This window comes from Esox lucius, chromosome 4, assembly GCF_011004845.1.
Source record: "Esox lucius isolate fEsoLuc1 chromosome 4, fEsoLuc1.pri, whole genome shotgun sequence".
Taxonomy (NCBI): Eukaryota; Metazoa; Chordata; class Actinopteri; order Esociformes; family Esocidae; genus Esox; species Esox lucius.
The window spans coordinates 32,067,497-32,211,675 of NC_047572.1; the positions used below are offsets into that span (position 1 = coordinate 32,067,497).

The window sequence follows — 144,179 nt, forward strand, 5'->3', positions numbered from 1 at the left end:
GGATTCCGTCACTCACAGTTGAAGAGTACCTATGATAAAAATTACAGTCTTCTACATGCAAAATGGGCAGTGTATCAAATACTTGGAAAGATATATGTTTTCAGCAGCTGCATAAATACATTTGTGTGCCTAATTGGCAGGACGGAAACGAAGGAAAGGGTGAATGCTGAACTTCTCGTTCCCACATGATGCAGGCATCCAACGCCGCTCTAGGTGTGACCGCGGTGTTAGTTCAAGATCGACGTGGTTGCAAGGGGTAATTGCACCATCCGTTTGAAGGGAATTCAATTGACCTCTAGATACTGCCTAGGATTCAAGATTAAAAGGCTTGCAAATGACACTAACAACAAGTAATCGTCCTCATTTGTAAACGATTAGCCTATCACCAAATAATCAAATTAGTGATTTGATTGCTGGATATGTTAATTACAGGACATCAGTATAATGTGTTGAACATCTCAGTGAAGGTTATGGGCCAACACACTAAGTCGGCACAGCTGTCCGGAGAATGCCATTATAAATGTCCAGATTCCTTGAATTAAATGCCCTCTGTATTTGAATTGTTTTCAGATGACGAATGACACTCCAAGGCTATATATTGTGTAACATTATTAATCAAGTTTGAAGATTTTCATTTAGGTCAAATACTTTGTGTATTTAGTACAGGAAATTGTATGTCCTCAACTCCCGCTAAAACGTATCACGTGCTGTGATGTAGTTATTTCAAAATGTAAAAAAAAGCAAGATTGCACGGTTCCTACACAAAATCCATGCTAGCTCACATTAGCTAGCTTTTATGGGCTGGCTGACTTCATTAATGTTATTCTCTAGTGAAAGAAAAAAAGTTACGTCTTAGTTCAGCTGTACTGCACGTAGGTGTGCTAATGTAAAGCATGAACAGAAAAGCTAGTCCAAGGGGGTTAACCAGCAACTAACTGAGCTAGATCTCAAGTATCGGTGCCCTGTCTTTCATGAACTGCACATCTGTTGCTGCTAAACCAACCTCCACAATACATTCGGACTATTATTTTATTTAAACCCACCCTGCTGATAAAGACATTTTCCTGTGGCACCAACATGCCAACATAAATTGAATAGAGGTGATGCATGATATCCTTTTCTTTCAAAAAATATAAATTAAACGTTGTTGATCGCTGGGTGAATATATTGGGAGGCATTTCACAGTGGCATATAAACACAACTAGTTAGAGTTTTCTCTTGTTCATTATTTCAACCTGCTCTTTTGTTTTGAAAATACATACATTCCAAAAAAAACTTTTGAGACCGTAGGCTTTCGTAATGTTACATGACTTGTGTGCGCCTCTGATTATCCCACAAAACCCACTGCTATTGCAAAATTGTTGTGTTTGTGTTGAACCACAATGGAGTTCAGAGGGTGAAGATTACTGCCAGTTTTTAAGTCCAATTTTTCTTCACCACACATGCAGTAATTTGAAATTATGGTGGCATAGTTTACTTGGCTTTTCAATTTTATTGTGTATCTATTTTCATAAAAACAACAGGTGATTCCAAGCCTGAAGGTTGATTTGCTGAAAGCTATGGTATATGAGCAGGTACAGGTTATGAGAAAATGTGTTTTGTTACTGTTCTAATTGCATGGATAACTGGTTTATAAGAGCAATAAGGCACTTCTGGTGATTATGGCAAAGCCTACTGTACTGCCAGTGAACTGTGGCTGAGGGGAGTTTCTAGATGTGTTTAATCTCCTGTTAATAAATATGCAACTCAACAACATTTGTTATATTTTCTGTCAGTTCTGCCTGTTGCAATTAGATTTAGACAAAACTTTATTCACAGTTATGTCTCCCACTACACGATAGTTAGAAGAACAAAATAATGCTTTTTTATAAATCAACAAACAGCTGGTTTCATTTTGATCAGATGCTGAGTTCTGATAATCCAAAATGCCAGGGCTTCGCCACGTATGCCTCTCATTTGGAAGTGCCCCAGCGAGGGAGGAGGCAGCAATAATGCTAACGGAACTAAAATCTGAACTTGGCAGGTGGGACCAAATTACACAATTTTACCCATAGTTTCGCAGTCACGGATTAAGCCTAGAACTAGGCTTAATCTACCTCTCTGTGTTCTTCCATAGGAATTAGTTCTGGACTAGGTTTAAGATGTGTCCTGGAAAACACCCCTTAGGGCCTAGTTTGGACACAGATTAGTCCTCAGGAAAAAGATAATCAGGCTGAGTGGAGAATTTTCGGGTCAACGTTAGCCGGCTAGCTACTTTCATGGTGCTATAACAATCCTGCAAACAAACAATGGGGAAGGTGTTTATTAGTAAATATATACTGTATCTATACAGACGGGTGACAAATGACAGTTTTTGCCAATTGCTTACACACTGAAAGTGAATGCTTAGACTTAACTTTTGTAACCATGCCTTAATTAAACAAAGGCACCAAAAGTACAAACACATTTTTCTTCTACTTTTCTTTGGGTTTTGATGTTGTTAAAACCTGCAGTAGCAGGAGAATAAGCTGCATTTATTTGTTTCTGATGCCTTTCTATTTTTGTGTTCATTGGAATGTGAGTTAGTGATGTACTGTACTGGAACAATCTTTTATAGAAGCCTGTATGAGAAAATTAAAAAGGTATACAAAGTACCAAAGACATCAGTGTGTTGCTGTTTTGAAAGAGTCATTCAAATGCTGCATATGTGTGTCATTCTGTTGCATAAATGACATTTTGAAAAAGGACTGTTAGTTTATGCCAGTGGAGTTTCATTTTGACATACTCACAGCTGTCTCCTAACAAGGGGCACATGTCGAGGTTGGAGATTTGGTGATTAGCAAACAGTCAGCTGTTGTCATCAACGTGGTGGATGAGGGAGAAATGGGCCGGAGTAAAGACCTGAGCGACATAGACAAGGGCCAAATTGTCACGGCCAGACGACCGGGTCAGAGCGTCTCTGAAACAGCAAGGCTTCTGGGGGGCTCCCACTCAGCCGTGTTGAGTCCCTACCGACAGACCGCTAAGCCGTGTTGAGTCCCTACCGACAGACCGGTCAGCAGTGTTGAGTCCCTACCGACAGACCGCTCAGCAGTGTTGAGTCCCTACCGACAGACCGGTCAGCCGTGTTGAGTCCCTACCGACAGACCGGTCAGCCGTGTTGAGTCCCTACCGACAGACCGGTCAGCGCCCATGAGGACCTGTCTACCGTCCAAAGCCCCAACAACGGGAGTCTGGGTGCCAAATACTGCAGGACACTTTCAGGGGTCTTGTGGAGTCCGTGCCTCGGCGCATCGGTGCTGTTTTGGCGGCACGTAAACGACCAGCTGCATATCAGGCAGGTGGTCATAATGTTTTGGCTCAACAGTGTAGAAATCTAATTATGTAACTAGGGATGGGTGAGTGGATGTTTAGTTTTATTTTATAACATTTCAGCAGCTTGTTTCCTTCCTGGTTTGAGAAATGATTTTCATAACTTTCCCCTTACATGGTCAGGGATTAAATGTTGTGAATACGTCCAGCCTTCATAGAGGTCTCTTTGAATAATAACCCATTTCATATCTACCCCACCTTCCTTTTCTTTACTTGGTGCGTAAATGTGGTTACTAAGATACGGCAACGTGTTGCTATGGACGTGTGGGTGTATGGAGCCAAAAGGGCTCGAGCTGAAAGAAAAAAATGTTATGAAAGGTATGCAATTGAAAGGAAGCTTAAATGTATTTTATAGAGTGAAAACAGACAGTTGATACCTCTACAAATCTGCAGCTTCGATGTCCTTATATTTCCCTGGAGATTTGGCGATGAATGAAGTGCCTGTATTTGGAGATCCAGTTAAAAGTGTCACTTGAAAGATGATGCATATTTTTTGGAACTTTGCCTAGGTAAATCAGTATTCTGTCGATTGTGATGAAAACCAAATCTCTCTGGAATGAACAAATGACCACTAGTCTCCCACGCATCAACTGGTTGCACCTTACTTCAGCCAAACGATGCCAAAACCTGTGACATTGTTGGAAATGCTCACATTGACCGTTGTACAAACCCCACACCAACATCCTTAACACGACCAATGGCTTACTGGGTTTCCGCCCCAAAACCTCAGCAAACAAGAGACGTCCCAACTCTTTACGTTCCTGGAGACGTCCCAACTCTTATCATTTTTCTGTGGGGGAAGTTATTTCTTAATTTTTCCTCATTCCCAGCACATGATGCAACATGAAGGTGATAACAGTAAAGAGAGGGAGGAGACTAGGGACAGAGGGAGGAGTCTTTAGAAAGAGGGAGGAGACTAGGGACAGAGGAAAAAAGATAAATATAGAGGGAAAATGACTGATAGAGAGATAAATATAGAAACCAAAAATATGTTCTGGTAATGTGAACAAACTGGACAAATGACAATGTGATTATCATTACCTTCACTGCAGCTCAAGAAACTTCACCAGTGTGAGCTATCCAAAATGATGACTAACTGAAAAGGTTTCTAGACAATGAACAAGGAAAAGAAGATGAAGGGAGAGAGACTCAGTGGAAGAAAAGAAACCCTACAAAATGAATGTCTAGATGCAATCTTAAATTTTAAAGCCGAAATCAAGGATAATCTAGTACCTCTTCCTCTATATCTTTCACAGTTTCTCTGTACTGTGCCTCTGCCCACACACTCTGTAGCTCTGCCACTAACCGTTATGAAACAAATCACAACCGTAACACCATTATGAAACATACCACAACCCCAACACCAAAATGAAACATAACATATTCCCAACACCTGTTTGAAACATACCATAACCCCAAGACCAAAATGAAACACAACCCCAACACTGTTATTAAACATCATAAACCAACAACATTTATTAAATACATCACAACCCTAACACCGTTATTAAACATGTAACAACCCCAACACCATATTAAACACCTCCCAAACCCAACAACATTATTAAACACCTCACAACCCCAACACTGTTATTAAACACCACACAACCCCAACACTGTTATTAAACATGTAACAACCCCAACACTGTTATTAAACACCTCACAACCCCAACACCCTCATGAAACATGTGAAAACCCCAACTCTATTTTCAACATCAGATTTTTCATCAGATTTCTATTGGTGATTGTCTTTGCTACTCTCTTGCTTTCACTGCAGCCTTTTAAAACAGCAATTTATTTTTAATATTTACAGAAAGATGTCAAACAAAACATTCTGGAATTGTCCATTGTCCTCCTCCAACTGCACTTTCACTATTTAGTGAAAATCTGATTAGATTCCATAGGGAAATACACAATTATATTTGCTATTTGCTTGTCTATTTATTCCTAACCTATGGTCCAAAATAACAGGCAGAGAAACAAAGACAGACAGAGAAAGTGAGATAAAGAGAGCGAGAGAGAGAGAGAAAAAGACAGCAGGAAAGACTGACAGAGGGTGAATGAAGAAATACTGCTGCTAGGAGGTCTCTGATGATGTCACACATCTACATCCCATCCCCATAGCAACCCAGCATCAGCACCAACTTACTGAAAAAGGAAAAAGAGAGAACTAGAGGATGAATATGTCTGTAGTGGTGTTTAACAGACAGATTGAATATGTCTGTAGTGGTATTTTAACAGACAGACTGAATATGTCTGTAGTGGTATTTAACAGAGAGGCTGAATATGTCTGTAGCGGTATTTTAACAGACAGACTAAATATGTCTGAAGTGGTATTTAACAGAGAGGCTGAATCTGTCTGTAATACCTGTATGTACAAAATTCCACATTCTAGAAAATGCACAAAGACGCTAACATGGAATCTGTTCTAAAAGTTGTCTCAACTCACTAGATACATCTCTGATCCACGAACAAGGGGGGGAAAGTGGGGGAGCTTCCCATCCTCAGCACTGGGGCATCGACTCCCTGTCATCTGAGCCCCAAGATCTAAAAATAAACCGAGTACTGGGAGAAAAAAAAAGAGAAACGTACAAGGCTATACTGGCTCTGAGAGCATCACCAACAGAAGAAGGCGGGGTGTGTGGGGGGGGTGTTTCGGTGGGGGTAGCGGTGAGTGGGTGTCGGTGTTGGTTCGCTACACATCCCCTGGTTAAGGATGTCTATGAAATCTGTCTGCATTCCCTCCAAAGCAGCAAACGGACCTGCACCTTGTATGTGTCAACACGAGCACAGAACAGGCACCTGGTAGAGACAGCCCTGTTACTGTGAATGCTCAGGCATCACTGGGACACAAGCTCCAGCCGCCATGTGTATCTCAGTCTGGTCCGGCCTCTCCCCTCCCAGACTCGGCCGTGTCAGCATTCCGACCTGTCGTACCTGCTTATAACTGCAGTAGCCCTCCGCCACTCGGTCCGACCCTCAGTCTCTTTTATCAACACTCCTTTCTTCGCACTCGCCTCGTCTTCTCTCGCTCGCGCTTCGACGCAGGAGTGGGAGGTGTTGCTAGGCGACAGATCAGCTCCTTTCTTTCAAGAAGCGGAGCACAGACCTTGATTCTCCGAGTGTAAAAACAAACACCATTAAACAAGGACCGGTATACTTCAGCACACATTTTGTTTCTCCAGAAAAGTAGTTTCAGAAACGCTCTTGTGTTTGTAATTTGGGTACAGACAGAATTATCTCCGTGGACACCTCTGTCCAATCGTCTACTTTCTAACAACTGTCGTTATCTAACAGTAACTCCTACCAGGAAAGACTCTGCAGGTTTTACCTTTGCATGAGAAATAGCCTACGTGTTGAGGCCAGAGACACAGCAGTCCACAAGCCTATCGTCAGCCAGTCCTCCACCTTACAGAACAGCAGAAACGGCAGAAACCTGTTGCCATGGGTGACACAGAACCGGTTGGCCCTTTGTGGACGCGAAAAATGTCAGTGTGTGACTGCAGTTCACCCACCAAACACATAGGTCCCTGTCATACAGACATGCTGCTGCGCGTGTCAGTGTTTTACGGGGACACACTGAGCGTCCGAATACTCAGACGACAGAAGGCCGCATTTCATTAACTGAAGTCTTCTGTAAGCGCCTCAAAGAGCCACTGGTGCCGCCGAACCTTTCACCGCCTCACATCCGCCCACCGCGTTCCCGTCTCCCGCCCGCTTCCGATAGCCACACGGGCCATCTCGTAATGGCTGCCATTGTCGGGACATGTACAACGATAAAAGTGACAGCCTTTTGATCCGGGCCACTGATCCGGGCCACTGATCCGGGCCAACATCACGTGGGACACTCTAAGTGCCTTTGAGACCGAAGGGTGGAAAAAACCCGCTCCTAGAGTACGTGATCTGTTACGCTGAGGTCATTTGCATGTGGACGCGTAGTATTTTGGGCAAAATAGCAATTCAATGTGTTCTGAATTAATCCTAGTCCAAAATGTATTTTGTAAAGTGTTATACTATAGGGGGTAAAAAATCTACACTCGCCACAACCAGGAGTCCAGATCATGTAGACACCTTTAAAACCTCCCTGGACGTGAAACGTATGACATCTGCCTAATGCCCTATATACCAACATCCATAAGAAGTTACATGGGAGAACATCTCCTTTTTTGCACTCCACCGTTGTTGGAGTTGTTGGTTAGTTCTCATCATTCAACTAACTGCTGTGACGTTGCCGCAATACAACAAGAGAGATGAACAGTCTCGAAGGCAGAAAGCATGGAGTCAGAGGACATCGGATCCACTGTTCATAAAGCAAACATTGGATTAATTCCGTCGCTCTATTTAAACATTTCTTAGAAACACTCAGGGGCGTTTCTTTAGACGTTCAACTGCGATAGACCGTATGCTCCTAGAGAATGGCGTGCGGCTACTGAACGAGTGCTGAATCATCTGTGTCGCTAGCCACGACAATATGCGGTCTCACTAAGCTCGGGCGGGAAGAGGGAATAGGTTGTGCTGATAGCAGTTGATAGCATCTGTTAGTGCAAAACATCAACGTGCCAGTGACATTGTAGAAGCTGTGCATTATCCCACCCAGTCACAACCAGGAGCATCCACTACACCACTGTACCCTTTCCAAATGGACTATATTAATGCGTAACTTCCAGCTGCAGGGAGTTTCAGGTCGTTGAAATGGAAGTTTGTGAACTCTCAACATATTGGGACCGTGACACATGTGACTCGTAAATATACGGCTATTTCGTGTCCAAAACAAAACCTCTATTCTTAAAATAGCGAGAAGTCATATAAAATAGGGACACTTCGAGTTGGGAGAGGGGGCGGGCGAGCCACAGTAGGCTACATGTGTCAGTCACCAGTAAGAGCTATTTATAGAAACGATGTAATTTATCTCTGCACTCTGTTCGGGCTGCAACAGGTTCAAGTTGAGTATTATTTAAAATATGTAGAAGACAACAAAACAGTTTGTAAAAGGTCAGATTATACTATTTTAATTTGAACAGCGGCAATGAAACACTAATGGGATAATAATTGCAATAGCCCTTTGCTTTCCTTCGAATCCGTTCAAATAATTTCCCAAAATGTTTTTCACCAATATTCTATCGTTGTCTGTCAACTGGGTAGAAATGCTTAAGAATGGTTTAGCACAAATTGCCTACCTAGATTGTATATTGAGCAAGATAAAAAAAATTGAGCAAGGGTCCGGTGTCTGATTATACTTAAACCCTATTAAGAACTGTTCGGGCTCCCATTAAGTGATGGATGTGGCTTTAAACAAAGTCAAACTCCTCAGAATGCAATCATTTAAAAACAAAAAATAAATAGGATTCTATTTGAACCTGTGGCAACGTTTTACAATGTTTCCTCAACCAAATACTGAATGTTTAGATGAAATCCACAAGGTTTGAGCCTGAAGACAGACAATTAGTCAGATTTCGACGCATCGGCCAGACATCAATCAACGCCAGCCTTACCCACATTTCACTCAAATTCCCTCCTAAGGAAGAACTTCGCGGTTTACATAACATAGGCTACAGAGCGCGATTAACCTACAAATGTCTCTCCTACAGCATCCTCTATAGGATTACCTCCCCCCCTTCCATGTCTTCACGCCTCAGCCCTTGAGGCGCTGCTCTGCCTGACAACTGAATTACAGTCAGAATGTCGGTTTCCATTCATAAAAGTGACTGAGTTTGCTGCTGTAACGATGCCCCCCGTCTCGCGTTTCGTCTTCAAGCGGACTCCCACCCATGCTAGACTATCTCTTTGCTGGAACGAGTCGTCGATAACGTCCGCATCCATCAGTGTGCTGTGTTGTTCCTCCCCGATATTGGAAGGTTTTGCGTAATGAATAACAGATAAGCATATCATGAGTGCCTGGCTAGGGATATCGCCATTAACATGCTCATAATGTATACCTTTGACAGCGTACACTTGCATTTTAGAAAGGAGAAATTGTTCCTCGGGTGCCAGACAAGAAAACACTATTTCGTATGCATCTCAGTCCCCCCCCCCCCCTCCCCCGACAAACTCCTACAGCCCCCCCGTACAGCCGGGTCGGATGACTCCATCCAAGTTTTACGTTTGTCTCCGCCCATTGCTCGGTTTTGTCCAAATCGGGCTTTTTGCGTCGCCGGAGCTCCCGATATCCAGCCTACGTCATCACTGAGTAGAGGGAAGAGCTGACGTCGGAAAAGAGTCACTGAAAGGAGAGGGTAGGAGAGGGAGGGGGAGCGGGCAGAGGGAGAGAATTTCACTATTGCTAACACTGATATGAGACATATCAATCCCCCTCCCCCACCCCGCCCCTTTCCTCTAGCCCCCCTTCTCCTTACTACGTCGGCGTTGGCGCGTTGGGAGCCCCCCTTCGTCACCGGAATCCCAGCCTATATAAGATACTTGAGAGCAGAGTCCCTCCACCAGATTTACGGGATCCGGACATCTGGGCGAAAGACGGCTACTACAGCCGCCGAATCACTCACACTCCGAACCCGGGGAGAAACATCTAGCGGCCGTCCAGCAACCTTGCTGGACGCTGTGGCAGCACCGAACAGTTTTAACGAATAGGACCAAGTCTGAAGCCTTAGGATACTCTGGATTGAGCTGAGATGAAAGACCAATAGTACAGGTTATTTCTACTGGCCTGTCTCTGACATTTCTTCCTGGGGGAAATAGATACAGAAGTCATCTGCACGCCACGGTCAATACTACTTCGCTGAGTTCCAACTTCAACTCCAGGGAATTTAGCCAACCGCTGTAACAGGCTATTATGTATCGATCCACAAAGGGAGCGTCGAAGGCTCGGCGGGACCAAATTAACGCAGAGATTCGGAATCTGAAGGACCTGCTTCCCATCACCGACGCAGACAAGGCACGACTTTCATACCTACATATCATGTCCCTTGCCTGCATGTACACAAGGAAGTCGGTCTTCTTCTCTCAAGGTAACCCTGACTCATTATAGAATGTTTGAATGAAGCGTGAAGGATATTGAAAGACTGTTGTTTAAATGCGTGTAAACTGTCATGCATGCAACTATCGACTTCACCGGTTGAATCAACAGGTGCCAATTATCTTGTCGAAAGCATATTTTTTAGGCAACATGTCAATAATGCTGTTCAGGTATACATGTTATTCAACGTTGTCTGTTTTATTTGTGTTTCGCATGTAAAAAAACGCTTTCATAGCCATGTGTCGCTATCCGAGTGCTGAAACGCGCCTTCCGCTCTCCATGGTGCTGCAAACTCAATGCGGTCTTTCAACAGCTTTTGCAGATAGCTGAAAGGTTGCATATGTGGTAGTATGAAACCCATTAGCTAGTCAGAAACACAGTTCTAACAAATATTCCATCATATTGTGCTTTTAGAGTCGGGATCGGCTGGCAGTCTAGAGGAATGCGCAAGGTTCTTGTCTTTCCACGAGCTTTCGGAGCTGGTACAAGAGCTACCAGGCTTTCTGCTTCTGCTGACCGGGGAAGGCAAGCTGCTCTACCTATCTGACAGCGTCTCCGAGCACCTCGGCCACTCCATGGTGAGTCCGTGGATACCATATCATGCCTGAATATCAAACTAGTTAGCTAATTGAATAACCTCGGTATAGCTTCCCTCCGGGATTCCACAAGGACATGCTAAAAACGAACTGCTCTTACATAATGTTTCAGGTGGACCTGGTTGCCCAGGGCGACAGTGTGTATGACATCATTGACCCAAGTGACCACTTCATCATGAGGACTAACCTGGCTCCCCTTACATCTCCTGACACAAGTAAGAAGCGCCTTTGTATTTCCGATGGTTTGAGATGGCTTGCGTTTCACTCAGATCCTTCTTGATACTCACAATGCCTCGTGCTGTGGTCCTCAGATCGCCTGTTCCGTTGTCGTTTCAACACCTCCAAGTCCGTGCGCAGGCAGAGCGCCGGGAACAAGCTGGTTTTGATCCAGGCACGCTGCCTGTCCCCTCCCATCTCCTCTGCCATGCCCAGCTCCTACTGGACATCCAACCCAGTCTGGATGTGCTTCTGTTCTCCCCTGGAGTCTCTCCCCACCAGACCCAGCCCTGGGGGGGAGCAGGCTTCCGCCGTCGCCGCCCCTGTGGCCCTGGGTGGTTTCTTCCTGGCCTCCTTCCTGTCTCAGCACAGCCGAGACATGAGGCTCCAGAACGCTCAGGACAGGTGAGGATCCCAGCTGGGCTAATGGGGCGGAGCTGCCCAGGGTGGCGTCAACACCTGTATGGTTTATGTTTGTGCGCGGTGAACCGGTAAAACTCACGCCTCCTCCCTCCGTCTCGTGTGCAGCGTCAGTGTTTATCTGGGCCTCGACGTGGACGCCCTGAGGTCCCGCTCCTGGTACAGCCTGCTACACCCACAAGACCTGACGCACGCATCCGCCCAGCACTGCAGCCTGTGTAAGTGACCCTTCAGTGACATCACACGCACACCTGCATCCACACACGCATAAACTGGCCAGCGCCGGGCGGAGCTATGCTGCGACGTCGCCGGTTCTACAGCCTGGTCCGATCCTGATGTTGGCCTTGTCTGTCCCCCCCCCCCCCACAGTGAAGGAGGGAGGAGAGGGAAGATCAGAGATGGTGGTGCGGGTGGAGACGGCTGACCACTCCTGGGTGTGGCTGTACATGGTGCTCCAGCTGGAGAGTGGAGACAGCCCCATCGTCAGCAACAACTACGTCATCAGGTACAACCTCGTGCCACATCGCTAGAGCTGCACGGGCAGGAATGGTTCCAGTGTGGGTGACTGGGAATTGTTCCAATAGGGTGACTGGGAATGGTTACAGTAGGGTGACTGGGAATGGTTACAGTAGGGTGACTGGGAATTGTTCCAATAGGGTGACTGGGAATGGTTACAGTAGGGTGACTGGGAATGGTTACAGTAGGGTGACTGGGAATGGTTACAGTAGGGTGACTGGGAATGGTTCCAATAGGGTGACTGGGAATTGTTCCAATAGGGTGACTGGGAATGGTTACAGTAGGGTGACTGGGAATGGTTACAGTAGGGTGACTGGGAATGGTTACAGTAGTGTGACTGGGAATGGTTCCAATAGGGTGACTGGGAATGGTTACAGTAGGGTGACTGGGAATGGTTCCAATAAGGTGACTGGGAATGGTTCCAGTAGGGTGACTGGCAATGGTTCCAATAGGGTGACTGGGAATGGTTCCAATAGGGTGACTGGGAATGGTTCCAATAGGGTGACTGGGAATGGTTCCAATAGGGTGACTGGGAATGGTTCCAATAGGGTGACTGGGAATGGTTCCAATAAGGTGACTGGGAATGGTTCCTGTAGGGTGACTGGGAATGGTTCCAATAGAAACATGCTAACCTGTTCCATCTCTCTTCCTGTTTTGCTGACTGTCAGTGAGGCGGAGGCTTGGTCGGTGCGACAGCAGCTAACCACGGAGCAGACCCGGTTGACACTGGTCCTGTCCACCTCCCACCAGGACAGCCTCAGCCTGTCCAGCCCGGACCAGGTGTTCACCCCCGGCAGCAGTGGCCTCTCGGCCCAGTCCTTCGACTTCAGCGTGACCCTGTCCAGCAGCGTGGGCTCCTCCGACGAGACAGGGGGCGCCGCCGCCGAGCCCATGCAGGTGGAGGGCGACCCGCGCTCCAGCATTTCTTCCCTGGAGGAGGAGGCATTCTTCCAGCAGAAGCCGGCCCCGGCCCAGACTCCCTCCGCTGCCTCCTCCCCGACCCCGGTGACCGTTGCCACGGTGGAAGACCTGGACTTCCTGACCCAGAACATTCTCCTGCCCCCCTCCTTCCAGCTGGAGCCGCCGCTGCCGGCCCTGCCCCTCCCCCTGCCCCTCCCACCGCCGCCAGCCCTCCCCCTGCCCCTCCCCCCAGTGCCCACCTCCCAGCCACAGCAGACCAAAGAAATTGTTTGCACGCCCCCCTACACCCCCCAGCTGGGCGGGGGCAGCTTCCTGTTCGGCGAGCCTCTCTTCAGCTTCGACCCCACGGGCACCACCACGCCCCCTCCCTCCGCCTCCACAGCTACAGCCACCACGTCCGTTGCCCCATCCCGCTCCCCCTCCGCGCCTCCCACTACGGCCACCAGCCCGGCTCCCCCCTCCTCTCTGTCCACCTTGCTGCCGCTGTGCTTGACCCCCCCCTCCACCAACCTCCTCTTCCCAGCCGACCAGTGCAGTGGCTCTCTGTATGAGAAGCTCCCCCCCACCCCCGACAGTCCCGGGGGCGGAGACTGTACAGTAATGACTCTGCCTGAGGTTAGGGGGCCCTTGTATGTAGATGTCCCTTTAGGGCCACTCCACTATCCCCCCGAGGGCCTCTTGACCCCAGAAGCGTCCCCTGGCAAACAGTCCTGCCTCTCCTTTTTCTCCCCGGAGAGGGAGAAGGAGAGGGCTGAGATCTCCCTCCTAGCGCAGCACATCAGCTCCCTGGCGGAGGGATTCTACCTGGATCCTCTCTTGTCCAAGCTGTCCCCCCCTTCCATGTCCCCGTCCTCCTCCCCTCCCTCCCCCTCCCTCTCGCCGTCCTTGGACACGGCTGCCGTGGACTCCATCCACGCGCTGGGGGAGTTTTACCCCGTGAAAGCATGGAGAGGCCTGGACTTCCCCTTGTTCCACGACGACGACGACGCTCTTTTTGAGGAGAGCCTCTTAGAAACACTTCTCCAAGACTTCTCCAGCTCTCCCCCTCTTTCCCCCGCCCCCTCCGTCACTCCGCCCTCACCGCCAAGCCCGGTGTGCTGGCAGCCCCCGTCCCACTTCGAGGGGATCGGCCACTTCATCCAATCGGCACGGTGTAACCCAGCGGCGGGGTGCGGGACCACATTGGCCAGCGAGGTCGGGGCGTCGTCAGAAGGGGAAGGTCCGGGGGAGGAGCCTATGGAGGTGGAGGTGGCGTCATCGCCTCTGTCCTCCTGCTCCTCAATCCCAACATCCCCTCCGCTGCGACTTACCGCCTCCCCAGCCTCCACCCCCACCACGCCCGGCGCCTCCTCCACGTCCGCCGTGCCTTGTACCCAGTCCCTCCTGGAGGAGCTGGCCTCCCTGGAACCCATGTTTGGGGCAGGAGCCTCGATCGGCCCCGGCCTAGGGCAACAACCTGAGTTGTATCAACTCCAGTGTCACCAGCCTCCACAGTGCTTCCACGAAGGTGAGAGTCAGTCAGCTCACTGGTTCTATTGTCTCTTTCTGTCCAATGAACGGATTGAGCTGTTGACCCTGAACACACCTGGCTAACACCCCCCCCCCCTCTCTCTTTCAGATGGGAGTGAAAGTGTTCCTCCGTTCTAAAATAAGTCTGTGACTTACTTCATTAAGTATGGCATATTGTCATATTTCGTGGAGCTATTTTACTGAAAAGTAAAGATTATCTAAGTGTATAAATATATACATAATGTATACTACTAAAGGACTTTAACTCCTACATGTCTACGGAGAACAAAGATTAACTTCATATTTTTGTTCATGTACTACTACTTCATGTATTTGTTATTTAACAAATGGTGCAACATTTACTTAATGGTGCAAAATATATCAACCGAATGGACTCATAACTGACTGAGTTTTGGGTCCATCCGATGCAGCTATTCAGTTACACAAGCTTCAGATTTGATCAGAGGGAGACATAACAAAATCTCTGACCTTGTAAAGCGCAGTTTAACTTCCAGACGCGCATTTGTATTCACTCGTAGTGAAAAACCTGTTGTGAACAAAAATAATTCTACAATCCTTGATATTTCAATAGAAAAGCACTAATGCAGCGCCGCAAACCCAAATCACAAAGGTGGTGAAAGTCTATGTTTACAAAATCTCTACTGAACTGGTTCAACCGCTGATAGTTGCTGACAAATGCAGACTTGATTTCGTCAATATTCAGTTTCCAGAGAGAGAGAGACCCAGTGTAATCTTATCTTGTCATCACCTTAAAGGCTTTTTCAAAAGGCACAAAGACTTCAGTCAAACTAATGAAAAACTTCCGGCACTTTCAGGTTTGGGTTAGCGGGCTGCGCATTTTTAAACGTTTAACCTCATGTTACTTTATTCATTACACGCTTGTGTATCGATGTTAATGACGTGCAAAAAATAATAATACAACACAAAAATACGTGAAGACAGACAAGATCTTGGAATGTCCACAAGGAAGAATGACGACAAAGGTTTCTGCCGAAGGGAAATCGTCTGGAAGTTACTCAACAGCTATGAGCGGTTCTGCTGTCCGCAGGACCGGCACATCGTGCAACAGACTCTGAATGTGGGCTTCTCGGGTCACTGTTCTCTTGGGCTTGGCTTGAAGGGTGGCCCTGCTGGATTTCCTTGCGGCATCAATATTTGCAATGCCGGCAACTTCCAGCGGCTCCTGGGTTCCTGGCGCGGCCATGACCTGCTCAACTCTGAACTCTATCTGAACTCTTTCTTCATGTCCATGAACCAGTGGACAGTCGCGTCGTAGCTCTTCTGGAGCAACGGTGTAATGAGACACAACAAATAAGACTTTGTGAATGAGTGTGTGATTCTTCTTTTTTGAGAGGGGTTGAAAAAAAAAATGGAAGTTTTGTTTTAAAAAATGACCTGAAAACAGTGTGAAGGGGTGCTATATCTATTCAGTTCCTCCTTAGCGACACGGCCGGAGAATGGTACTATTCCCGTGATGTCGACATGCTAACGTAGAGTTGTCTACGGTCAAGTAAAGGATTGATTCCTACATTCTAGCTATTAAATGCTAAGTTTAACATACGTGTAAGTATTATATTGCGTGTTATATTGAGAAAAAATACGATCAGTGTTCAATGCATACTGCATTATGTCTGTGGATATATGCATATGTGTTTTTTTTTTTTGAAAGGTTGTACACATTTGTACATTTGTAAGAATATATCAGTCTGTACAGCTCAGATATATTTCTATTGTTTTAGACGGACTAGAAACACACGACGGTATGTTGAAGAGCGGACATTGTGGATCAGTGTTCTCGTGTTGCTAATAAGTGTATTTGGCTGTAAAACAAATGCATTTATATTAAAGTGCACTTAAAGCGGTTGGATCTCTGTGTGTCATCGCAGTCGATCCACCTCGTCCTCCTCCTTCTACCTACGCTCATCCATCATCATCCCTCCGTCCTACCCTCCTCTCCCTCCCTCCCTCCACCCGTTTCTTCCCCTAGAGCCAGCTCCGCTCAGCAACAGCACTGACGCACACGCATGACGAGACAGCATGAGACACTATCCCACTCAGACTGACGCACACATGCACGCACACATACACACACGCGCGCGCGCGCGCACGCTCTCTCCACAACAAGGCAGTCACACACACCAGTCTACAGAGGCACTATTTCCTTTTGCTCACCCGCTCACACACATACATACTTACATACACATATACACTTACAGCGAGGCATTAACGTATACATGCTGTCACTGGGTACATACACACACTCCATACACACACACACACACACGCTCCACACACACGCGCTTCACAGCAAGGCACTCATACACAGTGGGCCTCCCACTTAAGCAGGTGCGCTTGCGCTGCCGTTGACACACACACACACACACACAATAGCGCCACTCCTATTTACAAATAGCAGCAGCCCACACGCTCTGAATGTACCTGCGACTCTGACAACGCTCTGGGATAGTGTCAAGCTCCATATATAGGCATTCCTGTGTTAGAACACTGATTCAAGCAGCCCCCGCTTTCATCACCCTTTTATTCGGGGGGGGGGGGGGGCAGAGAGAGGGATGGAGAGAGGCACAGAAAGAGAGAAAGACAGAACCAGAAAGAAAGACGGTCAGATAATGAAGAAATTATGCTTCAGGAAAATGTACCATATCTATCAATCACTGGCTCGTACACAATGAAGGCTCTGTGCTCTACACATCTCGGAGGCTTCTGGGTAAAATCACTAGATAACCGACAGACCTTGTCATATACCTGTGTAAAGGGTCCCTGTCGCCTCACCTGCGGCATTTAGATGTCAACAGTCATTCTCCAGGACTCTGAAATCTAACCTGAAAAAACTAGATCTGGAGGACGGGGTTTAGGGTGTACTAATGACGTACTGACCTTGAGATCTAAAGAGCCTTGCTCTATCATGCTTCCTGCTACCGGACATTTTCTTCCTTCCAGCTCCAAACGGGTCAGATGGGCCTCTTGGATGGGAGAGCAGTACAGCTCCCTCCTGACATCTTGTGGACAAGGAAGTTAATACATATTTCAGTATAGGAATTACAGAACCAATTTATTCAGAATCATTTATATCCTTTTAATTCAAAAATCTACAGAAATAGCATTGACAAAATAAACACCATAGACTCAATGTTTGCTACACAGCCTTTGGTTAGCCTATAGTCTTGGATGAGCTTCCTGTTGCTCAGTGAAGGCAATTTGGCCCACTATTCATCTGCGAAATGCTCCATTTATCCCAGGTTTTAAGGGTCCTCCCAACAGTTGTTTTCACATTTCTCTTTAGGTCTTCAATAGGTATTAGATCTGGACTTATTATTGACCATCAGAACAGTCCAACATGTTGTCTTGAACCAGTCCTGGGCACTTTTGAAAGCGTGTTTGAGGTTAATATCCTACTGGATGACCCATGACCTTTGATGTAGACCCAGCTTTTTGACACAGGGTTCAGTATTGTGCTCCAAATTGCCTTGGTGCTCTCCTGATAAATAAAATTGCCTTGGGGCTCTCCACACGTTCAAGGCACCGATTGGCACAGGCAGCAAAACACCAAAACATCACGGAACCTCCTCCATGTTTGACTGTGGGGTTCTCCTGGGTCTCCTACCAGTACTGGGGCTCTCCTGGGTCTCCTAGCATTACTGGGGTTCTCCTGGGTCTCCTTCCAATACTGGGGTTCTCCTGAGTATCCTACCAGTACTGGGGTTCTCCTGGGTTTTCTACCAGTACTGGGGTTCTCCTGGGTTTCCTACCAGTACTGGGGTTCTCCTGGGTTTCCTACCAGTACTGGGGTTCTCCTGGGTCTACTACTATACGACCCCCTTTCAGTGGGAATACTTGCAAGGTGCCTTTAGCACCAATTTTTATCATTAATCTATTTGGATAGGTCTTTATCAGTTTTGCACATCTGGACACAGCAAGCTTGGCACTTTCATTGCAAAATTAAGCTCTGTCAAGTTTAATTGGGATCTATGGTGAAAAATACTCTTTTGATATTCTTAATTGGATTGAGGTCCGGACATGAATTGAGCCACTCCTGGACATTGATGCGTTTGTTTTTAAGTCACAGTGTTTTTAAGCCACTGTGGCTTTGGCTGCATGGGTGGGAACATTGTCCTGCTGGAAGGTGAATATTCTCCAGTCCAGCAGGTTTTCTTCTCTGTACCTTGCAGCATCCATTTTCTCCTCTATCTTCACAAGCTTTCCAGGCCATCATGCAGAGAAGCATCCCCATATCATGATGCTGCCACCACCATGCATCATGGATAGTGTTCTCAGGATGTGCAGTGTTAGGCTTTCACCAAATTTAATGCATACTTCTCAGGCAGGAAAACTATTTTGATCTCATCAGACCATAAAATCTCAGAGTCTCCGACATGCTTTCTGGCAAACTCAAGTTTTGATTCAAGTCCTTTTAATGGCTTTCTTTTTGCCACTCATGAAGGTGACTTTCATGAAGCACATATTGTTGAAATATTCACTCAGCTGTGGAAGACTGAAACTTTTTTAGAGTTGCCAGGCCTTTTGTTGGCTTCCCTTACTATGGTACTTCTCTGACTCCGTTTCTGAGGAGGGCCTGTTCTACTCAGATTCACCGTTTTCATTTTCTCTTCATTTCTTATTGATGGACGTTATTCTGGGGATCTTTAATGCCATGAACATTTTCTTGATTTAATACTTACGCAATAATTTCCTCCTTTATATTTGCAATTAATTTAAAACTATTGGCAGACATATGTGTAGTGTGTACTTCTACTAAATATAACGCAAGAAGTTATATGGTATATTGCTTATTTGAGACAATTGTTCCGCTGCCACTTCAAGGCCAGTAGTTTACTGTGGTAATGAAGCTACAGTCCTATTTGCACTGACAGCAGGGAAAATATCTTGACTAGTTAGCTTGAATCTCATCTCATTCCCAGACACTTCATCCCAAATTTGTTGGACACCGCAGCAATTTTACTTTAGTTAGGTAATGTTATAACTTTATCTAAAATCAATCTGGCAAAATAAAAATGATGACAAAGTGGTTAGCTGCTAAGTATATTCCTTCTTTGTAGATGGCATCATTTCCACCCAATCATTAGCAGAGAGACAGTTTTAACTTGAGGTTTCTTTAAATTGAGGGCATGACAATAGTGTCTCCAACTAAAATATGTGCATATATTTCAAGATGTGGTGCATCCCTGGGAATAATCAATTTGGATCTAAAATAAAAAAAAATTACTTTAAAGAAAATGGCCACATGGCTAAACTTTCCCCCGATGAGAGATAAGTAGAGCCATATGTGGGTAAATTGTGACATTGATTATGATGAAGTAAGACAGAACATTTTCACCTCATATAGGCTAATGCTATATCAAAGCAAGAGAAATTCAACACCAAATGACTTCCTAAAGGCCAATTTTCTTCAACAAGGCCTATTTGAAATGTTCAGAACAAAATCAAGTTCAAAATGAAGAACAAAACTGACTTTTTTCCTCACAGAACCGGGCTACTGCTCAACATCCCCCTTGTCAATGCAGCAGGGGAATATGAACGTCTGCGACCTTCTGGCTGTTCCACCAAGTTTTGGCGGTTTGGGTAGTTTCTTGAGCACATGACCTCTAGGGAAGAGTCCTTCATCATTCTCTTTAAATGCGAAGGTGGGCTATCCTTTCACAGAACTCCCACGACGTTGCCTCAGAAACTTTGCACTGATGCCAGCGCCATCAACCTTCTCCACCAATCCAATGTAATCATAGGACTTGTTTTCACCCGCAACGTTTCACCATGATGAAGTCACCAGCAGACACTTTCTTGTCAGTGTCATCCTCACTCAGGTGATCTTCTGTCAAAGTCAGTGGCGTCGTTAAACGAAGCGTTAGTGTCAGTTTCTCCTGAGCTACTGTGGGCAACAGTTTTCTTGTTTTTGATGTTTTGCTTTATCTTCTCTTTTTCTGTCTTTTTATTTTCTCTGATTGGGTGCCTCATCCTGTTCCAGTTTTTCTGGTGTGTCGGTCAAGATTTTTCTTTTTACTTTCTTTCCAAATTGGCACAAAAACTGCAGATATGGCAACATTTGCAAGAGGTGGCTCAGCTTCCCCACAGGTTTGAATTACCCAGCTCTCCTCTACTCTTTGGGGACCTCCCAGAAAGGAATGCTTGGTTTTGGGTTTTACACCCATCAAAAGGTGAAATATACACCTTTTGATGGGTGTATGTTATTCACTAAAATTAAATGATGGCAAAAAAGTTCTGCAGTGAAGTCTCTGTCACAAGGCCAACCATGAATGGATGGATTTTCCAGGGTCATGCGCTTTGAGGATAGCTTCAATCTGACAAGCCTGAAACTTTGAAGTAAACTAGCATAAAAAAAAAAAACACAAAGGTGTGACTGAAAGAATATAAATAGCCAAGAAACATGATTACGAAGTCTCAGGTGTTTTCAGGTAAACATACTCCCGGAGGTTCTTCTAAATATCACCCTATTAATGTTCAACATAACTATGGGCATTGTTGTATTGTTGTAAATGATATAGGATTGGAGCAATCCAATAAAATGGCAGAAATAGTTAGGAAACAGTGATGTACAACAATCAGCCATAACATTATGACCACTGATAGGTGAAGTGAATAACACTGATAATCTTGTTATCATGGCACCTGTCAGTGGGTGGGATATATTAGGCAGCAAGTGAACATTTGGTCCTCAAAGTTGATGTGTTACAAGCAGGAAAAATGGAAGAAGGGGGACTGGTCTGACGAATCACGTTTTCTTCTACATTATGTGGATGGCCGAGTTCATATGAGTCTCTTACCTGGATGTACTACAGGAAGACAGAGACCTACGCTTAACGAAGCCACTGGTGTCTCCAATGTCATTTCTATAGAGTGTGAACAACAGATGATCGAAAATAAAGCCCTGGGCCCAGTTACTATATATTTTTTTATTTGGATCAGAGTGATCTGGATTTGGAAATCCCATGTTTTGCTATCCAGGCTCAGGTGAAATCTTTTTTTTTTTCAAAATAAACATTGGATCGGGTCACCCTGATCCAGATACCTTTTCAAGATGACCAAATCCAGTAATCTAAAGTGCTCTGAATGGGAGTACGTTTCACAATGCATTCTACTAGCTATGTAAAGAACAACAGATAGAACAGCCAGCGTGCTTTTATTTGAAGAGACTGCTGTTTTGACTTCGGTGAAAATCCAACATCTTCCTCAATAACCAATAATTACTGGTTCTACCAGTGAGAATCCACCTTCTTCCTCAATGACTAATAACTACTGGTTCTACCAGTGAGAATCCACCTTCTTCCTCAATGACTAATAACTACTGGTTCTACCAGTGAGAATCCACCTTCTTCCTCAATGACTAATAACTACTGGTTCTACCAGTGAGAATCCACCTTCTTCCTCAATGACTAATAACTACTGGTTCTACCACTGAGAATCCACCTTCTTCCTCAATCACTAATAACTGCTGGTTCTACCAGTGAGAATCCACCTTCTTCCTCAATGACTAATAACTACTGGTTCTACCAGTGAGAATCCACCTTCTTCCTCAATGACTAATAACTACTGGTTCTACCAGTGAGAATCCACCTTCTTCCTCAATGACTAATAACTACTGGTTCTACCAGTGAGAATCCACCTTCTTCCTCAATGACTAATACATACTGGTTCTACCAGTGAGAATCCACCTTCTTCCTCAATGACTAATAACTACTGGTTCTACCAGTGAGAATCCACCTTCTTCCTCAATGACTAATAACTGCTGGTTCTACCAGTGAGAATCCACCTTCTTCCTCAATGACTAATAACTGCTGGTTCTACCAGTGAGAATCCACCTTCTTCCTCAATGACTAATAACTACTGGTTCTACCAGTGAGAATCCACCTTTTTCCTCAATAACTGGTTCATCTCTGATGATTGTGTCATTGTAATTAATATAAAGTGATGGTTGTATTATTTGACAAATTTTAAAGTTGTATTAGATTTTGTTCCTGAAATCCAACCTGAATCCAACCTTCTGCTGGGATCAGGATAATCCAGAATTTTTATTTGTTCAAAGGTTTCCCAATCCTACTAAAAGGTTTGAACACATACTACAGGTTGCATCCAGATCAAACCAAGACTGGATTACATGATCTAATCTGATTTCAGAAACCTTTTTTCTTCTTTTGAACAACAATTTTCAAAGCTTGATCCAATCCATTAGCCGAAATCCGATTTAAATTACTTCTGAACAACTGCGGCCTGGGATTAACCTGTATGCTCTTCCAGAAATTCAAACTCGACAATTTTAGTCACAATAGTCAGAATTCTATCACAGACCCGAAACTACATGCCAGCGTCATCACTTGAGCCTAATGACAAGGCTGTTGACAGCTCATTGAATTAAAGCTGCACATTTCAACTCATCAAATAATCATTTGTGGTTGCAGTCAGTGCTACACCTTGGTCTAAACACTGACTGGTGCATATTTAAAATAAAAATTTCAGTAAGCAAAGAGCTCACCATATGTTCTTTTGCTAAACAAGATCATTTAGAAGTGTGGCCATAAATGTAACAGTTCTTATGGAGAACAGACCATTAGCAGTTTTCCATACTTTTTTTGGCTGTACTATGCCAGAGATTAGATAAAAATATGGTCCAGTGAGCCAGCAATAAACAATGATGCACCTTCAGGTAAACCTCTCGTTTTTATCTATAGCTATCATGGCATACAGCTAGCGAGACATTAAGGACTTAATTTTCTGTAAACCGGAGAAAACAAAAACATTTACCATAGTTTTAGGGGCACATAAGAAATGGCATGTGTAGAATCTTGGGAAATGGGCTATAACACTGCATAAATGCCTCTCCGCCCCATGACTTCATTGCAGTTACCATGGCAGAGGAAAAAGAAGGTGCTTCAGGGATTACAAATAAAATGTTGTCTGGCATAAGCAAACCAAGTATATCTGCAAAATATACATTAATAACACTTATAGATCTGTCCACATTCAAAAGACGCCCTTTTCCTTTCTTGACACCCATCGTGAATAAAAAGCAGTGGAGGCAAAGTAAATATATGGTTTCAGAAGTGCAGCCAGAACACTGTCATAAGGGACACAGACTTAGTTTGACAGATGGCAAGTACAAGATGCGGCAACTTTTTTCCTATATTCCTTTAATACAGTGAGTTGGCATGGTTTGACGCCAATTCTGAGATTGCTTGAAACCTACTGAGCATAAAAAAGATTTTCATAAACTCTGCAGACAAACCATTCATTTTTCTTGACTGAAATATAAACGAATAACCTTAACAATGCCAGAAATGTTTATTTGGCTAAGAAATACAAAAAGCAAGATGACTGTGTTCATCTGGGTGGCATGTTGACCAGAGAAGGGCAATGTTTATAAATACAACTATGTTTGATTGGGGGGCGGGGGGGGGGGGGTCATTTCTTCTTCACGGGCGTTGGCTCTCCTGCTGCCGCAGCCTCTGCTCTCAATCGTTCCTCCTTCTCCTCCAGGAAGGCCTTGTACTCCTCTGCTGACAAACTGGTGATGGCAGGAGAAAAAGGAAAAGGAGAATGAAGAGGGGAGAGGGAGAGAGAGAGACACAGAGAGAGAGAGAGAGCAATAACAATGTGAATGAAACAGTTTCAGTGATAAATGTGTTTAATTGAATAAATGAGCGTAATCCTCTCCGGATTGTGGAAGTGCTACTCATATCTGTATTTAACAGGTACACTACTCATATCTGTATTTAACAGGTACGCTACTCATATCTGTATTTAACAGGTACACTACTCATATCTGTATTTAACAGGTACGCTACTCATATCTGTATTTAACAGGTACGCTACTCATATCTGTATTTAACATTTACACTACTCATATCTGTATTTAACAGGTACACTACTCATATCTGTATTTAACAGGTACGCTACTCATATCTGTATTTAACAGGTACACTACTCATATCTGTATTTAACAGTTACACTTACTCATATCTGTATTTAACAGTTACACTACTCATATCTGTATTTAACAGGTACGCTACTCATATCTGTATTTAACAGGTACACTACTCATATCTGTATTTAACAGGTACACTACTCATATCTGTATTTAACAGTTACACTACTCATATCTGTATTTAACAGGTACACTACTCATATCTGTATTTAACAGTTACACTACTCATATCTGTATTTAACAGTTACACTACTCATCTCTGTATTTAACAGGTACGCTACTCATATCTGTATTTAACAGGTACACTACTCATATCTGTATTTAACAGGTACACTACTCATATCTGTATTTAACAGTTACACTACTCATATCTGTATTTAACAGTTACACTACTCATCTCTGTATTTAACAGTTACACTACTCATATCTGTATTTAACAGTTACACTAATCATATCTGTTTTTAACAGTTACACTACTCATATCTGTATTTAACAGTTTTCAATGACAGTTCAATGACACGTGCAGTACCAGTGGTAATGTGTGCCCCAGGGCAATACTGTGTAAATTATTACATGAGAAAGACATGGAGCACTTTGAGTGAGGGGGAAGGCCTTACTCGTCCACAATCTTGATGCCTAACGAGCGAGCCGAGCCAATGATACTCTTGACGACCGTCTCCAGGGAAGCATTCCGGATCTTGAACGCCTCATCCTGGGCCTTGACCTGAGCAATCTCATACACGGCCCTCACAGACACCATACCAGCCGTCTCATGTCCTAGAGGGAGAGAGAGACGAGACGGGGGACGAGACGGGGGGATGGAGGCGGGGTAGAGAGAGAGGGAGACAGAGGGTGAGAGAGACCCAAATGGAAATAAGGAGAATGAAAGAGTAAAGGTAGACCAGAAGGAGCAGAGGGGGGAAGCAAGAGAAAAGTTAAGGAGCCAAAAGAAGGGCAGTGGGGTGGGGGAGGAGGGGGGTAGTAGTGATTGAAGAGCGGGAGTATCCAACACAGAAAGGGGATATCAATAATTCTCTTTTCCTTAGCCCACCACCTTACCTTCATCCTGCCCCTAATTGCCAGCCTCAAAGCGCCCCCCCCCCACCCCCGGGTCGACCATAAATATATCATCAATCAAAACATCCAGTCAGCCCCCGACACCCAGCGCAAGACTTCCGCCTGCCGGACCACTACGCCCCGGCCCCCGGAGGAAACCAGGACCAGTGGCAACGGTCGCCAAGGTCCAAAACCTCACCTGTTTTACCGGCCCCTTTCTGGATGCCCGCCGCCTGCTTCAAGAAATAGGAGACTGTCGGCTGGCCGATCTTCAGGTCGTACGTCCTGTCAGGCTGGGGAGGAGAGACAGACCAGAACACGCATGAAGGTGTGATCAACGTGAGCTCTCCTCAACTTCTGTCCCGCATTAACGTGTCAATTCAATTCACTACCATCGGTGACCAAATGGTACCGCACCATTCTGTCACCCCCTCTGAAGCAGCCATTAGCAGGGCACGCCCAGCGCTGCCGGCATCCATCCCAAGGACATTAGACACGATTTAGAGACGGTGGTTTTCTATCCGCCTGTCCTTTTTATGAAAACGAGGCGGGTGGAGGCTGACCGCACCGATGAAGACCGGACAGGTCCGAGTGCAGGCCCAGTAGAACCAGGAAACTCACTCGTCTGTGAGACCAGAGGATTAAGCTAAACACGCATATGCACATGATACTATGAAGACAGACAGCAAGCGCAGGATAGACAATTCCCTGGAGACTGGCATAGTCTGGGGAATTCAACTGGCACACGAAGCACGTGTGTGTGTGTGGTGAGGAGATACTAATGGTGACCAGCAGATGACGCCCATGAGCAAGGAAAGAGGAGGATGTGACCAAAGAGCAGAGCCTTTTCTACTGTCAATGCCTATGGGATTTGAAAGATCCATTTGTTCCCGTTCTCAAATATTCCACATATGCATGGAGATAAACGCATGTATAATTAGCTGGAGGACTTTGAAATGGGAAGTGAAAAAAAATGGTGCGTGACCACGTAATGGAAGATAAAAAAAAAAAAATACATACGAAAAATTATAGCAGCCTCTTTATGGCAATACTATCTTTTTACACGCTCTAAATTATCTGTGACTTTTATGTCTCCATGGATACTGTTTGATTAATGAATGCAAATGGCAGGGCTTACGTCAGTTTTACAATATGAATAATGAAGGTTTCTGGGTAATGGTGTCTCTGAGAAGGGCAAGCTGTACGGGTGGGATGATTCCTCTCAGTTAGGAGCCCTACGATCACTTTAAAACGCTCACCTTAACGTGGATTTTGACGGGTAAAGGGATTCCTTCCTTGAGGTCTTTGGTTCTCTCGTTGAATTCCTTGCAGAACTGGCCAATGGGGATGCCCTTCTGTTGGCGACAGTGGAGGAGAGAAGGAGTCAGAGGAGGAGAGTGGAACGTTTTAAAAATGTATGAGGAGCCTGGACCCACGAACAGCCGATGTCACTCACCGCTGGGGCTGCTCGCTGGTGGAATACCAATGACAAGGCCTGTGCCTGTCAATCAATCAAAGGGCTTCTCGGAGCGGGCTGAGATCCCAACCCCCGCCGGGAGATAGAGTCAGCAGCAGGTGTGTGCGGGAGAGTGTGGTTGTGGTTGTTTAAGTGGACCTGTTTGTGTACTAGACTGTGTGTCTGTGTGTGTGTGTGGTTGTTTAAGTGGACCTGTTTGTGTACTAGACTGTGTGTCTGTGTGGTTGTTTGTACAGTAAGTGGACGTGTGTGTGCATGTTTAACAGAAGGCATGGTGTTCGTGGCATGTGCCCGGGAGACACGCGTGATAAATGAGCCGTGCCGTTTCCAGTGCCTTTCAGGCCAACTGGCAAGAGAGGGAAAAAATGGATGGGTGACATTAAGTCAACACACACACACCACGTCATTCCTCTCTCTGGCCTACTCCACACACACACACACACACACACACACACACTGACCTTCACCCTTCCCCAGCGGCAGCACACGTACTGTGATTGAAATGTTCATTTATGTGCGTGTGAGAAACAGATTTTATACACACATTTTAATGGCGCTATGAGCCGTCGTGATGGAGCGTGTGAAACACTGCCTGCAGATCTTAATGTCTCTAATGAAAAGCCATTCATCCTAGCAGTGCTTTATTTGGGACTAACGGAGGGGAAAAGCTCTTTTAACCTCATCTTCAGTCTATACGTTAAAGAAAATAACACCTCATGAACGTGAGGAAATCCATTCATCCATCCATCCATCCATCCATCCATTCATCCGTCCATATCTTGCCTCTGCCTTTAAAAAACCCCGACCTGGAAGAAGTTCCAACTCACCGTTGCAGTCACGTCTGATATTGTTTCAGAGCAGATGATGCCCATTTGAATTATAATATCTCACTAATGAAATGAAAAACCATAAAGTCCCTGGAGCTTATCTCCCTCTACCACCTCCTCCCCCCCTCCCTAACTCCGACACCCCCTCCATCCACGCCGCTTATTAATAGAAATCCCATGTCAACCTCGGTGCTGTCTCCTGCCTGCCCTGTTCCCCCCGCCCCCCCCCCTCCTCCCGTGGAATAACGTAGCTAAACAAACATGCAGGACGAGTGGACGACGGAGAGAATTTCTAATTAAATATGGATTAAAATAAGGACTGGGAGGTTAGGGAGTAAGCCGAAACACACACACACACACACACACACACACACACTTCCTCTTTCACCCCCCTCTCCCCACACGGCAGGATAATAATCTGTCAGGCGCTCCACCACCGAGGAACAATGACTTGAAAGGCCACGCGGACCCGGATAGCACAGGCTGGAGGAGGCCGGAGGAGGCTGGAGGAGGCTGGACTATCAGCGCTTAGGTGCCGATGCACAGAGATGCAGAGCGGCAGACGGACGGACGGACAGACGAGCGACTGAGCTAAAGATAGACGCCGACAATGACATGAAAGGACAGCGAACCAGAGGAAACGCTGTCCAACGGCTTTAGAAACAGCTTTTAAGCCGAGAACAGAACAGATAGTATCCTCTTTGTCAGTCTACGTACTAAGAATACACACACACGCACACTAAGGCAAATACTCAGGCAATGCTGGTTGTAATGAAGACATTGCATGACAGTCACGAGGACGTTTGAAGATGACTGGGTGAACAAGGGCCCTCCTGGCCCGGCTCTTTTTAACAGCCTCATGGAAGTGATTATTGGGATTGAGCTGCGTTGGTAATTGTAATGAGACTCCTTAAACTGGCAGGAGAGGCTGGCATTCAATGAAAGCAAGGATCCCTTGGCTTCCTGACTCCCCGTGACATTTATAGCGGGGAGATACGGCCGCGAAAAGAAACGCCGGGCATTTAAAACCCCGGCCAAATAACCAACTGCGGCACAGCTCCACTCCCTCTCCATCTGAACATCTAATCACCCCCAAGTCCAAGACGAGCGGCCAGCTAATTCCTCTCACCCCTCCTGCACCATAACTGATTAGGCTCCACAACTCCGGAGTGCAGAAAGGCTGCGGCCTTTTACTCGAGGCAGTCCGACACATTGTCGCGTGGAAGGATATTTAACACCCTCATCTTCAAAGGGTTTCTCGGAGATCCTGTCTGTGCGTCAGGATTAACTGCTAATCTACAGCCATATTTTAGCCGTCAAACTCCACAGCGACACTAGTGAATAATTGCTCAGATTCATTGCCAGATCCGACGGCTATTATATACATTTAAGAGAGCAATTAGGCATATATGATATTAACATCTCGGGAAATGGACCCACACAATACTCTCCAGCCCTTGTCCCTCAAGTTAATGCGAACGGCGTTTCAGCTTCACTAACTCTTTTTAACAAGACTCAAAAACAGACAATACACAGCGACCGACCATCGGATCACAGTGACTGACAGAAAACCGCGGAAGAATCTGAGAATGTACAGACTCAGCGAGCACAATCCTGGCCTTGGAGACGGGTCGTCATGGGCAAACCTGGTTAACAGAGAGGACAGGTTGTACTCTGCTCCCAGGGACAGGTGGAGACAGAGCTGCGATTCCTATTACACTGTGACTAATACATAGACCGAAGACGCTCCCTTTCCCAATACTGCCAATCTGAGGGACAGCCAATGATTCAGTTTATTTGGTTTTTCCATATCAAGGCGTTTTTTGGTCATTTGAACACCAGCCCCTTGTGTTCCAGCGTCATATTGTTGAACTATTCTCATTACTTACGGTGGCTTCTGTAGCAATCATTATTGAAAATGGTTTTTATTATTGGCATTTGTTGTTTTCGTCAATACTGCCCAATTTGCCATTGGTCTGACAACAGTTATTTCATGTAGACTCTCACAATGTTCTAATATTCCATGTTAATAAAGTTTATTAAAATGAATGACGGCGATACAAAGTGAGAGAAAGACAGAGACCAACTAGAGAGACCAAGCTAGAGAAAGACAGCTACACAGTGGGAGGGAGACAAAGCTGGAAGGGGCATGCATGCCCAGTGTTGACAATGACCACCATGTTCAATATTTGAACAATCAAAAGGTTCATTTGACCAAGGTGGGAATAGAGGACTGGATGGGATCCCAGGAGATCCTAAGGAATAAACGTGCGCGCGGGCATGACAGGGAGTAGGGCCATCTGTGTGTGTTCCCTCTTCACTGTGTATACACACAGTCACAGATGTCGAAGAGGCATGACAGAGTGCGTGTCAGACAATCCAATGGGAGGGTGCCTCCAGGCTGGATGAACTGCCCCTGGCAGACAGGAAGGACAGCAGATACCCATCCCTGGGGAGTGTGGGGGAGGTGCTGGACAGAGGGAGGTGTGCGAACCAGGGGAACTGGCCCAGGCTGGGGCATGGGTTAATTAAACTCTCCCGTGTGAAACCCCTCCATCATTCTCTCCGTTGCCTTGTTCATTTAGCCCGCCGCCACGTTGGCATTTTACCACGTCCGTCCCTGCACTCCTGCACATCAGGCTTTTGTCCCGGCACCGGAGGAACGGATGGGGCTTCATGGCAACGTGCCACTGAGAACAGCAGGTCAACTCGGGTCCTCTGAGCACCACAGTCAACTTATCCATATTGAACTGAAATGCCAGCGGCTTAATAATCAGGCGCAATTTCCAAATGAACAGGATGAAGAGAAAACGGAAAGTGCTCATCTCCATAACAACCAAAAAAGCTCTTCAAAATCCGTTCTGAGTGTGTCTACTGTTCTAGTCTGTTCTGAGAGTGTCCACTTTTCTAAGTGTGTCTACTGTTCCAGTTGTTCTAAGAGTGTCTTCTGTTTTAGTCTGTTGTAAGTGTGTCTACTGTTCTAGTCTGTTGTAAGTGTCTACTTTTCTAAGTGTGTCTACTGTTCTGAGAGTGTCTACTGTTTTAGTCAGTTTGAAAATTGTACACACTACACTTGGATCACCTGCTCAATCAGAATACCAAGCAGGGCAGGAAATCAAAGCGATTAAATAATACCAAAGAAAACATGGTATTTTCAACTCGATTATGTTCTGGTACTGTGGCCAATGTCTTGCTACATGATTAATCATGAGTCCTTTACTGGAGGCATCCACAACATGACCCAGGAACTCTGGAAGAGTCGACAGAAACTGTATTACAGACCTGCTGATCTGGTAGTGGTTGCTATGGGTGGTAGTAGCAGTAGCAGTAGCAACAACAGTATCATTAATAATAGCAGTTGTTATACAGTAGTAGTTTTTGTAACATCAGTAATAGTATTAGTAGTAGTTTTGTTACAGCAGTAATACTAGTATCAGTAGTAGTAATAGAAGTAATCGCTACAGCAACAGTAACATTGTTATAGTTATGGCAGTACTAGAATATTTTAGCAGTACTAGTAGTACCAGTAGCTGTAGTATTATTGATATTGTGTTACTAGTGGTATCAATAGTAGAAGAAACAGTTGCAGTAGTTATAGCAGTAGTAGTAGTAGTGTCAGTACTGTAAGAAGCAGCAGTAACAGCAGCAGATACTATGAACACTACTGACTTCATTAGTTTTACTGGGAAATAATACAACCTAAGACAGATGAGTAAACGTGAGGTCACTTGATTCCAGCTGGATCCCCTGATGGAGTACCTGACCTTAGAGGGAACCAAGGGTTTAGTGTGCCAACAGCCTCACAGGTCACGGCATTTGAGTCGTTTAGAAAGCTCTCTAAATGCAACATTCAATTATTCAGCGTGCGGTTGGTTGAGGCGTGCACGAACAAAACACACAGAGGCCACGCCTCCAGCACTTGTGTTAGAAAGGAGACTGCAGAGATCAGATGGTGAGGGACTGGAGGGGGGCTGATCACTCTATTCTGGCGCCACCGTTGTTGGCCTCCTCATCCGGCGTACATCCGCTCGGGACCGAGCAGTCGTTAGCATTCTTGGATGGTCTCTCGCCACACATGCCCTTCCAAACCGCCCCCCCACTCACGTTGGGGCGGAAAACTGATGACTGCGCAGAGCATTTGACCGTCTGCCTTCTCATTCTGCCTCCCTCCGATCCCAGGCCCCTCTGTCCGCGCTCTCCCTCCCGCCCTCCATCCCCCAGATCTGTCCCCCCGCTCTACCTCCGCCCGCCGCAAACCGAGCCGGTGCAGAGTGACCTTCATCCGCACCCACGAGGACCACGGCAGAATGGGGGTAGAGGCCGACACAGAGCGAGAAAGCAGAGGAAGAGAGAGAAACAGAACTGTGAGGGAAGGGAACTGGAAGGCATAAGGATGGAAAGAAAGGAAGAAAAGTAGGAGAGGGAGGGGGGAAAAAAACCAAATTGAACCCAGGGAATGGAAAATCTCTGTGGAAGTCAGTGGAGCGCATAGCTGATTGTGACAAGAAAGATGACTCTCCTTCCCCTTTCTCACTGGTTCTGATTAAAGCACTCACTCTGAGATGACCCACACACACGGAGGAGAGGCAAGAAAGGTAGAAAGGAAAACAAGGGAGCCTTTGAATTTAGATGTGATGCTGAGGAAAGCGGAGATGGATATGCCAATGCACTTAACGGAACAGGACGCGCGATGAGAAGGTGAAGCAACTCACGCTCCTTGACCAATCTGAAACAATCTCCCAGACACAAAAACTCCATATCCATCCATTCGGAAACGCTTTAGGCTGCAGGCCAGCAGGCTGGGACTGCCGTACATCAAAAAGCTAAGATGGTTTCGTTGTGTAACTAAATACAGTCAAACGTTGCCCACATTTTCTTTTTTTTACACGCAACATACCGTGAATCCTGTGTGAATTGTCTTTGAGACTAAAGGGGTCTAACTGAAGTGGAACACGTGTGATTGAATGTGTCCACAGAATCCAGGCTGTTCCTGCTCTACTTGCCAAAATATAACATACATTCCAGTGTGATCTGCTACATGTCAGCTATTACATGCTTTTGTATCATATCTTTACCAATCCATTACACTGTGTGTCCAATCTTTACCAATCCATTATACTGTGTGTCCTATCTTTACCAATCCATTATACTGTGTGTCCCATCTTTACCAATCCATTATACTGTCCTATATTTACCAATCCATTATACTGTGTGTCCTATCTTTACCAATCCATTAAACTGTGTGTCCTATCTTTACCAATCCATTATACTGTCCTATCTTTACCAATCCATTATACTGTGTGTCATATCTTTACCAATCCATTATACTGTGTGTCATATCATGACCAATCCATTATACTGTGTGTCCTATCTTTACCAATCCATTATACTGTGTCCTATCTTTACCAATCCATTATACTGTGTGTCCTATCTTTACCAATCCATTAAACTGTGCTTCCTATCTTTACCAATCCATTATACTGTCCTATCTTTACCAATCCATTAAACTGTGTGTCCTGTCTTTACCAATCCATTATACTGTCCTATCTTTACCAATCCATTATACTGTGTGTCATATCTTTACCAATCCATTATACTGTGTGTCATATCATTACCAATCCATTATACTGTGTGTCATATCATTACCAATCCATTATACTGTGTGTCCTATCTTTACCAATCCATTATACTGTCCAATCTTTACCAATCCATTATACTGTGTGTCCAATCTTTACCAATCCATTATACTGTGTCCAATCTTTAGCAATCCATTATACTGTGTCCAATCTTTACCAATCCATTATACTGTCCTATATTTACCAATCCATTATACTGTGTGTCCTATCTTTACCAATCCATTAAACTGTGTGTCCTATCTTTACCAATCCATTATACTGTCCTATCTTTACCAATCCATTATACTGTCCTATCTTTACCAATCCATTATACTGTGTGTCATATCTTTACCAATCCATTATACTGTGTGTCATATCATGACCAATCCATTATACTGTGTGTCATATCATGACCAATCCATTATACTGTGTGTCCTATCTTTACCAATCCATTATACTGTGTGTCCTATCTTTACCAATCCATTAAACTGTGTTTCCTATCTTTAACAATCCATTATACTGTCCTATCTTTACCAATCCATTAAACTGTGTGTCCTATCTTTACCAATCCATTATACTGTCCTATCTTTACCAATCCATTATACTGTGTGTCATATCTTTACCAATCCATTATACTGTGTGTCATATCTTTACCAATCCATTATACTGTGTGTCATATCATTACCAATCCATTATACTGTGTGTCATATCATTACCAATCCATTATACTGTGTGTCCTATCTTTACCAATCCATTATACTGTCCTATCTTTACCAATCCATTATACTGTGTCCAATCTTTACCAATCCATTATACTGTGTCCAATCTTTAGCAATCCATTATACTGTGTCCAATCTTTACCAATCCATTATACTGTGTGTCCTATCTTTACCAATCCATTATACTGTGTGTCCTATCTTTACCAATCCATTATACTGTCCTATCTTTACCAATCCATTATACTGTGTGTCCTATCTTTACCAATCCATTATACTGTGTCTCCTATCTTTACCAATCCATTATACTTTCCTATCTATACCAATCCATTATACTGTTCTATCTTTACCAATCCATTATACTGTGTGTCATATCTTGACCTATCCATTGTTGTTTGTGTCATATCTTTACCAATTCATTATGTTGTGTATGTCAAAATCTTTACCAACCCACTACACTACACATTATTTCGGCATAGTAGCATTTCTATACGACGACGGAAAGAATTGTGTGGACTCCTAAATATTCATCCATTCCAATCTGCCTCTTAAAGTTACACACAATACAGTGGATGGTGAAAAGATGGGGGTGGCAGTGGGGAGGTGAGCAGGGAGGGAGAGGAGGGGGCTGAGCATGGGGAGAGAGAGTGAGAGAGAGAAGGGAGCCGAGCAGCGAGAACGAGGGGGAGCACGTAACCTGCCTACAAATTAAGACCGCAATCATAAACTCTTGCGGCGAGTTTCTTCATGTTTCACTCCCGTTTCCGCGCGGTTGGTTGTACTGTTGACACTTGTGTATTTTTTGGCCGTCCATTCCGGATAACGATTCGCTAAGCAACAGTCTACTAATGACTGACTTCGACATCTCAGTCAGAGCTTTCGATCTCCCAGTCGGAGCCCAGCAAACAAGCCTGCACCGCTACTTCCCGACTGGATCCAGATCTCCGGCCGCCAGACCCGAGAGCTGAGGTGTCAAATCCAGGACGGACATACATGAAGAATTCCGTACCCGCGGCGACCGTGGAATAACAGTTTAAAATGACACGCTTATTTGACCGAATCAGAAGAAAGAAAGGGAAACCGATTGGTGTTTAAATTAACTCGTTTTATTGGGACTAACTTGAATATGGATGGAGAGAAATTACTTTTAACCTTTTTTATCAGTATAATATCATTCCCATAACCAAGCGGGAGACTATTCAGCTATTCGGACAGACGGACAGTAACAGGACTAATTGAAAGCAACCGATGTAAAGGACAGAACTGAGTAACGACAGTTTGGAATTAGGACTTTCATGTTCATTCAGGGGCCGTTCGAATAGCCGACGTGGTTCTCAGATCAAGCCGGGAGGAGCAGCAAAGCAAGAACGCATGCTTCGGGTAACTATATCCGGCAATTTTAAATAGTTTCAATATTTTACTATATGCTGCAATTGTTAACGACGGGCGATTATGTAACAGGTGGTGCAGTCAAATGTAGCGAAAGACTAGAGTGATTGACTAGGTGGATAAACGGAGGTGGGAGTGGGGGGCGCATCAACATAACGCAATACAATCTCCATAGGGAGGTCATTTAAGCCGATGCCTGTTGGAAGTATCGTCGGGTAAATTCAATAAAACCTATTAAAATCATACACTTGTAATATCCTATAGTAGCGGTTCCATTAAGGATACCAGTGCCCCATGACACATCAAGATGAGGGGGGAGGGGCGGGGGGCACTCACCTGTATTGGATTAACCATTACTTCACCGTAACTAAATTCCCCTCCTTTACTCTCGCCTCGGAAGCGTTCACGCAGCCAAAGATATACCTCTTCATGGTAGGACTTAGTCTAGACTGTGATATCCACCCTCCTGCTGGGCAAGCTTACATTTGATTTCGTTTGAAGTACTGTCCCTAGGAGATAGTTTTTATAGATGAATCACGGAATTACAGGTGGAGCAATTCATCCTCCTTTTACCTGCATCCAAGAGTACCTGGCAGACCTCCAATTTAATATGAAAGAAACAAACAGTGACAAATAGGGAGAAAATCCTGCATTTCTGTGTGTATGTGCATGTTTGTGTTTATTCCCCACTAGGATAGTAAAACCAGGAATATTAGACCTTGAGGGGACCGTATGCCGGCACTGGTCTAATAAAAAAGACTATTTCAGCCATAAGGGTTAGGCTTTGGTTAAAAGTGCCGTTTGAATTAAGGTTACGGTTAGGGGTTAAGATGAGGGTAAATTGGATTTTGAATTGGAATAATTGGTTCCCACAATGATAGTGAAATGTATGTGTGTGTGTGCAAGAGAGAGAGTGGGAGGCAATTTGAGAGCCATAATAGATTACCTGGGTGATTGGGGAAAACACTTGATTCACCACCGCCACAATACACAAATAACAAAGCAAGATTTTTATTTTTGTTGTTGTGGCCCCAAAACAAACTAAAATAACCAAATTCCTGTCCAGCTCAACAGGCCCATCCCTCACACTGGCATGGAAACCACATGCGTCAGCCTGTCAACTCTACAGTGCCATTTTGTAGTCCCGTGGATGATGAATTCGGTCATTATTGATGAGCAGAGCGGACATACAGGGCTGTCACCCGGGACGCTCACTGAAAACAAAATAAATGATGTGTGTTGACAAGCCATCACAACGCACGCACGTTTGCACGCTCGGACTGACAGCTGAACGGCCGCGGTTTCAGGGCAACATTTTGAGACGCATATGGAACGGCCGACAGGCGTGTTGGGAATGAGAAAGGCAAAGGCTGATCCTGTCTGGGTCGAATGGCTGGCTACCTTCCTGCACCGCCTCAGCTTGAGGTTTCTTTTAGGTGAAGCACCATTTAAATTCCAATATTCCCAGTCAGCGGATTGGCAGACTGGAATACATTCAATTCCAGCACTGATAATCAAGTTCTGGGTGGCAGTGAAACCAAAAAAAAAAAAAAAAAAGCCTCACGGTCTGATAATCAGATATCAGTGAGGCTGACATTGGAGACATGTGCCCCAGAGCGTCAGCCTAGATTGTTTCTTTGCTCTGCAATTTTTCCTCCTGTTCTGGATATTTGTGTGTTAAATGTTTCAAAAAGAGTTTAAAATGAGAAGCAAAAGGGTTACTTTTATTAAAAAAAATTTAAAGACGCAGGCCGGGGACAGATCCAAGAACGTAAAAGTGGCCTCATCATAAAGTAGTTGGTGAACAGAGGCAGTGCTCCTGTCTCTGATGGTGAGGATCAGCCTGTGGGGGAGGGGGGAGGGGTCAAGGCTCTGTTACCCAGTCTGCTTGATTCGATAGTGTGGCAGTCCGTGTGTGTTAAATAACGCAATTCATCAGTAAGATAAGATCTAAGATCAATGTGGTCAGTTTCTTGATTAATTAGGATGAGTTTGCAAAGGCCGGAGAAATGCAGCTTCCTCAGCTGGCAAAATCAGGAAGTCCATCGTGTTCTTTTCTTTTGATCCAAATTCTTTTTTCAAAGGTAATCCCTTAAAAGGGAATATATAAATATATATATAACTTGAGTTCCTATTAGTTCAAGTCAGTTCTAGCCATTATATTTCCGTATATTTAATCCTATCAAATAGGCAAAATCCGTGTGGATGGCTTGAGAACACAACAACCAGGGGAGATGATTCATACATGGAGAGTTGGTGTAAGAAGTTAGGTCTCTTTGTAGCTCCCAGCATCAGAATCATCTGCCTGCAACTTCCTCTTCCTCACTTCCCGCTTTCCTCCATCTTGCTCATCTCCTCTCCAGTGGTCTCCAGGCAGAGGTTATTTATGAACCATTACCATCACGCAGTAATACTTTATTAGGCATGTAGACAGCCAAGAGCATCCATCTTTTACGTTCAATCTCCTCTTCCCTTCTCCCTCACAAGTCTCTAATCCAGACACTGACAGCCTCCACTTCCTCCCAGCGCTCAGAGGAGCGCTGTATAGATTGATGCCGCTCGTCCATCAGAAGCGCATGTAAACATACTTTATTCACAAGATCTGCTCATCGGTTTCTCGATGGCCTGAGAGCGCCAGAATCGTTTCTCTCGATCACAGACTCAAGTGTTGCCATTGTGGCACATCTGAGGTGGTAATGATTTCATATTAAAACGCCATTGATCCCTTGGTCGAGATCCTTGGCGGGTTTAGATGGCTGCATCCCCTTTCACGCTCCAGCCTCGGTCTGCTCTAAGAACCGAACGGCATTGCCTCAATGGGAAAAAGGTGAGACACGTTCGATTTCACCATCAAGTCGGTGATAATTTCTCACTCCCGATCAATACTGGGGCTTTACACTGTCAGACTGATCAAATTTGACCAGCCACAAAAAATGAACATGTTGGTATTCCATAAATGGGGAGATTAACCAATTAGAATAGCCTGCATGCACGTGCACGCACGCGCACGCCCGTGCACGCACACACACGCCTGTGCACGCGCACACACACACGTGCATGCACACACACACACACACACACGAGTGAACCTACACAACCACACGCACACAACTGCACACACAGCCGTGCAAACAAACACACATATGTTCTTGAACACACAGGTAATTACCATCAAAAACATCTCAAAACAAATATTAATAAGAAACGCTTTATTAATATTCTGGACGACGAGAGGCAATTTTCTTCCGATTTAAGACTGCGGCAGGCAGACACAATGAAAATCAACAAGGCTGAGTAAAGTGGAAGGAAAACAAGGTTTTGACAAGCTGCCTGCCCAGCTCCGCGAACACAATTCATTAATAATGAACAAGGTAAAGAGCACAAAAGAAAAACACCAAGGCAGAAAATCTCGGTAACTTAAGAGTTTCAGTTGTCAGAAGGGGTTAAAACCTTCATAGCTGATGAGCCCCATTTGAATAAAAGACCCGCAGAGAAGTAAGACAACAAACCACTTCTCAGCATTCATGGCCAATGAAGAACGCGCTGAGACCCAGAGCCTACCGCTGATATTGTCATCAAAAATAATATTCTCCATAGCAACAAGCATGACTGGCACCTCAGTTGAAAGGGCAGGAGTGTTTAGGAAAGGTTTCTTTTCAGTCACACCCAAATTAAAGCATTCAGGAAGGAGGCAGGACAAAGTCGACATCAGGACCCTGCTGTGCTCCTTCTGAGGTGTGTAAAGGCCATGTTTCCCTGTCTTGACCTCTGTCTGTGTCCCCCCCCAGGCATGGTGCCCACGCCCCAGGTGTGCGTATCAACCCTGGTCACGGTGAGCACGATGGCAGTCGTCGACCTCTACCTGCTGGAGCAAAGCATGATGGGAGCCCGCGGCAAGGCCAGCCCTGGCGTGTGGCCGTGCACCGCTGTGTTGCTAGGTGACCTGGGCTTCCTGCTGGCGCTGCGCTTTGTGTCGGCGGGCGTGGTGTCTGAGGCGCGCTCCCCGCGCAGAGGCTTCGCCAACGCCCTCTGGTTCCTCTTCCTGTCTCTGCTGCAGCTCAAACTTTTCTTCGTCTGCCAGAACTACCGGACGGAGCGCCGGCCACCCGACCCCCTGGCCAGGAAGACGCTCACCCTGCTGCTGTCCATCTGCCTGCCCTCCTTGTTCCTCATCCTGACGGGGGCCGAGAACATGACTCCCCTGCGCAGGAAGCAGGAGGTGCAGGGCAGGCTGCTCTGGGTGGTGGTGGACCTGCTGGATGTTCTGGACCTGCAAGCCGGGCTCTGGGAGGCCCACGTAGGGGCCCCTGACCTCGGGGTCCCACTCTGGGCAGAGGGCCTGGTGTTCTTCTACTGCTACGCCCTCCTGTTACTGCTGCCCTGCGTGGCCCTCACGGAGCTGGGGGCAGCCGCCCTGCCCGGGCAGAGAGGGCCCCACAAGGAGGCCCTGTACCCCTGGATAAGTCTGGTCACTATAAACGTGCTGACCCTGGCGCTCCGGGGGACCGGCATGCTGTGGTACAGAGACCCCCGGGTGTCCACGGTGTTCCTGGGGAAGAACCTGCTGGCCCTGACCGTGAAGCTGAGCTCGGCGTGGGAGAAGCACAAGCAGGCCGGGGGCCGGGGGCCAGGGGCCAGGGCCGAAGGAGAGGCCGGGGGCAGCACCACCCTGGCAACACAGAGCTCGGAGCAGATGGAGGACCGGGCCCAGGGTAAAACTAGCCCCGGGCCTTCCTCTCGCTACCAAACCCTGTCCCGGTCCCACGTGGGCCTGGACCGTACAGACACCTCCCTGGGACCCTCATTCATCACTCATGAACTCTAGAACCCGTCCAGGCGGAGGCAGATCGGCCTTTTTGGGCTGTCAAGCTATTCGGAGCGACACAGTCAGTGGAGCATTTTGCACGGAGGACTGTTGCACTGCCAGCCTCACACGGAGTAGGACACAGATCACGCTCACGCACTCACACACACACACACACACTCACACACACTCACACTCACACTCACACTCACACTCACACACACTCACACACACTCACACACACTCACACACCAGTAACTCTGTGAACTGGCCCAGGCTACCACAGCAGTAACTCATCCAATTAGCTCACTTTGGTTAAAGGGATGATTTATGCACCCCTGGGTCCTGGCAGCCTGTAGTATTTGGGTGTCCCAGAGGTGGGGGGGGGCAGCGGGGCGGAGTGGTAGAGGCGGAAGACGTACAGCGAAAGAAGTGCCTTGCCTGTCAAGGAGCTACAATCCTCAGCGGCTGTTTCACAGACATCATCTGTGCCATATTGGGGCTTGGACATAAAGCAGTTTGTTAATGTGTGTGTGTGTGTGTGTCTCTTTGTGTATACTGTGAAAACACTCTGACAATAGCGTCGGCTCCACCTCCAGGACAGCGTCCACACTGTAATAAAGTGTTTCAGACTCTTCGGCTGTGACACTTCATTGGCAGACTGAGGGAGCGTATTAGCAACCTGTCACCACAACAGTGGATGAAACAAGATCCGAGGCCGATCACTCACAGCTAGAGGGCCCAGGGGGACTCGCTGGCTGTCCGCAACTTCAAAAACATCCACTGCATCAAAGCAAATCTGTTTTCCCCTTCACATATTTAATGACAACCTCAGCGTTTCTATTGAAGACGCATGCTGGTGTTTCGGGCCGAAGGGGAGAAGACCGGTTTGTGCCGTGTGTGTGCCATGTTGTGTCCAGTGTGTGTTTGCCGTGTGAGTGCCAGGCTGTGTCCAGTGTGTGTTTGCCGTGTGAGTGCCAGGTTGTGTCCAGTGTGTGTTTGCCGTGTGAGTGCCAGGCTGTGCTGCATGGAGAGATAGTGACAGATATGGGAAAAGCCATCATTTATCACAATTAGAGCAGCAGCGGCCACCCTGATGGTCATACAGTGATCCTTCAGCTAGACGCCTGTCTGCTGGTTCTGCTGGAATCATTCAACAGAGCGGATTTACGTGTGTGTGTGTGTGTGTGTGTGTTGTGGTGAGGACAGGAATGTATTCAGTCTAATGCACTACAACACCCCCCCCCCCACCGTGCTCTAACCATTAATGGTCCCATTAATTGGAATCGGGACCCATTTGTCAAAACGCTAAGAGCTCAAACACAGCTTTATGCTTGATTTACAGGGTGCTCCATCAGGCCACACACAAACGGCCACACACACACACACACACACACTTGCTCCAGGGAGTTTCTCAGTAGTTCTGAGAGAAGGAATCGTCAGGCACGCAAACTACAGCAGAACGGGAATCCGCATCTCTCCGGCTTTCATGTCTCGAGCCCTCACTCACTCTCCATTTCAAAAGTGAGTCCCAGCTGCCCTCCCCACTGGGTTGCTTCACTCTCATTTCTAACATAAAGGAAGTAACTGCACTGGCAACAGCAGCAAATGACTCGCCCTTTAAATATGTTGCACCTGTTAAACAGTGTTCCTGGGGTCTGGGAGAAACGGAGCGTGTGCGCCCCTCTTTCTCACATTCTCTTTATTCCTCACCGCCATTGGGGTGTGCTAATTTCACTCTGGACTGCAATTATTCTCCCTCACCAAAGCCGTCAGTTCCCCCATTTCGCCTCTTCCGCACCTCCTTTTATTCCTCTCGTTTGTTTAAATTTGCCCGGCAGCCGACAGGCTGCCTACCTCTCTGCGCTCCCCCTGTCAGAGGTGGTTAGTCAGAGGAAAGGGAGGGAGGAGAAAAAAAAAAAAAAACAGGGAAGAGGAAAGATTAAAGAGCCAAGGCCGGTGCCTAAAGCAGAGCGGCTGCCCGCTGCCATCTATTTACAGTTTAGCACACGCACGCACACAGAGCAACCCACACCCGAACACACAGAGCCCTTTACGGAGCAAAGGAGCCCAGAGAACAGAGGTAAAGACTAACACATTTGCTCGGCGCAGCGCAGCACTGACATATGGCCTTTGAAACCACTAAAGGAGGACACCTTTAGATAAACATTCGGTTCCGCTTTGCCTGGATGCAACTCATCTCTCCTCATTACCGCCGTCTTTACCACACAAAGGTGTCTTTCGCCGAGCTCTACAAGAGCGCGTGGGGAGAGCGAGGAACTCAGCAGACGGCAGTCTAAAAATCAGTCACGGCTCAGCGCCAACGCCATTGGCGGGAACTGCCAGACGACGATCGACGAGTGCCTGACACTTCAGAAAATCCAATGCTAGGCAGCGTTGACATAGATTCTGGTTTTGAGGAGACATAAAGAGAGACAGGAAGGGTGAGCAGTGGATTTACCTGTCCCAGGACAGGACCTAGTGGTGGGCCAGGTGCCGCCTGCCCTGATCGCACAATGGCCCGGATAACTCCGCCCACATCCATCTTCTTCACCGCTTTGGCGGCTTTGGAGATCTTGGACATCCTGGTCTGGAAGGCTATCGGTCTGTCCGACTGTCTGTAAGAAGAACCGGCCGTTGGAAACCTGAGCAGAAGAAAAAAAATCAAAAGACATCAGCTCGAAAATACTAATTTACCAACACGTCGAGCTCATTAAAATATCACACTGCTGAAATCAATAGAAGACACCCCGGGGCTTAAACCCAGGTTGTATGTTTCACTGCAGTCTAGTAATTAAAAGAGAGAAGAAAAAAAATAACTCTGGCTTCGATCTCACTGAGAGTCACCTGCTCTCCTGGAGGGAGTTTGTGGCTGGGGTTTGAGTGGCCTTGAAACAGGTCCTCCTGTTCCCCAGGGGTTGTGATTTGGAACACGTGTTGCATTCTAAATTCATCCACTGTATCTGACCTGATATCGCAAGCAGAGCAGTATACAAGATCGAACCTGCCTCTCACCCCATTGCCATTTCCTATAGTGATCCCTGATGGGCTGTTATCTTCTGCACAGCCCACATGAACAGAGATTAGGGGGTTTTTGATACCTGGCCAAGAAAAGGTCAGGCGAATAAGTAGCAGAATGAACAGAGGAGAAGGGGAGGGGGGCATTGTTCCTGCTTAGTGAGGGCAGAGGGGGCTCTGCTTTTTCATTTCACCTTCAAATGCATTTACCAAATTACCAGTCAATTAGCAGAGTGGAGTGAGTGGGCTGAAACCTTGGCCCCACTGCACACGAAAAGTCAGAACATAAATAGCTAGCTTGTACACGGCCCTCCCCAATGGGAAAAGACCACCACTGTTAAACACAGAGATCAACAGGTTATGACAGGAAACAGATGGAGAGATTTGAAGTCCAGCCAGATGAGACTGGGAGAGACCTGCATAAGAAATTCACAAGGAGTGAAGAGGTACAATAACTGAGATCACCATGAACGGAATACAAGAGACAAGGAAAAAGATTGAGTTGGTGCTTTATTTTGGTGTATAAAATTAGAATATGGTTTCTGATGAAAAGCTCTGGTTCAATGTCTAGAGTAGCTGGGTTTGTTCAAGTGACAAATGAGTTTCGGTCTTTGCAACGACGTTCATGACTGCGCGAAGACGGCAAACAAATTTAATTCATAGGTCAGTTTTGATTCACAGAGTAACTTGAATAAATTGATTATAAAAAATACTCTAGGCAGAATTTGCGAGCCTTCTATTCATCATGTAAAGCCAGAGATCATTGATGCGTGTCCTGGTGGTAGCCAGCCGGACAAAATGTCCAAGTTTGGGAACAAAAATGTCACAGAGCCATCAAACAATGGCAGAGAATGATTGGTTTCTGTTCACATTACTCGAGCGAGTTGGAAGCCTCGTCGAACGCCATCCAGTGGAGCAGACTAGTGGCCCAACTTCTCGACGCGCCGAAACAGCTCAAACGGCCGCGTTGCCTAGCCGAGATGCTTTGCGCAACCGTCAACAATGCCTTGACGCTGTTCATAGAGCATTTATGGTATCCATTCGAGGCGGCGGGCGTGCCGGACCAGAGGACATCCACCGTTATGCAAATGAATCCGGCTAACGCGAGGCTTTACTTCCAATGGAAGTATTGTCTTTCATAAACGAGAGACGATCTTCCTTGTTGGTCCATTGTTGTACTGCAACGGCACATGTGAATGATTTTTCCTCCATGTGAAACGTTCTGCTACCAACTGGATTAAAAGCAAATAAGGATTGGAGGACGATGGAGATTGTTGGTGACTCAGGTCAGTTTTATAAGTTAGCTCTGTGTTGTTAAATGTGCGGTGTATATGTAGCATTGAGTTGTTTGTTTTATATTTTAGATGCAATGAAATCGTTAGATACGGACATCGTTTTTCATCTTCTTCAAGGAAATAAATAAATCAGTGCATAACGAGAAAGAAACCAGGTGCCACAAGCTTTGAGGAACCAATAGGCTCTGTGCACAAGCGTATGGACGAACTTCCGCTTTAGCCATGTGTCGGCATATAATTTTCCGGTTTACTTAAGGCGATCACCCGCGTCGCCCAAAATTTCCGTTTTTAGTAGATGTCTCCAAGACCTGCCTAAAATAAGCATTAGTGATTTACATCTAATTGTTGATGCCTGGTCCCCTGCTCCAACAAGCAAGTGGAACAAGGGATTAAAACTCTACGTATCGAGTTATCTGCACAGCTACGAGGGTAAGTAGTTTACTGTGGTGTGCCGGCTGGCTATCGGCTAAGCTAGTTAGCGACGTGATCCTTTTTAGTGTAGTATTAGGCAGGACAATAGAAGGCATAAAAATTCACCCCAGCCTCAAAAACGGCAAAAGAACGCTGGCTGAGCTGGAACGCTAGCGCGTCCCTATAGCAAGTGAATTGAAACGAACCTTCGTTCAGCCTCTTCTAACCTGAATGAAGCTTAAAATTCCATAGCCTCAAAAAAGCACCACAACAGGTCTCCTCTTTTATTTTACTACTGTAACCTCATTTCACAACGAAACTGAAAAATAACAACTGGCATAGGAAGTAAACATCTGGTCCTATATGGTATTAATTGTGCTTAAACCTGCGTTACGTGGAAGTATATAAAAAAAATTAAATTGCCTTTTCTGACTATTTCTAGTCTAGCGTTTGAAATCATTGAATGGCGCAAGCCATATTTTATTACAAAGAGGACATTCTCCTGATTAAAATGATGCCCCACTTGTACCTTGAAACTTAAATGAGTCACGTACATTATATTTAATTTTTTTTCCGTACAACAGCATCACTCATCTTGTTGTGAGTTTAGGTGTTTACTAATGCGGATGAGTATTAGTAAGTAAATCGGAAACTGCAATACCGACTTCTAGACAAAAGCGGAAGTTCATCACTACGCTTGGAAGAGGCTGGTGCTCTATGTGGGCGGAGCTTCCCTGCCGCGAGCTGCAGATAGGACCCTTCTTGACTAGCTAGCAACGTGAGGTTCTGTTGACGTTTGACGCCATTTGTATTTGTCAGCCTTGTTGGTGCAGTCTGAAATTAAAGGGGATGTAACGTATTTTTTAATCAAGATAGCTAAGTGCGTTGCCGAATATAAGCTAATACCCTAAAAAAAAATAAAAAATGCAATGTGAAATAAATATGTATTTGTAAAAATGTGTCTAAGTGTTTTTTTAACAACAGAAATCAAGTTAGATCGTTTTAATAACCGTGCTTTCCTTTTTAGTTAAACCACATGCTCACAGACGGGTTCATACTACGTTCCCCTCAGCAAGCAAAGCTTCTGCAGATATTGTTAAAAATATGATCACCAAAGACCTGCGCCCAGTTTCAATGGGGGAGGATGGGAGGTATCAAAAGATGTGGTTTGTCTTTACAGTGGAAAAAAAATATGTTTAAGCACTAATTAAGCTTATGTCAGCAGTTTTAAGTGGCCATGACAATAGCGTTTAAAAATAATGCTGCGTTTTTGCATTCTTTTAAAATGTCAGAATACTCAATTACAAAAGTAGTCAAAATGACAGCACTATTTATTCGTTTTACATTTCCATGTCACAATTAACCTAAAGCAGTAGACACCAACATTAATTTCATAGGAGCATTTCAAAGGTGTAACATGAAATAAGTACATTTCCCCTGAACACAGGACAAACACCAGAAAACACAGCATATGGACAATTTTAAGGCCTTTGGCCAAGTAGGCAGCACCAGCATCAATCTAACTCAGTGTTTAAAAAACAATCCACCTGTCTGAGCCTGATAGTAAATCAAATTAAATATAAAACACATGCGTGTCATTTGTGGAAGCAGCAGTTTGATTATTTGATTTTAAGGAATTCTTGTGTCTTTGTAAAACACATTTCACGCAATTCTACAACACGATTCTGCAGACATTATCAGTCATTAATAGGCATCAACAAAAAATATATTGTATGAAGCACTAACTTGGCGCAGTTTCTCTTGGCCCATCCTGAAGGCCGAGATAACTGAATGCTTTGGAAGCAACAGACCGGTGCTCAAGCTCTCCTGCTCTCTATAGTCTCTAACAGCTTGGACAGCACAGAAGCAAAGGCCGTTTTGGTAACTAACATACGGCAACTAGACAGATTTCTAATTGGTGAATATATGAATGCAGCCATACACAGCAGTCTTATCTAAATAATAAAAAAAATACTGAAGGGCCACTATAAAAGAAATAATGGCGATCGAATATAGGCTGTAGTTATTCACTGAATGAAAAAATTTTATTCGAACCCAAAACAGTGGTAGTTTAGGCCATGTAAAACCAAATAACAGATCTACAAACATGTTTCCAGCAGGACCGTGTGGGTTACAGTCCTATAAAAGACCACAAATACCAATAGACCAAGAAGAATCCAGACCCAATTCATCACAAACATGATTGACCTTGAATATTAAGTGTGTTGAGTAAAACCTGCACACTAATCCTTAATAAAACATGTTGCTTTCTAGATAAGCAGGTAGGACATCAAAACAAATGTATTCCTTGTCTTATCAGCAAAGAGCCACAAACTTGAAGATTGAGTTTACAATGAAACGGATAGCTCCAGTATGGAATCCCAGGAATGACAAATGTCAGTAAAAGGGTATTTGATGAGTAGATTATTTAAAAGCATAGTGAAATATAAAAACAGTGTTTAAATGTCCTTTGGCCCCTATTAGCCAACACATACACATACTTTGTTTTTATACACCTCACTTTTACAATTTTCTCAGGCTTAGCGCAGTTTAATCAGTTATCCACTTCCAATTTTCCTAATGCGACATTTACCATTTTCATCATGTAAAATATCCTATCCTATTCCTCGTCTCATAGTATAATGAGAAGGAAGTGTCTAAACGACCTGGTAGTATCTGATACACCATTGGCTAATCATTGCGTGCAACAAACACTCAACTTCTATAGTCCGTTGGGACTGATACTACCATAGTCAGCCACTAGATGTCAGTTAGATTACTTTTACATCTAGGTTATATCTCAAAACGCATGCTACGCACTGCAAGTACGTACTTCGCGGGTGAATACTGGTACGTACTAATTTGTCATAAACAAGCTTTTCAAAAATCATATCATTTCGTATGTATTTCGTGGGCGATGAAGTTGATTTAACTTATTTTTTGATTTTTTTGTCAAAATGTGCATACACAGATGTCAATTCACAATTACAAATGGTGAAACATAAAACAGTACAAACAGGGCACCTTTAAAAAAAGAAGATATAAGCCCAAAAGAGGCTTTTATCTTTAATTTATTTTACTGGCTAATAGTAGGCAAAGGAAATGATTAAATAAGGTTTTATACCTTAATGTCCTTTTAAATAATTTACTAATCAAATAACCTTTTACTGACATCTGTCATTCCTGGGATTTCATACACCAAGAATCTGAGCGAAAGTGTATTACCCAGATTATTATTTTGTTTGCAAATTAGCAAAATACCAATATAGCGAAAATACACATGTTACATCCCTGGAGACTATTAATGTTATTAGACATTTTGCAAGACAACTTTTGAGATCACCATCTTGTTTTCAATTATCTAAATACAATTTTAAAAAACATTAAAAAGATACAATAATTAATAACAGTATTGTCAACCAATGATCATCCCTTCTCCTGTTTCTCACATGCTTGTGTTTGTCTTTTACTTTTGGTCCCCTAGCTTATATTTAACATTTTAATTTCATTTTTTACATAAGGATATTTCACATTTACACGGCACAATGATTCCCTACACAATTCCGGACTTGTCTTTTCACAAAACAGAAATCATGAACAGTGTCAAATGTAAGCAATCAAGAGATGACAGATGCATTTTACTTGGCCCATTCTACCACTGTTTGTTGATCTGCTTGAGATTTCTCTAAATGACTCCACTGGGAGGAAGGTGCAGCAATAATGTATAACAGCGTCATTTCACAGTTACAGCATATAGGCCTATATTATGTACATTTTCATAAATTAGTGTAAAATTCAATAGATGATGCATTGCACTATAGCGTTAACCTGACACCTGGAATATTTAGTCCCAATATTGGCAGGCAGTATATGGTCAACCTGGGTTTTCTTTAATGCTTTGAGATTACTTTTAAATGAAAAGCACTACAGAAGTTAAATGTATTAAGTGTTAGTGTTTTGACTGCAAATCTCAGATATTTAAAGTTTTTTAATAAACAGGGTCACCAGAAAACACATTTTACGGTATCTCTGTTATGAAATGTAAATCTGCACTTTTTTTTCAAGTACTGTATGTGTTTCGGTAAAATATTCAGTGGACATTTGTGAAACTAAAGCGAGTCCTTGTGTAAAGTTGGTTTAACTTTGTGGTCAATAGGTTTTGTTTGGCATACATTTAAAATGCAGAAACTGAATCGCAGCATCTACGTTACCATGGCAATGCCCTTTTTGGTTTGAAGAATTTTTTACCTTGTGCCTTTAAAATGTCACTCACGTCTTTTCGGCAGTCAATTTCATGCTACTCACCTAACATGTAACTCCACTGTTAGAGTGTCATGGAACAGTTATAATCGATTTGCGAGCAAATCTGAAATCGAGAAGAGTCCAGCTTGGCATTCTCAGACGATCACGTTAACCTGCCCAATGTCAAACGGAAACCAAGCAAGGATCAAAGAAAAAGCACTAACTAATTCAAATGAAATAAGAAGTGCTATCACAGGAAATTAGAACAATTATTTTCCATCAACCGGAGACAAATGCCCCCAAAAATATGCCAGTGAAAAAGCAATGCAAGATGTGGGATTATTGCAAGACATTCCTAGAAAAATAATTAGGAATGACATTGAATGTGAGGTTAAGAATTCCAATTTGGGAGATTGGGAATAGTGTGGTGAGGAAATGAAAGTGTCATGCTTTAATGCACCATAACTGAAGCCAGAGTATGAATAATGAAAACAGCAGTTCCCCCTAAAAATCTAATTGTTCATCAGGCGACCAAGCAACGGGAGCTTGTGAAGCACTGACCTAGATATCGGCAACAACCGACACACATTTCTCAGAGCTGCATTGTGCATTCCTAAATCAAACCTCTCTTTGTGACTCAATACTCTCTTTTTAGAGATGTGCACCTGAGACACTATTTGAAGCTGATGTGTACTACAGAGCTGCTACAGTACTGGCAGAGCAGAAAGACAGTTGACAAACATGCTAAAATGCATTCAGCAACGTGTTACAGAAGAGAGGTTAGAGCATGATTTGAGGATCTTTTTTTCAAATAGGTCTAACCAACATAAAAACTTGGGGCCCAGGGCTCTCATCTCAGCTTAGTAATCAGTCAAAGCCAAAGAGAGGGACAACGGTCTGACATCCTCTGAGAGCAATAAGCTTTCCAAGTTAAATAGTGTGATGCTATGCAGAACGAGGAGATGTCACCACTAACGTGAAAAGAATACAGATGAGTCAAGCTAAAGATCTAGACAACTTTAAGATTGTTTTGCCAATAACAAATTAAAGGAATAGTGCAGATAACATTGTCAAAGACTGGTTTAGCCGTGGACGTCTTAGCACTGAGGTAAAAAGTAAAGGCAATCGAAAATATTGTGAAGAGATTAGTCTTTTTTTATGGCGCCTCACCCCTCCCAACCAGCCTTTTTTTTGGCACTCTCCCAGTGGTTCCTTGTGAAAACTGGGGCAGCTTACCTAGGTGACAGCATTTGACTTGTCATAACCATAAAGCAACTGACTGGGACACCCTTGAATAATGTGATGTTCATATAGGAGAAGCATGACAATATTAAAGATATTTTGATGGTGTTTTCTGTCTGAACTGCATTAGAGTTCACTTCCCAATCACCATGTTACACCCCAAGATCCCGCCCTGGATCAGGGGTTCAACTGACAACCCGGGAATCAACAGCTATGGAAGAGATGTCAAGTAAACATAAAAACCCAGCTCAGACACTCTGTAACTCTTAGGTATTGTGATATTGTCCTAATAGGACTGACACGTTTGTTTTGCATTTTCACACATTAGCATTCAGGCATTCGGTTCTTCAAACTCTCCAGCCACAGAGTTGGATATCGATTGCAGTAAAGTCAAAGTATCAAGCAGTCTGGAGACAGAATAAAGCACCTTAGAAGGAAAGTTTTAGAACATTCCTCACAAATTGGTAATTGACTATGTCTAAACAAGGCCAAGCTAAAATATTGACAAAGCTGAACTCTGACGATGTCAGACAGCTGATGCTAATTAGCAGCTAAACAGTTATGCAAAACGGTTGCAAAAATGTTGTTTCTTTGTTTTAGACTAAAAGCTGCAAATTGTAATATCAATCAAGCACTCATACAGCACACAACTAGTTGTTTAAGATAAAGAAAACCCATGTCATCCAGAGAATTTGGTGGAATATTCCACATGCACTGCCCTAAATTGAGAAAATGAAACATCTTATACCATTCCTCCAAACAAGCCCTTTTAAGAGCCATGATATGCTTCAGTTTGTGCCGACAAACAAACCCCTTCAAATCAGGCCACAGCTTTTCAATGGGATTCAAGGCCGGAGACTGAGATGGCCAATGCAAAGTGTTAATGGTTGTGGTGAGTTTTCAATGCTTGAGTTGAGCATGAAAGGTTTGCCTAAAATGTCCTGATGCTTGCTGGAGTTTGCTAGATGGGGTGTGTATTCATATCCACAGCGATTAATGTGCACCCAGTCTTTTCCAAATACTACACACAAGGATAAACATGTCAACTTATTTTGAATCACAAAACAAATCAATTGAATCGGGTGTTTCACTGCTTTGTTAGAATTGAAACATGAGGCATCCGTACTGGCCATCCACAAAGAACATAACTCCCTCTCAATTTATGTATTACAAAAGGTACATTAGGAAAACAGTAGTCAAGGTATCTCTATTCAGCAATTCACAGATAACGTCCTTGATGCCTCGCTAGCTGAACACAAAGAAATCCATTTGGGCCGACTATCTTGACCCAGGTCTGTTAAATGTGCAGCTCTGCTTATCACAAGCTTTGTAACCTATATTTGAAATGTAAAATTGGTCTCCGATATTCCTACAGTGTGGTAAATCTAACCCTGACCTCAGGAGATATTCCTATAGTCTGGTAAATGTAACACTGGCCAGAGGAGATATTCCTTCGGGTGTGGTAAATGTAACACTGGTCTCAGGCTATATTCCTAGAAAGCTACTAACATGCTTCCTCTCCATAAAGGGGGGATACAAGTAACCTTGACAACGATCACCCAATTTTTAAACCTTTTTGTCTAGCTAAGATTTAACAAGCATTTGTGTCTGTTCAGCAAAGGGCTTGTCTGTCTGACAACTGTCTTAAAAGGGAATAATGGCAGATTCTGAAAATGTGTCTGTGCTTAGACCTTAAACCAGTGTTAGACTGTCTTCCAGAGCACACACACCTCTTATGAGCATAGACAGCCAGTAAAGTCAAGGTATCATCTTTCCCACAGCCAGAGACGCCATACCTGATGAGACAGCATTTTTCCCGAAAGTTGGTTCAGATTGAGTCTTGACATTTGTGAATGCTAAGTATGTTTTTAATATTAATTAAGACCAACAATGATTGAAAAAAAACTACTTTTCAGTCGACAGACTGACTTGAATTCAAGTTAAGGTGACAAAACAAGGAAATATTTCATTTGGATGGATTATTGTAATGACAAAATGTGTGGAGAATAAATGTTCTTATCTTAAAAGCAGGTGAATGGATTGCTCCTGCTTTCAAAATATATATGAGGCACTTAAAGGTGTTTTGCACTAATCATTGGTTTAAGTTACGGGGAGACAAAAGAAAAGTTTGCTATTTTAAACCTGGAGCCTATTTACAGATGATGTAGCGTGATCCTAGTTCACATTTTTTTTTTAAATCATATTGGAGAAACTCAAAACTGAAATAATTTATTAAAAGTCTGTATGAACAAGGATCATGCTAGATAATCTGCAAATATGCCCCAGGTTCAAAAACAGCAAACTTTTCCTTTAAGGGCCGGTTTCGTAGACATGGATTATGGATTGTCTAGGACAAAATAAATCAAGTTCAATAGAAAACTCCATTGAGCTTGTTGTTTTAGTCCTCGACTAGGCTTAATCTGTCTGCAAAACTGGCCCAAAAAGATCAAAATGGTTCTGGACAACTGGCCTGGTTCAAAGGTGTTTTGGATGTATTTTGAAGACTGATTGTGTGTTCGTGAGAAGTTTCATGAATCATTTGTTGTTAAAGATGAATTGGTCTTATAGCGGAGGCAATTACATATAAGCCCCATTGCTTGGCAGAGCTCTCAGAAAAGGTCATAGTGTCCGCTTGACCCAAAGGTATCACATATATACACATACATATATTATATACATACATGTGTGTGTGTGTGTGTATATACACTCACCTAAAGGATTATTAGGAACACCTGTTCAATTTCTCATTAATGCAATTATCTAATCAACCAATCACATGGCAGTTGCTTCAATGCATTTAGGGGTGTGGTCCTGGTCAAGACAATCTCCTGAACTCCAAACTGAATGTCAGAATGGAAAAGAAATGTGATTTAAGCAATTTTGAGCGTGGCATGGTTGTTGGTGCCAGATGGGCCGGTCTGAGTATTTCACAATCTGCTCAGTTACTGGGATTTTCACACACAACCATTTCTAGAGTTTACAAAGAATGGTGTGAAAAGGGAAAAACATCCAGTATGCGGCAGTCCTGTGGGCGAAAATGCCTTGTTGATGCTAGAGGTCAGAGGAGAATGGGCCGACTGATTCAAGCTGATAGAAGAGCAACTTTGACTGAAATAACCACTCGTTACAACCAAGGTATGCTGCAAAGCATTTGTGAAGCCACAACACACACAACCTTGAGGCGGGTGGGCTACAACAGCAGAAGACCCCACCGGGTACCACTCATCTCCACTACAAATAGGAAAAAGAGGCTACAATTTGCACGAGATGTGCATCCTATCAATATGGGCCAACATTTCTAAAGAATGCTTTCAGCACCTTGTTGAATCAATGCCAGAATTAAGGCAGTTCTGAAGGCGAAAGGTGGTCAAACAAAGCATTAGTATGGTCTTCCTAATAATCCTTTAGGTGAGTGTATATCTGTGTGTGTACACACACACATATCTGTATGTAGGTATATATTATATATATATATATATATATATATATATATATATATATATATATATATCATTTTTATATATATTTTTTTTTTTACTTTGAGGGTGATTTGCATATTGGCTTCTCAAATTAGAAACGTCAACACTTTCCACAGTCCCTGTCTAAAGGCACCAAAGACCTTGGGACTGGTTCATGTCCTGATTAACCAACTTAGTCACATACGCAATAACTGCCAGAGACGTGGGACCCACTGACACCACCAGATGTCGGGTATTGTCCATGATGCTCTGCCATGACTGTACTACAGAGCCATCATCCCTTGTTCTGATGTCTTTTTGTGCAAATGTTCAACCGGATTTAAATCTGGACACTGACCCGGCAAGTCAAGAACTTTCCACTCTTTGGCCCTGAAAACTCCCCGGGTGCTTTGGCAGAATGTTTGGTTCACGGTGTTATTATATCATTAAATGCCGCCTACACACGACATGTTTCTCCTCAAAATTAACTCTGCTGCTTCAGACAGGAGTTGCTGTAAACATTTTTTCCCCTTCATAAAGAGCCTAGCCCCAGGTCTGTAGCTCAAATCGTTTTACAAGGTATTAAGGATAAAACTAAAGGTCAGAATGTCTGTCAGATACTGAACAATCTAACATTACTCTAACAGACTGCATTTCTCCCTGCAGTGCTGTGCTTGTGTCTAGTAACTGAACAAGTCTACGAGAATCTGATCGGACAAATCACGCTGAGAAAATTAGGACCACACACACATTACCACTTGGCTTCCATCATCAGTTTTTCTGTTTCATCACATGAAGCAGGAATTACAGAAAGGAGATAAGGACATAGATTTAGGAGATAGCGGAGGAGACTAGTTCAAGTGCTACACAAATGTCATGTCATATTGCCTTCAGTTCTTTGTGAGGGAAATAGCAAGTACATTATTAATGCTGTACTGGAGTACTTGAGTAATGTCACTACAGTTATAGAAGTCTTAAGTGTCTTAAGTCTTAAGTGTTATGGGTGTTTTTTTATTTAATTATTGACAAAGCATGCACTTAACTGGCTAGCTATTGAACTAGTATCTAGGCAGACATAACTCTCCTCTGCACAGAAATGTACAAAGACAAAACCACGTTAAAATAACAGGGATGAGGTGATTTACAGACACGTGTCGCTCCCCAATTAAAATATTCTATTGATTCCAAAAATAGCATGCATCAGTCAGAATCAATAAAACTTTTACAAAATGCTGACTCACTAACTTTTTTAATTAGCCTTACTCCCGACAATAGCCTTTCTCCGTAAAAAACTAAACATGTAAATGTTTGACAGTTGGCCTTCAATAACTGTCCGTGAAGTAATTTCCCCCCCTGCTTCACACGTTAGCCAGAGGCGCTAGGAAGTTTGTGACTTTTCACAAACAATTCAACAACCTTGAAGCCGAAACACTTAGTGATCATGTTGGTGTTTATGGGAATACATCTCGGTGCTCCTCGTTAGCTTATACTTTTCTGTTTCTTGGCATACTACAGGCAATGCAACAAACGCCATTGCATTAAATGAGTTTAGTATATACTAGTGTTTTGGACACAGGCTGTACTTTGAAATCAGTAATAAGGGTTTCAAAAGCATTAGGATATTCATTTCAATTCATTTTCTATTCAGTAAGCGGGCTATGATTTCCATGATATCATTTTAGACATGAGGTTATCTACACTGTTTATACTCAAGTGTTTGAAAATCGGCGTTACCTCGAAATTGCAATATTTAGCCAAAAGGAATAGCAATTTATATTTTATCCAAATCGTAGCCCTATTCTACAGCGGTGCCAGAAAGCATTCAGACCCCTTCAATTCCTCCAGTCGTATTTGTGTTATGGATTTCATTTACAGTTAATTACAATTTTAGTTTGTTCCATAAATTTACAGACAATACCCCATCATGACAAAGCAAAAAAAAATATTTGAATTTGTGTGCCAGTTTTTTAATGGAAAAAATATATAAAAATATCTGGCACATAAGGATTCAGACACTTTAATCAGTACTGTAGAAGCCCTTTTGACAGCGATCACAGCTTTGAGTCTTCTTGGCTTTTGCCTCTATCAGTTTTGGACACCTGGATTTGGGAAGTTTCTCCCATTCGTCCTTGTAGATTTTATTACGCTCTCTCAGATTGAACAGGGAGTGTTGGTGTAATCTTCAGGCCTAGCCACAAATGTTCAATAGGGTTGAAATCCAGCTCATTAAAGGACACTCACAGACTTGTACTTGGCTGTGTGATTCAGCTAATTGTTGTGCTCAAAGATCTGAGGTCCGGGGCACTCTGGATCAGGTTATTCTTTAAGGACCTGTCTGTATATTGCACCATTCATCCTTCCCGCTTGGTATTAAGATCAAATAGTTAAATTTAAGTAAATAACACACAAACATTTGGAAAATGTGAAGGGGTAAATGCTTTCTAAAAGGCCCTGAAAATAGCTCTATTTAGATTACCAGGCATCATACACTATCTCATGCACACAGACCACAGAGAGTTCCATCAGCACTGAAATTTACCTCAGAATACAAAACTGTACTGTAGTATTTAAAATGACTGTATATCCAATCATCTTAAAAAGGAAAAATGAACATTCCTATCCTGATCAAATAACAAATGATGTCGAACCACGATGTTTCTGAATAATCTTTGAAATATTCTCAATATAATGGGTAACCAACGTACTCCAGATTAATTCGCGTGTACGGCTGTGTAATGTACTGGAATGCTACTGTTCTAATGGTGGTTCCGTGACGTAACTGCGTCTGTTTGGACATTCGGCTCTTAACCAACTGACGTTACAGGATATTATAAACGGTAGGTTTCTGTCCAAATATTAGTTCATTTTTAAGCTAATTGCCACTGTGTGGACACTGGCCTGCACAAGACACCAAACAGGAAGATCTAGAACATGCTTTGGGATTTTAGTGCAAAGACACTGGTAATATACCGCATTTAGTATTCTCTTTGCTACTTTGTTTTAACTCATATACAGTAGAAGTACTAGTTATTTATACCCATTGCAGAAATTAGCTAGTTAGCGAATGCAGGCCTGAGACAAGTTTGACAAAATAAACAGCACACATGAAATAAACAGAAATACGTATCTAACGGACATTAAATGTTATCATCAAATCGTGAAGTTTCTCATACCTGTCCGTTATTTAATGTTCAAATCAGGAGCACCTTCACGCCGTAACCAAAGTGCAGGGCGCAGCCATCTTGGATTAAGCACCAGGTCTGTGTTAATAGATGACTGTTGTAATCACCAGCAACAATACTGCCACCTTTTGTGTTGGCGGGCATTAGCATTCAACAGAGCAAAGGAGACCTAAAACATGAACATAACGTGCCTGTGATAATAAACATAAAGCAAAAAAACGGAGATAGGAATAATACAGTCGATACTCAGATTACGACAGAATACACCCACCACATAATGTACAAAAATTAGGGGCATGTTAAAAAAACAAAACACATTTATAAAATGTCTTTATTAATAAGGCACTTATTTATAACATTAACTTCAAACTGTAACATTCAGTGTTTTTGCACATTTTCACAGTAAAACTTCAAATAAAGCATTTGTGTGTAAAATTACAGACAATTATCCTATCAGAATGCCCAAAAATATGAATAACTTAAGTCAAGTGCTTCTTACAATTTCACACGTCTCCCTATTCAATCTGTACATGCTCAAAAAAAAAGTGCTCAAAGAATTTTGGTCAAAACTTCACTCATTTTATTTACAAACTGTGCTCTCTGTGTCCCCTACAAGAGGAAAGAAATATATATAAAAATATAATAAAAGTATATTTATAATGTTGCTACCATTACCTCATGTTAGTTTTTCAATGGAGCCAAATACATATCACAGTATAATGATCAATGTATTTAATAATCAACATTTCATACATTTACAATCATAGTTTGATTCATAACATTTTGTGTGTAGCCTGGAATATGTTTCATTCAAATACACCAACCAAGAACGAACAAATGGGACTGTTGTGACAATGGGGTACAACAATCAAATAAATAGCAAAACTTTCCAAAACATCCAGACTACAGTTTAATGAATGAAAAAATATTTAAAAGCACAATTCACTAACAAAGAAAATAAATAAAGAAATACTTTGTTAGTTGGCATTCACCTTCTGCAACGTTACGGCATTCATCTTCAAGGCATCCTCATCTGGCAGAAGCTTTTTTAAAAGGAATGAAAGCAGCATCTGTTTATGAAAAAGAGTAAATAATTAGTGAATTTTGTGTATAATGAAATATCCAGAGCTCTATGAAACTGGGATGTATCCATTCTTCAAAACAAGACATTTTAGCTGTGAAACACTATGAAAGTACATTTCTATCAGGCATCTAATGTTATTTTGTCTAACAGAACAAAACAGGCAGGAACCTACCTAAATATTGCCAGTTCAACTATTATTTCACAAAATGTACCTAAAAAACAGAATGAACACCGTTCTCACTTTCAATGCTCTTGATAGAATCAGAAGAGGCCAAATACTCACATAAACCAGCTTCTTGTTTTCTTCAGGGTCCTGGAAGAGCTTGAACACAGTCTCCACATCAGTCTTCTTTAAGATGAGATAATTTGAATCTAGAATAAGAAGTTGACATTACTAAACTGTGACACTCTTGCCTCATTTCCTGTCAAAATTTTATTTGTAAATGTATGTACATCTGGCGTTGATGAGTTGCTGAGCTCGATCTTTAGTGTCATTTTTCTCCTCACTGCTGCGATGGCCTTTGGGAATGTTTGTCTTTGGCAAGCCCTCAGGCCACTGCTTCTCACGTAAGATGTCAATATATGAGGCAAGCTGGGCTTCTGTTGGTCGAATCTTATTCAAAAAGCTGTTCACTTTCCTAAGAAAGGTAACATGTCATGCTGGGATTCTTAAAAGGTTAAATGCAGAGCCATCTTTATTCTTTTGGTATGAAAAACACTGCGCTTACTTTTTCAATATCAGCATGACGGGTTTCAGAATTGCATCAAATATGTTCATGAAGATGGAATTACCTGGAGGGAAATGTAGGGCACTGATTATTACACCTAATTAATTAAAATAAATTATCACCATCCACTTAGAAGGGGACTCTTTAATTAAAAGATAAACAATCTAAAATCAACTCATTATACTTTCAAACGAATTAGGAACTAACCAGATATTGCTTTCAACAAATCAAAAATGGCTTTGGTTGCTTCAATGTGTTCCCAGCTGGATGGGTCCTTTTTCAAACAGTGTGAGTCTTCTAATTTCGACTGGCTCCCCACGTCCTTTCCTTTACTCTTGCTAATCCCTCCTGACATTTTGAAAGTTAGTTTCTCCTTTTTATTCGATTTTCCACCCAAATGATGGCACGGACTGTCACTGAGGTCACATAGTGAGCATCCATGTCGAGGTGTACAGACGTTCTGGTTTTCAGTGGTGTCCAGTTTCATTTGAGCCAGACATTCCTCTGATCTAGACAGACCTTTTTGTATCGTCTTTCGTTTGAATGTCACAGGGCTCTCTGATTTGTCAGTTTTGTCCTCTGTTTTCTCTGCATTAACCAACAAATCAGATTTTCCAGCTGCTACAGTCTTTTTATTTTCGCAGCACTCGGTGGAATTGGGTTTTAAAAGAGATTTATCATCCCATTGGGAGATGAGAATCAAAGGGCCTTGGGACCGGCCCTTCTTTGAATCAACAATGTTTTCATCCAAGTTTACAGATGCAGCTGGATCTAGAACCTCCATTGTGTTGGAATCACCTGATTTGGTCCCTCTTTGAAGGCTGTTGTGTCTTTCCTGAAAAAAAATCAATGTGCATTGCAAAAACCATTAAAAAGACCCTGTTTTCAAAAGGTACATCTCTGAATTTCAGTTGACAAATAGGATTAAATATACAAAATAATAGAATGGCAGTCACCACTCAAGTCAATAACTCATATGTTCTTATAATTTTCTGTCATTTGACCCTATCAATAGAGAAAAAAAAATCAGATAAAAAACACTGTCTCTACATTTCTCTTTTTCTTCCAATTGAGCCCCAATGTCTTGATGAGCAATTTGCGATAGGCTTCATTGCAGCAACTATCACTGTGTTGGGGAAAGTCCACCAGGGCACATACCGCCAAGCCGCCCATCACACTGCTTGCCCAATCAGGGGGTATTCACCAGAACCTAAACGCCGGAGGACAGAGCCTTCTCCAGCTGACAGGTGGCTGGGCGGAGCCAATTTGCATCAACCTTAGATCCGGGTAGACTAGGAAAATCCCATCACCAGATTATCTCAAAATTTTCAGTAATTTTGAAGGCACTCTCGCCGAGAGCTGCTTAGAAAAACCAATATGGTTACCGGTTTTCTCAAGGAACAAACAACAGATTTTTTTACCATGCCGGTTTTCGGTTGCTGGTCTAACCACTAGGCTATCGGCTGCCCCAATGAGGAACTGGGCCCAACCTGGATTTCACGTTTTGCATGCGATTGGATGAATGGAAATACAATTAGTAGAACAGAAGTTCCATTTACATAATTTTTCAGTTCTATTAATTCTGTTTCTACGCATTTAATCATATCACTACACAATGACATGAATAACATCCAGGACACAATGACTGTCAAATAACCTTAAAGAGACGGTATCCATCCATGTATATAGATGAGTCTATATATTCAAGCTATTATGGTTAAATATATAACAGAATCTCAGAACAAACAGCTCTCCGCAGTTAAAGAATGAGCAACTAGCAATGATCTCATCCAAAATCTGTCCAGCTCTGTAGTCAGGTGTGGCGATGAAGGGCTGGCAAATTAGCGGTTGTCCAGAATGGAGCAGCACACTGATACACACCAAAGGGCAAGGGTCAATTAAATGCTTGTCAGACTCCGGGCGGCGTGTCAAGGAGAGATGGGCGGCATCCATGCCATGTTGTTCTTCCTGCAGGGCGTAGCGCTGAGGACACCTAGCCATCTTTTCGGGCAGTTGGTTTTACCAGATCAGAATGGGATTCTCAACCCCAGGTGACCCAATCCAGTAAAGTAACTGATGAAAAGAATTACTCACGAAAACATTTTACTTTTGTCTGGATTAATTCTATCCAATTAAATGTTGGGATTTTCAAAACTGAAAAATGGGATTCTGAGGATTTGGGCGACCAAACAATCAAAAATCTGTCAACGCAAGTAAGCTGAGGCCCTTCGCCAAGGCTGGAGAAGACTTTCTGGTTGAGCGAGCAGCGTGATAGGATGAAGAACATCTTGGAGAGATGTCCTTGGAGAGATATCTCGACCTTCAACTTCCGCCCAACTGCTGCAGAGTGGTTGTGACGAGATGAATATGCATTGAACATTACAAAATAGGGAGGGGAGAAATGTGTTTAAAAATAAATTAAGTATACAATATCTTATATCTGGATCAGTGACAGAGATATCGATATTCACATACAGACACCAAAAATAGCCAGATTGACCTAATCCTGGATAGATTTTATTTAAGTCACTCTTTGTTCTTCAACTAATTCATCTTTTGATCACATCGATTATTTCCATATAAAATCTTTCAGAGCAGATTGGATTAATCAGATCTCATGCTGAGCCCCAGAGATTCCCAACCTCTGTGATAAGTTCATACACCACCAGAGGGTCTCAACTGCTGCATCCAACTGAAGATGAACGTAGAATCAAAATCAGAAGACTTTATTTGCTATGTCAATTTAAACATACACATCATTTTACTTGGTGTTCACAGGCCTTGCTGAACCTGTTATTAAAATGCCTACCTCATCTTCCTCTTGGGCTGGAGTAAGGAATTCAGCCAGACCACTGAGAAGACTCCAGACTCCTCCCACACACTCCTCTTCACACAGCAGCTTGTCCAGAGGACACAAGAACTGAAAAACCGTCTGGTTGTTACCCATCAGGGCATCAGAAACCAGCTCCTGGAGCGAACAGGGAGAATAAGACTTTTTAAAAATCAAATCAGTGATGTTCATTTGGGCTCTTGAGTCTGATGTGTACCAGTGTACCTGTAAGAAGAGCTGGAGGGAGATTGTGGCCCCTTTAAAGTCCTCCTCGATGTTCCTCTCTAACACGGACAGGGAGGGTAAATTAGCGAAGTCCTGAAAAAAAAGATTATATGATCCATTCAAGGGACGGAACACATTACATTGAAAATGATCTATGACAGTTTGGGCTAGGATAGTTTGGGCACTTTTCAACAAAAATGAATTACTCAAAAACTGTATGCTACAAAATGTGTGGCAGTGACATTATGCTTCATTCCTAAGAGAAAAATTTGAACAATACTATTTTTTCCTAAAAAACTAAGTATGTTGTCAAAATTGACACTAAGATTGTCTGTGGTGACAAGCTGAGGAAACGTCCAGAAAATAGGTTTCCTAACCTGTCGGTCAACACAGAATTTGCGTAAATTTGTAGATAGAGTAATCAGAAACCATAGCGACAAATGTTTTGAACCAAATCCGCTACCAACTAGGTTAGGTAATATCCTCATTCTGTCTGAGTGAATAAAACTCTGCCCTGTTCCTTTGCAGAAAATCAAACTGACATACAAAGCCTGCATTGTGCGTTGTGCATCACAAATTATTGGATGTCGAATAGATAATTTAGAATTGGATTAACATTGTCATCTTTTCACACAGTCAGTAATTTATCTGGCATACTAACTCAACCTGTACCTGTCCAACGTAAACCAACCTGTCCAACGTAAACCAACCTGGTTTGGCTGATGTTTAACACCACATCACTGCCACAAAAGACAGATTGGAAGACTGCCAGAAAATAACTGCCAGAGTATATTCGTGACATGGCATGATTTAATTATCAAATAGCTCTACACACATGGGTAATTATTATTATTAATAATAATAATAATAATAATAATAATAATAATAATAATAATAATAATGTTTATTATTTAGAGAACCTTTGCTGTGGCATCCTGTTGAGACAACCTGAGAAAGTCTGGTTGAAAAACATACAGCAGTCTAGTTCCTCTTTTCAGTGGTACTTTGTGAAACACGCTTGCAAAAATGCCACCTCACTATTCTTCTGTTCCTAACCTGCCACAGGTTGCGAAAGTGGATGACGTCTGTTCGTGTCTTCTTAACATCCCAGTGAAGGTTCTCAGGGTTGTCCCTCTCTTCGATGTGAACTGTAAAACACAGCTCCTCGTCTTCCCTCTGAGCCTACAGACAATGACATCTTCCTTACAGCACAATCCTGGCTCAAACGTTAATACAAATGCCAAGTGCATCTCTCAACCAGATCAGGTTCATATTTAGCACCAGATGCATTAATAGCATTCCCCCGTGGATGACTTGACTCACATTGGGGACAGTGACCACCCAGTGACCGACGCGCCACATCTCATATGACAGCTTGAACTCCATCATGTCCTCTTGTACACTACTCAGGTAGTCCTCCAGGCTGCGGTCTTCCTGGGGAACCAAAGAAACCAGAAAAAACAAAAATCCAGCGCTGTCATATTTCATTCTTGTGTTGATACCTAATTTTACATCAGAAACATAGAAGCGTTCACAAGTGGACAGATGGCAATTCTTTTTATGTTATGGGTTTATGTCTAAATAGATGGCATGTGTGCATTGAAAGCTGTTCACTAGGTCTTTAGAAATCGATACAAATGGTTGTGAAGGGAAAAAAGCAGAGTGTGGAGTGCTGTGCTGCAGAGTTGCTCTGTCTTTCACTGCAGTGTCCTTACATTGGTGGATTCCTGCTGGCTGTAAATGGGGGCCTCCTGGCTTCTCCCTTCTTCCTCATCTGACAGATTGCTGTTAAAGGACATGGCCCTGAACAGCAGCGTCTGTTCCTTTTCCTTCATCATCTTCTTTTTAGCTCTTTTTGGTTTCATCTTGTGAAGGAATTTCGACCAGCCTTCAGTCAATTTGTTGGCTGGAAAAACATACAGGAGAGAAATATTCAGTTCTTGTTATTTTTAATTATAATAATTGTTTCAGGCAGACAGGACTGAAAGAACTATTCACCATTCCCTAACCTTAACCTCAATAACCTGACCTTTATACCTAAACCTTTACTATCTCCATGAGGACTTCTGGTCTCCAGATGCACAGTAAAACCACAATCACAGACACACCTTTCTTTTTGGACTTCTTCTCACTGTTTTGAGTGTCCTCAGTTTTTTCTAGATTCCTAAAAACACAAAAACAATTAGGCAACAAATCATCATTTACATGTTCTATGCACATCACCATACCAGCATCAAACTGTTTCTACTAGGGACAAAAGTATGTCAGCCTGGCAGGAAACCAGTCACTCACGCTCCACTAGCCTGGCCCTCCAGGGAGGATCTGTCAGACTCAGAGTCACTCAGGTCCTCCACGGAGCTCTTGGGGGTCACTATGTCCAGCTGACTCACCACCAGCTGGTTGAGGTTGTCAGGATCCGAAAGCCAGGTCACCAGCACCTCCAACACTGAGGGCACAGGTGGCAAAGTCAACGCGACGGGACATAGAAATAACACAGCAGTATGAGGACAAAGAAATGTCAGTCTGAGAATGATTGGAACCCCTCCAACTGAGACCCCACCCCCCTGAGACCAATCCCACTATAGCCACCTCCAGTGTGTCTTTATTTTACTATTAGCATGGCAGATTGGTTAGAGAGTTGCTGGTCCCCCAAACCAATACATGGAAAATAAATCTGTTGACGAGTAAGGCACTTAATCCTAAATGCTGCTGTAAATCGCACTGGATAACTGTCCGCTAAATGGTTTAAATGTTCATCCTCTTTAGCCAGGAAAAAACAAACAGTCCTGACTTCCAGGTTTCTTGAACCATTACTGAGACTCAATAGACGCTACAGCTGTAGCACCAGTAGTTCCAGTTTCACAACAGAAATACCTCTTACCATTACAAAGCCATAAACAATGCCAATTATCTGCATGCTTCAATGAAAACCTGTTGAACTCAGTTCATCCTGAAGAGAGTCATTATTTTGGCTGCTGCAAAGTAAGGGTAGCATTCTAATCTCTATCCCCTAATCTCTATCCACTGATTTTGGTTTTCTGATCATTTTCTAATTTTAATAACTTCAATAATGTGGTAAGAGAATACACGAGAAGCTGACTGGCCTGTTTTGTGGGTCTTACCTTTTAAGGCAACAATCTCATTTAAGACACACTGGCTGACTGCCAGTCCCCATAGGGACTCAGGAAGAAAGTTTCGCACCAGTGCTTCGGAGAAAACTCTGAGAACTGCAACCTCCTCTCCTCTAGAGCTGAACAATGGATCTCTGCGAAGACGAGCAAATGAGACAAATCAAAGTTAATTTTTTCCTGTTATGACTTGTTACACTGTAGATAAATGACATTGGACAGAGCATATACCTTGATTAGGGTTCAATCATGTGACATTGCATGTAGGTCACATGCAAACTACAAAAATGTTTTGCTACACCCAATAAAAGTGCAAAAACATGTTAATGATTAATTCAAATAATAAAACATACGCAACCCCCTTAAACAGAACAGAGAAGCGACAAAGCTGTAGAATGGAAATGTAACACGGGAGTCTTTGCGTGCGTTTGGTACATTTCACCTGCCGGACTGTTTGGCGCTGTTTAGGTGATAAGTCAGGATGCGAACGCAGCCCAGAATTCCAGTGCAGACATCGAAGTCTCTGCCTCGGCTGATGACTCGATCAATGACCTGGTCAAACTCCCTCCACAGTGCCTGATGGATGGGCTGCCTCTCACAGGGCTCAGGGACGCAGTACCAGGGCAGGACCAGCTGGGTGTAGGCACACTCAAACACTAAGGACAACGTTCATTAAACACTAAGGCAGGAATGCCAACATTGAGTGAATACAGAACATTGAAAAAGAAGGCAGTATTAAAAAACAAATTTTGAGGGTTTGGCTCATTTCTCAATATATTGTTGAACACCGTATATGAACACACAGGCACATCAGAGTTTCAGAGTGGGTTTCTGCTTCTGTCATTTATAGTAACATTTTTAAGTATTACCATAGCTAGTACACTATAAAGATATTATGAAGAGTCGCCAACAAAAATCCAGATCACACTTGCATAAGGAAATTAGCTAGCGCAGTGGTTCTCTTTTTTCCGGTCCTCTAGGAACTCTCAAGACCACGTTGTTGTAGCCCGGGGCAAGCATGCCGAATTCAAATCAATGAGGTACTGATGATTGGTTGATAAGCTGAGTCAAGTGTGCTTGTCTGAGGATACAATAAAATGAAACACTAAGGCAGAACTTCATGTACTGTTGGGGTACATTAGGACCGGAGTTGGGAAACACTTGAGCTAGCAAAACTAACCTTCAAAAACATGTGATCAGGTCAAACGGGTGTCTCAATTTAAACTGCACGCTGGGGCAGGCTGTCAAATCAAAAGGCATGTTTAATGTGAAAAGTATCCCAAAATGTCACCCAGTGTCCCTGGTACATCCCACGTTTAATACTGGAGTGCTGCAATGCTCCATCCTTTGCTCATTATTGTTCACAATTTGAATAAATGAATGAAAACATTGCTGGTCCTACAGTAGATTAATGCAGATGACAGCATCGTTTGCAGCACTGTGCTCCCACACTTCATGAGGCCATTTTCAGATTGCAGGAAACAAATGGCTTCACAAAACACGCCAACAGACCTGGTGTCATCATACAACTGCTTGGGATTTTAGATCTTCATACAGCCGTCTTCCTGGCACCACATTCAACAGCTCACTAAAAAGCTTAAACCGAAACAGGGCTTTTCCTTCAGGAACAAATCTTGCATTTTATTGTTAAAAGAGCTCTTGGTGCAGCCACTGTTTTGCCCTAGTCTGCAGACACCAGATACAGATCTAAGACGACTGTGGTGGAGAGTATCAAACACAAGACCTGCCACACATCACTGTAGCTTGTGTCAGTAGGATGTACATCACTGAGGTGACATTCATTGGTATATATATTTATCTGTAAGGCCAGCATACGGCTGCTGCAAATATATTAGAGCACTTTGCTCACATTGCAGAGTCACGCAATTACCACCTAAAATCTCAAAGCTGTAATTTATATAATACTGACCATAAGAAGGACAGAGTCAGGTAAGAGTGTGCTGTTAACTTTGCTGCCCCATCTTCCAGGAACAGTCTATAGAAGATCCTGAAATTACAGCACTGTACTGTTAGTCCATTTTAAATTACGGATTGAGTAACCACAAACTGCATGCTTTTTTAGCTTGTTTAAACACTCCTATTCATATAACGTTTTAACTGATGTTTTAAGGCTGTATTTTATGTTGTCATCTGTACGTAAGCTGGTATTTTGGCCCACTGTGAGTTCCTGGTTAAATAAAGGATTCAAGAGAAATGAAAAAGAAATACATTGTCCTTGCTTTCTTCTGAAATGTTGCAACTCTTCAAAACAGCTGAATGTCTTTTCACAGGAAATGCCTAACATTTCCTTAAATACCAGAAAACTGCAGGTTGATGATTCACACGGTGACACTACCTGAAACAAATGGCAGGAAACATCAATGGAAGGCAGCCCTTCAGATCTGCAGGTGCTTTAAACTCTCATGGTGTCAGGTGTCGTAAATAATTACAGACACGGCTCTATTTCACACCCAAGCTTCTCTCAATTATCTGGCTCAATTTGTTTAAATCCCACTCAAAAAAAAACATTGATCTGGCACAGCTCCTAACGACCAAAGTGACGACATCCCAGTGCCGGAATACCGGTGCGCCTGGCTTGAAACAAAGACCTGAAAGCTGGAAGAAGTGTTGGGCAAAAAGGCTCCTCACCCGGTTCCAAACAGGGTTCACGGGGTTCCCCAGGCGCAGCATGTCATGCGGGCTCAGTCCATTGTAGCGTCAACATTAAACATGGATCCTACCTTGTGTAATCGGTGCCAGGACAACCAGGACCCACTGGACACTGTTTTAAACTGGATTGTGTGATTTACATGTAGAGATGCACTAATACTACTTTTACATTCTCAATACTGATTACGAGTACTGGACTTTGTGCTTCTGGAGTATCGGATCAGTGCAGCTCTAAGTCTCCACGAAGAAAGCAGTATACAGCTCTTCCACTTATATGTAAAAATAAATAAATCATCAAACAACACTTCCCACCAATTCTACAGGCACATGGGGGTTGGGGGGATATTATCCAATAGCAATCTTAGCAATGGATGCCATTGCTGCATTCAAACTGTTATTAACTGTTATAATTCAAACATTTCCAGACCTCAAACAAAGGTTAATGAGATTTGGACCTTTGGCCTAGTTGGATTAGATTCGGGTTCGGTACAGGGGATAAAGAAAATAGAGAAGGATTTTTACGTTCAAGGATAGAAAAATGTGTGTGTCTGTCTGTCTATACAGGTGCTGGTCATAAAATTAGAATATCCTCAAAAAGTTGATTTATTTCAGTAATTCCATTAAAAAAGTGAAACTTGTATAATGTATACATTCATTCCACAGACTGATATTTTTCAAGTGTTTATTTATTTAAATATTGATGATTATAACTGACAACTAATGAAAACCCCAAATACAGTATCTCAGAAAATTTGAATATTGTGAAAAGGTTCAATATTGAAGACACCTGGTGCCACACTCTAATCAGCTAATTAACTCAAAACACCTGCAATGGGCTTTAAATGGGCTTTGGGTCTAGTTCTGTAGGCAACACAATCATGGGGAAGACTGCTGACTTGACAGCTGTCCAAAAGACGACCATTGACACCTTGCACAAGGAGGGCAAGACACAAAAGGTCATAGCTAAAGAGGCTGGCTGTTCACAGAGCTCTGTGTCCAAGCATATTAAAAGAGAGGCGAAGGGAAGGAAAAGATGTGGTAGAAAAAAAGTGTACAAGCAATAGGGATAACCGCACCCTGGAGAGGATTGTGAAACAAAACACATTCAAAAATGTGGGGGAGATTCACAAAGAGTGGACTGCAGCTGGAGGCACTGCTTCAAGAACCACCACGCACAGACATATGCAAGACATGGGTTTCAGCTGTCGCATTCCTTGTGTCAAGCCACTCTTGAACAAGACACGGCGTCAGAAGCGTCTCGTCAGGGAGAGGAATGAACTGCTGCTGAGTGGTCCAAAGTTACGGTCTCTGATGAAAGTAAATTTTGCATTTCCTTTGGAAATCAAGGTCCCAGAGTCTGGAGGAAGAGAGGAGAGGCACAGAATCCACGTTGCTTGAAGTCCAATGTAAGGTTTCCACAGTCAGTGATGGTTTGGGGTGCCATGTCATCTGCTGGTGTTGGTCCACTGTGTTTTCTGAGGTCCAAGGTCAACGCAGCCGTCTACCAGGAGGTTTTAGAGCACTTCATGCTTCCTGCTGCTGACCAACTTTATGGAGATGCAGATTTCATTTTCCAACAGGACTTGGCACCTGCACACAGTGCCAAAGCTACCAGTACCTGGTTTAAGGACCATGGTATCCCTGTTCTTAATTGGCCAGCAAACTCGCCTGAACTTAACCCTATAGAAAATCTATGGGGTATTGTGAAGAGGAAGATGCGATACGCCAGACCCAACAATGCAGAAGAACTGAAAGCCACTATCAGAGCAACCTGGGCTCTCATAACACCTGAGCAGTGCCACAGACTGATCAACTCCATGCCACTACGCATTGCTGCAGTAATTCAGGCAAAAGGAGCCCCCACTAAGTATTGAGTGCTGTACATGCTCATACTTTTCATGTTCATACTTTTCAGTTGGCCAACATTTCTAAAAAGATTTTTTTGTATTGGTCTTAAATAATATTCAAATTTTCAGAGATACTGAATTTGGGATTTTCATTAGTTATCAGTTATAATCATCACAATTAAAAGAAATAAACATTTGAAATATATCAGTCTGTGTGTAATGAATGAATATAATATAAAAGGTTCACTTTTTGAATGGAATTACTGAAACACATTTTTGATGATATTCTAATTTTATGAACAGCACCAGTACATACATTAGGTTGGGTTCAAGTCGTTTGCTAAGAGACGTTTGTACGTATACATCTTGGGTGGTGAAACAACACGTGGCCCACGCGTGTGACCTTGTGAAGCACATTTATATCTTCCAACTGGAAGCAAGACAGATTAACATTCACCTCACAGAACACAAAAGGTTTGAACTAGCCAACCAAGACAAGTGACGACAGCCCATCGAAATGCATCATATAATATTCCTACAAAAGAACACCTGAAGATTATTCTCACACAAGATACATCAGCTATATCACTCAACATTCTCTAAGGCTAGAGGCTTGGCGGTCCTTATATGGAATCGCAATCTGACTGCAGTAGCAGAGATCTACTGTACCTCTGCTACACAAACAAATGTTAACGTAATGAACAAACAGCAGTCTCAAGGCATCTGATGCAGAACGCCACGCCTCGCAGCTCTAAGTCAAGCAAGGTTTAGAATACACACAACATATCAATGACAGCTATTTTCTTTTTGTTGATGTATTGATAATCCCACCGGCAAAGTGGAGCTTCAGTTGCTTCCACGTTCCTGTAGCAGCTTACATGCCCCAATCGGCTGCTTCCTGTTTGAAGCAAACGGACTCTCAGACCGATGATGTGAAACCCTGCGACACAAGCCACTCATACGTTCTCCTTGACTTGACATCTCTGACCACAGCCACATCTTACCTTCTCCTTGAGATTAGGCGCCATCGTGTCGAATGAGAGGGTTTGGAAGCTCAGTCCACACAGAACTGGCATTCTCTGATTATTTGAACGCTGTTTGAAAGCCAATGTTTTGTTACAACCAGTGACAACGCAGATACTTCCCCTTATTCACTGTGAGAAAGCCTTAATGAATATTTATTTGTGGGCCTGTATCAAATCAATCCAGGCATTGAAAAAGAAACAAGACAGGGCAGAACTAGCTGAGCTGCAAAGAAAAATACAGCTACTGGTTAGATAAAATGCTTGTCTAGAATTAAGAATACTAATGTGTTCGCTCAGCCATTTAAACCTTTATACCAAACAAAAACACTTTACCTATGTACTCAACACTACTTCAACAATATGGTCCAATTCACACTATCAAGCGTCTCTTGAGATTAACAATACTTCTACAAGAAAACAAAAAAAAGATACACATATCATGTAAACTTCCTGATTGTTGCATGTTATCGACTGAGGGGTGCAATTATACCACGGGTGTAAAAGATGGCTGTGATTGGTCATCGCCTCCTATGGTGTTTTCACTGTACGAAATGGGTCATAACTTCTAAACTAGCCGAGTGTTCAACTGTGACGTGTCTGTGTGAAGTTTGTACTGCGTCGTTCAACAATACATTGAATTTGACTTTTATGCTCAATGACTTTTTCCATGTCCCACTGCATGCCCAATTGTATGGCGGACAAAAAAATGACAACGACAAACCCGACCAGGATTCAGTTCATTTAGAGCGTAGACACACACACCTTGCTGAAGAGACTTCTTCACACTGGGATATGTTGGGCCCTCCAATGGTGCAAATGTGTTGCATGTTGTGTCAGCCGTACTACAACCTAAATGTTCTTCCTCAACGGCTTCCTGTGTGACAATTCAAAAGAGATAACAGCGCTTTGAAAAGATGCCTTCCTCACCACGCTGATTAAGCCAAATAAAAATACGTAATAAGTCAAAATTAAATCAAATGTAGGCCTATATTTGATGAATCAGGTTTCACGTCAGCAGTTGTCACAAAGTGATTTACAGACACTTGGCAGAAAACCACCAAATTGCAAGCGCTGCCGACACAGTGTTGCTAGGAAGAACACTCAGCTTCCTATGAGGTTCGTCTCAGTCCTTATAGGCGGGTTCCTAAATACCAGTCCTGGAGAGCCAAAGCGGTTCTGTTTTACTGTTTTTATCAGGTAGCTAATTGTTTTGACCTGGCATCCCAGGTCAGTATCAGGAGCAATTTGAAGAAAAGGACAAAAACCAAATATGTTCGCAGTTCCGGAACTGGCACTGAACCACCTGGCCCTAAGGCACGTTTAAACAGTCCATCAACCGTGTTCAGCTCGTACCTTCATTTCCTCTAATTAACATCGGGTAATTAGACATTTGCTAATTAGAAGAAATGAAGGTGACATTTGCATATGGCTAATGGAGCGCTATGCCGTTGACATTGTCAGTGAATAACAGAGGCCCCATAGATGACCCTCAGATACAAATGTAGTGCAGCCAGTTAGTGTGTAAACGTGTTTTAGGGCAGGGTTGTTCAGAGACAGTCCTGGAGCGGTCAACACCTTTGGTTTTAATATTGTTTTTCAAATTGTGTCCTGATTCCAACTGGGGCTGCCAGCTAATTACAATTAACTACCAAACAGGAACAGCAACACACAACTGTATAGAAACATTTTAATTAGATAAGGTAATGGTGGGAGTATATATATACTCCCACCATTACCTTAATGGTGGGAGTATATATATACTCCCACCATTACCTTATCTAATTAAAATGTTTCTTATACTCCCACAAAACCACACAGACACAGACACAAACCAGATATGGAGCATGAAAAAGTCCTTATTAATAACCTTGCATTATGATTTAGAGACACTTGAATCCACACAACTGCAATTCTTAAGTCAGGTGTCATGGGTTTACCATTGTTGATTACACACAGACAATAATCCTTTGACATTTAAAATGATCGTCGGGATTAATGGTTGATCAGTGGCATGAATCATAAACTGGTAACATTGTTTCTGTCAGTGTGAAAATGTAATTGAAACCTACATATCCCACGATATGTAACACTGAGTACAATTACGAGTGTTTTCAATTCAGCAATGATAGGCTACAGAAAGCATTTGAATGCTCAGTCGTCGCAATAAAATAAATATCGACTTCTCAAAATACCTGGAATGATTCATCTTCAGCCACTTCGTCTGTCTGAGTGCCGCTCTCCAGTTTGGTCTTTACAAAGACACTTAAGGTCGATGGCCAAAATACTACACATAAAACGAGTTGAGTTACTACCTGTCCGCAATCTGATAAATACCACACAAGCCCAAGAATCGTGGCGATACAGAAGCGCCACAGGTACATTTTCTATATTTACAAGACGCCAATGTCATTCCTTGCCCTCCGAAGTTTCCATTCGTGCAGTTGCGCCTGTTCTATTTGATTCTATTCTATATCCGCGTTCAGTCGATATCGAAATTATCGGAAGTTCTTGGTTTGGTTTTTCTTTAGGCTACTTGAAGAAAATGTTGTTACCCGAGTTCCCGTGCTGTGACGTTACAGCGCTGGCCTTTTTAGGCTACTTTCAACGAAAAGAGGACAACATTTTGTTCTGAGAGTTACATAGGCCTATTCATATAGAATATTGCAGGCTAGCTAACGTTAGTATTAGGAATGTTATCAAACATACCGAGCTGCCTAAAACCATAATGATTAAAGGACAATTCAGACTCCAAAAGCCACTGACATTAATTAACGTTGGATCACTTTCCAGTTCCTATTTCCTACGAGCACTTGACGTAAGCAATTCATTCATGCAGTCATTCATTCAGAGGCCAGGAAAGCTGGAGACTAAAATAGATACGGATTCTGACAGATCAGCGATGTTTACAGTTTTCTTTACTCTTTGGTTAGGATGTTCTGTATGGGGTGCCGTTTTTTTAAGTCTTGCACCTTCTGTAATGCTGCTCAGTTTTTTGTACCTTTAGCCTTGCCAAATGTAATGCACTACCATTTTCAACTGTCACAAACATTTAGAGAGAAATTCATGTAAATTCATGCAATAACTATTCCAAGAGTAATGTTCTGCAGTAGCCTAACGCTAAATTATATAAAACATCTAAATGTAAATGTTAAATTGTAAATGTAAAATATACATGTTAAATCTTAATGTAAATGATAAACATAGATGTAAACAAGGCACAGCCCCACCTTTTGTCAACAGAAAGAACTACAAAAAAGTATGTAATTTTTATTTCTCGAAGATTACTTCCTATAATTTATTATCTATGAATAAAGCATCTTCCTAAATTGCACATCATTTGTGTTAGGTTTTTATTTCATGTTCATTGGTCCTTGCCTTGCTGCTTCACACTGCGTTCTGCCAATTTGAGGTGGCAGTAGTAGGCCATAGGCTAAACGTGAATGTGGGGCTATAGCCCCTCTCTCACAATGCAATGTAGATTTGAAACATCTTTCTGAAAGGATTGCAAAACAGAAGCAAGTTTTGTAGCTTTACTGGTATGTATCCTATATTTTGAGAAGAAAAAAAATTACACATAAAAACGCCACTGAATGTAAATGTTAAATCTACATGCTGGACTTGAAAACTGAATATTACGGTAAAGTCTGAGCGAATTTGCCCAGGTGATTGAAAGACTTGTTGCAGCTGGCTCTTCTGGACCTGCCTACACCAGGCACAGGACTTCATCATCGAGCTCAGCGACCACATCGCGGAGATCGGTAAGTTCTTAAATAATGGGCAATGTTGAAGCAATCATTACCCAGATTTGCGCAACGTTTGAATGCGCAATCACCGGTAGTTATCATTGCTATTTTGCTATCATGGCCGCAAGTCAAACCTGCATTGTGTCACGTGTCCACTTTGTATTAGATTAATGTAACCTTTAAAATAAAATCTCTCAGTTTTGTTATTCCTCTAGGATGGCAGCCATGGACACCAGAACAACATTTCTAAAGAAGACATGGAAAATGTACTGTCATTAAAGACCACATTGACAGTTGCTTCCATCTTCTGCATTTCTAGGACAACCATGTACAATGCCGGCGATCTCAGGAACAAACCCTTTACAATTGAATGATGAGGAATTGGATCTTCAGTATCTGAGATCAAAGCAGAACATCCGCATGTGGGAGAGGTGATGATTTATCTGCAGTCCAGAGACATTGTGCCGCAGAGAAAGCGGTTAGGAGAGTCAATCAAAAGGATTGAGTCAAGGAGAACAACAATATCTCAATGTGTTTATTATGGGCCGTGTCCAAATTTCATCTGGCATGTGGACAGTAATCAAACTGATAAGATGGAAGGTAGTTGTGCTTGCATTTGCCTTCATTGCACATCTATACATCCCACTTGTAACATACATTATACTTAATACTTATGACATTTTTCTCTGACACTGTTTTGCAAAATGATAAGGACGTTTTCAGTTGCTACATACACATCTACCTCGGGAACCTCATTGCTGCAGTCCCTGCATTTCAGTAGCACATTTGCCTTCATTGCACATTTCGAATTGCCATTTGTACTTTAATTTGCCTTCATTGCGCATCTGTACATCCCACTCGTAACATACTTAATACTTGTACCTTTTCTACCCTCTTCTATTAGCACTGCCGGTTAGATGCTAACTGAATTCTGTTTCACTGTACGGTTCAATGACAATGAATTTGAATCTATCTACATGGTGTCATACACAGCTAGAATAGGATACTCATGTTTCTCCAGCGCTCTAACAATTGGGCTGAAACTGTTAAACTGAATGTGCCCCTCTTTAAGCTGAAAATCACATTACCGGCCTTGTGAGGGGAGTCGTTCTGACTCAGTTTTCAGCTTTTGTGTTAATTAGGACATACTGTACTTCATGGTAAATGCTTGACAATTCAAACAGTTCACCTTGCTTTGGCCATATCATGTTTCTCCCAATTGGGATTACTGATACACACACATTTTGAATGGAGAGAAATATTTGAAGGCCAAAAGCTTAAGATTATATAATGTATTAAAGGAAATAAAGGACTGCAGTGTAGCTGTCATTCTGAGAGCATATCCACTACTGATGTTTGGTTTACAGTAAACTGTCCTGAGTTGTCAGTCCTGAGTTGTCTCGGCAAATGTGACTCAGCCATATGCAATCTCTTTTGGCCTCATTTCACTTTTGCATACATCACAGTACCCCTCTGCCACGCTAACATGGCCCAGTGTTGGCCAAATTTAGCTGATCACTCCTGTCTGTTCGTAGTGCATGGGGAAAAATACAGTATAGCCTAACTGCCTCCATTAACACTTGATCTGGTTCTAGCTAGATAATTTTAACATGATATGTGGAGCCCACCTGGTTTTCATTCAGTCCCTTGCATGCTGATCAGAGTTGGCTTGTTTTATTGGAACCCGGGTTCATATATTCCCGCCTAGTCCTCCCTGGCCTTTAACAGGTCCCATGGGGCTCATGGGTACATCCAGGAAGTACCAGCCTGCAGGAGTCTGTGAATGGTGCAGTGTTGTAACTGTATATCCATCCTACAAATGATCGTAATAGTAGGCTTTTTGTCCAAATACAATATGTGATTCCAGACATGCTACCTCGAACCAGCCACCCTCACCATAAGCCTGATGCTTAACAATATACTTGCTTATCCATTTTTGTGATATAATCAGTTTTGATCAGAATTGAGTTGTCAAAATGTGTACCTTTATTTTCTGCCGTAACACCACGTGCAGCAGGTAACAAGTATTGGATCGGCTTGTAAACATTACATCCTCTTCAGTCTTTGGTGGATTGACTAACTAACTAAGTAGGCAACTTTTTTAAATAAATCGGTTAAAGAATGGAAAAGAAAATGTCCTGTCGTTACATACCCTTGTATATGTGCAGAGCAGTAGTGCAATGTTTGTAACAATTTACATCTAACTTTGAAATTGACATGTACTTTAGAATAGGCCCACAAATCTCATACCATTATGTTGATATCCATTAAAAGCTTGAGATGTTTAGGCTGCAGCTGCAAAAAGCATTTGATTACATTAACTGATGACTGGAACACATTGTAATAAATAGGTTTTTCATATATTAAAAATAAAATTGATTGGAAAACCATGATATTATGAAGATCAAATCTTCCTTTCTCAGTGAATGTTTGACACCGGACCTCTGAAATATGGGGCGAGTGACTGAACGTCTTTTAAATTAATGTTGAAAGAAAAAAAGAACTTATGGTTCTTAGTAATAGTACATTTGCTCATGTATACCGTAATTAACCATTGTGTGTTAACGTGAATCAGTGCATCAGACTTAACTGCATCAGACCAAGAAATGTAAGCTCAAGGATGAATCATGTTAAATCATGTGGGGCCTAGGAAAACCTAGGATGATGCTTGAGCCACAGAAAAATCCAGCTGAAACATGAAATAATAAATAATAGCGCTGGACATAGTCTGGATAGACCCTGACCTTAAAATGTTTAGTTGCATTCAATGTAATGGTTATCATAGGTCTCTTCGAGAGGAGTCTGCCCTCAGAGGGAATTCCTCTCTTTCCAAACCCTGTCTCCCCTTCAAAGCCCAAGTGTGGCTTACAAATGGCTTACTGAGCAGGAGTGTTTCGTTAGTTTCCAAGTGTTTTGTGAGGCAAGCACCAAAAAGACAACACAAACACATGTAACATTATACCACTGTCAGGATGTGAATACTGAGGGTATTCACTGAGGGTATTCACATCCAAACTGGAGGAAGAGTTTAAGTACAGGTCTTTAATAAGTACCCCCCTCTTTTTCAATGGACCAAAAGTAATTGGACAATTTACTCAAAAGCTGTTTCATGGACAGGTGTGGGCTATTCCTTCATTATTCCTTCAGCAATTAAGCAGGTAAAAGTTCTGGAGTTGATTCCAGGTGTGGCATTTGCATTTGGAAAATGTTGCTGTGAACCCAAAATATGCGGTAAAAGGAGCTCTCAATACAAGTGATACCAGCCATCTTTAGGCTGCAAAAAAATATTCCAGAGAGATAGCAGGAACTTTAGGAGTAGCCAAACCAACAGTTTGGTACAATCTGAGAATAAAAAGAACACACTGGTGATCTCCGCAACACTAAAAAGCCTGGACGTCCTCAGATGAACACAGTGGTGGATGATAGTAGGATCCTTTCCATGGTAAAGAAAAACCCCTTCACAACATCCAATCAAGTGAAATACACTCTCCAGGAGGTAGGCATATCATTATCCAAGTTTACCATGAAGAGAAGACTTCATGAGAGCAAATACAGAGGGTTCACCACAAGGTGCAAACCATTCATAAACCTCAAGAATAGAGAGGCCAGAATAGACTTAGCCAAAAAAGAAAAACAGCATTCTTTGGACAGATGAAACTAAGATCAATCTGTACCAGAATGATTGGGGGGGGGGGGGGGGGGGGGGTTGTATTGAGAAGGCTTTGAACGGCTCATGATCCAAAGCATACCACATCATCTGTAAAACACGGTGGAGGCAGTGTGATGGCATGGGCATGCATGGCTTACACTGGGTCACTAGTGTTTATTGATAATGTGACAGAAGACAGAAGCAGCTGGATGAATTCTGAAGTGTACAGGGATATATTGTCTGCTCAGATTCAGTGAAGGTGATTGAACAGCACTTCACATTTAAGATGGGCAATGACCCAAAACATACTGCGAAAGCAGCCCAGGAGTTTAAGGCAAACTAGTGGAATATTCTGCAATGGCTGAGTCAATCACCTGATCTCATCCCAATCAAGGATGCATTTCACTTGCTGAAGACAAAACTTAAGGCAGAAAGAGCCATGAACAAACAACTGAAGACAGCTGCAGTAAATGTCTGGCAAAGCATCACATAGAAGGAAACCCAGCTTTTGGTGATGTCCATGCGTTCCAGTATTCAAGCAGTCATTTCCTGCAAAGGATTCTCGACAAAGTATTGAAAATGATCATTTTATTCATGATTGTGTTCATTTGTCCATTTAAATTTGAGCCCCTGGAATAAGGGGACTGTGTATGAAAATGGTTGCAATTCCTAAACGTTTCATACAATTTTGTTCAACCCCTTGAATTGTAGCGGAAAGTCTGCACTTCAGTTGCATCTCGCTTGTTTCATTTCAAATCCATTGTGGTGGCGCACAGAGCCAAAATTATTATTATGTCCAAATATTTCAGGTGTATTTCCTAAAAGATAATTCAATGCTGATGCACAGAATGTTCAACATACACTACTTCAAATGTCTTTCCTCCTGTAGTTGAGACAGTCAAACCTTTACCAGAATCCCCCATCAAAGCAGGTTTGGAGCTGCCTTTTTTTTAATGTAAAACTTCAAGACACAAACATTGTACACATCAGCAGGCCTGTGCACTCCTGCTAAAATATACAGACACTTGTGTAAAATACACACAACTTATTTTCCTCCCCATGGAAAAATGTGCCTTTTGGTTTTTCAGTTTTTGATGGTGCTTAAGCACTCAAATGGAAATTACTGGTTCACTGACAATCCACACATGGTTTTGAAGGTGGCTGTTATTTCTCAGTTGTATTTCAGACCACTCAGATGAAAATTTCCCCTAAAAGGCCAGCTTCAGCTAAATTTGGTTCTGTTGCCTCTTCTGGGTATGGGGGAAGGTTGACTGATGTCCAAGGCATACAACTTCCTTCGTGTAGGTTTTCATAAGCTCGTCATTTCATATACCCTGATCTTGCACCATTTAGTTGTGGAAAAAAAATAAGAGGTATTAGAGTGAAAGATGTTATTTAAATGACTGGCCATAAGAAATTCTCATAACCCTGACTAAAACTGCTATTTCTGGGGATATAAACATAAGAGAAAATATGTCTCCCATTGTCGAAGTTCAGTAAATTTTTTGACTCCAGTTCATAAACATTTTACCGCAAAGTACAGAGTTTCAGGTTAAGTTGGAGTCTTCATCTCTGTTTTGCTGAATACCCTCCCAAATCAAAACATTCCCTCCCCCAGTCAGGGGGAGTTTCAGCCCGAGTTTCAGCCTGATTGTTGTTAGAGCACTGGAGAAACATGAGCATGCTGCTGTAGCATCGCACCAAGTACAACTACTTTCCTTCTAATCAGTTTGATTCCAATCCACACGCGAGATGAAACTTGGACACAGCCCAGAACAAACACCCGAGGTAGATGTGTGTGTAGCAACTGAAAACGTCCTTATCATTTTGCAAAGTAGTGTCAAGAGAAACATTTAATAAGTGTAATGTATGTTACAAGTGGGATGTATAGATGTGCAATGAAGGCAAACTACTTTCCATCTTATCAGTTTGATTACCGTCCACATGCCAGATTAAATTTGGACACGGCCCATAATAAACACATTGAGATATTGTTGTTCTCCTTGACTCAATCCTTTTGATTGACTCTCTTAACTGCTTTCTCTGCGGCACAATGTCTCTGGACTGCAGATGTCCATAATGCATCACCTCTAAAAGGCTTGTTCTTGGGATGTTGTGCCCCCACATTGTACAGGGTTGGTAGAGGATGAAAGCAACTTCTTTCAATGTGGTCTTTAATAACAGTACATGTTCAATTTCTTCTATAGAAATGTAGTTCTGCGGCCATATTCACAAAGCATCTTAAGGCCAAAAGTAGCTCCTAACTTGCCCATTGTTTTAAGAGTTACTTCTAAATCAGCATGTCAGTCTGAACTTTAGGACTCCTACATTTTTGGTATAAGAGTATTTCACAAAGAGTTTTAGTGCTAAAACCAGCTCCTAAATCTGTATAGGAGTAGTCAAGAGGACTCCTAAGACACTAAGACCAAGTCACCAACAATCCTAAAAGGGCTGCTGACGGCAATCCGCCTTGTAATCAGGTCAACGTTTTAGAAACATTTATTGATACTGAGCTTTTAAAAGGTATCACCTAAATCACAAAGGTATTATGATCATAGTAGAGCTGGTCAGGGATGCAGTCACCCAACAACATCAGAGGTCAGGTTGACAACGCTACACTACTCAGACCCAGAGAAAATGCAGCTATGCAGTGCAGACAAACTCCGTTTCTCAGTTATCTGTCAGTAGAATATTACATCAAACAATAAATGCTCTCTCCAGACCCCATATCGTCCGACAAATCATTTAGTTTCCTCATTTGCCAACTACAAAGAAACAAAGCCAACTTCATGGCCATAGCTGGACTACCCAGTGTAGTTGGTGCTATAGATCTAGATGGGACACATAATTACATGAATTAACGCACCATCAAAAGATGAACATACATTCTGGCAACTCATAAAGAAATGCAAGTGGCTGACAATCAACTGAACATATCTTGACTAGTCAGCATGTCATTCTTGGTTTCATGTTTAATCAGTCTCTCTTAGCCTAAATTTTTATTTTAATATCTTTATTCCAATATGGCAACATGATACATCCTACAGCAGTGTTTCTTAATCCAAAAACGTGCACCCCTTTGGGTCCCCGGGACAAGGATTAAGAAACACTGCTCTAAGGTATTGCAATCCACTGACAGAGACCCCTCCCCTACCAGCCAATCGCTGTGGGAATAGTAAGTACGCTTGTTCGTGGAAAACGACATCATCCATAGCAACAGGGTCAACCCCGCCCTCTCTCTTACCATAAGATTTCCCCCTGTTCCTTAGTAAAAGTTGGCCTTAAGCAGCTTTGTGAATAGGTTTTAAAAGGAAACTCTTAGATAGGATGTTTTAGTACGGTTTAGAAGTCCTCCTAGTGGTAAGATAAAATGTTTTGTGAATACGGCCCGTGGTGTCCATGGTTGCCGTCCTAGAAAAATAACTGCATTGAGAGATATTATTTACAAGGTTACATGAATCTATTACAAAGTGGACACATGACACAATATATGTTTGACTTGCGGCCATGACGGAATGTTTAGCCGTGATAACTACCGGTGATTGCGCATTCAAATGTTGAGCAAATATGGGTAAGGATTGCTCATTATTTAAGAACTTACCGATCTCAGTGTTGTGGTGGACGCTGAGATCGATGACCAACTCCTTCTTGGTACCTAGAGTGAAATATTACATAACTGAAAACCCTGCTGATAGAAGACTTTAATTTCACGTTTGACTCTCATTATGATCAAGACCCCGAGCCTTTTTCCTAACTACTAGCATGTCTTAGGCATTAGCTAGCCAATGGTGGCTACGTTAACTGTAAGACATCTTCAGAACTTACTGATGGCAATGATGTGGTGGCTTTTTCATCGTTGTGCCTGGTGTAGGGAGGTCCTGAAGAGCCGCCCCAAGGCCAGCTGCAACACCTTTCAATCAACTGGGCAAATTCGCTAGACCTGTGGCCAATAACGGTAATATTCAGTTAAAAAGTCCTACAGGTAGATTTAACATTTAGCCTACATGTATATTTAGCATTTCCATTTAGATTTTCCATTTAATATTTCAATTTATATTTAGCACTTATTTATATTTAACATTCACATGACATATTTGACACTTACAAGTATATTTAAAATGTACATTTAAGATATTTTATAATCTTGCATTATTGCAGAATATTACTATTGGAAACGTTTTTGCGCGAAATTACATTCATTTCTCTAAATATCTGAAAAAGTGAGTAACATTTGGCAATGCTAAATGTGCAAAAACAGCTGGATTACAGAACGTGCAACATTTTACAAACCGCACTCCATAGCTCTAGGTTCATTTGCGAATCGTAATCAAGGAAACGTAAATATCCGACTAGTTGACTCTGGTTGAATGTATGCCGCATTCGACCATTTGGGCGTCAAACTTGTAGGCTATAGTTTCGACTACCACCTGAACGATTAAACTGTGGACACGATGATCTGGCCCAGACAGGAGGAGTTTAAATCAATAAAAAAGTGATTGCATTCGTTTTGGAACCAGGCTTCCTCCCCGGCACGAGCCAGCTGCCGTTTTCATATAGGCTAGTGGTATGCTTATGGCTGTTATTTGGAAACAAGGTCAAACCATATGTTTCCCATCGACAGCCTCCTTTAAGGTAGACCAAAAGCACGATCGAAAAATCACTTCTGACTTCCTGTAAAAAAAAAAATCGACCATTTGTTTTGTTGTCATGTTTTACTTTGTAAACAAGTTATGTGAAAATAATTGGTTTAATATTTTAGTTTCAAAACTTTTCTTTAAGCCCCAACAGAAGTAATGTAGCGGGAAGGTCCTATCTAAAAATGGTTACATTCTATTTGGCCGATGGATTACATCCTAACCCAAAGTGTTAAGAAAAGCACTTCACCACTTACCGTTTTGTTAAAGGTGACCCGCTCATTTTGCGTTATACCATTAATAAAAGTGCACAGATAGGGCCTCAATTCTAATGACATAAATTCACCACACGATGGCACTCTTTCCATTACTATGAGCTTACAGAGTAATCGTTTTACTTTGGTCACAGGCGATAAGCATCTAGAGCAAATTAGGGTTAAGAGCTTTTTTGTCTACTTTGTCCACGTTTTTGAACGGTTTCTAGCACAACCTCTGTCCCCCTTCCATCAAAACCTACCGGTGATATAGTAAAACTCAGCGCAACGTATAAAAATTATTGTAAAATGGATGGGTCAAACCCTGAATGCTGATTGGTTGAAAGCTGTGGTAAATTAGAAAGTATGCCCCAGGTACAACCAGTTGCTATACTTTACCGTTCTAAAAGGTTTTTTAATAGCCACAAGGTGAATATATTAAACCCATATTTCCCTTGCTGCTGAATTACAGATCCCAATGCCATTTAAAATATGGAATCTGTAAAAAGAAAAAAGGAAAAAAAAAAAATATATAGTGTAAAAAATACTAAAAGGTGTTCTTTTTCTTTGCATCAAGGTTTTTTTGATCAGAAACAGAGAGACAAAACATTTTCTAATAATTTAAGAGCAATATTGCTCTTTGAAAGGGTCCAAATTCTTTATCTAATTAAACAATCATGAGAAAAATCTTAACATTAACTAAAATGTACCACTACAAATAGCAGTTTGGCCGTATGAGAACTCCTGCACAGTTTAATAACAATATGATAATAATCCTGGCAAAAGTATTAACCTATAATATACAACCCGTGGATAATCTGCTATTAGAAAGGTTCAAAATACAAGTAGGATATCACAGCACAATTGAAAAATGATACAGCTCAAGAGATTATGGAGTTCATGGAGTTTGAGACTGCTGTGATATTGTGTCAATCACAGAAGAACGGTTATTTTTAGCCATCCCTGAGAAGGAGAATATATATATGTATATACACACTACTGTTCAAAAGTTTAAGGTCATTTATAAATGTAATCATTTTCAAATGAAAAGCACATTTTTTGTCTGTTAAAAAAACATTAAATTGATTAGAAATACAGTGTAGACATTGTTAATAGTGTAAATGACTGTTGCAGCTGGAAACGGCTGATTTTCAGTGGAATATCTACATAGGTGTAGAGACCCGTTATCAGCAACCATCACTTCTGTTTTCCTGTGGCACGTTGTGTTTGCTCATCCAAGTTAATCATTTCATTTCATAATCCAAGTTTTTCATTTCATTATCATAAAAGCCTAATTGATCATTAGAAAACCATCTTGCAATTATGTTAGCACAGCTGAAAACTGTTGCTGATTAAAGAAGCAATACAACTAGCCTTTATACTAGTTAATTATCTTCAGCATCAGAGTTTGTGGGTTTCATTACAGGCTCAAATGGCCAGAAGAACTTTCGTCTGAATCTATTTGTGTTCTGACAAATGAAGGTTATTCCATGTGCGCAATTGCCAAGATACCGAAGACCTCATACAATGTTTTGTACTGCTCCCTTCACAGAAGGGTGGAAACCATCTCTAACCAGAATAGAAAGAGGAGTGGGAGGCCCCGGTGCACAACTGAGCAAGAGGACAAATACATTAGTGTCTAGTGAGAAACAGATGCTTCACAGTTCCTCTGCTGGCAGCTTCACAACATCGTAATCGCAAAACACCAGTCTCAAAATCAACAGTGATGAGACAACTCCGGGATGCTGGCCTTCTAGTTCCTCCTCTGTCCAGCGTCTGTGTTCTTTTGCCCATCTTAATCTTTTCTTTTTATTGCCCAGTTTGAGATATGGCTTTTTCTTTGCAACTCTGCCTAGAAGACCAGCATCCCGAAGTTCACTGTTGATAGAGACTGGTGTTTTGTGGGTGCTATTTAATGAAGCTGCCAGTTGAGGACAGTTGGGCCTCTGCACACCTATTTAGATATTCTATTGAAAATCAGCCGTTTCGATCTATGATTTAAGACATTAACAATGTCGAAGCAATTTCTGATATATTTTACTAGACAAAAAATGTCTAAGTGACCCCAAACTTTTGCATGGTCAGCAGGAAATAAATATGCCAATGTCTGGTCCTAATAATCACCAAAAGGATTATTAGGAACACCATACTAATACTGTGTTTGACCCCCTTTCGCCTTCAGAACTGCCTTAATTCTACGTGGCGTTGATTCAACAAGGTGCTGAAAGCATTCTTTAGAAATGTTGGCCCATATTGATAGGATAGCATCTTGCAGTTGATGGAGATTTGTGGGAGGCACATCCAGGGCACGAAGCTCCCGTTCCACCACATCCCAAAGATGCTCTATTGGGTTGAGATCTGGTGATTGTGGGGGCCATTTCAGTACAGTGAACTCATTGTCATGTTCAAGAAACCAATTTGAAATGATTCGAGCTTTGTGACATGGTGCATTATCCTGCTGGAAGTAGCCATCACAGGATGGGTACATGGTGGTCATAAAGGGATGGACATGGTCAGAAACAATTCTCAGGTAGGCCGTGGCATTTAAACCATGCCCAATTGGCACTAAGGGGCCTAAAGTGTGCCAAGTAAACATCCCCCACACCATTACACCACCACCACCAGCCTGCACAGTGGTAACAAGGCATGATGGATCCATGTTCTCATTCTGTTTACGCCAAATTCTGACTCTACCATCTAAATGTCTCAACAGAAATGGAGACTCATCAGACCAGGCAACATTCTTCCAGTCTTCAACTGTCCAATTTTGGTGATCTCGTGCAAATTGTAGCCTCTTTTTCCTATTTGTAGTGGACATGAGTGGTACCCGGTGGGGTCTTCTGCTGTTGTAGCCCATCCGCCTCAAGGTTGTGCGTGTTGTGGCTTCACAAATGCTTTGCTGCATACCTCGGTTGTAACTCCATCTCCATCTTCTTCCGCTTATCCGGGGCCAGGTCGCGGGGGCAGCAGTCTAAGCAGGGATGCCCAGACTTCCCTCTCCCCAGACACTTCCTCTAGCTCTTCCGGGGGGACACCGAGGCGTTCCCAGGCCAGCGGGAGACATAGTCCCTCCAGCGTGTCCTAGGTCTCCTCCCGGTGGGACGGGACCGGAACACCTTCCCAGGAAGGCGTTCCGGAGGCATCCGAAAAAGATGCCCAAGCCACCTCAGCTGTCCCCTCTCGATGTGGAGGAGCAGCGGCTCTACTCTGAGCTCCTCCCGGGTGACCGAGCTTCTCACCCTATCTCTAAGGGATCGCCCAGCCACCCTGCGGAGAAAGCTCATTTCGGTCGCCTGTATCCGGGATCTTGTCCTTTCGGTCATGACCCAAAGCTCATGACCATAGGTGAGAGTAGGAACGTAGATTGACTGGTAAATCGAGAGCTTCGCCTTGCGGCTCAGCTCTTTCTTCACCACGACAGACCGATACATCGACTGCATTACTGCAGAAGCTGCACCGATCCGTCTGTCAATCTCCCGTTCCATCCTTCCCTCACTCGTGAACAAGACCCCTAGATACTTAAACTCCTCCACTTGAGGCAGGCACTCTCCACCAACCTGAAGTGGGCAAGCCACCCTTTTCCGACTGAGGACCATGGCCTCGGATTTGGAGGTACTGATTTTCATCCCCACCGCTTCACACTCGGCTGCAAACCGTCCCAGTGCATGCTGAAGGTCCTGTAACGAGTGTAACGAGTGGTTATTTCAGTCAAAGTTGCTCTTCTATCAGCTTGAATCAGTCGGCCCATTCTCCTCTGACCTCTAGCATCAACAAGGCATTTTCGCCCACAGGAGTGCCGCATACTGGATGATTTTCCCTTTTCACACCATTCTTTGTAAACCCTAGAAATGGTTGTGTGTGAAAATCCCAGTAACTGTGCAGATTGTGAAATACTCAGACCGGCCCGTCTGGCACCAACAACCATGCCACGCTCACAATTGCTTAAATCACCTTTCTTTCCCATTCTGACATTCAGTTTGGAGTTCAGGAGATTCTCTTGACCCGGACCACACCCCTAAATGCATTGAAGCAACTGCCATGTGATTGGTTGATTAGATAATTGCATTAATGAGAAATTGAACAGGTGTTCCTAATAATCCTTTAGGTGTGTGTACATACACACAGGTATATTTATAAACTGGTTGCTTTGAATCCTGAATGTCGATTGGTCAATAGCCATGACATTTGAGACACAATATACCAGGGGTAGAACATCATAGTACTTTGTACAAACTGTATGTGACTGATGTATAAAAAGAGCACCACACGTGTAGGTAATAATATTAACAAAAGCTGTAAAACATCCAAGTAAAACAGTCACTTCTTTCACCTGAAGAGGGAGTGTTGCAGTCTGACAACCACATTCCTGAACAGTGATGAAGCAGACATGGATCGGGTGTGTGTAAATGACGTCATTCAGAAACATGAAACGGACTGAGTTAGGGCATTTCTGGCAAACTACTGTGTTTACACAATCTACACATTCTTATTTTTGACAATTATGTCGATTAGATACGCTCTGAAACATGCTTGGACAAAAGACCAATTTGGACAAAGGACATACAAAAGTCACATTTTGGTCTAACAGTGTTCAGATCTTGCAGACCCTCTAGTTGGCCAGGGACATCACTGTTTACCGGTTGCTCAAATTAGTACGATCAAATCTTCAAATTCAACACTACTGTGGTTTGCTCCTTGGGGTGTTTTTGTAAAAGCACATATTGTGACAACTGCTGTTGTAAAAAGGGCTTTATAAATAAATTTCATTGATTCATCAGTAGGACTTAGTGACATTTGAATTTAAGTTGGGAGAAGGGTATCCAAACAGCCTCTGTGCACTGTCAGCATATTAAAATCCAGGAATTGGCATGTTCAGAACTTCCTAATCAGATCTCCGTGATCAAAAGCTGCTAGCCTATACATGCCTAGAACTACACCCCCCCATTCAGTTGAAAGTGCACTGTTCACATCAGCCAAAGAAGTTGTAGATCACCGGTCAACACCATTTCCAGCGTTGCACCGATGCCAAGGATTACGTCCTTTAAATCACATGCGGCCAAAGGAAGATTACCAGAGCGTCACACTCGGGTGGGTAAATCACGTGTAATCTGGCATTGAGGGCTAAGTTAAGGGTGTCCTCCATTTAAGACCATCTCAGACACAATACTACGTTAGCAGAGCTCAGGCCTTCTGAAATAGTTGACATTGGCTCCTTCGTGCTGGAATAGGTGACAGGACAGGGCTTACGACCTGTATCGCAGCCAGCGCTCACACACCCAAGTAGCTGTGAACACGGCACAGGGCTTCCATCCACGCTAGTTGTCCAGATGACAGCTTGGAGAACCTCCAGTGCTTCCCTGCAGCTGCCGCGATCGTATATCTGGGCAAATCTCTGACATGACAGTATGAATTCTCAGACTTCAAACACATTAGCACCCACTTGTTCTATTTCCTACTTGTATCAATTTAAGATTCTGCCAACAAGCTCCTACTAGCTTGTTTTGAAGTGAGTTGGCAGTGTTATCCAGTAAATTCTTAACTGCCTAATTCACGTGGACCAGCATTCAACCATCTTTGAGCAGGATTGCCGTTTTTGGTAATCTGCAGTTAAAACAGTTTAAGGCGTCTTACCAGTTTGACTAGGGAGAGGCTTGGGTGTATTTAGAAGCCTAAATTAATCCACTTCACCGGGTAATCCCTGCATTCTCCTGTAACAAATATCAGTTTTATAGTTGTACCATAACATGCATTTTGCCTTAGGTGAAAACTCAAGCAAGAGCCCACTAGTCAAGCGGCTCAGCAGTCGTTATCTTTGGGTCGTCTGAGTTTGGAACATTACACCCACTCAGTCCGAGCTCCACTCAGCTGACTTTGGCTGGAATCCAACTACAACTGTAGAGGACGACTCAGCTCTTAAGGTTTCACCTCAAGGAATATGACTCCGGCTGCCGGCCCTCCACAGGAAATGTTTGCAAGGCAGGCCGGAGACACTAGACGTGTGTTGCTACTTCCATAGACACACAAACCAAGTGACAGACTAATTGTAGGTTCATTCAGCAGGTTGCTTTTATTATAACAGTATTGACTAAAAACCGACCATCTGGATGAGAAGGGTTTCACAATTGAAGTCCTGGCATAGTTACTTTAAGGGAATGACATTCTGGTGAGGGGCGAACAAAACAAACATTGGGCAAAATAAAAGCAAAAGAAAAATAAACAATTTCCCCGGTACAACTAGCAGGGACGTACTAGTTGGTCCCTATATAAATAAGGCGGAATTTGACAAGTCCTTCCAAATGTACAAGATATGTTACAGTTTAAACATCTCACAACATTTATAGGTGGACATAAAAACAATTTAGAGGACCTTCTTCAACTCGTCATACAAGACCAGCACAAAGGCTCCGCCCATGCCTCGGAGGACATTGGACCACGCCCCCTTGAAGAAGGCCTTGCCGCCCTCATCCTTCATGATCTTCTTCCAGCAGTCGATGGTGCCCGTATACATAATGTCACCTGGAAAAAAACACACAGAAATGGTCGTGACTCGGCCTAACAGCTGACAGGGCGGTACCATTTCGCAGCACACGTGATTTAAAATCGGGAGGGGTTCAGAAGTCGACGGTTACCTCCTTTGCGTCCGGACTGCATCATCATGCGCCGACGGACCGTGTCGAAGGGGTAGGATGTGAGACCGGCGACCGCGGTCACAGACTGAGCGATGGCCCAGCTGACTAAGATGCTGGCATTCTTAGGATCTGGAAGCATGCCTACAGACAGAAACAGAAGGGGATTAGAGCCAGGTTTAAGAGTTGCCGGGTGGATGCTTGCAGTTTCGGACGCTTGAGGTTTAGGACGGAGGCCCACGCTCAGACACGCTCACGGACTCACCCTTGGCTGTGTCGTAGACGCCGAAGTAAGAAGCCCTGTAGATGATGATACCCTGGACAGACACGGAGAATCCTTGGTACAGGCCCTTAAGACCGTCAGCCTTGTAGATCTTCTTCAAGCAGTCGCCCAGGCCGTTGAACTCACGCGTCGCTCCCGCCTTGCCAACATCAGCTGCCAGCCGGGTCCTGGCGAAGTCGAGGGGGTAGACAAAACACAGGGAGGTGGCTCCGGCAGCACCACCAGAGGCCAGGTTGCCAGCAAAGTATCTCCAGAATTGTTTCTTGTCAATGCCGTCCAGGAAGAGCTGCTTGTATTTGTCCTTGAATGCAAAGTTGAGGGCCTGGGTTGGGAAGTATCTGATGACATTGGCCAAGTTCCCTCTCCAGAATGACAGGAACCCTTGCTCCTTAGGAATACGGACGACGCAATCCATGATGCCCTTGTACTGCTTGTCGACAGTGATCTGTTTGCTGGCATGTTGCACCTGTAATTAAAAATGCATGTTAAAACCCCAAAATGAATGCCATATTTAAAACAAACCGTTAAGAGAAATCAATGAGCAATAAAAAAATAAAATACGGACCGGTATACGGCTGAAGAAACATGTCGTGTGAACTTATATAGTTGCGCAATCTTCTGCTAGTGTTCTTCGCAAAGTAACTAGTTAACTACCATCTAAACAAATACGTCAGAATACGCAGCCAACACCCCTGCCTATGCTTCATACAGCAATGAAACATGGGCAATATTGTGCGTATGTGGATACTGTTAGCTAAAAACCTAGTTAGACAGCCATCATTTCGCTACTCAATATTACAGTCACAGTACATAAGGACCCGCCTCTCTGCACTGAAGACCTTGGTTATCGCTAGGCCTCCGCTCATACCGGATGACGCATCCCCTTGTTGCGACCTTGGCAAACGATCAGGCCTAGTACTGCTAGCTGCGCCATATTTGATGCAATGGACAAGGGCACAATTACTACTGGTAATGCCCAACTTTGTGAAAAAAATACATGGATGACTAAATTGACAGTGAGTGCAAAATAACGCAGTGACTTAAGATCATCTTAAACGGTTACCAACATGTTAGCCATTGAAAAATGAAGTTATCTAACCGGCTAGTTCGCGTTTGCCAAATACCTGAAGACGACACCCGCGTTCTGGAGAACAAAGTTGTCTTAAGATATCTCACAGAACGGATGAAAACGGAGGTTACTCAAAGTTTGCATTGCAACCTTGTCGCACCAATGTCATAAACCATGTTAGCGAACTAGGCAACACTGATTTAAGAGACATGCAAGCGAAACTAGAAGTCAAGGCGTTAACCAGGCTAACGTTCGAGGCTGAGTTGACTAAACTTATAGGCTACTTTACATTTCTAAAAAAGGAATCAAACGTACCTGAAGAAGAAGCTTGATTCTTTCAATAGGGGCTACAGCTGTTTTGGAGATTGCAGCGGAAATACCCCCAGCCAAGAAGTCCTTGGCAAACGAGATGACGGTCTCATTCATTTTCGGTTAGTATCGAGGACGTTGTTACACGGAAACCTTCCCGCTCAACCAAAGGACTGCTGGGGAATGCCGGTTCAGTCGAAATGGACGATTCGTCTAAATGAGAGCGGATTTAATACCACTGTGTTCGCGAGACAAAACGGGAGCTGAAGGTGGAATGCTATTGGTGGGCCCGGGGATTTTAGTGGGCGGAGACCGATTTTGTATGACTTTCCCCACTGTCTTGTGAATGTGAACTCAGCTGTTGATGACCTGTGATTAATATTTATTTCATTTAAAACAATATTATAACTTAAATGTTTTAATATCAAGTTAAAAGTAAAAAAAATGTAAAAAGAAATGTGAAAGAAACGTTTAAAATGTTTTTTTATGTCATTCTAAAGGTTATTGACTCAGTGAATGAATGATTGACACTCATTAAACCTTGATTATGCCTTTTGAATAAACTTTTTGGTTTGAGTTTTCTGGACAAAGGTCATGTGAATGACAGCTTCTAACAGATGAAACGCCTGGGTACGTTGAGTTAATCATCAGCTGTGAGAGGGTACTTTGATATAGGAGGAAAAAGGTCATCTCGATCACTACCAGGTTAGAATGTCCTTGACTTCCATTGCAGTTTCTCACAGGGTCTCAAAAAAGAAAAAGAAATCACAATTGAACACCACGATCAAGTCGGCTTTAATTATAATTCATGTTTTATTATAATGACCCTGACCCAAATGTATGATAGTTTTACAATTAAATGACAGAGAGATTTAGAAAACACTGTAACAAACGTTCTTTTGAAAGATGCTCTTCAAGTCATCCAATCGACAACTTACATATTTTGGGGAAATTAAATCTTGCAGCCTGTCAGCCCACTGGTTAAGGTGGTAGAGGTGAGGGGTTTGGCTGGAATGGGGTCACTGGGACAAATAGCAGATCAGGTTACAGTCACCAGACTAGAGCATTCTCAGTAGGGTGCACTGTTCCGCACCTTTAAAATAGATATCACAAAGGTAGACAACTACATGCAAACACCGATTTGGTATTCAACATGTCCATCAGACGTTCTCCTGAATGCCGCTTTGCCAACTATAATACAGCGAGAAACTGGTCCGTTCATTTTCATTGTGTAAGTAGAAACAACATTGTTGTTATGCTTACAGTGTCAATCCATATTCAGTGGAGGCACATTTCATTGCTTGGCAAAGGTAATTAATTGTGCATAATGTACATTAGTCTCACATAGCCATATAAAACAAATACATTTAATATTTAAAAAGAAATCTTTGTTGAGAAGCCTGGGTTTTATATGATGTTGAGTACACATCAGTGACTGTCAATATCAGCCATTACAATTACTGTTCAAGTAAAACTCATCAAAAGATTCAGAACAAATAGTCTGAATCTCAAATAACAAATGTGTGTAATTTGTGTACAAATGAAATGTATTACAGTATACTATAGCATACTATGACATTCATTCTCAGTGACATCTGAGTAATTGGATAAATTCAAAATACAACATGATACTAAATGTGTTAGAAAAGTGAGCATATGACTAATAGCTGAATAATCACATAGCCACATTCATCATTAAAACCAAATATTCTACCCTTTTCTCAGGGACCATCAGATATTCCCCAATTTTGGGAATTAATCAAATACATGGAACGGCTGGGGGTCCCTGATGGTTGAATATTTCTTATTGAAACAGTGGTTTTAAAAAGCCCTATAATTAAAGAGAAAAAATAGCATCTGTTAAATTTCTTAGGACAAAATAAACACTGACATTTTTTCTTACATTGCATTAGTAAGACAATTACACTTTATACAAGTCATGTTTGTGCTTTTTGTTCCTGTTCATGGCCTTCATGTAAGAACCATACCATAAAAGGTATATCATATAAATAACAAAGGTAATAATACTGTAATATATACTTATAGTACCACATTAGTATAACAACCTGGGCTGACCATAAAAAATCTGGGGCTAAAACCCCAAAAGCACTGGTCTGGTGACTCCTCTGGTAACATAAAAAAAAGACCATAACTTTGCGCTGAATAAGGTATTGCTGAACGAACAGTAAAAATGTAAGTTGGCACCCAGTGCCAACTTATAGCAGGGGTATTCAGCCCTTACCCTACGAGGGCCAGAGCCTGTTGGTTGTCTTTACTTGCACATACCTGTTATTCCAGATCTAAATAAGTCCCGGGTTAGAGGGTGGCAATTAAAAGAACGGAGTGAAACCGGCTTTGAGGTCCAGAGTTGAATACCCCTGAGGTAAGGTATGAATGTGTAAGTCATACAATCGCATTGCACCTCTGAAATTTGATACAGCCTGATTAATATCTGACAACGTCCTTACTTTTGCAAATGCGGCAACACAAAGCTTTAAAACACCTGACTTCAACCACTGTGTAGTTTTCAGAGCATCGGATCCAAACAACCACGCCGGACATAATTAGAGACATTCATACGCAAACTGTCATCATCCCTAACAGCATTCCAGACGCATTTTTGTTCCAACAGTTTTACCAACGGTTTTACCAAGAGTTTCACTGCCGCGACGGAAAGCTCCTGTTCTTCAGGTAACGTTTAACTTCTTCCACCTCGGTAGGCCTCATGCTCTGGTCCACACCCGGTGCCAACTTATAGCTCAGTGGAGACACAATGTAACCATTGCGGTACAGACAGACCTGCTTGCACATCTCAAAGCAGGTGAAGAGAAGGCCAAAGTACGGGACAATCTGAGGAGTAACCAACAGGGAAGACGTTCGTTGGGTCAGTTGATCAAATGCTTTTTGAGTGTCTGTACAAAACAAACAACTTTTAATTACACTGCCGTCATTCAAAGCCATTTGCAGATGAAAGATGAGAGCAGGGCATGTTTTTCCAGTTACAGCTCATAACATCGATGTACCCACAAAGCACCTCATTCAAGGACTCCATCCTTTAACTGTTTGACTGAGATCAAATTAAATGGTACTGGTCTGATGATATATCGTTATCTATTACAGCACTAATACAGTGAGGGATTTCTTTTTTGTTGATCCCCTGCTGATTTTGTACGTTTGCCCACTGACAAAAGAAATGATCAGTCTATAATTTTAATGGTTGGTTTATTTGAACAGTGAGAAACAGAATAAAAAAAATAAAAACGCATGTCAAAAATGTTATAAATGTATTTGCATTTTAATGAGTGAAATAAGTATTTGATCCCCGCTCAATCAGAAAGAGTTCTGGCTCCCAGGTGTCTTTTTTACAGGTAATGAGCTGAGATTAGGAGCACACTCAAAGGGAGACTCTCAGCTTGTCACCTGTATAAAAGACACCTGTCCACAGAAGCATTCAATAAACAAGGCTGGAATGGGCTACAAGACCATCGCCAAGCAGCTTGGTGAGAAGGTGACAACAGCTGGTGCGATTATTCACAAATGAAAGAAACAAAAGAATTGTCAATCTCCCTCGGTCTGGGGCTCCATGCAAGATCTCACCTCGTGGAGTTACAATGATCATGAGAACAGTGAGGAATCAGCCCAGAACTACACAGGAGGATCTTGTCAATGATATCAAGGCAACTAGAACCATAGTCACCAAGAAAACAATTGGTAACACACTACGCCATGATGGACTGAAATCCTGCAGCGCCCGCAAGGACCCAGCTCAAGAAAGCACATGTACAGGCCCGTCTGAAGTTTGCCAATAAACATCTGAATGATTCAGAGGAGAACTGGGTGAAGGTGTTGTGGTCAGATGAGACCAAAATCGAGCTCTTTGGCATCAACTCATCTCGCCATGTTTGGAGGAGGAATGCTGCCTATGACCGCAAGAACACCATCCCCACCGTCAAACATGGAGGTGGAAACATTATGCTTTGGAGGTGTTTTTCTGCTAAGGGGACAGGACAACTTCACCGCATCAAAGGGATGATGGACAGGGCCATGAAACATCAAATCGTGGGTGAGAACCTCCTTCCCTCGGCCAGGGCATTGAAAATGGTTCATGGATGGATTTTCCAGCATGATAATGACCCAAAACACACAGCCATGGCAACAAAGGAGTGGTTTAAGAAGAAGCACATTAAGGTCCTGGAGTGGCCTAGCCAGTCTCAAGACCTAAATCCCAAAGGAAATCTGTGGAGGGAGCTGAAGGTTCGAGTTGCCAAACGTCAGCCTCGAAACCTTAATGACTCGGAGAAGATCTGCAAAGAGGAGTGGGACAAAATCCCTCCTGAGATGTGTGCAAACCTGGTGGCCAACTACAAGAAACGTCTGACCTCTGTGATTGCCAACAAGGGTTTTGCCACCAGGTACTAAGTCATGTTTTGCAGAGGGGTCAGATACTTATTTCACTCATTAAAATGCAAATCAATTTATAACATTATTGACAAGCATCTTTCTGGATGTTTTTGTTGTTATTCTGTCTGTCACTGTTCAAATAAACCTACCATTAAAATTATAGACTGATAATTTCTTTGTCAGTAGGCAAATGTACAAAATCAGCAGGGGATCAAAGAAATGTTTCCCTCACTGTATATATAACATACTTGCACAATAAATCAGTACAGTAACAGGATATTGTCCGGCCTGTAACCAATATGGAAACATGCCGTAGGTGGTCCTACCTTGACCATGTTGGCTGTGAGACCACTCCACAGGCTGAGGACACCCTGGTTTCTGACCACCTGCCTGAAGCAGTCCAGCATCCCAGTGAAGTGGACGTCAACCCCACCGCAATGGGGCAGCCGAGGATTCTGAGCCTGGCAAGAGAGAGTGGGACGAAAATACATGATTAGTTATGACACCAGATTGTGTAATGACTGGATTCCAGTTGTAAATGCAACTAGGAGAGAGACTGGAAAGCAACAGTACAAAAAATGTATAAACCATTATTAATGTATTATTATTATTTACGATAAACTTCAACATATGTGATCCATATGAAATGGAATAATGAGCAGTGGATTGCCTAGTGGTTTAGAGTGTAACTAAAAGGTTGTTGGTTCAAATCCCCTGATCCAATTTTTGTTGTGCCCAAGAGCTAGGTGTTTAATCCAAATTGCTTATATACAGTAGATATAAAAAGTCTACACACCCTGTCATGAGAAAATGTGTTATGGTCTGATGAAACCAAGGTTGAACTTTTTGGCCATGACTCCAAAAGGTATGTTTGGCGCAAAAACAACACTGCAAATCACCCAAAGAACACCATACACACAGTGAAGCATGGTGGTGGCAGCATAATGCTTTGGGGCTGTTTTTCTTCAGCTGGAACCGGGCCTCAGTCAGGGTGGATGGAATTATAAACCGTTCCAAATACCAGGCAATTTTGGCACAAAACCTTCAGGCATCCGTTTGAAAGCTGAAGATGAAGAGGAAGTTCACCTTTCAGCACGACAATGACCCAAAGGACACATCCAAATCCACAAAAGCATTGCTTCACTAGAAGAAGATTAACGTTTGGAATGGCCCAGCCAGAGCCCAGACCTGAATCCAATTGAACATGTGTGGGTGATCTGAAGAGGGCTGTGCTCAGGAGATGTCCTCGCAATCTGACAGACTTTCAGCGCTTTTGCAAAAAAAGAGTGGGCAAATATTGCCACGTCAAAATGTACCGTGCAAATAGACTGAGTGCTGTAATAAAATCAAAAGGTGCTTCAACAAAGAATTAGTTTAAGGGTGTGCACACGTATGCAACCAAGTTATTGTGAGTTTATTTTTTATTATTCCCCATCACAGATTTCAGTTTGTTTTTCAATTGAATTGTTCACGTTATAGGTCACATTGAAGGTGGAAAAAGTTCTTACATGATTTATCTATGTCTTGTTCTTTTACATCACAAGAACCTGGCATGTTAACAGGGGTGTGTAGACTTTTTATATCCACTGTAAGTTATTCTGGATAAATGTTGACCCTGGTGTCAATGTCACGCACTTGATTATCTATATCCTGATTGCAGAACTCACATAAATCTCTTCATAATAGCTGTTCATTGAACAATGACAATATAGCAGCTGAAAACAACTGAACTAAGCAAACGTGGGTGAGGTATCATTTTGTAAAGCATTAACCGCTTAACTCGGAGCCAGACACATTCTCATGTCAGAGTATGCTTCAATCCAAGAGAGAATCAAAGGATGAGTTTGAGTAGGAAATTCTATCCCGGCTCGAGTGAACCAGGAAATACGCATGTCCATCCCTTCAGCAGGCTTCCCTAAACACTCTCGCATGAGGGTTCACGTGCTTCTAATTGATCCTCCTTGTTTTGCCATAAACAGCTGAACGACATACATACAAAATGTACCAAGATTATAAAGGGTGAATGCAGCCTTGGATTGATTTGAATAAATGTTTTGGTCGATTCTGCGCGTCTGAAAGCCGACAAACCATATTACAGACCAGGTATCGCTTTACGGACTTCTCAATAGGAGCTGGTGTTTGCCACTGTGTGACAGCAGGAAGTTATATTTAGATAAACAGAGAAAACCAGGCAAACAGTGTTGACATTCTCAGCTGCCGCAAAACCTTGTGATCACTAATAATAAGTCCTCTCACGCTTAGAAAGGACACGCAAGGGGCCTCATTAATATATACGTCAGCCCAATGTATAGGAAATGTAAAGCACTGTGGTTGGGTTTTGGGTGGTTTATAAAGTATAAAATGAGAGATATTTGTGTAAACCATAGATATTCCACCTTCTCAGAGACCGCCAATCACAACATGTATTTGATCTATTCCGGAAAACAGCACACCTGATTAGACTTCTCAGCTAGTCATCAAGCCCTTAATGAATGAATCTAATGTGCCTGCTGATACCGAAATAGCTCTGGTCTAAACTCAGAGTGACCCGTGTTAAGAGTCTGTTTAGAAAGTAGAAAACCGATCAACTCGTAGGCTACTTCAAAAACGGCACGTGTTTTGTTATGTAAGGACCAGTGTTTTACTACAGATTCACTGTACCCATGAGTCCCCGACAAGCAGCACTTCCAGTTTTCAGGGAAAAGGACAGAGAAAGCCTGTGATAAGACTTCTGCTTTGGTAAGTTAATACGACACTCCTCCACATTTACCGGATTGGTTGAATACTGCAGAAGAGAACCTCCTCCAACTGCGGGGGAAAAATACTACTACTACACTGAGCCACCCTATGGACAGATGGGGTATTGACAGTCTGGCTGCATCTGATTAAAGCAGTGTTTCAGTCAGGTGGTTTTCAAACCTCCCCTGGGGACCGAGCACCGGGCTTTGACTTAGCCATAGGGACGTGTGTCTCGGCTCGAGCACAGGTGACTAGACACAGAAGTGAGGGAACAGAACAGTTGTTGCCCTGCCCAGCTAATATCCTGCTAGTCATGGGCCCCAAGGGCAAATACAATCATGAGAAGGTGAGTATGAGTCAGAGTCGACAATGGCAGAGTGCAAGTGGAGCCACAAGTCATGAAAACCGGGAGTCTAATTAAAGTCCTGGACTCAAGCTGAACAAAGTGTTATAAAAGGGCCTAATGAGTTGAGTGAACATACCTGCATTTTCCTTTTCACAGTCTCAAAGGGGTAGGAGAGGGTTTGGGCCACAGCTGCAGCTATGCAGCCATTGATGAAGTTCTGTAGGGGACTGAACCGGAACTGTGGCTCCCTCCATAACGTATCCAAGTTGATGTAGACTGCATAGCAGCCGATAGAGAAAGGAAATGCACCTGTAGCAAAAGATATATCCACAGTTACTAGCAATGCCAACAATGCCACGTCAAACCACTCTTCATCATGAAAATCTCCTGTTGGGTTGTTCCACAGTTCAAACAATAACTAAAGCTCAGGTGTTCCCCCTCTAAGCAAACAACTGAACAAGTTGTAGCCGTTTCTTTTCATGAATGTCCCTTTTTGTGACAGGCGTGTGTGTGTATGTGTGTGTGTGTGTGTACATACCTAGGACAGTGAGAGAGAAACCCCGGTAGAGTGCTCGAAGGCCTTCGGTCTTGTATATCTTGGCGAGTGTGTGGACCACCCCTTTGTAGACGGGCTCCCTGCGGTTCTGCACTGTTAGCCGAGTCTCCGCCACCTCCAGTGGGTAGGTGGCCAACGCAGCGCTTATGCCAGCCAGACCACCGGCAAAAATGGCCCTCCACTGGGAAATGTAGCCCAGCTCATCCATGTGGAGATGAACAATCCTAGGAAGCCGAGAACAAAACCAACACCTTCAACAACACCTTCCTTGTGGCCCTGTTGGTAGAGCACGGCGCAACGTCGCCCCGAGGTTGTTTGATTTAAAACCCTTGAACTCACTACCACAAGTTGCTCCGGATAGGAGCGTCTGGCAAATCACTAAAACGTCAAGTGTTCACTGAATTTGTCATACTTTTTTTTTTCCTCAGGATTTTCAAGGTATTTTCAGAAATGTTTGTACTAGGCTTGATTGTGAAACACATCTCTAAGTAACACACTAAAAACATCTAACCGAATATTAGTTGTCATAGTTAATAAACATGATATGGAAAGATCATTTATAATATTCTGTTCTACATTAAGGATCAAAATTCACACATAAAAAAATAATAATAATAATAGGGGTGGGCCTATCAACAGTAAATTTAATCGGATTCGTCTGGGCTTTTTATTAATGAGGTGTTCCAAAAATCCTGAACAGCTTCCCTGTTCTGGGAACACAATGTACATTCATCCACTGAGTAGCATTCTCTGGCGCTCAGGGTGGAGGTTGCATGCGCACATGCGCTGGCACATGACAGTTCTGTTAGCTCATCAGTTGTCTGTCTATGTCTGGGGGAAAACACACCATGTTCCAGGACACATTAATTAATTATAATGGGCATGGTCAAGTGGGAGTTCTTGCATTTGTCAGGCTTTTTTTTGCCACTGTGATGGAGTGATTTTTCAGAGACGTCTGATTGGACGAGGTTAGAAGGCGTGACTCATTACGAATCTAAAAACACCGGAAGTGACATGAATAACAAAGGAAGCTATGTTCAACAACAGTTGAAAAAAACTCAACATATTCAACTGTAATCACTCTTTGAGTAATGAAACTCAGAAAGACGTGTGTTTTGTTTCGTATCCCCTAAAAGCCAGGTTGAATTAAGCTAACGGCCATATCAAACAATGTTGTTATAAGTGAAATGTGTAAGCGGATATTAAACTAAATAGTTCACGTTATTGAGTACCAACTTTTATCCATCTTATCTAGTTAATGTAACATTATTACGGACGAATATGCCAATACTGACGCAAAAATAGCAAACGATGTTAATTCACTTACTGTCTGTATGTTGACAAATGGACAGCGCTGTAAGGAAACAAGCGGAGACAGGAGACAAGATTCCCCTTCCAAAATCCCTGTAGGCCTTCATTCTGGTAGACGAGAAGAAAGCTGTGCATAAACCCTTTTTTACAATGAAAGGTGCCTACTTGAGTTTTAATTTTTACCACCTCCAGAGGCGATGTGACCGTTTTACTGAAAACTCCAGCAAAACCAACGCACAGGAAGCCCTGAGAACTTGTCAGTCTGTCATCTGCTTTAACTGTTGCCATTACTGTCTTTAAATTGTAAAGTAATACACGTGCCTGCTCTCACTTTCCTACTTCATCGCTATATATATATATAATTGTCTGTAGGGCCAGCAGCCCTACTTGTTTCGCAAAAGGTCGAAAACAAGCCCGATATTCCGTCACGTCTAAAGGGAGGGGTTTCGGAGAGCGTTGGGTATGCGTGAGAACCTCACAGAGATGGAAAGAGGGATTCTTTTTTTATCAAAAGGTGCGTTCCCATTTATCCGTGTTAACCCAGGTTTTCGACAAAATGTATGTCGCAAAAATCAACAACGCTGTGACATTTATACGGTAGAATGTACGGCCATTTTTGAAGAGCTACTGTTGGTGTACTTTGAGGCCTCTATCCATCTCTTTGGATAACATCCAAAAGTTATTTACAGTTTTGGGGGACGTGGTGTCCTCTTGTGGCTAGCACCGTGTCTTACATAGACGCAGACAAGCTGATCCTCTTTACTTCGATGTAATGTTTCACAAATATACACAGGCTGCCCAAATAAATAAACATTTTCTCAGGAGGCCAAATACCTTTTCACATTACTGTATGTAATTTAGAATATATAAAATTGTTTAATAGAGTTTTGTTTTTTTGCCCCTAGTGGTTCCACTAGATGACGCTGTTGCTCCTCCTGGCATTTTAATTAAGGAGAAAACCTGCTCTGTAGACATTTTATTCACACCCCAAAATGTATGTTAATTTACAGTGCGCCCCACCCATGATTGTTTAACCTGAGTTCATTTTGTTAACACAACGGGATGTGACAAAAGCTGAAATTGCGTTGAGCGTTATCATTTAAAAACGCATGAAACTGGCACCCTAGACTTGGTTTTTTTGCGGACACGTTAAGACTAGTGCAGGTCTAAATACTCGAGCTCAATGGATCACGCGCACTGGAAAACTCCATTGAGCTTGTTTTTTTTGTCCCAGGCTAGGGTTAATCTGTCGGGAAAACCAGCCCTAGGTGTTCAGCTTCCATTTGTAATGATCAGTTAATGAATGTACTTCTTGAAGTCACCACATGAGGGTAGTCTAAGCCCAGGAACCGTTTGCACTGACACTATGAGATCATTAGCATCTGAAAACAGGTTGCATGGTTTGATGTCTCTCAAAAAGTTCACTATCAATTCATTTTTGTCTTCATTAAGGGGAAAAAAGCATTCAAATTGTCTGTATGGCAGGCATTAATGTCAGCTGGTAAAATATTGTTGGGTTCTCATTTTGCTGAGTTGCTCGTTTTCCGATTCCGCTTCCCGGTGTGTGTTCAACATTAATGTTATCACAATAGGATTGCTGTCTATGGTTAGGTGGGGCATATTTTAAGTAATGTTGGTGAATTCTGTGATAATGCAGCACATTCCCAATCTCAGTTTGAAATCCGCTGGTCATTTCCCCCACCCGTCCACATCCACAAGTCCCCCTCCTAGTAACCAGCAGTGTCCAGAGGTTCCTCTCCTGTTAGGTCATGTTTGTTTTCTGCCTGTGCGTCTGCTGGGCTGACAACCTCATCTGCCTGTGAAGAGCCCACCTCCTGTCTGTGGCTGGGCCACTTGGCCCCTTCATGGGGCTACTGGAATAACAGAACCCTCTAGAGGAAATGACAGCCTGTTCAAAAGAGATTCCCCTAACAACCCCCCGGCCGCTTGTTCTTCCTTGCTCTGGCTCTTTGGCGGGGGTGGGGAAGGGTGTGGCTGTTTAGGGTTGATGTACCTGATTTCATAAACATAGCTAGATAAATATTTGGGGGGTGTTAACATTCAGTTTGTAACCAGTAACACTTAATCAGGGGCCTTCCTGAAGCTTATCTCTTGATTTCTACACCAATGCCTTGTTAGAGATCAACAGGAGTCATGCTTGAAACAATTTCACACGGAAACATCTCGGCGTGGGAGGATTCCTCTGGACTGATTGAAGAATGTCGGAGTGAGAATGAGAAACCTTCATGGTCCCAAGAGCAATAAAAGACTCTGTCCTTCCTTTGAAAGTGCCAGAAAAGATCCCTTTGATCTCACTGTCATATGCATTTGGTTCCTAATACAAGATAGTGGGCCGGCTTTCTTGAAAGATAAGTGGGGTACAGTGTGTATGTGTGTGTGTATGTGTGTGTGTTTGTGTGTGTGTGTGTGTTTGGCTGCGTGTTATCAATCAGAGGCTGACTGAGTGATTTATCAGGACACCTAGGGTGTGTGTGGCCACAAAATATCTGCCTGAACCTTGGTGTCATCTGCCAGGTCACTTTACACCCCGCAAAAGTCATCGTCCATGGAGCTTTCATTTGGACATGGTTGGAGCACTGATTCTTTCTATGCAACAAGGTTAAAGCACAGACTCTTTCTATTGGACAGGGTTAGAGCATCGGTTCTTTCTATTGGACAGAGTTAGAGCACCAGCTTTTTCAATAGGACAGGGTTAGAGCACCATTAATTTCAATTGGACAGAGTTAGAGCACCAGCTTTTTCTATAGGACAGGGTTAGAGCACCATCTGTTTCTATTGGACAGGGTTAGAGTACTGTCTGTTTCTATTGGACAGGGTTAAAGCACCGTCTGTTTCTATCGGACAGGGTTAGAGCACCGTCTGTTTCTATCGGACAGGGTTAGAGCACCGTCTGTTTCTATTGGACAGGGTTAGAGCACCGTCGGTTCCTATTGGACAGGGTTAGAGCACCGACTGTTTCTATTGGACAGGGTTAGAGCACCAACTGTTTCTATTGGACAGGGTTAGAGCACCGTCTGTTTCTATTGGACAGGGTTAGAGCACTGTCTGTTTCCTGTATGCATATAGCTAGTGCCCTCCTGCTTGCCAAAGCCTTTTCCCCCCTGAGTAGGTGTTTCCTCCACTCTGACGTGCTGGAGTCCCCAGCCTCTCTTTGTCACCACGTCCCAGGGCCTGGCACCAAGCAGCAGGAGAAGGCTGGAGGTAGGATGGGGCATTGTCATGTCCCGAATGTCATGCAAAAGCGTACCCTTGATCTTCCACTTTGAAGTTTGAGTGCTGCAACTGTTGTGTGGGAGGTTGCCATGGGGACCGCCCCGGCCAGAAGGGGGCGCCTGTGACCAGTGCCAGTCCGGACAGACCAGGCCCGAAGACCACTGCAATAAAAATCTCCGCTCATCATCTGGGAAGACCATGTCACAGGCCCGTGTCGGGAAAGGAGGGGAGACTAGGGACGGGGAAAGACGTTTTGGGGTAAAACGAAGGGAGCGATGAGGAACGAAGCAGAACCGAGGCACTGTATTGGCACCTCCTGACCTGCTGGGGAAAGGCTCAGGACACACGCTCTGACCTCCTTCACAGGAAGGGGTAGTTGTGATGCACAGAAGTCCTCTTTGAAATGGATGGTTTCAGTAATGACTTGACTGTGAAAGCTCACCACTGACCCACACAGTGCAGTAGTTAAGGAGTGGCAAGTTAAATGTGGTCTTCGTCTCTGTTTCTGCGAAACGCACGTTCAGTTCTAGAGCTTTTGAAATTAGTGGATATTAATAACGACAGCAAGAGTCCAATAGTTTCCACTTGTTTTGATATTCATTTGGGAGAAACAAAGCCAGTTCTTTTTGCTCCTGAATAAAAAGAGAGAATGTTCCCCTATTATGCAAAATAGAATGCAGCACTGAAAAATTCTAGCTTCTGTGTGTAACTACATTTCACTCTGAGCCTGTACTGTGTCTTCAAGCATGCAAATGAACGGGCTCCCCATTGTTTGTCAGCCATGGGGTGGAGCCTGGATCTGGGGGGACTAAAAGCTCCGGGCTCCTCCTGGCAGCTGGCGTCTTCCAATCTTCACATGTACAACCAGTAAATCAATATCCAAACCAAGGAACAGGAAGCCAGATGGCCTTCCCCCAGACCTCCTCCACCTAGCAGGTCAGAGCGCTCTCCGGGCCACGTTGGCTACTGTACGACAGGCCCGTGGAAGTAGCCCTTTGAAGGCATAGACATTCAACGAGGAGCCCATGAATGACTAAAGGGGACAAATAAGCTGTTACGACTCAGGTCGAATCACTGTTTGTTCTTCCGTCCACATCAAAGGCTTCAGCCTGTTTGATATTCGTGCCCACACCTTTATCCACACTGTTGACAGGTAGAGGGGGGAGGAGCAGTCAGGGGGGAGCTTTGGGGGGCTTGCGGTCTCTCCTTAGCCCTGGCTAGAGGGCTGTTGACCCAGACGAGGGGTCTGGGAGAACCTCTCATTCCCCAGGGTGCAGTTGGCCTCCATGCACTTACCTCAAGCTACATAAGGCTGTCTTATTGACTGCATTCTATCAGGTCCCAAATGATTGACACCCTAGAAGAAGAGCAATAAACTAATTCAAGTACATTTTTGTAATTCTGTGCTGTATTGTGTTACGTTTTTATTTTCAACTGAAAATATTAGCTCCCAGGTTTTTAGTAACCTGCGCATTCCCTTACGGGAATAACAGAACTGTGTGTTAAAAAAAAAAAGATGAGATTGGAGAAAACATTTTGAGGTGATCTTGGAAAATCGTTCCCATACTAGATATATATTTGCCTGAGCTTATGGGCTGATCCCAATTCAAACAATATTTGAATTAGGTTATTTTCTGAATGCGTCCTTCCTTCAACACCAAACTTGCCACTGTCATGTGTCTTTTGAGAGCTCAAAGTTCTACGTCCGACCATGGCAATATTTCCATTTCTAATCCCAATTCTAGATTTTTCCTGGCTACCCATCTTCCTCACTGAGTTCTGGGACGAGATCAACATTTCACCAGAAGATCACCACAGTTCCAATGAGTTTTAGCTTCCTGTGCGTTCTGAAATAGTGACAGATTTTAAGTTCTCGCTGTTTGTTTCATTAATTGTCTGATTTATAATGGTCAGTCAATTATTTTTGCATTTTCCCGTAATTATGGGTGAAAAGGGGATTTTCAGTCTTACATCATTATTATTGTTTTGATTTTGTAAGAAAATGTAAATAGTAAATACCACTTTGATAAATTTTTTGGGAGGATGTGTCATTTCCTTTATATAATAGTACAAAAAGCATTTCACTATGCAAATGTACAGTATAAAATAAAATGAGGATTTAGATTGGGATTTGAACGGTTTCATATGTTTTGCTATATGCTTTTCTTCACCAATTATTTTAAACGTGAGTACATGACCCTCCAGATTCCATTATGCAGATGAGCTATGTAGCCACATCATTAAAAACCACAAAGCCACTTTTACATTCAATGAGTTTTCTGACTCTTCGGCCGTCACGTACTCAGTCACCGTGACAACAGGCTCCTTTTTAAAGACCTCCATTCATTTGGTGGAGACAGCGGAGAGGGTGTAGGTGGTGGGGTTTGGAGGTGGAGGACAGTTGCCGAACGAGGTCAGCTCCCAGGACGCATCCCCGGCAGACCACTCTTGATTTCTGTTCAGGCCGGAGGTCCGGTTTCGCCGGGGGTTTGACTGAATGGCTGTTCGCAGAGCGGTGTGAAATGCCAGCTCTGCTGCTGTGTGTGAGCACGGAGGAGGGGCCGTCCTGGCCTTTGTGTGGCCCACAGTCTGAGTGCGCAGCCCCCCATTGTTGGAGGTCGACCGCCCAGCCTCTCAGACTCTCGCCACAACCGGCTTTGTCTTGAGCGGTGTGACCACTTCCTTTGACCAGGTCAGGGCTAGGTCATGACTTTGGACACCTCTCTGTCTGACTGTGTTGTCTGGACACCCCCATAAATACACGCAACACTTGCCAGATGGACTTTAGTGACCATAGGGTGATGAAGGAATGCTGATTTCAACCCCGGGGTGTAAGAAAGACCTTGTTCACACCCTGGTAACAGCCAAGAAATACAGATAATATTTTTAAAGAGAATTTTGTGAGTGCTTGTATTAGTCCAGGTTTACAAGTTCTAGGTGCCAGCGGATTACCAAAGTGTTAAAGCGGATCAACTTTGGTCAACTGCCTTGCTCAAGGACAGATGTTTCACCGTGTCAGTTCCAGGGTTCAATCCAACAACCTGTTCTGTCACTGGTTGGATGATGAGGGCATAGAAGGAAACTGCTCCACTCACAACCTTAGAGACTAGCTCCAGATAATGAAGACCGGCTGATGAAGAGCGGATGACAGCCTACGGCATTACTAAGGTCCTGCGTCACCTCATCCATGCGCTGTTCACTCGCCCACTGTCAGCCAGACTGGGAATGTACCAGGACATACAGCCTCTATCTAAGAGGCTCAGGGCTTCTACTCGTAAGCCACCAGACAGCTGAACACCTGGCGTCTCACACTCACTCCGCTCAAATGAGCTCACACTGTCAAGCCCACACACTGTCAAGCCCACACACTGTCCAACCCACACACTGTCAAGCCCACACACTGTCCAACCCACACACTGTCCAACCCACACACTGTCAAGCCCACACACTGTCAAGCCCACACACTGTCAAGCCCACACACTGTCCAACCCACACACTGTCCAACCCACACACTGTCAAGCCCACACACTGTCAAGCCCACACACTGTCCAACCCACACACTGTCAAGCCCACACACTGTCAAGCCCACACACTGTCAAGCCCACACACTGTCCAACCCACACACTGTCAAGCCCACACACTGTCCAACCCACACACTGTCAAGCCCACACACTGTCAAGCCCACACACTGTCCAACCCACACACTGTCCAACCCACACACTGTCAAGCCCACACACTGTCAAGCCCACACACTGTCCAACCCACACACTGTCCAACCCACACACTGTCCAACCCACACACTGTCAAGCCCACACACTGTCAAGCCCACACACTGTCAAACCCACACACTGTCAAACCCACACACTGTCCAACCCACACACTGTCAAGCCCACACACTGTCAAACCCACACACTGTCAAGCCCACACACTGTCAAACCCACACACTGTCCAACCCACACACTGTCAAACCCACACACTGTCAAACCCACACACTGTCAAACCCACACACTGTCAAGCCCACACACTGTCAAGCCCACACACTGTCAAACCCACACACTCATCCACCACGTGCAGTCATGAATTTGTTTTTCTTACTTCAAAAAAAGTTTATCCTTGTTTTATTACCGGGTAAGTATGTCTCAGAATATTCATTTTCAGCAATGACCTGGGAGCAGTTGGGGTAAAGTGCTTTGCTCAGGGACAGAATAACAGATTTACATAATGAATAAGGATAAATATAAATTACTACCGGTTGCAGATAATGTTATAATTGCTATTATTATTACATTATTGCAGTAGTTGTGTAATTGAATGTTTTTTATTACTTTTATTTTAAAGATAGGAATCAGTTAGAACATGTGTTTGTGTGCTCTAATCATGTGACCATTAAACCCAGAAACTTGCCACTGAGACACATTGCCCCCTTGGGTGTCAGCCACACTGAGCTTGATCCACATGTTGTAGGTCCTCTTGGGTCAGTAGGTCTTCACCACGGCCCTGTTGAGTGGGATCAGAGTGAGAGGCATCTCACAACACACACAGTGTATATAATGTCCAGACAGCCACAGTATCGGTCAAAGATAAGCTCTCAGTTAACCTGTAACCACAGGCCCAGCTGAGGAACGGCCGCAGTGAAAAGCAACAACCTTCGTCGTGTCCTTAGACCAGGGCTGACGGCCTTATCAAGGCACCCGCTTCACACTGACAAGAAGAGGAAGGGCTGTGAGGAGAGGCGCGTGCGGGTCAGGTCAACACAGCGCTGTGAGGGAGGTCGCTTTGAGCAGGGACCAGAGGGATCTGGATAACAATCAGCACGGGTGTTTGATGTCTGAGAGGCTGATAAGGGGTTACAGGGTGTCCCGCTGGGCGGACGAGCGGAGCGACATGACAGGTACAGACGAGCACTCTGAGGAAACAGTCACTGGTCGAACCAAAGGGCAGAGAGGTTTAACGCCACTCTCTCTCGTAACTCACACTCTCTTCCACAATAAATTGTTAAGGGGAACTGCGCACTTAGAAGTGATTTATCATGGTGCACACATGACATCCTGTATATGTAGACAGCACTGTTTCCAGTCAACCTTACAGCCTACAGTCATGTTTACAGTGAAGTTGATAGCAGACTTTAGAGTTTACAGTTAAGTTTACAATACAGTTGGTAGTATATTTTTGAGTTTACACTCAAGATCACAGTATTGTTGATCACAGTATATATCACAGCTTTGCAGTAAAACGTACAGTATAGTAGTAAATAGTATAGTTTAGAATGTACAATGCAGTTTACAGTTCATGGTATATCTTTATTAAGCTGGAGGAGATGCTGTCAATGGGTTTCATGGAAAAGCAAATCACTCGGCAGTGGGAGCTTTCAGCGATGCTGATAATCAATACCTGATCTGCTCATCCATTGCATTGAAGATGCGATGTCAACTCTCTTACAGCGAGAAAGAAACATCTCACAGCCCAGCAGCCGGGAGGCCGACTGCACACACTACGAGTTTGCTAAAGCGACACTTGAATGTCACAATATGGCCACGTGGTGGGGGCATTGACCACTTCAGTCCTTCTGTGGTCTCTGATTTAGGGCCTGCATGTGGAGGCCAGACAGGGTCGGGGGATGCAAGCTGTGGCCTGAAACAGATGCCTTGCTGTCTAGCCCAGGGGAAGATTGGGTGGAGGAGGGGTGGGTATTCTGGTTTGGCGGGGGAGGGCGGGATAGGGGTGAGGAGCGGGGGAAGGCCTCTGAAGTTAATGTGCCCTCAGTTGTCCCCTAGCAACAGTTAAGGAATAGAGTGATATTCACTGCACCTGCGTCTAGGTCTGTGTGTGTGTGTGTGTGTGTGTGTGTTGTTTGTGTGTGTGTACATTACTGTGGACAGACCCCAGGTCATATATTTAAACAGTCACTTGTTAAGTAATTGGGATGTCCTCGGTGTGTGTCTGTTGCCTTCTACCTCTTTTCCTTTCTGGACGAAAAGGTTTTTTTCAGATAGGAAAGGGTTAATCGAAGAAGCACTATAATTCACCAGCACCGGCCACTGAGCCCAAGCATCTCACACAACTCAATCTGTATTCAGCCACGACTGACGGAACCTGATTGACTTCCCATTACGGACGCAGCCTGTCAGGTTGCAGTTTTCAAGCTCCAACCAAAAGGCTTGAGATACAAGGGCTCTTCGTTAGCAGCCTCGCCCCGAAGACACAGAGGGCCATGGTGGAGTGGCTTCGTTCCGCTGCTGGTGTGGCCAATGCAGTGTTTGTGTTAAGGATGTTTACCAATCCCAGGGAAGACAAACAGCCCCAGTCTTGTTTGTGGACCCCCCTAACTAAAACAGAGGGCTGTGATCCTTTCTGTGTGTGTGTGTGTGTGTGTGTGTGTGAGAGACAGAGAGAGAGAGAGAATGTGTTGCAAGATTCTGCTAGTGTTTATCTTATCTCCCTTTGCCTTTGCACATCACAACATTCAATTTATTTCCGGGATTTCCCGTCAGTGGCATTGACAGAACCATGGTTTCTGCAGTTGTTCAATGAAAGCCTTATAAAAGCATCACGACATATTAACCATTCAAGCACATTTCAATTTACATTCTGTCTAAATTATAAATTGCATTAATGCTATGATTTGGGCAAATATACCACACATTTAAAAACAGATTTTAAAAAAAAAATTTACAAACTTGCAACAAAGCCACTCTTGGACATTAACTTGTGTTAGTCATGCTACAAGAGACCACAAGGTGTCACTCTTTCTTCCTCATCCATGCCTGTTGGCTTAAATTGATCTGACATTCACACCAAGGGGTTTCACTCAATTCTAGTTATCTACACAGTAACTCACAGCTGATAATAGATCTTGCTCCTCTAATTTGAAATTATACTCAATATAACAGAAATATCTTTATTCATTAAACCTGTTCGTGGGAAAAAATGTAATAATGGTCTGCGCTAAAGGGAATCACCAAATCATAGTTATTTTTTTCTGAAGAGTGACGTTACCACAAAATTGCTTATTATAGATAATATTGACATGGATATTTAGGACACTTTGTCTAGAAAAACAAAGTGTTGCTACACAAATCTATTTGCCCAAGTCAGTCATAACATTTTAACAAACGTCTAGCTTTGGAAGTAGCTTTTCCTTAGCGGTCATATAAATCACAGAGGAACAGGCCTTAACAGAGAGGTTTTATGACTCAGAGACTTCCCTTCCATCCTGCAGGAGGTATGCACCTAACACTGCTCATGTGTCAAAAGCCTTTCAACTCTCAGGGTCCCAGAGCTGGTATTATTACTTTATTGAGGACCATTCAGATGGGTCCTTGGCATTCAATGTGATTCTTGTTACCCATAAATCAGGACAGCAGGACACTCAGTAGAAAACATAACTAAACAGAACTGTAACTCTCTGACATTTTCCTCACTTTCTAATCCATGGAGGGTTGAGGGAAATAGTGTAATGCTGCCACAATAGTGCACATTGTTTCACTGACATAGAACTCCTAAGCACACAAGTGATTGAGACTTCAGGAGTGCTTAATTCATCTGTATGTTGTAGGAGTCTTGGAGCTTTTTTGATGTTGCTTACCATAAAATGTCAGTACCCAAAGTGAAAGTCTCTACCCAATTCCAGCCTCCGCCCCATCCCTTTATATTTACATAAAAGTTGGGGTGAGGTGAGTTTTTCCTAAACCTTTATTTGGAGAAGGTTTGAGTGCTGCAGAATCAAGGGTCCATTTTGTAATTTACAGGTGCTGGTCATAAAATTAGAATATGATCAAAAAGTTGATTTATTTCAGTAATTCCATTCAAAAAGTGAAACTTGTTTAATTTATACATTCATTCCACACAGACTGATATATTTCAAGTGTTTATTTCTTTTAATTTTGATGATTATAACTGACAACTAATGAAAACCCCATATTCAGTATCTCAGAAAATTAGAATATTGTGAAAAGGTTCAATATTGAAGACACCTGGTGTCACACTCTAATCAGCTAATTAACTCGAAACACCTGTAAAGGCCTTTAAATAGTCTCCCAGTCTAGTTCTGTAGGCAACACATTCATGGGGAAGACTGCTGACTTGACAGCTATCCAAAAGACGACCATTGACACCTTGAACAAGGAGGGCAAGACACAAAAGGTCATAGCTAAAGAGGCTGGCTGTTCACAGAGCTCTGTGTCCAAGCACATTAATAGAGAGGCGAAGGGAAGGAAAAGATGTGGTAGAAGAAAGTGTACAAGCAATAGGGATAACCGCACCCTGGAGAGGATTGTGAAACAAAACCCATTCAAAAATGTGGGGGAGATTCAAAAAGAGTGGACTGCAGCTTGAGTCAGTGATCCAAGAACCACCACACTCAGACATATGCAAGACATGGGTTTCAGCTGTCGCATTCCTTGTGTCAAGCCACTCTTGAACAAGACACAGCGTCAGAAGCGTTTTGCCTGGGCTAAAGACAAAAAGGACTGCGGCTGAGTTATGTTCTCTGATGAAAGTAAATTTAGCATTTCCTTTGGAAATCAAGGTCCCAGAGTCTGGAGGAAGAGAGGAGAGGCACAGAATCCACGTTGCTTGAAGTCCAGTGTAAAGTTTCCACAGTCAGTGATGGTTTGGGGTGCCATGTCATCTGCTGGTGTTGGTCCACTGTGTTTTCTGAGGTCCAAGGTCAACGAAGCCGTCTACCAGGAAGTTTTAGAGCACTTCATGCTTCCTGCTGCTGACCAACTTTATGGAGATGCAGATTTCATTTTCCAACAGGACTTGGCATACAGTGCCAAAGCTACCAGTACCTGGTTTAAGGATCATGGTATCCCAGTTCTTAATTGGCCAGCAAACTCGCCTGACCTTAACTCTATAGAAAATCTATGGGACATTGTGAAGAGGAAGAAGCGATACGCCAGACCCAACAATGCAGAAGAGCTGAAGGCCACTATCAGAGCAACCTGGGCTCTCATAACACCTGAGCAGTGCCACAGACTGATCGACTCCATGCCACGCCGGATTTGCTGCAGTAATTCAGGCAAAAGGAGCCCCAACTAAGTATTGGGTGCTGTACATGCTCATACTTTTCATGTTCATACTTTTCAGTTGGCCAACATTTCTAAAAATCCATTTTTTGTATTGATCTTAAGTAATATTCTAATTTTCAGAGATACTGAATTTGGGATTTTCATTAGTTGTCAGTTATAATCATCACAATTAAATGAAATAAACATTTGAAATATATCAGTCTGTGTGTAATGAATGAATATAATATACAAGTTTCACTTTTTGAATGGAATTACTGAAATAAATCAACTTTTTGATGATATTCTAATTTTATGACCAGCACCTGTAAGTAAATTTACAGAAACACAGAATTCTACAGGGATTCACATAAAATTTGCCATGACTGCTATTTCCCCTTCAAATTCGGCAACTTTGAAAATGATCTTGTGGATTAAAGTAAATTGGTAACGGGTAGCAGGTTTTGGCCTTCTTCTAAATTGCACAGAAGTTGCGATGTCATTGATCTTAAACATATACACAGAGTGCCTTCCTCAAGGCATGACCACTAATATATCAAACACATACACAGCAGCAGTCGCTCAAGTGATCAGAAAAGCAGTCTGCAAATCTGAGGGCCTGCTGTCCACAACTCTGGCTTTGACTCCAGGCCAGTCCCAATTCTCTGTGTTCCTTAAGGCTTTGACTCCAGGACAGTCCTTATTCTCTGTGTTCCTTAATGCTTTGACTCCAGGACAGTCCCTATTCTCTGTGTTCCTTAAGGCTTTGACTCCAGGACAGTCCCAATTCTCTGTGTTCCTTAAGGCTTTGACTCCAGGACAGTCCTTATTCTCTGTGTTCCTTAAGGCTTTGACTCCAGGACAGTCCTTATTCTCTGTGTTCGTTAAGGCTTTGACTCCAGGACAGTCCTTATTCTCTGTGTTCCTTAAGGCTTTGACTCCAGGACAGTCCCTATTCTCTGTGTTCCTTAAGTATTTGACTCCAGGAAAGTCTGTATTCTCTGTGTTCCTTAAGGCTTTGACTCCAGGACAGTCCCTATTCTCTGTGTTCCTTAAGGCTTTGACTCCAGGACAGTCCCTATTCTCTGTGTTCCTTAAGGCTTTGACTCCAGGACAGTCCCTATTCTCTGTGTTTATGATATAGTGCTTGCTTTATTTATTCAGTAGGACTCACAGGTGACATAACAGTGAAGGGTAGAGGTTGGTCTTTAATACTGGTGTCCGGCAACATATGTGCAAGGTGCCTGGAGTGTAACCACTGGTCCAAGAGTTTTACCATCGAATCAGGAGTGTTACCACACAACCAGGAGTTTTACCACCTGACAAGGAGTGTTACCACTTGACGAGGAGTGTTACCTCCAGACCAGGAGTGTTACCACCTGAACGACCATGTCTCTGCATGCATTTGGTCTAGTCATAAAATTAAGTCCAGAACATGTTTTTTGTTGCTCAACAAGACACTTTATTGAATTACGTTGCCAAGTAAGCCTTTGTAAAAACGACCATCCTGCCAATCCTCTACTAAGGTGACACTAGACAGTTTCTTAGGCCTTCACTTCCCTTGGCTGTCATTCATTTAATTTTGCTGCAGCCGATGTCTGAAAGGATATGTCAAAGAGCATTAACCTTGACATTTTCATCAATTCCTAAAAATAAATAAAATAAACAAGCTGCTATCTGATCAATTTACTTGTCTGTCAAACCTATCTGTTCATGTCTCTATTTAATGTACTGGGTAGTTTGTTCCTTATACCTCTGTATACAGTGTGTAATAGTTTATTTCTTTTTTACTCACGTATTTGGTTTGTCGTACAAATTGTATGGCCATATTGTCATTGAGAAGGACATTTGCTTTTCAGCCTCACCAATAATCACCAAAGAATACAGTTCAGGGCATTTATGACTGCCAAAGGAATTTAATTTAATTTATCGATTTAATTTATCAGGCAAGGCTTGCCTCCCTGCCAACTCATCAAATGTGTCACCGATTGACACATTAGTATAACACACAACGTTGTTAGCTCACACTCCAAATACCAAGTGTATTAAAATCTGTCTGAGGTCAGTCAGCAAAAGTCTCAGAAGAGAAACGAGGCCTGCACCCGATGAGAGCCCTGCAGGTGTAACCGCTTTACTCCGCTGCCCCACAGCCCTACCAGGCTCGCGAGGCAAACTATCCTTTTGACACGCCCACAATCGCAACTCGGGAAGCGTCTGTATCATCGCCGTACGCAAGCTGACGCTCCGTCAAATGAAGGGGAAACTCATTTAGCGACGCATGAACAGCAAACTGCTAATAGGGAAAAACAATATGGCGAGCGCCAAGGACCATAAAGAGTAGCTAGACCAGTAGGATGGAGATCACCAAGCTGGCGAAAGTATTCCTGCATGTGTGCTTTAACTCCCTTTGTCTGTATTTAATACGAATATTTAGATGTCACATCGATGTCACATAAATGTGAAGGTCAGTAAGCTATTCATTCGCCATAGGAGAGCAACGGCAGCCCAGTTACATAACGATCGACTGCCAACACGTCCTCCTGTCTTTACATGAGTGATGAGCAATTATAAATTTGTCAAGCAAACAAGTGTTTTTGGTCTAGTCATACGCCTCACGGGGGTGTTTAGCATTGTCATTGACCTACTGTCACCGGACCTAGCAACCCTGACTCATATTTTTTTCTTGACATGAAAATGGCTTTTATGCTACACCTTTTATTGACAGAGTTGAACTATTATGGGTAAACAAGCAGCTTGATTTACTACTGAGGTTATATAAATTATATATATATATATATATATATATACACATTTTATATATATATATATATATATATATATATATACATACACACTCACCTAAAGGATTATTAGAAACACCATACTAATACTGTGTTTGACCCCATTTCACCTTCAGAGCTGCCTTAATTCTACGTGGCATTGATTCAACAAGGTGCTGAAAGCATTCTTTAGAAATGTTGGCCCATATTGAGAGGATAGCATCTTGCAGTTGATGGAGATTTGTGGGATGCACATCCAGGGCACAAAGCTCCCGTTCCACCACATCCCAAAGATGCTCTATTGGGTTGAGATCTGGTGACTGTGGGGGCCATTTCAGTACAGTGAACTCATTGTCATGTTCAAGAAACCAATTTGAAATGATTCGAGCTTTGTGACATTATCCTGCTGGAAGTAGCCATCAGAGGATGGGTACATGGTGGTCATAAAGGGATGGACATGGTCAGAAACAATGCTCAGGTAGGCTGTGGCATTTAAATGATGCCCAATTGGTACTAAGGGGCCTAAAATGTGCCAAGAAAACATCCCCCACACCATTACACCACCACCAGCCTGCACAGTGGTAACAAGGCATGATGGATCCATGTTTTCATTCTGTTTACGCCAAATTCTGACTCTACCATCTGAATGTCTCAACAGAAATCGAGACTCATCAGACCAGGCAACATTCTTCCAGTCTTCAACTGTCCAATTTTGGTGAGCTCGTGCAAATTGTAGCCTCTTTTTCCTATTTGTAGTGGAGATGAGTGGTACCCGGTGGGGTCTTCTGCTGTTGTAGCCCACCCGCCTCAAGGTTGTGCGTGTTGTGGCTTCACAAATGCTTTGCTGCATACCTCGGTTGTAACGAGTGGTTATTTCAGTCAAAGTTGCTCTTCTATCAGCTTGAATCAGTCGGCCCATTCTCCTCTGACCTCTAGCATCAACAAGACATTTTTGCCCACAGTACTGCCGCATATTGGATGTTTTTCCCTTTTCACACCATTCTTTGTAAACCCTAGAAATGGTTGTGCGTGAAAATCCCAGTAACTGAGCAGATTGTGAAATACTCAGACCGGCCCGTCTGGCACCAACAACCATGCCACGCTCAAAATTGCTTAAATCACATTTCTTTCCCATTCTGACATTCAGTTTGGAGTTCAGGAGATTGTCTTGACCAGGACCACACCCCTAAATGCATTGAAGCAACTGCCATGTGATTGGTTGATTAGATAATTACATTCATGAGAAATTGAACAGGTGTTCCAAATAATCCTTTAGGTGAGTGTATATACACATACACACACTCTTTGGGTACTATATATATATATATATATATATATATATATACATACACACATACATACATACATACATATACACAGCTCCAGAAAAATTAAGAGACCACTGCACCTTTTTCTTTCCTTTCCAAAAAAGTCAAAAAGGAAGGTTTTGAGTGAGGAACAGAAGGGTTAAAATTAAGAGACTACTGCAAATTGAATGTTCCTCACTCAAAACTTTCCTTTTCAACTTTTTTGGAAGTGCAGTGGTCTCAATTTTTTCCAGAGCTGTGTGTATGTATATATATATATACACACACATATCCATACATACATACACTCAACAAAATTATAAATGCAACACTTTTGTTTTTGTCCCAATTTATCATGAGCTGAACTCAAAGATCTAAGACTTTCTCTATGTACACAAAAGGCCTATTTCTCTCAAATATTGTTTTTTTGATTAATCGCTATGTTTTTCAAAACAAGACGTCTGAAAGAAAAGGAGTGTGTGCCACAAAATAATTTGGATCAATCTACCGATTGCTTCCACAATGAAACATTAAGGTGGCGCCAGATTAGAAACAACCGCAGTCGCCTTCACAACCGCCAGTGCCAGGCATGCTTGCCTATCCCGTGGTCTTGCCTATCCCATCGTCCGGCGGGCGGGGGTGAACCTGCTGTAGATCCGACAGATTGTCTGCCTTATGATACGTTTGCTAAAGGTTAGGTACCATATCATATTATGCTACTACTGCCTGCCGTGGTATACAATGTAACATCAAATATAGGCTTATTTGCATATCGAGGTTAAAGTGCGTCTGAGGATGAGTGGTATGTTGTTGGCGACTGGTTTAAAGTGAATGTCTTATTTCAGTATGTTGGGGTTATCGGTAGCCTAATTGTTTTTAATATGTAACGGAGTTGCTCCAAGTAGGCGTACTATGCAATATACGATGCAAGTCGTCAAATACATTTAGTAAATATGTAGAACAAACGCCTAGGCCTATCCTCCCCAAAAACTCTGGTTACGCCCCTGGTTTAATTTATGGAGTGTTCTTGTAAAATGCAGATGAAGGCACATATAATGTTCAATAATTTATGAAAGACACCTATGCAATGACCCTGTCTCCATGTTAAGGTCTTGCAACGAGATTCATCATCCCGAAATCCACATGGAGTTGAAAAGTAGGCTTAACCTGCCTAATTTGAATAACACCTGCCTGGACTTCCTGTAAGGAACGTCAGATCCTACGTGTGTGTTGTTCGAAACCTGTGGGCCTGCGTTCAACAACAACTGAGGCGGTGCCCGGTGAAAATTGAGTTTTATTCTTCGTCCGAAATTTTAACGTATACGATTATATTAATCGTGTCTTGAGTTATTATCGGAGTTTCTTATGTTTTAAGTCACTTTACCGATACGTGTTCACAACTGCCTTTGTTTTATTAGCCTGCTTCCGGAAAAAGCCACAACACACACACATACACAGGTAAGGAAACTAGTTTCGGTCATGTTCTATTCATGATCGTGTTACATTTTGGGTGTATTCTCACCCCCTCACAAATTTAGCTTGAGTATATAAATATAGTTAAGCCAAACATATTCGAAACAATTAAAGGTAATTATCTTGTGGGGGTTACATTTTTGAATTATTAAAGGTGAGACGCGTATCGCCTAGAAGTTTCTGTTTTACAGAGCTCGGCGTTCAGTATCAGGTCTGGTGATTTTAGGAGACCCGGGCAGGCTACCATGAAGTCATGAAATGTTTTGGAGGGTTATCAGGTGTTAGGTGTGGAAGAAAAACACATACTGGAATAAGGAACGTTTGTTTCGGTTGTTAACCTCCACAAGTTGTCAGTGTCAGTGAATTATTTATGGTTTGTAAACAATAGACCAGCCCTCTGCGATAGGTTCTCCGTGGTTCGACAGCCAGTGTCACGCATGTGGAGTGGCAAGAGTTTTAGTAAATGACGTGGAATTATAGTATATAATATAATTCTATTTTATAGTATCAAAGCCATATCACGATGAAGAATGAATATAAATGGAAGTAGAAAGTAGGCTAAGTATTGTCAATAAAATATACTTTTAAACCTAAATATAAGCTATTGCTTTGGTGGAAGTTCAGAAAGTACTTTTTGATCTAGACTACTAGCTGACCTTTTTGTCAGAGCTTTGTTAGCTCCTCACCATGGGAAATTGGTATTATGTTTCCCAGGAGACAAAGAGATTATTTGTGTAAAATGAATAATTTTCTCATGAGTATATAACCCAGAGGTAGGCGATCCAGGTATTACTTGACACATTTTGGGTGACAGTTCGCTTCATATTTATGTGCAAGAGTTCCCCAGTAGTTTGAATTAATGTTCTGTACAGAGGGGTTATGTATCCCACTTACCCCTGACCATCACTCTGGCATTATGGAACCAGGAACCTCAGTGCATTTCATAATTTTATTCTGTCCATCTTTGGTTGGTCTTTGACCATCTGAGTGAACATGAGATGTTAACTTTACTGGTGGGAATCCCTAAAGAAAAAACACCCCGATGAGGCAAGGCAAAGTGTGTGTTGCTGTGCCATCCACCCTTCGCTAGCAGCAAGCCTATGTGGATGTAGTCTTGTTGAGCTGAAACTACCCACAATGCAAACCGTGCAAATGAAAAGCTGAGGAAATGGTGGCGATTCGGTTCTATTACCTGAAAGTGATTTGATTGACTTCAGTGAGGTGTTCACTTTAATTGCCATTGTCAATTAGCGACCCAGAGAGTCATCTGGGTCTCTGTCAGTCCTGTGAGTTACTGCTTTACATACACATCGATGCCTAGACTGCAATACGATGTAACAATGTGACCAAGCATGTTATGAAAACATTGAAATCAACTTATGTCAGAATCTCATTATGAATATTAAGTATGAACTATATAAAGCCCCTAGTCTTTTCCTTGTTTTAAACATAAATTGAACATGTATTTATTGCACTGTGAAAATAAGTATAATATTTGGAGCTGTCAGTGTTGCATGATGATACATTTATGTAGATTTTCTTCGTCAATGTCCTTGTCTGCTCTGGAACATTCCTTTCATCAGATTTCAAACTTCACAGGACTGTTCAGTACTAAACAGTTCAACGTCACCTTGCCAAAATGCCAACGTGGGGTTTTACCGCTGCTGTCAAAGTCTTTCTAATCCAAGTTAGCCTAGTAATTGACAATTATGAAGACTATTTAAATACCTCTGAACATTTTTCCAATATGTTTTCTCCTAGCTATTTGCTCAGGCATTAGAAACCATATTTAAAAAAAATATATAGTCAACATTGATATGTTTAAACTTTAAAGCTTGATGGGCGATTCCATGCAAGGTGGACACGATTAGCCAAAAATACTATGAGTAATTTTCAAATGAAACCATATTCCCTATTGCCCTTAAACACAATTCACAATCACCGTTACTCGTATAGTAAATTTACACACACACAATTTACTCTAATGTAGCCCAATGCCTTTAATCCATTCACATCCTTGTATTGTATTTAGTACAAAAGTAAAAGGCCCCACTAAACAAATTCTTTATGGTTTAAATACATATAATTTATTAAAAATTTTTTTAGTTTAAATGTACTAAAGCACATGTGTTTTGGTATACATTTGAGAAGGAAATTTGAATGGCACATTTCTGAATAACATTGTTTTAAAGCGTGTATTATTGTTAGTTAACCTGATTAATGTCCAAATTGGCTAAATATTTGATTTGATTCATTGTACTCTGAAGTACTACCATTTCAGTAACCATACTATATTTTGTTTTGGGACAAATAGGATTACCTTTTTGTAATCTTTAAATACACTTTTAAATAATCTGTTGTTTATTAAACAGACATTATTTTCCCCCATGACAAAAAATTGCACAAAATGGCGGTATTAAACAAAACATTGGTGATGGGCTGCATTGTTTTTTTTCTCCAGAATGTGGAATAGTGGTTCACGGGAACAAACCAAAGCTGTACATTTCTGACATTTTGGTATTTCCCAAGAAATTGCGTGGAAGCCTTGTTTTGAATTCTTTGCACCCTGCTGCCTCTGAACTTAACCGATCCTGCCGTCCGCGCTTCAGGACTGTCTTCTTCAATTAGTAACGGGATAACAGTCTGAGGTAACCATTGCAAAATGTTAATCCTCAGACAACAGTGTCTTTGCGGATTTCAGTACGTGCTTTGGGCCATTGTCTTTCTCCATGATCCACTGCTGACAGGTTTCAGCCTCCTGGCAGAGGCAGCCAGGTTTTAATGCCTAAATATCCTGGTAATTGGTGAGGGTCATAATGCCACTGACCCAGTGAGCGATGGAAACGAACCCAACACATTGTTGGATGACAAAAATTCAGCTTTGAAAGGAACAGAAAAGCGGGTTGTCTAAGCAGGTTGTCTGGGGTCTAAACGGGTTGTCTGGGGTCTAAACGGGTTGTCTGGGGTCTAAACGGGTTGTCTGGGGTCTAAACGGGTTGTCTGGGGTCTAAACGGGTTGTCTGGGGTCTAAACGGGTTGTCTGGGGTCTAAACGGGTTGTCTGGGGTCTAAACGGGTTGTCTGGGGTCTAAGCGGGTTGTCTGGGGTCTAAGCGGGTTGTCTGGGGTCTAAGCGGGTTGTCTGGGGTCTAAGCGGGTTGTCTGGGGTCTAAGCGGGTTGTCTGGGGTCTAAACGGGTTGTCTGGGGTCTAAACGGGTTGTATTCATGTCTCTGACTTGTCTGTCATTGGAACTGGTTCACTCTTCCTCATTGATGATGACATGACTGTTGCCTGCTGGAAGAATGCTTAAGTGTATGTATCTTATCGGCTCGGGATAAGATACATACACTTGCTGATCAAATAAATGATCAAATAAATGACACATTTCAAGCACAAAGGACCCTTCCACCCTGTCTTTATGCAATAATCACTGCTCCACGCTCTCCTATTAAACATTTATAGACTGCGTGCTTTTGCTGGTGGCAAATATGCATATCGAAGATTCCAAGGAATGTTTTTCAGACTGCTCTCTGTCGTGGCAGGGCAAGTCTGAAAATGAGTGCTGATAAGAAGCCATTCCAGACCAGTCTGTACACAGAATTCCAAGACACAGTTGTCCCTGAGTTCATGTAGAGCCGTGCTGCTAGGTCCTGTGGGTTCACTCCTAAATGGGGCAGAACTTTAGTGGTTCTTGCTCCGCTCTGCTACAGGATCCGTGACCCATATCCATTACAAGACGAGCGATCACTTGAGTCAAGGCACTGAGAGAACAGACTATTTGGTTTCATGTGTGTATGGATTTGCGTGTGTGTGTGGGTAATTGCTCCGCCCGGGGTTTGGCCACGGTGTCTTGCATGCGCTAGTGTGACGTCAGCACTCCGGATCCTCCTCTCTCCTCTACCTCTCCCCTCCACCCCTCCTCTCTCCTCAGGCTGAACGCCTCTCCTCTTTCCCTCTCCTCCCTTCATCTCCCCGGGCTGAACGCCTTTTCCTTCCTCTGCTGGGCTGTCCTTTGCCTCGTCACGCCGCTCCCCCTCAGCCTGCCTCAGTGCAGGGATGGGACACGTTGTTTCCCTGACTGTGTGCCGGCCGGGGGGAACGGAGCTCTAGTTTCAGGAACGCTGCAGGCAGCCTGCGCTGCTGTCAGGTCTGACTTTGTTTGCGAGGGCAGGCGCCCGTTCCAGGCTCGCAACAACATTGGGGATCGGCATTGCGGGTGAGTGGGACAAAGCTAAATGACAAACGAGATAATGAGTCTGCTCATTTACCGTCCTGACCTCTAGATTGGGGGGAGGTGGTGGTGGTGGGGGGGGGCTAGGGTTGATAAATGTAGGGATTCTGCTCTGCATTTTGTTCTCCAGCTGAGTATTTGTCATGCGAAAGGGTGACACGCAAACACAGCATCAATGTTGGTTAGGTCAACTGCAGTGTTGTTGTTTGTTTTCTAATGCTTGTTTTATTGGTAGAGGTGAGATGGTGGGTGATTCAGAGAAAGGTGTGTTGTCCTGAAGCCAAAGATATCTAAATCAGTAGACCACCCTGGGCTAACACTTTGTGTGTCGTACGATTCATTTGACAATTGTTGATTAAACATGCTCCTTCTCTTTCGATGTGTGGAGTAAGTTGCCAGACGTTTTGGTGAAGAATGCATTCATAATCAGCCTCCTCTACAGTGAGGGACTTAGTGGAGAGATTAGAAACGTCGTAGAGGAATGGAACCTTTACTGATTGGTGCGAGGGGGTCATTAGTGATGGGGATTGCATTTCTGCCCGGTTCATTTAAAGTTCTCATGCTCCCCCCTCCCCACCCAAGCCTTTGTTCCTGCCCATTAGCGCAAGTTCAATAAGTCCTTTTTCTCTACTTTCTCGCCTCATTTCTGTGGTGGTTTATCCTTTTTAATGAAGCGAACAGTGACATGCAGCCGGAAGGAGAATTCCTTCGGTCCCTCAGGAAACTGGCTGAGAGGAAACAGCTGTGGCTGGCCGCTACATTGTTGCCACTCTGGAATAACTTTGTGTCATTTCCTGTGTGGCCGGCGGTTATGAGCTGGAAAAGTTCCAACTTATATGCAGACCTCTTTGTCCTCCTCTCAACAGAAACCCAAGATGAAAATGTGAGGAGCAGAACCACGGTGGATCAGGGTTCCTAACTTCCCCTCTCAGCAGATTCGGTCGGGAACGTTTGCCCCCTAAGCACGCCTTTCCTGGGGGGGTCAACAGCAGGACAAAAGGAAGTTGGACTTGCTAGATAGGCATCCTGACCTTTAGCCATGACCGAGCCCAAGGTTGGCATCAGTGGCGTCAGTGGCGGCAGTGCCGGCCTGACATGGGCAAAGATGTGCAAGGAGTGTGGCCAGCAGCACGAGGGCGGCCCGGAGAACCACCTGTACGAGTACCAGGACGATGTGGACGACGAGCTGGTGTGCCACATCTGCCTGCAGCCGCTGCTAAGGCCCGTGGACACGCCGTGCGGACACACCTACTGCTACGAGTGCCTCAGCAGTTTCCTGAAGGAGCAGGACTTCTGCCCCGTGGACCGCCAGCGCCTGCAGCTCAGCCAGTGCCGGCCGTCCAGCCTGCTGGTCCGGAACCTGCTGGACAAGCTGACCGTGGTCTGCCCGCACCGCGCCGACTGCCAGCAGGAGATGCAGCGCTGCCAGCTGCAGCCACACCTGCAGAACAGGTGAGGGGGATGGGGGGGTTGTCCCGGGCGGGGGGCTTGTGGGGCGTTGGGCTGTGCAGAACACATCTGGTTGTTTTTCTGACGTTACACTCGATGTCCGCTTTGCAAGAAGCCAAAAACAAAAGCTACTGTTTACTAAATATTTGTCAGGTTTATTTTTTTCCTTTCATGTTCGAACTTAGTAACGGGTACACATGAGTCTCAGGTGTTCTTTACCTGACCTTTGACATTAGCCATTCAGATGAACGTTGGGAGTTAGATTGCGGATTAGTCTTCCCTTTCCTTGCCTGGCCATTGTGGTGCTTATCATCTTAGTGGTTAGGTAGCTAGCAGTGACTCATTCAGTGGTGGCTGAAGGTTGTGTTGTGCTAGCTGCGCACGCTGTAGCCGTCCACGCAGTGCAAACAGACCGAAGGCAAAGTTCAGATGCTCGGGCCGACGGCAGCAGTGGCTCTGTGATTTCATCATAAACAACCTGTACCTTCTCAGACTGTCTGCAGTGCAGTAAAAGAGCCTCTTCATCTGCATATCACTCCCTCTCTCCCCTGACTCCCTCACCAGTCACCAGGTTTCTCACCTTCTTCCTGAAGTTATTGATCATAATCCCTGTTAAAATGTGTTTGACGGAGCAGGGCAGTGCTTCTCCGGTATGTATAGATATAAATATAGTAGAGTTGTTGGGCAGGATATTAGGTCAGGGTGAGTTAAGGACATTGGGCTGGATTTCAACCCATACTGTCTCTGGCCTCGATTCAGTGTCTTCAGAAAGTACCCGGACTCTCATTTTCTCCACATTCTATGTCATATTGAATTTATAATTGATAAAAAAGCAAAAAAATTAAAGAAACTAGCCTCTGAACTACAGGACTCCCTGTATCTTTGACCTCTGATCTACAGGCCACCACGCTCCCTGTAGTTGTGACCTCTGGCCTACAGGCCACCACGCTCCCTGTAGCTGTGACCTCTGACCTACAGGCCACCACGCTCCCTGTAGCTGTGACCTCTGGCCTACAGGCCACCACGCTCCCTGTAGCTGTGACCTCTGGCCTACAGGCCACCACGCTCCCTGTAGCTGTGACCTCTGACCTACAGGCCACCACGCTCCCTGTAGCTGTGACCTCTGACCTACAGGCCACCACGCTCCCTGTAGCTGTGACCTCTGACCTACAGGCCACCACGCTCCCTGTAGCTGTGACCTCTGACCCACACCTTTGTCTGGGCTGTTGAATGTTGACCTTACCCTCCCTCCTCCCTCAGATGTCCTGCTTTCAGAAAGATGAGGGAGGAGGCAGAGAGGAGGAAGCGACCCTCCTGGAATGAGCAGAAGGGGCACAGGGGTGAGGTGGAGTTGGGTGCCGACCCCAAACACCCCCCTTCCATGACCCGCACCCCCACCCGAGGCCTTCTGCCCGACCCGGGCCTCATCAACCCGGCCTTTGATGAAAGCGAGGATGGTAAGATGTCGTGCGCCACTCTTTCCACGTCACCCCACAGAGACGGCACTCTGACGTTGCTGCGCCCCAGGCTGATTCCAGCTGTGTGACGACGTTAGCCGTGAGCTCGCGTGGTACAATTGGAAGGTTTAGGAAACACCCAGAAGAGATTTAGGTAAAGCCCAGATCCCCTGTCTGGAAAGAAGCTGTCATCGTTGGGGGAGGACGACTGTTTCTGAAGTGGTTCATTTATCCTGGGACTTTGTATTTCAGACACTTGGGCCAAATCATCGTCTGTAACTTCAGAACGTGTATCAACCTAACCTCTGTCTGGTCTAGCTTCAGAACGCCTCGAGGCATTTTGTAATCCAGTAGCGTGGAACGAGGTCCATAAAAAAAAGTTACCTTGCCGCTTTAGATCATTATCACAGAAATGATTACCTCATTGTGAGTTTCCATTGAAGTGGCTGCCTCTTGCCCTAGTTTATTCAAAACCGTGTGTGTGTGTGTGTGTGTGTGTGTGTGTGTGTGTGTGTGTGTGTGTGTGACCCTGTGCCTCCATGTCTGCCCCCTGCTCCCCCATCAGAGACCCCCCTGCGGTCCAGCCTGGTGGCCGAGGCCAACGTGGTGGAGATCATCCGTGAGGAACAGGACGAGGAGTTGGGCCTGCGTATTGTGGGAGGCAAGGACACGCCCCTGGGCAACATAGTCATCCAGGAGATCGTTCCTGACTCACTAGCTGGCCGCGACGGAAGACTGGCCCCGGGGGACCACGTTCTGGAGGCGAGTAGACATGGAGGATACTAGGTCTTCTAGCCTCTCTCCACCTGGCCGTTCAGTTGACTCCGGCGACTGCTGCTGTCCGCTTCCAAATGACCACCTTTGGCAATGGTATTGGCTGTACTTTGTGGAGACTGTGCTTGTTAAGAAGTGTCGGTCTATCCTGACGTTATATTTAACACAAACGTCTTTGAGTTGGTATTATTTCCCGCAGTAAATAGAGGTGTTCAGGATGAGCCGGTCTCTGGCTGCATGTTAAAAGGCACCGCAGAGATCTTATTGTTTAAGAAGCAGGTCACATGAAAGAGTGAAATTCGCTGGTGAATTATCAAAGATTCAGGCTAATCCGCTTCTTCTGGAAGACCAAAGTTCACATGACAGACAGGCTGGTTCCTTAATGTTTTATTTTCTTGGACAGAAAGTGCTGATTTCAACACCCAGCATGGTAACCTCTAAGCTTGTTTTTCCACGTTGTGATTGGTCCAAAAGTCTGAGGCAGGATACATGTCGTTGAAGGTGTCTTCTGGTCATGTCCACTGAAGGGCACGTCTCTCACTGTCAGTCCTGTCATCATAGTGTGGTTGTGGTTTGGTTGACTTTAGCCTCTTTGTTGTTGTTGTTGTTGTTCTCGCAAATGTCTTGCTCCCTCTCTCCTCCTCCTCCTCCTCCTTAAGGTTAGGGTTAGGGTTAAGATTAGGGCAAGGGAGCATGCAATTTCTATTTTCTGGTCCCCATGAGGATAACCATACAAACTTTGTGTGTGTGTGTCAGGGAGGGGATATTGCGTTCTTAGTTTGTCGAAGTTGATTCTTCCTATACCTTTGTTGAGTTTTTGCACTGATTGTGTAGGGTTTCTCTTGGACACGCATTTTAAAGCAAGAATACTGTACCAATTTTATTTATGACATTTTGTATTAGATGTCGATATGATGTCAGAAGACAATGCATCAACGGACATTAGTGGAGGCGACTGATTTGTGGATGTCGTCGATAAGGGCACATCTTTCACTGTTATTAATGTTGTAGGTCTATGCTGGTATTGATTTTTGTATTTGTTAAAACAGTGGTGTCAACAGGTTTGAATGCCGTGAGGTAAAGCCAAAGAAAATATTTCACCAAATGAAATCAATGAGAGGAAGTGTAGTTGCACCTCTTTCCTTTGACCTAAGAGGAGGATGTATCCTCCATCCATTAGTTCAGGGACCAGCCCAGAACTGTGGGCACGGTGTGCATATTACATCCATCAGCTGAATCCGTGGCGGTGTCATTGATGTTGTGTAGTTTCCAGGTGAATGACGTCAGCCTGGCATCGTTGATTGATGGTGTGTTGTTTCCAGGTGAATGACGTCAGCCTGGCATCGTTGATTGATGGTGTGTAGTTTCCAGGTGAATGACGTCAGCCTGGCATCGTTGATTGATGGTGTGTTGTTTCCAGGTGAATGACGTCAGCCTGGCATCGTTGATTGATGTTGTTTCCAGGTGTATGACGTCAGCCTGGCATCGTTGATTGATGGTGTGTTGTTTCCAGGTGAATGACGTCAGCCTGGCATCGTTGATTGATGGTGTGTTGTTTCCAGGTGTATGACGTCAGCCTGGCATCGTTGATTGATGGTGTGTTGTTTCCAGGTGAATGACGTCAGCCTGGCATCGTTGATTGATGGTGTGTTGTTTCCAGGTGAATGATGTCAGCCTGGCATCGTTGATTGATGGTGTGTTGTTTCCAGGTGAATGATGTCAGCCTGGCATCGTTGATTGATGGTGTGTAGTTTCCAGGTGTATGATGTCAGCCTGGCATCGTTGATTGATGGTGTGTTGTTTCCAGGTGAATGACGTCAGCCTGGCATCTATCCCGCATGGTCGGGCGATCTCCGTGTTGCGCCGACCATGTCCCCAGCTCAGACTCGTTGTCATGCAGGAGAAGGGCTTCAACCCCCGTCACCCACCACGCCCCGGCCTGGAGCACCACCCGGCCTCCTCCACTGCCTCCCACGGTGTGGCACAGAATCGGGGCACTGTGATCCAGGTGACGCTGGTGAAGAGGGACCGCTCGGAGCCGCTTGGCATCAAACTGATCCGTAAGTCGGAAGAGACAGGAGTGTTCATCCTGGACCTGTTGGCGGGGGGTCTTGCGGCCCGGGACGGGAAACTACGCAACAACGACAAGGTGCTCGCCATCAACGGACAGGACCTGAGACACGGCACCCCAGAGAGCGCAGCGCAGACCATACAGGTAGGGCTTCAGTAGACCATACAGGTAGGGCTTCAGTAGACCATACAGGTAGGGCTTCAGTAGACCATACAGGTAGGGCTTCAGTAGACCATACAGGTAGGGCTTCGGTAGACCATACAGGTGGGGCTTCGGTGGACTGGTTCCAGGTGGAGCTTCGGTAGACTGGTTCCAGGTGGAGCTTCGGTAGACTGGTTCCAGGTGGAGCTTCGGTAGACTGGTTCCAGGTGGAGCTTCGGTAGACTGGTTCCAGGTGGAGCTTTGGTAGACTGGTTCCAGCACTACCATTCCAAGGAGACCCAATGACAAGAAATTATGGAAATAGTATTGGATGTTAATGTTTGTCGGTAGATGTTCCTGTTATATACTTGTTTGGCTGTGTACTGAATGTGAGAACTGAAGTGTATATATGTGTGTGCGTGCGTGCGTGCAGGCCAGTGAGGTGCGGGTGAACTTTGTGGTGATGAGGCAGCTGGAACCTCAAGAAGAGGGGGTCAGTGGTGGGGAGTGGCAGAGTCGAGGCGTCAGGAGAGCTCCAGAACCACAGTACTTCAGACGCCAGTCCTCTTACATCAAGGTAAATGTCCTCCTCTGACATTCACAACCTCTGCTGAGTAGACCTGCCGTGGTGACCTGCTCTCACTTGGTGCCAAGCCCCCGACTTAAAGATTTAGGGTGGGGTTTGCGGGTCAACGCGTTATGTGCTGCGAAAACTCTGCGTGTTGTGCTATTCGAATAGCAATGTGTATCATTTTCTTAGTCTTCGGCTTCTCATAATGGTTTTCATCCGATCTAACAAAAATCTAATTAAAATAAAGCAACAGTAAAGGGAAGCAAAGACTCACAACAGAAAGAGTTGGAACAACCAAAGTTGGCTCAGAAGTACGGAGCGTTTTTTATAATTTTATGACCAGAAAATGTTTTCCTCCTCCCTCCCCGCCGGAGCCCCTCCTGACGTCCTTGGAATTAAACGTATAGTTGAAACGGGAACGTCTGGAGCCAACATTAGCATAAATCATCGGTGTAGCCCTGGTACCACGGTAAAGCACCAGTGGAAATGCGGCATAAGTGTCAGTGCCAGCACATGCCCAGAGTCGTGTTTACATAATGTGAAGGTAATCATGTCACCAAAGTCACAGCCCAGCCCCCTGTCACCAGCCTGGGCCACCTAGCACGTCCACAGAAGCCCTCCTCACTCAGGACGGAGGTGAAAGGAGCCTTGGGAGCGGAGGGAGACGCGCTTTTCCCTGGTCCAAAGATAAAAGCCCTTCTCCTGAGGCCTGCTGATCAAAAGGCCTGGGGTGCTGCCTTGCTAGGGCCATTACCACGTTCTGTTTGTTTGTTACTCTGGGTGGCAGAGGATCAAAGCTGGTGACAGTTAGCTTTCGCCTGCAGAGCCCAAGCACTTAGTGCTGCCTGGGGGAGGGTTGCCTGCTGGGGGAGGAAGAGGGAGGGCTTTTCTCCTCCCACTTTCATTCCCCCAACTCCCTCTGAGGGGTTACAGACTACTCACATAGAGAGGGGGAAAAACAAGGAAGCTGGCACAAGCTGTAGATTTCAACACGTGCTCTCTACTACGAGAGGCAAGTGTCGATCATTGCACATTACCTCTGGGTCTCCAGCTGCAGACGATATGCTGCCTCACATTTGTTTGGACAAGCAGTTCTTTCAGAAAATAATCAATTAAGTCACGGGATCCTTCTCACTTGAAGGAATTGGTGGAGGATAATGAGCTGCTCACCTCAGAAGGAATGTAAATTCGGTCGGATTGTACATGTTTTTGTTAAGACTAGTCTTCTCTTTTGGAGGACAAAATGTATTATTGTCGTTCTGCTCTTAAGAGCATGAAGCACGTCTGAAGAAAAAGTCTCCTGTGCGCTCCTCAGTGTAAATGTTTCTCCCCTGGGTGTAACCAGGATCCTCCAGCAGGCTTCTCCAGCCAGGAGAAGACCGTGAGCCTGAAGAAGGAGCCCAAGCTCTCACTGGGCATCACCATTGCTGGTGGGAGGGACTGCCGCAATCGCCTGCCAGTCTACATCACCAGTGTCCAGCCTGTTGGCTGCCTGCATCGAGACGGCACAATTATGACAGGTACAGCCGGGAAGTCGGTTTTAGGAGTTTCCCAACCCTGGTCCCGGGGACCCCAAGGGGGACACGTTTTTGTTTTCGCCCCCAGCACTCACACACCTGATTCAAATTAAAGACTTGATGATAGGCTGATTATGTCAAGTGTAAAAGTGGTAGGGCAACATTTGGCTTTGCAGGCCCCTACTGCAGCAAAAAGTGTCTCCATTGTTTCTGTTGCCCAGGTGATGTTCTGCTGAGCATCAACGGCGTGGATCTGACCCAGCTGACCTACAACGAGGCGGTGTCGGTTCTGAAGGCTCAGACGGCCCAAACCCAGGTGGTCCTCAAAGTCCTCCAGACCATCTCCGAGGAGCCCGAGGACGAGAGGGAGGCTGCTTTGGATGACGCCGAGCCTGTGCAAAAGCCAAGGGATGATGACTGGGCCCCGCTGTGGACTCGCTGGCTCGGCCTGCCCAGGTAAAACACGTCTCTTGTTGACGTGACGAGTAGCGCTGGTGCCCCATGACAACGTCACCGGACAATACTGACAAAATGTAACGCTCACACAAGCTGTTGTGCTCATGAAATCACACTGACCCTCCAGAGGTCATCATTTGTTCACTTCCTGTCCTCCCGACAGTCCCATTCACTGGTGCCGTGACATCGTGTTGCTGAAGACCAATCAGGAGAGCTGGGGCTTCAGCATCGTGGGCGGCTACGAGGAGAGCAACGGACAGCAGCCGTTCTTCATCAAGACCATAGTGCCTGGTACCCCCGCCCACTTTGACGGACGCCTCAAGTAAGTTGCCTTACCTGTGTGATGGTGAACCTGTGTGATGGTGAACCTGTGTGATGGTGAACCTGTGTGATGGTGAACCTCCGTCAGTATCATAGCAGGGTGATGGAATGGACAGATGGAAACGTTTTGGTGAGCTTGCTTGGTTCTTTGCCTGCTTCCCTCAATGTCTGCTCTCACCCTCCTCAAAGTGCTAGCAGAGATGGAGACCGCCTGTGGTCATGAGGCCTTAAAGCTGTAAGAATGAGGCCCTGAAACCGCTCTACTACCGCCACATTTGTCTGTGCGTTTGGTGTTCTGAACCAGCTACAGAGATGTTCCTAAAGAGCTTGATTGTTAGTCGGCAAGTTCAATCAGGTGCATTCGCTCTGGTACATATGAAATAGATGGGACAGCGCAGGGGGGGTGGAAACATAGAACAGTGGGGGGTGGGCATGGAACAGCGGGTGGGGGGGGTCAGTACAGGTCCTTGGTCATCCCCTGTTCCCTAACTGATCCGTCTGTGTTCCAGGTGTGGGGATGAGATTGTGGCTGTGAACGGCGCCACCACAGTGGGCATGAACAACTCTTCCCTCATCCCCATGCTCAAACTGCAGAAGAATAAAGTCACACTGACAGTGGTTTCCTGGCCAGGCAGCTTGGTCTGAACATGGCCTCGCCCCCCAGCCTTGCCACCAGCCTGTTGTCTGCACACACAACGCACTCGAATCACATGAAGACATTCTTGGTAAAGTTCATTTTCACTAGATAGCCTGGTGTGGATTGTCTGTCAGCGCCTCGCCCCCCCAAGCTGACCAGTGGGACCGAATTCCATGTTTTAATGTAGGTTGTTGAGGTTGTGGATAGTGAAATGGCAGTTTGCTGTGTGGCTGAGTGAACAAATTGGGTAAATCATGGTAGCAGGTGCATCTGTAATGAACTATTTAAAGGTAAGCTGGAAGGACCTTTTTGTGTTTTTAGAAGGAATGTTTTACTCTGTTCTGAAAGCATTGTGCATACATTTTCAGATTTAGCTGGCCTGTTCATTTTATGTTTAATTTGCCCACATTCGTTACATGATTATCTGGAGAAAAGGTCTACTGATTTTATACCTGTATTCTGGGTACCAAGGCCTTGTTTTTCCCGTTATTCCACAGTTGATCAAGACAATATATTTAATATAGGTTAGGAAAGGGGAACAATGTACAAAGATGCCAAAGTCACTTATCCTGTCCTGTCCAACACAGTTGCCTTTTGTTTTGTACCATTTAGATGAACAGATACTGTTGTTTTATCCTCATACAGATGTTATAGAGTCTGAATGATTTATTTCCTAACTGTGCTGATTCGTCTCTTTAATTAATAACATGTTATTAGTTTCATTTAGGTGCCTTGTACATGTTGAAGGACAAATCAGAGAAATAACTTGCCTTACTTTCCATTAAACCAAAAATGCTTTTTTTTAGAGATGCAATGGAAGCCCTCTAGAAGATCAACCCTTCAGTTTGGTTAAATGCACGCAATTATATCCTTGTAATTGACCATCCAGTTTCATATGTTGTAAATCCTCTGTGAATAATACTGCATTGGTGTTCTGTGTCTTTTTTTTTACACGATAATATCCCTGACAGCATCTCAGAAAGGCAGTGAAAGGCAGTGAGGTTCTGTGCTGAGGTAAAGGGGTGAGTGTTCTCAAGTCTGGCAGCTCAGTGTATCCATCCATGGCCTCTTAGCCGCCTGGTCCTGAGCGGGTTTTATGCTCTCCCTAAGCATCTGTTGTTGGTACCCTGGCCTCTGGCAGTACTGGGGGGGGGCAGAAATCTGGGATCTGGCGGTTGTGAGCGGATGAGGGGGAGGCAAGTCACCACAGGACTGTTTTTGGGTGGAATGTAAGACAACGGGAGAGAAACTCCAGATCATCCTGTCTAGCAACGGTTGAGGACTCCATTCAGTCGTCGTGGAAAATCTGATTTAAAAAAAAAAGGTGTTTTTTTTTTATTACCTTTTGTAAAATGTCCACCTGGGGAGTCTGGCACTTGCGAAGGATGTTGAAGCCATCCGCCTATAACATCGTCATCCTACTGCAGAATCCCAAGACCAGCAGAAACAGAATCAACACGGATAGCTTCAATAATGTTTATTCTGAATATCGGCCCACACTTGCTTTTTCCGTCCCGTACCGGGATCAGTATAATGGTGAATGAATATGGGTCAGGTTTAATTCATAAAAGACAATGACTGAAAAGTGACCGAGTAACAAAATGGACTGACAGTCCCACTGTATACGTCTTATTCACACACCTTGGCTTCCCTCCTGGTGCACAAGTCTGCCCCCTGGAGGACAGGGAGGAGAGACCCGGTCACCTGTCCCCAAGTCTTGGTATGGTGCTACACTGTCAAGGAAACCCGTTGTGTGAGACAATTGGGAGGATGCTACACGTTAAACAACCCCGCGATATTCCTTTAGCTTGGGAGAACGCCTGCTACAGTGACCCACTGAGGAAACAACTTCCCTGGATCGCTACTTTGACAGCACAATGTGAGCAATAAACCGAAGAACAAAAGGGGCTCTATAAAGCTACCCTTCATTCATTACAATAAAGCTCCAGTGGATGTAGGGGGGGGGGGGGGGGGCTGGTATAGTAACCTATTTGATTTTGGGCACAAACTTCATAGCCAAGGCCTTACTGTGAAATTACTGGTTAATTACGGAGTTTTCCTTTCTGGAGTTTAACAAATGTGTCAGGTAATTACCGGCCATCTTGTTAAGTTAAAAATGTAACACCTTGTAAAACATAAATAGCCACATTTTAGTTGCAGGTTCTGGCCCAAGCATGTTGCCAGAGGTCAGTATAACTTCAGTGACACAGCGATGTACCGTGAGGCGCTGAAGTAAACATGTCGGAAGTTAACATCAGCTTGTGTTGGACAAACCTGGAGACTAAGGAAAAATAAAAATGAATTTCAGTTTTCCACGTGGGAATTGAATTGTCATAACGAACATTTACAAGAACTCTGTAACAGGGGCCAATACTGGGGATGTGGTTCAGGGCTCTCCATTATAAGCTACAAGTGAGCAGATGTCCATCCAAGCCTCTCTGACTATGGTTAATCTATCTTTTGACAGGCACTGTAACAGCTGACTCTGGGCTATAACAAAAAGAGAAGGAAACAACACTTAACTGCATACAGAGTTACAAACAAAAATATGTCATGTATTCTGGGCTGTATTTGCTTTTTAACACAACCAAACGAGGACAAAACACTAATGGGGAAAATACAAAACTATAAAATTAACACTAAAACCAAGCTGCATGAAAACGATTGACAAAACAAAATAACACTGACGTGCAAAGTTTCCAACTGTACACAATAAATCAAAAAGCAGTCATTACACGTTCAAATGGAACACACTGACCTCCTAAGTTGGCGACGGTAACATGCACCCTTTGTGTCATTGTAAAACTAGTCAACCGTCTTCTGAAATCTGGACATTTTCAATCAGCTCAAGTGCATTGTTCAGTCCTAACTGGCATCACGTACATTGTAATTATTACATATGGCTAAGAATAGGTGAACAGACCTAAGTTAACTGAAAAAGCAACATATTTAGAAACAAAACTATGGTAGAGCCATATAGAGGCAAAATGAAACATCTACACACTGTAAACAATAGCCTCCAAACATATTTACAGGTTTAGTTGTTTTGAAGTTTCCCTGTACAGAGGGAAAGTTTCAAAGTGGAGAATAAATCCATGATGCCGACTGGAACTGTGTGTTTGGCAAACTCCGCCATCTCATCTGTTTCTAGTCAAAAAGATTTGAGGAGTAGCCCCGAAAAACTGCATTTGAGCTTGCTGAACTACAAAATGCTTGTACCCCTGTATTATATGTAACATGGTATATTTGTTTTACATAAGGCAAGGATGTTTAACGAAGGGTCCAATTCTTTCCAGAGCGCATGATACACCACACAGGCTCGAACGATGACAGCTCTTTGGGCTAAATGCACTTTTTCAACAGTATAATTTCTTTAAATCGCTAGAAAAAAACAAGTATTGGGAGTGCAACAAAGGGAGGACTGTTCTACTGTATCAGGAAATGTGCAAAGTCTGCTCTAAAGCAAAGTGACAGTGTTGCAGTTTCTAATGTACAAGGTACAGGGAGATTTACAGGACGTGGAGACAACAGTGTAGACCCTTATTCCAACATATATACAAGGCACTAAGAACGGGAGTCAAGGGCCACGTTGAAGGTCTCCCAAAAGCCTTCTCAGTCCGGTCGGAATATCGGATATTTGGGTAGGAATTCTATAAGAATAACCTGTGGAGGAAAAGGTTTGTATGTTTTATTGGGACACTCTCAGCATTCCGATCTTTAGGTTAGGTGTGATTTGACCTCGTAACACTTAGAGTGACTCTCGCCAACTTATTCAAGCCACGTGTGAATGTGTCATACTCACATATTCCATCATATTGCTGCCTTCACATTTCCTTTTGCTGAGTTTCCAGTGTAGGCCCAGCTGAAGAGAAGAGGTGAAAGTGAGGACAACACACACACACACACACACACAGTCTGGTTAGCAAATCTGTCTGAGATAGGAAAGCCTTTAAACTAGGTCTGGCTGGGGTCAGGTAGTGGCCAGACTGACCAGCTTCCTTTATGCTTCTGCTACTAGCTGTCACTCACTGCTCAGGGACAACATTAACATAGCTTTTTACTGCTGTCTTTAGAGGTCTGAGCAGCCTCTGTCTACTAGTTCACAAGATCAGACGAAAGTAGCTCGGAGGGAAATAGGCTCTAAGGGTTAAAGTTTACATAACGAGTTAACCTCTCGTTTGTCCCAAACTTGCTACTTTAACATCGCCTAACATTTTATAGCTGACACCACCGTTCTAGTTCATGCTATTTGTTCTTACCTTGTGATATAATCGGTTGTTTTCCCATTCTAACAACTTCTGAATAGATCTTCTGGTCTGTTGGTAAAGGAGCACAAGCACAGAGAGGCCAGGCCATTAGGCAGCCCAACCCATTCAGAAACACGTATCGCTCCTACAACGAGCCTTGTGGCCAATGACTCCAAAACGGGTTACTGGACAGTTAAAACGGGTTACTGGACAGTTAAAACGGGTTACTAACTGGACAGTTAAAACGGGTTACTAACTGGACAGTTAAAACGGGTTACTAACTGGACAGTTAAAACGGGTTACTAACTGGACAGTTAAAACGGGTTACTAACTGGACAGTTAAAACGGGTTACTAACTGGACAGTTAAAACGGGTTACTAACTGGACAGTTAAAGCATGAAAAGACATTGTCAAGCAGCCTGTGCAGCCCGAAGAACCCCAAGCCAGGAGGGCATATACGGGACGAGAAGAAATGTGGTTGTCGGCGACATTGATGTTCCTGCGTCTGGTCTGTGGGAACTATATGAAGCTGTTATGGGACAACGAAACACTGCAGAGACCTAGAATCCATGCTGTGAATTCAAGCTGTTCTGAACCGGTACAAGACAGGCGGACCTAATAAATTGTCCATTGAACATGTGCACATTCACGATTAAAATATTTGGTAAAACTTTATTTGAAAGGTCCTAGACTATTGATAACATATAGACTATCCAATTAAAGGTTATCAGAGGTCTAGATGATCTACTAACCCCTTATCTCAATCTTAATTAATATTCTAAAACCCAACCAACACCTTAGCAAGCATTAGCTTACTGACAGATAGTTTCTTGCTAGTATAACTATCTGTAGGCCATCTCAAAATGAATTGTAAACAAATCTTTTTCTAGTGATTTTCTTGACTTCACACCTTTACTCTGACAATAAAAGGAACCACAGTACTACAAAGAGACATTTATGGACTGACCTTCACTCTTCACCAGCTTGTAATTTCCACTCTGTTGTCAAAAACACTGGGTTGAGGCACCACTTCAGTGACAGACCCTTCACTTGAACCGGGCCTCAGTGTTGCAGTGTCAAATTTTTAACACACGCAAGCACGAACACACCCAGGTTTTCACTACTTCCCACGTCCCACCAATATGCACAGACAGGGGCAACGACTGATTGTTCAGATTCAGTTAGGCAGAGAGGGACCGCTCAGCACAGAGGGACCGCTCAGCACAGATCAGGCTGACAGACTTACTCTTTTGTTGAGGCATATTACAGGCCACAGGCTGAAGCCGACTGTACAGCAACAGCACAGGCAGCCGCAGAGGAGCCATCTCACATTGACAGGCAGATTCTTCTTCAGGCAAGCGTTCACTCTACTGATGCTGGTTTTAAACTCCTCAGGAGCCACCTGGAAAGGAACAGGGAAGAGGAGGACAGGGACAAAGAATGCGTCTTTAATTCATTTATTTTTCTTTCACTTCTAATTCTCTCTCAGACAAATAAGATTCTAATATATGTTAAATAATTGTTTTCTTAAAAAATATTTTCATCACATCCGAAAGGGAAAGTAGAACAGAGTACTGCTTAGTTGTTTAAAAGAGACAACACTGTAGTCTGCAGGATCAAAGCGCCTTAGAAAACAAACCGGTAGCCTAGATATTTGTAGATGCTTTCCAGAGATCAGATGAGATCTCCCACCAGTACGCCTATAACTTGCTAACCAAGCTCTTGTCTCTCCACAACAGAGAGGACTAAAGGGAGAGATAAGCTCAGGCCTGTGGCAGTGGCCCATTCCTCTCAGGGTCTGTACGCCGTAAAACCGGGGTCGTAATCTTTTATGACAGGATGCAAAGGTCTCTTTGCAAACAGCGAAAAACCTTAGAATAAGGGCCTGTTGATCTGCACCCTTCAATCATCATAATTGTGACCTCTTACATCAGCTGTCACCCTGGGTCACAATACTGAAGGGACCTTTTATTGCCCGGCACTTCCCTCTGCCTGCTCTTACCCCTAAAGCCTTTTTTGTTGCAGTGTCCGACCCAGGAAGCCACCCTTCTTGTGCATGGCACAGTCTTTATTTCATTATTTTATCACCTGGAGCTGTGTCCCCGCAAACACTGGGATCCAAACCAACTGGGCTCCAAAGACGGCTTACTCATTGACAGAGTTTCCCTTCAGCTTTGGAAGCAGAGCGGTGTGTTGCTTGAAATGCATCACCATCAGATCAAAACCACTTAAGAGACTTGAAAGAGGTAATTCAAGGATGGCCTGATTTGTCAAAGGCCAAACAGAACAATGGAGCCGCAATAAGAGCTTATATTGCTTAATTCACATCCCAGTTCAAATCAGTTGATGTGCCTGGTACAAGTCATTGCATTGGTTGAAGTGCATGAGGAGATACTGTCAAATTTAAACTACTGTACCTTTCCCGTGAGAACTGAGGGAAACTCAGTGTCAAATTTGTTGCTCAAGCCAAACCTGTCAAATAGAAGAATATAAATGGTAATGATATTATCCATAAAACAGTACTGTATTGTATATGGAGTGGAATCAGACACTTTGTACTCTACAAATAAAATAAATACTTATGAAAAGACATCTCTACAGAAAGCAGCAGTAAACTCAACGTTGTACATTGCCATTCAGTAAAGAATGTGCATTTGACTAATATATTATTGTGTTAACATTAGGAAAAGCAGTGATACGGTGAAGTGTTCACTGCTGTGAGTTGAGAGCCAGCATTGTAAACACTAGAAGCTACGGGTGGTAAAGTAGCATGTAAAACTTGCTGAAAATAATGTTTCTATAGCCACCATTGGATGAAGCTACCTAGCATAGATATGTTGAATATCATACGAATATTGTTTATGGATAAATAGCTGGTTTGCAGGAACCCAGACAAGACTAACGTTTGCTGTATGTAGTTAGCGAGCTTGCATAACTAGCAGGCTCACGTTAACTCTTATACCATAAAGCAGGATAACAGGCTCGCAACGGATAACTATAAACCCGAGAATAAAGTACACAGTTACTTTACCAAAAAGTAGACCGTTACTGTCAAGGCCAAGTAACGTAGTACTTCATAGCATGCATTGTTGTTAGCTAGCAGGCTAGCAAGCTAATGAGGCAGAACATCATAGGGGGTAATGACTGCAGCGTTAACATTAACGTTGAATTGCTTACACGGTAATGTGTCCGGCCCCTCGCATAATCACAGGTTCTGGGCAATATCTAACAAGGTGTTCTTCACTCACTACACGTTCATCTTCTTCGTCTAACTCATAAATGGTATCAAAGTCCGCCATGTTGGGTAGTAAGACGCTCATGACGTCTCCGTAACTGCCAGGATGACATCAACAAGCTATGACTCATATGCAATGATTTATTGTATGTCATCACGCAAATGCCATTCTAAAGGAGAGCACTATTGGTTCATACAAATTCTGCTTATGCACAATGCTGTCCTGGGCTACGGGAAAGCATAGACCAACCAACCAATTAATACATTTGGAATCTTTTCTGAAGACCATAGGCTTAGCTTAACAGTAGTTTGTAAAATATATATATATATATATTTTTGTGGATAAATAAATACAGCTCTGTCTCAAAAGGCTGTGTGGTTCTACGTTTTATGATACCTTTTATGATGACTTTTTAATCAGCGTATCCCTGCACTAAATCACTGCTGAACACTAGCCGAGCCGGGCAACTTCAGCCGTGGGACGATTTTTGTTGTAAGTTATGTTCGTAAGACCGGAATAAAACTGGCCTAGAATTAAAATATTGCAGCAAAATGTCACAAATAGGATATAGATACTTTATAATTTGATTATATCTGATGTCATTTGAGACTGTTTTAGTGACTGTTTAAGAAACCAACTAATGGAACAATTTTTATTATTGCACTGCACGTACAGGCATGTTTTAATTTGTCCGAATTAAAAAATATCTTGGTCACTTTTTTGGCTATGCATCATTATAACTAGATCTGTGATATTAGGCTATGTATTTTGTGTAATCCTTAATGGCTTTTACACCCCAACAAATAAATAACTCATATTAAAGGTGATCGAATTTTGTTTGAGATTGAAGAAATCAAATTGGGTGGCAGGGTTGTATAAATGGCCAAGAGCATTGAGCCAGATAACGAAAGGTCGCTGGTTCAAATCTTTAAGACGACAATGTGAAAACCCCGGTCGGTGTCTCATATAAAGAGTCAACCTTAAATTGCTCCCAGGACAGTGCTGTAAATATATTCTTAACATACCTACCTGGTAAAATAACGGTTAAAAACATAGAAGCAGATACATTTTTAGTAATGGCTCTCTTCATTTTGCCTTTTTGCGCTTGTAGACCTCAACTACATCAACAATAAGCAGTCTGAAAACATGAATGACCCTCACACTCCGGTTAATTAGAAAACATATTAGTCTATCCTTAAAGTAAATGAAATAAGTGGAAACGGGATGTTATTTAAAAAAACAACATTTTATTTACATTCTGAACGTTGCCGTCAACAAACGTTCTACCCGCATCACATTTACAACCTGCTTCACTTACCCCTGTAGAAAAAATGTTAAGTGTGCTTGGCAATCAAATTGGAGCAGAAATGCATGAAGAGTTTGTCAAGACATTTAAAGCTCCAAATGAATAATATCCCCTTTCTGTCCAGATAAACTTCAAATAAAATGTACCAGATTTATCTTTTTATTTACAAACACTATAGTCTATAGCCTATAGTCTACACTTTCTCACTTAAAAAAGTACATTTATCTCAACAACTCAGACACAAACAATTTAAGCATATAGCCCTACATGTCTGAACGATACCTATTTTTGTATGTTTTTTATTATTCGAACTATTCTATAAAAACAATATTTAAAGAGCCTCCAGCATTTTGTTGCAATTATAAATCATCTTGTTCCTCGAAGTTTCGTAATCCACAGCATGTGCTTCAGGACGTCATAATCCAATGAGAGCCAAGTCTTGGGGAACTGTCCTTTCAGCGTGTCGGAGTGCTCAGTTATGTTGGATGGTCTAAATTAGATTCTATTGAGTGACAGTAACTTGCTGTATATTCCTAATAGATGGCAAGGTGTTCATTCCGGGGGGTGGGTAGAGAGAGCTGTGAATATCCGATGGGCTGAGTGAGCCTGGTACCGGCAGAGGACTCACTGAACCCGGGTCACTGTGTACCGAACCTCCGCTGCCATCAGATCCCATTTTCTTTTTGATTAATTTCCTCTCCTTGGCTCTGCGATTTTGAAACCAGATCTTCACCTGTAAACGCAAAAAACGATTCGATGTATTATTTCAATAGGTATGTCCAAGTCATGTCCATTCGATGTATGATTTGAATAGTTAATCCCATATAAATTAATTGATTTACCTGTCGTTCTGAAAGACCAAGGTTCGCCGCAAGTTCTGACTTTCTTCTGATAGTGATGTAACGATTAAAATGGAACTCCTTCTCCAGTTCAAGCCTCTGGTGGTCCGTGTACACCACTCTGTATTTCTCCTTCGTCCTTGTTTTTCCTGAAATTAAGACACATTATTAGTATAAAAAAAGGTTTTATAGGCCCTTGTGAATAAGCAGAGGCATCTTTTAAACTCCAAAAGGTATTCTTGTTTTACGTTCCATTGTTCTTTAAAAGGAAAAATACTATTATAGCACGAAAAGGCAACCTTCTAAATGAAAACTCCTACTTCCTATCAAACCTAATGTTTCAATTCTCATAAAATTTGTATGAAAAATCTATGGAAACTTCAACTGAAGTGGTGGTTATTTTGTTAAACGAGGGTGTGTTGCTTGGTTGGCAGATATGCAAATTGAGGCACAGATCTTCTTTTGATGTCACTTTTGGAACAAACTGCAGAACAAAGAGTCTCATAGATATTACCTAAACTCCATTGATGTGTTAAGAGACAACACGGGACACACAAATGAGTTACAAGGAGATGCAATCTCAGAAATGTCTTTGGCTTGGATCAGGTTGCACAGGTTGATTTATAAACCATAAACACGTCGGCACCTTTTATTAGGTAGAAAATATAGTTAAGTTATAATAGTTATAAGTTTTGAACAACCTAAAAATTATTGATAAAGCTATTCAGACGCCTAGAATTACAACCAGGGAAAGGAATTACAACCAGGGAAAGGAATTACAACCAGGGAAATCCCCCCCACCCCATATACATATGCACCTGGAATATTATAATTTCTTGGATTATTCAGAAGGAGTGACTACATGAACAAATGTACTGGACAATTAACTAAGTTACCATAGTTTAATTTATTATTATCGCCTACAATAACGACTTCTGTATTTCTCCCACATTTAATCGACGGTTAAGAAATAATTTGTCCTTTCGCCCGTACAAACCCTTGCATAGGCCTATATATCCGCCGATGTCCTGTATATACACAACACACTTTTACAGCAACAAATCGAACGCTCGAAGAATGGCAGCTATAAAGGAATACACTTTGGTGCATATCAAAGTAAAACCGGGTCTTGAAAGGAGCCACCGCCTGAATGTCAGATAACCCTGAAAACCTGAGACAATGTAGCAAGAAAAGTAGTCCTCGCATCTAGTTCACAGTAGAGACATTAGCATTACAAGCGCGCCAGGCGCCGTTCCTTGACACCTTTCCCAGTCGGTTCCTTCGCAACGTTATAGGCGCGTACACAGAAAATCGAAATATTATAAATCATATTTTAGTAGAACATTACATTACATTATTTCCTGTTTATAGTCAGGAACAATTGACAATTTAATGCACGAAGTTCTCTTTTACAAGTTTAAAACTTTAATTAGGCTAACACCACATGTAAATGTAAATTCTTAATCATTTGACAAAAAGTTTAGGTTAAATTGAATTTAGAACATGATTGTATAAGCCTATTCGTTTTAGACCACTGCCAGGTTACAGATACAATACAATAGCTAATCTTAGTGTTTTTTCCTTCAACGTACTCCTTACACAATTGTTTTGTGTATCAAGATGCATCACTTAAAATAACCCAATTTATATTTTACATTGAATCCATCCTCTCAATGCCAGGTCTACCTGTTGCGCGCGTTTTGAAGTGTAGGCTCACACCAGCTTTTTTTCACAGCACAATTAGAAATTTAAATGCAAGAGAAAAACGAACATTTCCGATTTTTGTGAGCAAATTCTAAATATTCATTCGATCATGAATAGATAATTTTTTTATTCCAACAGTGCACGCATGTCTCAACACAATGTAACAGATTTTGACTTGACTCACCCGTAGAAGAGGACTGCACGGTTTTGCTCATCCACTGGTAAGAGGAATTGCGCCTCTCTCTGTCTGGGGAAAGTTGAGCAACAGAAATATTATCTGGAGGCGGCTGCAATACTGCCGACCCTTGCGCGTGCATGGGATTGTATTCAGGCGAGCAATAAGATACTTGTCCCGACGAGTTGTTGTTCATGCTCGCGGGAATCGAGTTAGGAGGCCCCAGACTATAGGAGCCCCAGTCCTCCCTGGGCGCACCGTAAGGAGCGCCCCAAGACCCCGAAGACTGTGCGTGCGTATCCATGTTTGGCACATGATGATATCCAGTAAAGTCGGAATATTGTGGCGCGGAAGCGAAGTTCTGTGGTGGGATGTTAATGCCTGTGCGTCTCACAGGTCCCTGGTGATACATGCTGCCTTCTTTATCCAAGAGGTATCCCACATACATGATTTGGGAACGGCAACAAAAGTGACTCAGGTTGACATAGTTGCACTGTAGCCACGTTTGTAAATCTCAAAAACAATCCCACGGCTTTGGCTCGGTTGTGTATAGTCCAATCGCGCAC

At 43.3% G+C, this 144,179-nt stretch overlaps 9 protein-coding genes across 14 annotated transcripts in view; 3 read left to right on the plus strand and 6 right to left on the minus strand.

Annotated features, from left to right (window-relative positions):
• The first annotated feature begins 9,803 nt into the window (after positions 1-9,803).
• npas4a (neuronal PAS domain protein 4a) lies at positions 9,804-16,382 on the plus strand. 2 transcript variants are annotated; one of them, XM_029119411.2, is made up of 8 exons: positions 9,804-10,313; positions 10,736-10,899; positions 11,030-11,132; positions 11,229-11,538; positions 11,662-11,771; positions 11,923-12,058; positions 12,738-14,497; positions 14,609-16,382. In XM_029119411.2, exons 1-8 carry the CDS (start codon positions 10,139-10,141, stop codon positions 14,635-14,637), a joined length of 2,787 nt encoding a protein of 928 aa, XP_028975244.2. In that variant the 5' UTR covers positions 9,804-10,138; the 3' UTR covers positions 14,638-16,382. The 2 variants fall into 2 exon arrangements, with proteins under 2 accessions (XP_028975244.2, XP_028975243.2); XM_029119410.2 differs by lacking the exon at positions 14,609-16,382 and having other exon boundaries at positions 12,738-14,590.
• A 6,825-nt stretch (positions 16,383-23,207) lies between these two features.
• On the minus strand, positions 23,208-57,324 carry mrpl11 (mitochondrial ribosomal protein L11). The gene is made up of 6 exons (XM_013133693.4): positions 57,214-57,324; positions 42,836-43,019; positions 26,806-26,901; positions 25,746-25,839; positions 25,108-25,267; positions 23,208-24,070 (listed from the first exon to the last, which is right to left on the minus strand). Exons 2-6 carry the CDS (start codon positions 42,956-42,958, stop codon positions 23,968-23,970), a joined length of 576 nt encoding a protein of 191 aa, XP_012989147.1. The 5' UTR covers positions 42,959-43,019; positions 57,214-57,324; the 3' UTR covers positions 23,208-23,967.
• tmem265 (transmembrane protein 265) lies at positions 34,854-41,170 on the plus strand. Its single transcript, XM_010902761.5, has 2 exons — positions 34,854-35,561; positions 39,359-41,170. Exon 2 carries the CDS (start codon positions 39,361-39,363, stop codon positions 40,393-40,395), a length of 1,035 nt encoding a protein of 344 aa, XP_010901063.2. The 5' UTR covers positions 34,854-35,561; positions 39,359-39,360; the 3' UTR covers positions 40,396-41,170.
• A 245-nt stretch (positions 57,325-57,569) lies between the features above and the next one.
• On the minus strand, positions 57,570-82,054 carry si:rp71-46j2.7. The gene is made up of 16 exons (XM_020045800.2): positions 81,977-82,054; positions 71,522-71,633; positions 65,660-65,873; positions 65,212-65,354; positions 64,382-64,535; positions 64,198-64,253; positions 63,805-63,995; positions 63,413-63,523; positions 63,128-63,271; positions 62,090-62,182; positions 61,844-62,002; positions 59,242-59,869; positions 59,035-59,098; positions 58,760-58,944; positions 58,590-58,678; positions 57,570-58,292 (listed from the first exon to the last, which is right to left on the minus strand). Exons 7-16 carry the CDS (start codon positions 63,952-63,954, stop codon positions 58,200-58,202), a joined length of 1,716 nt encoding a protein of 571 aa, XP_019901359.2. The 5' UTR covers positions 63,955-63,995; positions 64,198-64,253; positions 64,382-64,535; positions 65,212-65,354; positions 65,660-65,873; positions 71,522-71,633; positions 81,977-82,054; the 3' UTR covers positions 57,570-58,199.
• A 7,039-nt stretch (positions 82,055-89,093) lies between these two features.
• slc25a5 (solute carrier family 25 member 5) lies at positions 89,094-91,529 on the minus strand. Its single transcript, NM_001303771.1, is given in 4 exon segments — positions 89,094-89,555; positions 89,669-89,809; positions 89,931-90,414; positions 91,333-91,529. Coding segments are annotated over 4 exon segments (894 nt in total). The 5' UTR covers positions 91,444-91,529; the 3' UTR covers positions 89,094-89,397.
• Positions 91,530-91,878: 349 nt separating this feature from the next.
• Positions 91,879-101,107, minus strand: slc25a43 (solute carrier family 25 member 43). Its single transcript, XM_010902793.3, has 5 exons — positions 100,696-101,107; positions 99,351-99,592; positions 98,949-99,121; positions 96,054-96,188; positions 91,879-94,176 (listed from the first exon to the last, which is right to left on the minus strand). Exons 1-5 carry the CDS (start codon positions 100,965-100,967, stop codon positions 93,985-93,987), a joined length of 1,014 nt encoding a protein of 337 aa, XP_010901095.1. The 5' UTR covers positions 100,968-101,107; the 3' UTR covers positions 91,879-93,984.
• A 16,508-nt stretch (positions 101,108-117,615) lies between these two features.
• Positions 117,616-133,030, plus strand: lnx2b (ligand of numb-protein X 2b). 3 transcript variants are annotated; one of them, XM_034291819.1, is made up of 10 exons: positions 117,616-117,701; positions 123,579-124,164; positions 125,422-125,618; positions 126,184-126,380; positions 128,200-128,607; positions 129,038-129,181; positions 130,521-130,695; positions 130,914-131,148; positions 131,312-131,470; positions 131,979-133,030. In XM_034291819.1, the coding sequence occupies exons 2-10, from the start codon at positions 123,752-123,754 to the stop codon at positions 132,112-132,114; spliced, it is 2,064 nt and encodes a 687-aa protein (XP_034147710.1). In that variant the 5' UTR covers positions 117,616-117,701; positions 123,579-123,751; the 3' UTR covers positions 132,115-133,030. The 3 variants fall into 3 exon arrangements, with proteins under 3 accessions (XP_034147710.1, XP_034147708.1, XP_034147709.1); XM_034291817.1 differs by lacking the exon at positions 117,616-117,701 and adding an exon at positions 118,211-118,466; XM_034291818.1 differs by lacking the exon at positions 117,616-117,701 and adding an exon at positions 122,432-122,697.
• Positions 133,031-133,568: 538 nt separating this feature from the next.
• chic1 (cysteine-rich hydrophobic domain 1) lies at positions 133,569-139,694 on the minus strand. Its single transcript, XM_010902826.4, has 6 exons — positions 139,531-139,694; positions 138,771-138,825; positions 137,600-137,755; positions 136,366-136,422; positions 135,909-135,968; positions 133,569-135,769 (listed from the first exon to the last, which is right to left on the minus strand). Exons 1-6 carry the CDS (start codon positions 139,671-139,673, stop codon positions 135,719-135,721), a joined length of 522 nt encoding a protein of 173 aa, XP_010901128.1. The 5' UTR covers positions 139,674-139,694; the 3' UTR covers positions 133,569-135,718.
• Positions 139,695-140,847: 1,153 nt separating this feature from the next.
• The window catches only part of cdx4 (caudal type homeobox 4), an 8,863-nt gene continuing 5,531 nt past the window's right edge, over positions 140,848-144,179 (minus strand). For 2 of the 3 annotated variants that reach the window (XM_010902846.4, XM_010902852.4), the window contains 3 exons: positions 143,623-143,685; positions 141,738-141,883; positions 140,848-141,628 (listed from right to left, as the gene is read on the minus strand). In XM_010902846.4, coding sequence (XP_010901148.1) covers positions 141,398-141,628; positions 141,738-141,883; positions 143,623-143,685 — 440 coding nt within the window. In that variant the 3' untranslated portion in view covers positions 140,848-141,397. Of the gene's footprint in view, positions 141,629-141,737; positions 141,884-143,622 lie in introns of all 3 variants that reach the window. The other variant, XM_010902837.5, reaches the window with a different exon arrangement.

Coding starts and splice junctions, on each gene's coding strand:
- npas4a (XM_029119410.2), top strand. CDS start 10,139: ATGTATCGATCCACAAAGGGAGCGTCGAAGGCTCGGCGGGACCAAATT. Junction 10,900..11,029: donor AGCACCTCGGCCACTCCATG/GTGAGTCCGTGG, acceptor ATAATGTTTCAG/GTGGACCTGGTTGCCCAGGG. Junction 11,772..11,922: donor CGCCCAGCACTGCAGCCTGT/GTAAGTGACCCT, acceptor CCCCCCCCACAG/TGAAGGAGGGAGGAGAGGGA.
- tmem265 (XM_010902761.5), top strand. CDS start 39,361: ATGGTGCCCACGCCCCAGGTGTGCGTATCAACCCTGGTCACGGTGAGC.
- mrpl11 (XM_013133693.4), bottom strand. CDS start 42,958: ATGTCCAAGATCTCCAAAGCCGCCAAAGCGGTGAAGAAGATGGATGTG. Junction 25,840..26,805: donor CCGTCAAAATCCACGTTAAG/GTGAGCGTTTTA, acceptor TCTCCTCCCCAG/CCTGACAGGACGTACGACCT. Junction 24,071..25,107: donor GGCATCAAGATTGTGGACGA/GTAAGGCCTTCC, acceptor TGCCATCACCAG/TTTGTCAGCAGAGGAGTACA.
- si:rp71-46j2.7 (XM_020045800.2), bottom strand. CDS start 63,954: ATGAAACCAAAAAGAGCTAAAAAGAAGATGATGAAGGAAAAGGAACAG. Junction 59,870..61,843: donor CAGCCCAAGAGGAAGATGAG/GTAGGCATTTTA, acceptor ATTTTTTTTCAG/GAAAGACACAACAGCCTTCA. Junction 59,099..59,241: donor TTTGTTGAAAGCAATATCTG/GTTAGTTCCTAA, acceptor ATTTCCCTCCAG/GTAATTCCATCTTCATGAAC.
- slc25a43 (XM_010902793.3), bottom strand. CDS start 100,967: ATGGCAACAGTTAAAGCAGATGACAGACTGACAAGTTCTCAGGGCTTC. Junction 99,122..99,350: donor TTTCTCTCTCACTGTCCTAG/GTATGTACACAC, acceptor CTTTTGCTACAG/GTGCATTTCCTTTCTCTATC. Junction 96,189..98,948: donor CTGTGAAAAGGAAAATGCAG/GTATGTTCACTC, acceptor CTCTCTTGCCAG/GCTCAGAATCCTCGGCTGCC.
- lnx2b (XM_034291819.1), top strand. CDS start 123,752: ATGACCGAGCCCAAGGTTGGCATCAGTGGCGTCAGTGGCGGCAGTGCC. Junction 126,381..128,199: donor CGGGGGACCACGTTCTGGAG/GCGAGTAGACAT, acceptor TGTTGTTTCCAG/GTGAATGACGTCAGCCTGGC. Junction 131,149..131,311: donor CGCTGGCTCGGCCTGCCCAG/GTAAAACACGTC, acceptor TCCTCCCGACAG/TCCCATTCACTGGTGCCGTG.
- chic1 (XM_010902826.4), bottom strand. CDS start 139,673: ATGAGCGTCTTACTACCCAACATGGCGGACTTTGATACCATTTATGAG. Junction 138,826..139,530: donor GGGGCCGGACACATTACCGT/GTAAGCAATTCA, acceptor TCTATTTGACAG/GTTTGGCTTGAGCAACAAAT. Junction 135,969..136,365: donor ACAACCGATTATATCACAAG/GTAAGAACAAAT, acceptor TCTTCTCTTCAG/CTGGGCCTACACTGGAAACT.